This window comes from Pinus tabuliformis, chromosome 9 (genome assembly GCF_031772625.1).
Source record: "Pinus tabuliformis cultivar Carrire ecotype Pingquan chromosome 9, CPIR1, whole genome shotgun sequence".
NCBI classification, from domain to species: domain Eukaryota; kingdom Viridiplantae; phylum Streptophyta; class Pinopsida; order Pinales; family Pinaceae; genus Pinus; species Pinus tabuliformis.
In genome coordinates, this window is record NC_142307.1 from 228,753,547 (window position 1) to 228,897,725 (window position 144,179).

The 144,179-nt window shown below is 38.6% G+C and overlaps 1 protein-coding gene across 6 annotated transcripts; it reads left to right on the forward strand.

The window, feature by feature from the left end:
* The first annotated feature begins 28,771 nt into the window (after nucleotides 1–28,771).
* LOC149148014 (uncharacterized) lies at nucleotides 28,772–95,136 on the forward strand. 6 transcript variants are annotated; one of them, XR_016262834.1, is made up of 5 exons: nucleotides 28,847–29,398; nucleotides 32,773–32,878; nucleotides 54,460–54,583; nucleotides 94,627–94,705; nucleotides 94,942–95,136. XR_016262834.1 is itself a non-coding variant. In XM_089440565.1 (4 exons), exons 1-3 carry the CDS (start codon nucleotides 29,287–29,289, stop codon nucleotides 54,569–54,571), a joined length of 330 nt encoding a protein of 109 aa, XP_089296691.1. In that variant the 5' UTR covers nucleotides 28,847–29,286; the 3' UTR covers nucleotides 54,572–54,583; nucleotides 94,627–95,136. The 6 variants fall into 6 exon arrangements, 3 of the variants coding, with proteins under 3 accessions (XP_089296691.1, XP_089296692.1, XP_089296693.1); XM_089440565.1 differs by having other exon boundaries at nucleotides 94,627–95,136; XM_089440566.1 differs by lacking the exon at nucleotides 54,460–54,583 and having other exon boundaries at nucleotides 28,850–29,398.
* The last annotated feature ends 49,043 nt before the right edge of the window (nucleotides 95,137–144,179 follow it).

The window sequence follows — 144,179 nt, forward strand, 5'->3', positions numbered from 1 at the left end:
TAGTTGTAGCACCCTGTCAACATGTTCACTTGTTGTAGATTAGTATATCATCAAAAAATACTAACACAAATTTTCTAAGGAATGGTTTGAAAATTGAATTCATCAAACCTTGAAATGTTGAAGGTGCATTGGTAAGGCCAAAAGGCATGACCAAAAATTCATAATGACCCTCATGAGTTCTAAATGCCGTTTTTGGAATGTCTTCAATCTTCATTCTGATTTGATGATATCCCGAACGAAGATCCAACTTGGTGAAGTAAATTGATCCATGCAATTCATCAATAACAGGAATGGGGAACTTATCTTTAATAGTGAGCTTGTTGAGCTCCCTATAATCTGGACACATGCGCCATGATCCATCCTTCTTGTGCACCAATACTACTGGAGCTGAGAAAGAACTTTGACTCGGTTGAATTATACCAGCCTCTAGCATTTCTGCAACCATACGTTCAATTTCACTTTTTTGGACATAGGGATATCTGTACGGCCTGATGTTTGGAGGAACACTTCCTGGAATCAGATGAATAGCATGATCATGATCACGCATAGGTGGGAGACCTTTGGGAGTCTCAAATACCTTGGAATGATTGTCCAAGACTTTTTGGAGATCTGGAGAAATAGATGATTCCAATGTGGAAACATCTAGCGAACATAATTGTGCAATTACACCTCTTTGCTCCTTTTTTAGAAGCTTTGTCATACCATTAGAGCTGATTATCTTTCCTGGTTTCCCTGCAATACCCCTTAATTCAACTTCCTTTCCTTCCGCAGAAAATTTGATGAAAAGTTCTTGAAAATTAAAAGCTATTGTACCCAAGGATTGTAGCCATTGGACTCCTAGTACAACATCAGCACCTCCCATTGGAATGGAAAGCATTGGGCTAGTCAATACATATTCTCCCATGGATAGCTTGATATTATGGCACTTTCCAGAGCAATTTATTGTTCCTCCATTTGCAATCATCACTTGACACTCTGGTGCTGGATATAGGAAGCAATTCAATTCTTTTGCTACCTTACAATGAATAAAATTGTGGGTGCTTCCTGAATCAATCAACACTATTACCTTTTTCTTCTTGATTTGTCCTTCTATCTTGATGGTTTGAGGAGTGGTAATTCCCGCCAATGCATTACAAGATATGGTCGGATTTATTTGTTCTTCATCTAGGCTTTGTTCCTGGAGTATATCTTCTTCTTTTGACCTTTCTTGCTCCTTTTCTTCTTCCTCTTCACAATCTATGTAGAATAATTTCTTCTCAGCACACTTATGACCTTTAGTGTATTTGCTATCACAACTGTAACAAAGCCCTTTTGCTCTTTTTTCTTCCAATTGTTGTGGTGTCAACCTTATAGGTTGTGGAAGACTAGGGGCAACAACACTTCCGTCTTTATAGTTGTGAGTGGTATGCTTCCTGGTTGCCATAATTTTGCTTTCCATTTTTCTTGCTAACCTGAATGCCTTCTCTAATGAATCAGGTTCCCAAAGGCGAACATCATGTTGGATATTATCCTTTAAAGACCCTATGAACACATCAATCCTATGCTCCTCTGGAATATCTTTTACCCTTATGTTCAATTTTTGGAACTCCTCAATGTGCTCCATTATTGAACCCTTTTGTTTGAGACTTATCAATTGGCTAAAAAAAGTGTTGCTTTTTGTATCCTCATAATGTGCTATCAATTCTTCCGTAAAAATTGCCCAAGTGATAAATTGTTTACGAGAGCAAAGCCATTGATACCATACAAACTGATTTGGTTCCAAATATACAGTTGCCATACGTACCTTTTGTGTGTTTTGCACATTATTGAGATCGAAGAATTGCTCCATCTGTAATATCCATGTGGCGGGATCCTTGCCATCAAACTTCCTCATATCGATTTTTGGAATATGGTGATTCTTCGATCCAACATTAGCATCTATGGTATCATGATTAACATTTCTTTTGTTTTCATCATGAGTTTCCTTTACTACCTTTTCACCATTAGTGACCCTTTCTTGTAGCAACTTCTTCAATTCTTCCATGTCTGTCTTCATATCTATCTTCAAATCTGCCATGTCTCTCTTCAAGTCTGTCTTCGAATCATCCATCTTAGCTTCCATGCCCTTTATCTTAGGTTCCACGCCATTTATCTTAGATTCCACGCCACTTATCTTAGCTTCTGTTAGCTTTTGTGAGCGTGACATTTGTTGCACTTGTTCTTGTAATTTTGATATATCATGTAGCATTTCTTCCTCTTCTTCATGAGTCATGCTAGAGCTTTCAGGTTCCTTACTAGGTGTTTGCATTTTCTTTCCTCGGGGCATCAGTTACCGATAATAATGCTTTACTATGCCCTTTGAATTTCGTTAAAACAAGCTTACACAAAAATTTAAAAAAAAACTACACACCTTTTTTCACTTTATAGAAGCCTGATATTGAATCTGATGTATCTCTGTAATTTCGGATCATCCAGTTCTGAAATTGCTACCTGTAGTAGCCTTCTACGTCCTCTTTCCAATGCCACAAGTCTGAGCCAAATTGGATTCTCCAAGGAAGAGTTATGTGAAATCTCCCACAGTGACTTGCTTTTAGACTGGTTCAGTAGAGCGAACTTGTACGACGTGCCACGAGTCACTGTTTCAACCTTTGAATCTAAAACACACACACAAGAAACTACAGTCCGTCCTCTTTCTGTACCTTTTTACGAAATTTCAATCCGATCCTCAGAGAGAGAGTTATGACGATTTTCCCCAGATCACTTGTTTTGAATGTAATTCAGGAGTCTGCAAAAAGGTCAACTTCCTCAGATCATATCTCTGAAAATATCGCGCTAAAATCTCTGAAATTCGGACCCAAGGTTCAGCGCCAATTCTTCTCAAATGGGTTTTTGTTGCGACTTCTGAAACGTCACAGAAAAACATTTATAGCGAAAATGCCACGATGACCTGTTTGGAGCAGCGAAACCCTAGAATTCCAAAGCTCTGATACCAAATGTTATGAAACCAGCTCAAGAAAAGATAGAAAAGAAAGATCAACGCCTTAGAATTCAGCCTCTTCGAGGGGGCAACCTCCTTTACATTACATAAATGAACAATTCTTGGATGATACAAATGACAAAACCTCCTTTCTATATATAGGAGTCTAAGGAGTCACAATATAATCCAGCCGACCTAACAACAATAATATAAAGCCACAAAAATAACAATAGAGGGATTCTATGGGGCATAGAAATAACAATATGAGGGTAATAGGGGCACAACAATATAAATAAGGGGTATAACTACAATAGTAATGGGGTAATCACTAGTATTATAGGGACCCAACATAGGGCTAGTCAAGCTTTGGCCAGTTCATCCTCCTCCAACACATCCATAAAAAGTGAAATTGGGAACATGTTGGAAGAATTCAAGAGTGAAATGTTGCACACCCTTGCTCTGCAAATGGACACCATGCATATCAAGAGGAAGCAGGAGGAAGCAGAAAGAGCCTTAGTTGTCTTCTGCCCTAGATGCACCAGAAGGCACCCTAGGAACAAATGTCCATTGAATCTTATAGAGATATGTTGGGTCTGTGAGGAGAACCACTCCAGAGACAAATGCCCTTCTTTGCATAGATTGAAATTTGTGTATCAAGGAACTGAAGGGGTGATTGAACAACTTTGTTATATCAACCAAAGAATGCCTCAAGGACCTTGACCATGCCAGCAACGCATGCAAGGGGCATCCTATTCATATTACAACCGTAACCAGAATGCATCCATTATGCCTTGGTTCCCTCCTGCTCATCCTTCATGGTCCACAACTTCTCCTTGGTATTTTGCACCTCTATACCACTCCTGCAAGCTATCAAGGATGTCCCCATCTACAACAACTTAATCAAGGAGAAAATGTTTCAAACATCCTGGGAGGTGAAAGAAAGACACTCCTACCATTAACGTTATTGGACAACTGTCTGACTTAATGTTGGGGCAGGTGATTTGCCCAAAGTATCTAGATCTTGGAAATCTTGTGGTAGATGTGCACATCAATGGTATCATTGTCCCCCATACCTTGATCGATCTTGGGGTTGCCATCAATGTGATGACTAAGGAGACTATGCTTAAGCTCAGTCTTCAAGGATCATTAAGAAATACCACAAAAGTCTTGTAGCTTGCAGAGAGGTCTATAATAACCCCTGAGGGATTTTTTGAGGATGTGATGGTCTCCATTGATTCCTGGGAATACCTTCCCAACTTCTTAGTTCTCCAACCTAAGACCAAGTTCAATGGTTGTCCTCTCATCCTTGGAAGGCCATAGTTAACCACTGTTGATGCTTACATAAGTTGCAGGGCTAGGAATATGATCATTAAAAATAGGCATTTGTCCAAACAATTGGTCTTGTACCCTCTTGCCCAACCATCTCTGGAGCATGACTGGTTAGAAGAGGAGGAAGATGAAGTCCACTTTTCCATAATCTGTACCCTAGATGCTACTATAGGAGGGGGGCAGCCTGATGAAGACGACTTGATTGAGAAAATGCTCCAGAATCAGCACCCCAACACCATGTCCCTTAAGGAGTTAGTGAATAAAGCTGAAGATAACCCTTGGACTGATTTATGCCTAGCTAACTCAAGTCCTACTCAAGTCAAGATGATATAATTTGGTCCAAAAAGAACATTGAAAATCAACCCATCTCTCTCTGCACATCAGGAAGAGGAGTTATGTGGCACGCTAAGAAAGCATCTGGATGCCTTTGCTTGGAGTTACAAGGAAATGAAGGGAGTGCACCTTTCGGTGATGTACTCACCACATTTACATCAAGGAAGGCTTCAAGCGAGTCCGCCAACCTCAGAGGAGAATGAACCCAACCCTCAAGGATATCATCAAAGAAGAACTGCAGAAGTTGTTGGATGAAGGGTTCATTTAACCCATCTCAGACAGTGAGTGAGTGTCTCTTCTGGTTCTGGTTCCAAAGAAAAATGGGAAGTGGAGGATATGTCTGGACTACAAAGAGCTAAACAAAGCCACAAAAAGGGACCATTTCCCTCTACCTTTCATTGACCAAGTATTAGATGTTCTCGAAAGAAATAAGTTGTTCTCTTTCCTAGATGGACTCAGTGGTTACAATCATATCCAAATCAGCCTAAAGGACTAAGATAAAACCACCTTCACCTATCCCTGGGGTACGTTTGCTTATAGGGTCCTTCCTTTTGGATTATACAATGCCCCTGCCACTTTTTAGAGGGCAGTCATGAACATCTTTGTAGAGCTATTCCATGACTTTGTGGAAATTTATATGGATGATATCACCCCCTATGGGTGTGTTTTCCTGGAGGTTCTCTCTAACCTGGGAAAAGTATTAAACAAATGTATTCAAATTAACTTATCCCTTAGTCCTGAGAAGTGTGAGTTCTTGATGATTGCAAGGACTTTCTAGGTCACTTAATATCCCAGGAAGGACTGCAAGTGGACCCAAATAAGATAGCTATCATAAAGAGGATCCCTACTCCTCAAAAGTGGAGGGGTGTCAGAAGTTTCTTAGGTTTAGCTGGATACTATAGGAGGTTTATAAAAGACTTCAGCAAGGTTTCCTCACCTTTGTTTGGAATATTGGCCAAGGACTCTGAATTTTTATGTTTAGAAAGCTGACAAGAGGCCATAGAATTTTGACTACTGCACCTATACTCTGAAGCACAAATTGGGCTCTTCCTTTCCACATCCATGCTGATGCCTCTTACAAATCTATGGGAACAGCTCTGGGCTAGATATATGACAAGCTACCTTATGCCATTTACTTCATCAGCAAAAATTTATCCAAGGCTGAATTGAACTATACATTGACTAAAAAAGAGCTCCTAACTGTTGTCCACTCCTTGAATAAATTTAAACATTACATCACTGTTTACCAAACCTTTATACATATAGACCATGCTGCTATTAAATATTTGATGAACAAGCCTGATGTGAATGCCTGAATTATTAGGTAGTTGCTTTTGTTACAACAATTTGATCTAATTATCATTGATAAGCTTGGTAGAGAAAATGTAGTTGTAGATTTTTTGTCCAGAATGGCTTTGCTTGTAGGTGAGGAAGGAATGGTTGATGACCAACTGACAGATGACCATTTATTCGCTATGTCATTTCTCTCTCCGTGGTTTACTAACATAGCCAACTACTTAGTATTTGCACAGTTCCCTCCAAATCTACCGTCTAAGGAAAAGAGCAAAATTATAAGGAAAAGCGCTCCATTCACTTAGATTGGGGGCAATCTCTTCAAGCTAGGCCCATATCAAATTCTGAGAAGATGTGTCAGGGAGGAGGAACTTTTTGACATTCTTCTCGTCTGTCATGATGGGCCTTGTGGAGGTCACTTTGCAGCCAAAAGGAGAACCTTCAAGGTACTATAAGCTAGCTAGTATTGGCCCACTATCCACCAAGATGCAAGAAGATACACCAGCCAATGTGACCGGTGCTAAAGAATGGGGAAACCTACTCCCAGGGATCAAATTCCTTGGCAACCTCAAGTGACTTTTGAGCCATTTGACAAGTGGGGCATGGATTTCATTGGGCCCATTGATCCACCATCAAGACAGAAAAAGTATATTATTGTGTGCACTGACTACTTGACAAAGTGGGCTGAAACCAAGGCTGTCAAGGTAGCCACAGAAGATAAAGTGGTTGAGTTCTTGATGGAGAATGCGTTTTACAAGTTTGGATACCCTAGAGAGTTATTCACTGATCAGGGCACTCAATTCAACTCACACATGATTGAGAATTTGTTAAGCCAGCATAAGATCGAGCATAGGAAATCAACTCCTTACCACACTCAAGCCAGTGGACAAGTAGAAGTTACCAACAAAGCATTGGAAAGCATTCTCACAAAGGCGGTGAGCAACAACAGGAAGGATAGGGTTGACAGACTAATGGAGGTCACTTGGGCTGTTGTGGGGAAAAATGCCTATGCAGGACGATCCTATCCACCTAAGGTGTGACAGCGCCTTAGCAACAAACGGATACAGCTATCATGATTTCTTCCTTTATGAAATATGAAAGGGAGGAGATCGGCAGACTTACCGTTGTCTTCCGGTTGTCCCTCGAACTAGATCCTCTTCTCTTTGTGTGTCCACAGCTACTTGCCTCCTCGCTTGATCAAGAGAACAGCTACTTGAATCACACGAGATCACAAGAGAACAGCTACCTGTGACAAGAGAACAGCTACTTGCAACAAGAGAAGAACACAATACAATGGCAAATATACATATTCATAAATGATTCAGGATTAGAAGTAAATCAAATATACTAATGCAATCATACAAAATACACCAGCATATAGGAAAGAATCAAGATAGATTTATTGAAAGTAACAGGGTTCAGGAAGAGATACAACCCATAGGGCTCCAACCCAGCATCTTCTTCCCAGCAGAATGGAATTCCTTCTTCAGCTCCCTTCAAAGCATAACACACCCAATGTTTCTAGCCACAAACCAACAACAATTCTTTGCAAATACCAAATCCCAGCCTCCCTTGACCTCATGGAGAGAGATCTATATATAGGAGTTTTGGAGAGAGGATGAGTCAGCTTGAGGCTGGTCTGAGACTGACTAGTGTCCTCTCCCACTTCAGTTCTTGAGTCCACTTGGAGGTTCTTGCTTCCATTTGGAGATTTGGAACCTCTTACTCATCATCAGTCGAATTCCTTGATCCAAGTGTCATTTTGGAAGCTTCCTGGGCATTGACACCTTGAGAAATGACTCTGCCACTTGTCCAAACTCGCTAAGCGCAGGTAGCCTTCTTTGCAGTTGACATTCAATGCAGGTAGACAGTGGAGCAGTTGACATTCAGCGCAGATGCTCAATGGAGCAGTTGACATGATCCAGAATTGCCTTGTTTTTGAGTGTTTTCAGGTGGAGAACTTTTGTTAAGTGCTGTGGTTTGCTGGCCTTGTTCCTCTAGGGGTAGGAACAACATGTTTAGGGACTTTGGATCCCTTGATTATTGACATTTCATGCTCAGTGATGCAAGGCACAAAAATGTCTATAACATGGGCATACAATACAACTTGGAAGACAACCACTAGATTCAGCCCTTATGATTTGGTCTATGGGAAGAAGGCTTTGCTCTCCATTTAGTTTGAGTACAACACTTTAAGAATGACAACACAATTGGATTTGGATGTTACAAGAGCACAACAAGAGAGGTTGCTCCAGATCAATGGATTAGATGAATTCAGGATTCAGGCCCTCCTACACACAAAGGTGACTCAAGTACAAAGAAATGTTTGGCATGACAAAAATATCAAAGACAAATTGTTTTAAGAAGGTGATTGGGCTCTATTGTATGACTCAAGGTTCAAGGATTTCAAAGGAAAGTTGATGACCAAATGTTTGGGCCCATATGTGATAGAAAAGTGCCATGACAATGGGGCTATTCACATTGATGAAGAAGGTATCCCCTTGCTTGTCAATGGGTATAGATTGAAAGCCTACAAAAAGCCTCTGTCAAAGGAAGAGTTCGTCAGTAGTATCAGTAAGGAAGTAATGGTGATTGAAGGAGTCTCGACTTCCACCTCACCAAATTCTTGAAGATTGTTGAATTTTTGAAAAAAAAAAGAAAAGGGGAAAGACAAAACAATAAGATACCTAGGTGAAAACCTCCATGAGGCACCTAAGGCCCACTTTTAGGTTGAAAACCTCCTTGAGGCAGCCCAAGAGTGAAAGAAAAAATAAATAAAAGACCCTTGGGTGAAAACCTCCCTTGAGGCGCATAGGGTAGGAAAACAAGTTGAAAACCTCCTTTGAGGTGACCTAGTTGTCTTTCAAAAAAAACACAAAAATGTAATGGCAAGGACCTTAAACCTACCCACTCATAACAATTCCTGGTTTTTGCAGGTTTTCAAGAAAATAATGGACACCAAGTTCAAAGGGTAGCAATCCATGCAAAACCCCATTATTCCTTTATTCATTTCATATCTTCCATGACCACCATGTCTCATTCATCCATACTCATCTCCAACCATCAAAAATCAAATTTTCAGGCAATAACCTGACTTCTACAGGATTTCATGTAGTTACTATAGGAGTTTCCTATAATACTACATGAAGTCCTGAAAATCTACAAGAATGAAATCTCGGTTAAGAAATCATAATGTAGGCCTATTTTAGGTTGAAGGAGGAGGCCATTGAACTCACCACATCTCAACCAAAGCCATTTTATAACCATGTCACCCTCTGTTTCCATCAAAAAAAAAGAAGAGGGCCATACCATCAGTAGCCTACCTCACCTACCACTCCATATTGCCATTTCCACCCCATCCACTCCCACTTCAACACCTATTCCTCCTCCAAGCAAAAGAAAAACAAAAAAAATCATAAAGAGGCAACTACAAGATTTCATATAGTACTATAGGAAACCCTGTAGCAGCCTATATTGTAACAACAACAGTCTCCAGGCTCCTCCTTCAGCACCCATGCAAAGGAAGAGTATCAACAAACCTGTAGGCACTATGGCACCTATCCAAAGCTCAACAACAACAGAAGAGGCCAACACCTGCACATCACAACGAGAAGACAACCTACTAGCAGAATAAAATCAACAAAACAAGAGTAAAAGAGAAGATGTACCTGAACTCGAAGCAACACAGTAGAGCCACCCTCCATCATGCATCAACCAACCAAAGGAAGCCACGGGTATGGCACCTCATCCACACTCTCTCCTAAGTATGGGTATGATAAAAATTATAGGAATATGAAAAAGTTGGTTTTATAAGTTGAAGGTGGCCAGTTAACTTGGCCACCCTCAGCCCAAAAACAAAAAGTTAAGTTCTAGTCAATTGGACACGTGGCAAGGTCACATCAAAGGAAATAAATAGGAAAGGTGGTCAAGTTAAGTTGTACAGGAGTGGGTGATGATTACAAGAAAGGGTTGCATGATAACTAATAGTGGGCCAATGGTCCAAAAGGAGAAATTACATACCCATCCATCTGACACATTGCTTAAAGGAATCGACCATAAATAGAAATATTCCCTAAATTTCATGCAATACATCATTCATTTGGAGATTTTGAGAGTTGGGACCACCTGGAGGAGCCATCGAAGAAGAAATCTAGTCTTGGCCATCCTACAGTGAGCACCTACAGGAAACGCACGAAAACTACAGGAAACAGTGAGAATTGTCAAAAATTGTTGTCATCACCCTCCTAAACTCTAAACCCTCGGTTACCTGGGAAAGGTCTTAAGTTAAAGCCATTGAACTACATACAATCAGATTGTTAGAGAGAGAATATGACAGGAGGTTTCAACAAAAGGGAGCCCACAAGAACAGTTAGAATACATCTCCATCCTCCCGTGGTAGAGATATTTAGAAGGCATCAATGGTTGGGATGCTTTAAGCTTCTTAGAGGATACGATGATGATTTAGGTTGGGAATTTGCAATGTTACTCACACCTCAAGCTAGAGTCAGTGCCACTACTGTAGTGATAGGATTTTTAGTAACAATTACCCCTAAAATCATCCGCAGAATCACTACACTTCCTCTAGGTTTACAATGGAGAAAAGAGGATAAAGCTAGCAGCACGTATGCCGAGAATAACTTTTTCTTTGAGGATGAGGAACCAATTAAGGAAAAAAATGGGATTAGAAGGGAGAGCATTCCATATCCTTGGGATGAAGTAAGCTATCACATTCTCAAGTATATTTCTTGTGAGGGAAGGCTCAGTATAGTCTACGGTTACCAATTTAGAATCCTCCATGAGCTGAGATTTGGAGAAGAGTCACCTCCAAATAGAAGACTTAGTGTGCCCTACTTTTTGTTGCAATTAATAATAGACATGAGCATCAAGGTACAGGAAGGAAAGCATCAACAATTGGCACATCATGGACTAATCAAGCTCATACTAGAATATGCCCTGACCCAATTAATAATCCCTCTATTGTGGTACACATTTGCAGGCATGGACAAAGAATATGTAATTCAAGCAATTGAGTATGAAAGAGACCCAACATCTAGTGGTGAGGAAGAGGAAGAAGAACCAGAAGAAGAAGAGGAAGAGGAGCCTGAAGAAGAGGAAGAAGAACCTAAAGAAGGATAAGAGGAACATGAAGAAGAGGAGGATGAACTAGAGGAAGAAGGGGAGGCAGAGATAAATGAAACAGAGGGAGAGAAGCACAGTGGGGAAGAAGCAAAAAAGGATGAGAAAAGCCCTAAAATACATAGCAAGGCAGGGGAGTAATCCCCAAGAGTGTCTCCTAAACCCACAGAGAAGGAGGCATTTTTTTCCTTGACTGCCCTAAGCACACCCATAAAGTCAATAGGAAAAAGGCAGAGGCAGAATCCCCTATACCTCAAAACAAGGAGGAGACCACAAACACCTACCAATACTACAAACACCTACCAAGACTCCTATCATCATTGAAGACTCACCAAGAGGACAAGAAAAGTTAGTCTCCCCAGGAATGAAAGGTGAAGAGGGCACATCAAAATAGGCTTCCCCAAGGTCACCAATCACCTATGTTAGGAGGCATGTCACCAGGTCAACCTAAACAAAGCAAATTAAATAACCTTTGACCCCCTTTCAAAAAGGGAAAAGCCTCCTATAGGAAACACAAATAGTCCTACAGGAAACTCTGTCGGCACTATCGGATACACACAAAAAAGGAGCGGGAAGGACAACAAGGACAACGGAAAGGAAAGGAAGTAGCAACACAAATACAGGGGGAGATAGACACTCCTAAGATAGTAAAGGGAGAATCCCAAGAGTTGCAAGAACCTATCCCACAACCCAATTGCAACTCCTATTATAGATTCATTGAGGGAGGCAATGTAATACCACAAAAATTTGCCATCCCTCTATTCTTTGAGCTTGAAAAGGAGAGAGAAAGGACACATCGATGGATGCAAATTGGTAAATCAAAGCGTGTAGAGGATGTGGGCCATATGGAAGAGAAGTTGCTAGAGATGAGCAGAGAGTTGAGTGAGATAAGGGACAGGGAAAGAGTGATGAAATCTTGACTAGAGGATGAGAACACATGGATGAGGAGGCAAGTACAGGAAAAAGAGAGCCAATTAACCACTATGACAAGTCTCTCTATGGAGGCACTCTGGTGCAAGATGCCAGCAAAATCATATGCCTTGTACCTAAAAGAACAATGGTTGCAGTTTCAGATAAAGACCCTAACACAATGAGGGATTATGCCTTTCCAAGACTATAGGCAATTCATTGAGCTCTGTGACTAGCACCCTGGAGGATAGGGCCAATATATCTGAATTCTACTTACATAACTTGGCCTTAACAGACTTGAATGTGCGACCCCAATCCAAAGTCGTGGGACTTACAATTGATGGCTTTGGCATCATGGATGAGTCATGAGGAGGCCAGGGCTAAGGAAGTAAAAAGAGTGTTAGAAATAGAAGAAACAAAGCCCCCTTTACATTAGAGCATAACAAATCAATTCCATAGCTATCATTAGCACCCACAACCTCATCGCCAATGATCCCCAGCTTGCACCAAGATACCTAGCTACACAAGAGAAAGCAGTCACTCATTTTGAGGACACTTTGAGATTACTAGGGGTTGAAAGCCAACAAGGATGTTAAAGGATATGGAGCACCTTACCATAAAACCTAAAGATCAGGGAATATCATTCCCCTGAAAGAATGAGAGATGCACTAGAGAAGACCTCATTGTATAAAAAGACACTGCAGAGACTTAAAATCAATTGGATTGGCTTGAAACTCAGTCCACCATTGATCTTGGGTATGTTAGAAGGAAGAAAGAAAGCAGTGGGAGGAAATAGAGAAGCATCTCGCATTTATCCACAAGAGGAGGATACATCAACAGAAGCCTGGAATGTCAGAGAGGCCACCAGAGCAATGAAAGACATGGACATAGATTGAGTTGCTCAGAGGATGAGAAACACTTTCAGTAGGGGGTGATGATGAGGCTCATCAATGGGTAAATTATATGGACCTTAATGCCACTCTCCAGCTTATTAAAATCAACTTTTCTCACATTTATTTACATGTTTTGTTATATTTTGCTTAGTGAGAAGGGTAAAGATGAGATGTTATGTCTTGTGGCCTAATGTGCATTAATTGTAGGATTTGGAGCAATTTTGGCTAATTAAAGTACAGGAACTCGAAGTAGACAAGCAAGAGGGGTTTTAGGAGATTGGATCTACCTATTTAACTTCTAACTCACTCAAAGATTCCTCCACCATATCTCATCAACTCGAAGTTACAAGCAGCCAAGCCACGGAGGTCATTGGTAGCCAAGGCAGTGATAGTCGAAGACAAGTTGATCTCGAGTTGGAGCCAAGCCTCCCTAAAGTTAAGGAAGTTGTAGGTAGCTTAAGTTGTATAAATAAGAAGTCCTATAGCCTCATTAGGATTCAACATTTTTCATTGTAGCCAAGGGGCATTTTTGAGCTAAGACATTGTGACTAATGACTCTCATGTATTTTTGATATTTTATTGAAAATGAGAAGCATTCCCTTGATCCAACACTGAGTTGACTCAGAGGACTGAAGCTCTTGGGTTAGGGCCCAACCCTAGCAGTAGAGGTTCCTCTTTCTGTACATGTATGCTTAGATTACATTCACAGTTAGTTGCTGAAGTGATTTTGGTTTTGTTAATCTGCAAGTATTTGGATGATTAATTAGTTTTCTTCCATTTGTGGATAAATAGATCAGTGGTATCATAGTGACAGTAAACACTTCAATAAATCTTGTGATAATGGCTTTCACCTCATCTCCTTTGTTGGATCATGATTTGATGGTTCCATTCACACAACCTAGAATACATATTTGTTATTTGATTACTGCATAATCTAGGTTTTCTTGTTGAATAGATCAATGTATCTAAATTTCTTAGAAGTATCTGCAATTTTCATTTTGATCTCTTGAGTTTTTTTATGGTTTAGAAGCACTTATGTTTATAAACTTAACCATTAACTATTAATAACTCTGTTTTCCTCCATTCAACTCATCTTTTCCATGCATAAAATGAATTTGTGCATAAATATAGAAAAGAGTGTATGTTGTTGCAGGAGCTTATAATATGCGGGGAGACCTCATCTCATTCGCCTCATCCAAGTCTTTTCCACCTATGCTTCCAAGGTCCACCAAACCCTAATCTAAATTCTTGTTTTGTAAGCAAAGTGGTCATTTCCATTGAGAAAATCCAATTATCTTGAAGCATTTGACTGAGCCTTGGAAAGTGCGCACCTCTTTTATGCCTTATTCCCCCATCAGACACCTTTCCCACACTTCGTTCCACCTTTCCTATCTCCTTATAAGATTTCGGCTTGTTTCTTGTAGTAAAATAGGGCATCCTGTAGTAGAACTAGGACATCCTGTGGTACTACAGGAAACCCTGTAGTAGCCTGTTTTAAGCCCGAATTGAGCAGAAATGGTCATCTAAGCTTAGGTTAGGCCTCCACTTGGCTTCCATACCGTTGAAACTAGTCCAAACATTTTCCTCCATAGCTATCTCCCCTACCAAAGAACAAATTGGAAATTAGCATTTGCATTCATAAAACTAAACATCAAAAAGGCTTTTTATCTGCAATTTCTAAGTTAGCACATGCATGTAACAGTCATAATAGTTCTTAGATCAAATTTCATGCTCAGTTAATCTAGGTCACTAAATGTTATAAACAAGGTTAATTTATGTTTATTTTGCAAGAAAAATGTGTAAATTCTTAGATAGATGATTTCATGTCACTTTATAGCACCTTCCAATTCATCACTTTCATTTCCTAGAGTTGTCAACATTCCCTTTTTGCATTAAGAATAATTTTCCCTTTTCCATTTGGTAGTTAGACTCCTTCAAGTCAATAGAAGACTGGTTTGAAAAATCTTAGTGGTCTATCGCCCGAGTTGAAAAGTGACAAGAGTAGACCATTACACCTATTGTGTATACAATAGTGTCACCTCCAAGCTTGTACGAACCCCAGGTTGATGAATTAAAGTAGGTAGCCCCAGGAGTTGCAACATTCTTGCTGCAATATTGGTGCTCATCACATACACCAAAATTGCTTTGCCTCAACCAATCAACAAAGAAGGATACATAGCCCGCATCTGATCTGACATCTTCCATGTAGATTCATTAGGCCCAAAGTGATTCCATTGCACCTTAACTTGCTCGATTGCTTGGTTCTGAAGCACGAGCACCTTTTTTTGCAATATACACTAAGGCTCTAGTTGGAATTCTCCATATGGTTCCACCTACAATACAGACCGGTCAATCACATGATCAACATCTTTAACATGCTTCTTAAGCAATGATAGATGGAAAACATCATGGAATTTCACTGTTGGAAGCAGTGCAAGTCAATAGGCTAATGGCCCAATCCTCTCAATGACACTGAAGGGTCCATAAAACCATGATGCCAACTTGGCACATGATCCAATCTGTAAGGAGCTCTTCTTTAGTTTGATGTGCAAATATACCTGTTCCCCAATGTGGAACTCCCTAAATAACATGTTCCTATCTGCATAGCTCTTTTTCCTATCATGTGTTGCCTTTAGATTCTTCTTCATTACTTGTACTTTATGTTCCATGTCTACCAACATGTCTGGTCCAATCAACACCCTGCTAATTGGATCACTCCAACTAATAGGAGTATTGCAACTCCACCCATACAATTCCTTAAACAAACGCATCCTTAAGGATTCCTGATACCCATTGTTGTAAGTGAACTCAAGTGGAAGATATTCTTCCCACTTTCATTGTTGATGCATCACATAAGTCGTCAACATGTCCTCCAATATCCTGTTGAGCCTCTATGTCTATCCATTAGTCTGTGGATGATAAGTTGTACTGGAGGTAAACTCCATGCCCAAACCTGCAAATAACTCCTTCCAAAACTTGGAAATGAACTTTTCATCCCTGTCTGACACAATCTTCTTCATAAAACGACGCAATCTAACCACATCTCCATGAATACTTGTGTTACATTGCTAGCTGATAATTTAGAATTCACTGAGATGAAGTGTGCAACCTTTATCAACTTGTCCACAATAACCATGATGGAATCATGTTGTCTCACTGTCCTCGGCAAACCTGTGATGAAGTCCATGGAAATTACTTCCCATTTCCAATATAGAATCGCAATTGACTGTTGCAATCCACTTGGACACTTACACTTTGCCTTCACACATTGAAAATCAAAACACCTAGCCACAGACTCTGCTACATCTTTTTTCAAATTCAGCCAATAATAAAATCTCTTCATTGTTGTTAGTGTCTTCTGATGACCTAGGTGACCTGAATATGGTTTCGCATGAAACTCCTTGAAGATCACCTTCTTGAGCTCACTATTGTCTGGCACATATATCCTATCTTTGAATCAGACCAATCCATTTGCTATAAGGTAACATAGCACATCATGTGCACCTGCACTTGCACCTGTGCCCCTACCACTACCAGTCCCTGTACATGCATTTGTACCTATACATGTACTACCACATGTACCTATAATTGTATTGTCACCTATACCTATACCTATACTCTGCTGCAACTTGTGCATAATCTCCATATATCTGACATCATGTTAACCTGCCTGCAAGATCCTATCCTATAAGTTTGTCCCATAGGAGCTCATAGCTGCTAAGTGATTGTATATGCCTACTAAGAGCATCTTTCACCCTGTTCTCTTTACTTTTGATATACCTGATCTCATAGTCGAACTCACTGATCGTAGGCAACCATAGAGCCTGCCTACCATTCAAATTCGGTTGGTCAAATAGATACCGCAAACCACTGTGATCACTCATCAGCATAAACCTCCTACCCAAAAGATAGTGCCCCCACATATTTAATGCATGTATGATCGCTGCCAAATCAAGATCATGTGTGGGATAGTTCTTCTTGCGCTCATTTAGTTTTCACGACTCATAACATACCACCTATCCATCCTATATAAGGACTCCACCAAGTCATTTCTTGCAAGCATCTATGCGTACTAAAAACTCTTTGTCTGGATCTATAATCTTTAACATTGGTGCATGTCCCAATAACTGCTCAAAACTAGCCTCACACTCCTTTGTCCATTCAAACTTCTTACCCTTTCTCTACAATGATGTAATGAGATAAGCAATCTGTGAGAAGTTCCTAATGAACCTCCTGTAATACCATGCCGACCCCATGAAATATCTCACCTCGTCTACATTCTTAGGAGCTACCCACTCCATGATGGCCCTTCTCTTTTCTGGATCTAATACAATGCCCTCCTTGGAGACAACATGCCCTAAGTAATGTACCTCAGTCTGAAAGAAACTACACTTGTTGAGCTTAACATACAACTGATGTTCTCTCAACAATCTCAACATTGTTGCTAAATGCTTGACATGCTCTTCCTCATTTTTAGAATATACCAATATGTCATCAATGAACACAATAACAAACTTATCCAAATATAGACACAACATACTATTCATCAAACACATAAATGTAGTTGAGCATTAGTCAAACCAAATGGAACTACAACAAAATCATAATGCCCATACCTGGTCCAAAAAGTTGTGTTGTAAATGTCCTCCTCTTTGATGCGTAATTGATGATATCCAGATCTTAAAGAAATCTTCGAGAACACTGCTGCTCCCTTCAACTGATTGAATAAGTCATCAATCCTCAGTAATGGATACATGTTCTTGATGGTTACTTTATTCAACTGCCTATAGTCAATGCATAATCTGAGGGTATCATCTTTATTCTTCACAAACAATATCGGTGTGCCCCATGGTGATACACCTTGACCAACATTTCCTTCAACTGTAGCTTCAACTCTCCCAACTCAGGTGTGCTCATCTTGTAAGGTGCTTTTGATGTCAGAGTTGCCCCTCGCACCAACTCAATAGAAAATTCTACCTCCCTATGAGGTGGAAACTCTATAATGTCCTCAAGAAATACATCCCTGAATTGTTGTAGAGCTGGGTATATGATCAAAACAAATGCATCCTCAACTTCCTTACCTTTGTCACTACAAATGTGCTCTGCAAATAACATACACCCTTTTTTGCGACTGCACTTTGCTTGCATAACTGTCACCATCCTAACCGATCCAACTTTATTCTTTCCCTGCAACACTCTTGGTTCCCCATTGTCATCCAAGCACTTAATAACTTTTTCATAACAATCCACCTTGGTTCTCTGCAAGTACAACCAATCCATACCCAACAACATATTGTATGATCCCAATGATAATACATTCAAATGTGTTGCAGTAAGCATACCATTCAAATCAAATGCACAAGCTCTTACCTGATGATGAACTCACTTCTTTATACCTGTAGCCAACTGCACTAACCAATATTTTGCATGCAATTCCTTGCTCAAACCACACTTATCCACCAAGTCAGTGCTAACATAGCTATAATTAGATCAAGTGTCAAAAAATATGGAAATAACTTGATCACAAAGCTTATCGTCCATCTCAATGATAGATGCCTAATGGTCTGCCTGTTTGTTATCCAATGTTTCATAAATGCAAGGAATACTCTGACCAACATCCCCAACAGTCTATGCATCCTATGAACTATAGATATGAGGCCTACCACTGTGATACTGTGGACAATCTGTCCTGTGATGATCCCCTCCACAAGTCCAACACCGTATGAGCTCCTTATTCTGTTCCTCAGATCAATGTCCCTATCCTTTATTTGATGCATTGAACTTAGATGGTGCATAATTCTCTTTAGGCCTTGCTCACTTCTTGTCTCATTTTTTTTGTTCTTTGCATTACCTTTCCAATTTGGCTGAGTCTCATATCTATGCTTTGATTGCTCATAACAATGCCTTAACTTTTGAATGGTTTCCTCCAATGATTTAGGCTCATCAAAAATCAATCATGCCTTTAAATGCAACTGATAATCCACTAATGAAGCTTTGAATCTTGGCCTTTTCCTTTGTGAGATAAGGCACATACCTCAGTAACTCTAAGAACCTGCTAGTGTACTCCTCATCTGTCATCGATCCCATCTTTAGCTCATAGAATTCTTTTGCCTCGTCATCAAAGTATCTCTCCAACAAATACTTCTTCTTGAATAGCTGCTTAAACTCACTCCAAGTCAAGTCCTCCTCATGAATACATCTGGCATTCTTCACGTCTTCCCACCAAATGTCTACTTTACCTTTGAGATGAATGTAGCTACTCTGGCTTTCATGTTCTCTGAATAATCATGTAACCTGAAGAACTTCCTCATACCAAGCAACCATGCCTCTACATCCAGTGGTTTCTTCACCTCTCCATCAAAAGTAGGTGGCTTTGCTTTCTTAAATTCATCGGACAATTATCCCCAATCACTCCTCATATAAGGATGATAATGATGACGATCATATTGCCTATCTGAATCAGAATTAGAATAATACCTGTTTCTATCCCTCCTACTATCCAGAGTGTCTAACAGTCTACCATCTCTGACTTGTCATCTCTATCTGACCTATGACCACCGTGTGACCTAATACCATATGCCGCATTAGTTTTGTCCTCTTGCTCATAACTAATATGACGTGGTCCCTGTCACTATAAATATGAAAAACTCTGAAGTATCACTACATTTACCTCTGCTTGTTTCTCCTGTGCCTGCATGATTCTGTCATTATCTTCCTTACAACTCCTTATTTCTTCCTTTAATCTTCTCAATGTATCTGCCAAATTGGAAGAGTTCCCAACACCATACTACTCTTCTGATTCATAGGGAGAGTCTTTGTAGTCTACCATATTGCTAACCATTTGATATTTCTTCCTACATGGTATATCATGTCAACTAAACCAAATCATAATAAACCAATGTACCTTAGTATAGCTCGGGGAGGATACCTCATCTGCAAGATCAAAAAATCAACGTGATACATGTATAACATAATCATGACAACATATAGAAACATAACACATAAGCATATAACCATGCAACCATCATTCTAGCTAGGGTCTAGTCATCAATGCATGACCTTATCAACAACACATACCACGACCTCATGCATGACAACAACCATTACGTCTCTACACACTTGACCACATGCAAACATGAACATGCATAAGTAATGTGTAATCAACAACACACACGCATAAACACATAAATCAAGCATAAACAAACAACACTTATAACCAAGCCTACAAGAATGATACATGCAACCAAGCATACAAGAATGTAACCAAACATACAAGAATGTAACCAAGCATACAAAATGATACATGTAAGTGACATATAACAACATGTAACCAATCATACACTCATGACGATGCATCCCACAATAACAACATCAACTTCCACATGGCGACATCACTACAACCATGATCAATATTATGCAAATGCAACAAGCACATGGAATGCAAGCGTAAGAGACACACATGCAACCGACATGCATGCATGACCAACACACAACCCATCCAGTCCAAGGGGTGAACCATGCTCTGATACCACTCTGTAACACCCTCCTCCCACATCTACCCAAGCAACCAGCCAACCGAGGTAAACATGCGACGAGAGGCCACTATGATATGGTTCGACATCTTAAGTCACGTTAAGGAAGTGGAATCGACAAAAACACACCATACAGTCATTCAACATCAGTATTAGGATCCTCAGGAACCAATCCGACCTTTCTGCCAACCAGCCCCTCGGTCCCACTAAGCTTTTGGACCACTTGACCTTTAGACACTCTCATGCTATGGGCATGCTAGCATCCAAGGACCTCTAGATGCTCTCACAAGCCTACAAGCCAGCATCTAGGGACTATTTTGCATAGTGTTGTGCCAGTGTCCCCAGGATTTGAGCCACTTTTTCAGACCCAGAGCCCAAGTCATTGCCCGAAATTGAATGACATCTTCATAACAGTAAAATAACAAGGAAATGGCAGTATAAATGCAATCACTTGAATGAGACCTTGACTGGACCCCTACTAGCCATGACAAGCATTTCGTCAAACATATCACGAATATGTAATCTACAGGTATAAATAACAAATCTGAGCACAGGGTTCTCATACTTAGTTGAGAATCTCTAAGAAACATTGATGCATCAACACATCAACTTCCATTTCATCCATTAGGTCATAGATACATTGATCATTCATTTACAAGTAAAAACATGATGAAAGCCATACATAACTACTGCCATAAAACATATATATAACCAACACAACCATATAAACCACGTATAAACCAGTATAACACTCATAGAAATACAAGGAGAAATAACCTCATATTGATGATGTAAAATCCAAACCTGGGATGGGACTTCCACGTTCCACTCGACCGTAGAATGGCTGAGCCAAATCTCTCTTCAACCATTCATCCCGTGCCATATTCCAAGCATGAATGTGGGATCTCATAAAACACATCAATCCAAAACCATCGAGAGCTTCTAGAGGCCATCCACCTCAGCCCATCAAACAATGATTCCACCTCACAGTTGGACATCATAAAACCATGATTAGATCAGTCTCTATCCCAACCATCTAGGGCTAGAGCATTTATTCCAACTAAGGCTCCAGGACTAGTAACTCAACCCACAGTTGTCGTCGAGCCCTAGAGAATTTTTCCAACCAAGGCTCCAGGACTAGTAACTCAACCCACCAAGGGCTCCAGAGCATTTGTCCAACCAAGGCTACAGGACTAGTAACTCAACCCAAGTTGTTACAAGGCTCCAGAGTGTTTGTCCAACCAAGGCTCTAGGTTTCAGTAACTCAGCCCAAGCTAAGGAAACATGATAACCAACCAAAAACAAACAAGGAAATAAACCTACAATCTCCATGGCTATGCAGGAAATGGCAAAGCTAGACAATCCAGGCAATCCTCAATGTCAGTGACAGATCATGACCAATAATCCACATGCATATGTCATGCATGCCAAAACTAATGAGGAAAACATACATGCAACTCAGTACTTGCAAGCAAAACTATTGTAGCTGTTGATCCCAATTCCCTCTTGTGCTTTCCTACTCTTCCTTTGCCTTCTTGCTCCAAAAATGTAAGTGTGCCACACCCTCCAAGAGCGCTCCAAGAAAACTCTAAGTATCCAAGTGTATGAGAGAGAGAGAAAGAGAGCTCCAAAACTGAATTGACAAAGGGTTACCAACTGATCCTCACAAGCCTTTATGAATGAAGCCTCTATCTTCTTCATTTTCCATTATTTTCCTTCATTTTCCTCCTCACATGCAACGTGTGATCTTTCACCTCCCTTTTTCCTAATTTCCAATATTTTCATAAATAAATGTGCAAAAAATGTCATTTTGCCTTTCCATGGCCTTAACTATTGCCTTTTCCAAATTCCTTACCCATTAACCAACCACAAGTGATCCCCATCACTATGCTTTTGCCCAACATTCAACTTGGAATAAGTGTCCCATCAATCGTGGTTATTATTTTTCCTTTATTATATTTTATTACATGGAATTTTCACTAGGGTTATTACAATCATGATGGTTTTATCCATACTATATTGTACCATTATGCTGCTCATTCCTCCATTTTCCACTGCAAATTGTGTCTTCTTATGTTCTTTCTCACACATACACAACTATTAGCTAAAACAAGCATAGATATATTCATTGTAGCGTTGGCATGTCAACACTAAGCATGCTCATTTGAGGCTATTCACGCAACTACAACACACGTCATTTACATATTCTAGGATGTGGGAGGGATTACTCGTTTAACTCAATCTCCAAGGTATGCTATGAAAATGGGGTTACAACAACCTCATTTTTTCAAAGTCTTCAAAAGTTAAAACAATTTCCACCATTGAGTTTTGCTCATTGAGAGATTTTTGACTATATATATCTATTTTTTATTATCCAAATCTGAGTCTTGGATTGAAAGTTATGCCCAATAGAAGTTTGACTCATTAATAAGGGCCATGTCATCATTGGTGCACCACATGACCCCTGCCCAAACCCCATGACACTGCCACGCCATGGCAGGTTCATTTACACTACACATATAAATGTTTAATCATTAGATGGGAAGGTTGAAGGCCAAGGGTTGATGGTCAATGTGGGAACCATTTATCCATGTCATGCTATAATAGGATCGCTTGGTCTCACCCTCACTTGAACCTTCCTTTTCTTACAATCGATGGCCTACAAGCCCACAGGCTTAGTGGGGTCCTCCCCAGCACATGGCATCCCAACTTGGGTTCCACTAGCCTTACTCCCTATTCATATTCTAAGCAAAGTGCCCGATGCCCTAAGGGCTCTATGGAGTCCACGTTGTATCAATTTGGGCCTTTCCCACTCATCCCTTTTTTTAACTCTCCTGTAGATCCAACGACCCAATGATCTAGTGGCAGGGTTCCATCTTGTGCCCATGCACATTTGGTTATTAGCCCGTCGGTACTAGCCCCCTCCGCTTACTTGCCCAACCGTTCAAGGGGTATGGTGCTTTGATGACATGGTTCCATTGGCCCGGGTTCTACCATCAGATCGACCCTCTTGTCATTTCACGCACATTCTATAAATTGCAATCTGGGGTTAACAGGCTAATGGCTTGTGCCCATCGTGCGGACCACCAAGCCTGGCTTCGTAGAAGTGGGGTTTCACCATCAATCCCTCGACATCATTTATATTTATATGTATATGTGTGTGTGTGTGTGTGTGTTTCAAAACAATAAAAGGGATTATTGCTTCAAGCTCGATGCTCTGAGTGTTGTGGCCAAGACTTGAAATCTCAATCCTCCAATTTCTAGGTATTGAACCACACTGCCCCAAGGTCTCGATACCTGAAATATCGATGTCCATATATATAAAAAAAAGGGTGACTACCCTGCTTTTCCATTTCGTTGTGAGTTATGATGCAAGGGTGAGAACACCATAATTTTATGGTGTATGGCACAAGGGTTCACAACCATGAAATTTCAATTTTATGAGTATGAGCAAAACAAAAGTGCGAGGTTCCATAACACCATAAAGCACCATTTTTAAATTCAAAGGGGGCAAGATGCCCAAACACCAATTTTTCACAACTATCACTGTTATGCATGGGGCGATGTATTATTCAATTCAGTTATGTTGGGCTCTAGTAGGTTGGTTGAATTGATTCAATGACATGTGCTTCCTTATTTAAACAAACACGAGAGACATAGGTTTAAATAATTTCACAAGGAGAATTACAATTTATCTATTAGGCATCACAAACCACAAATAAGCTAAGTTATAATGATTCATGAATCTTTGTTGTGTATTGAGAAAGATGTAGAAATTTTGAATAATTTAACACATATTCACAGAGATTATCCTGATCATACAATTATAAGCGGAACATGTATAATACATAATCTCCTCTACATTGATCATCAATTTACAGAAGCAGAAACATTCACAGGCACACATAGAAGCATCAATCAAACTCATAAACACAGTATGTATCCCGGGGAAAGCATCTCGCTAAAAACCCCACACTATCTGTATATTATATTGATTGAATCATGTAACATTACAAAGTACAATGCTTATCACAAGCAATCCAGTACCAGCTCCACCTGTTACACACAATACAACTCAGATTTGATCTCCAAATCTCCCCCGCTGCTTGCCTGCCTCTCCAGCTCAATACCTGCTCAAGAACTGATGAGAATGGCTTACCAAACTCGTATTTGACCTGCAAATAATCACTCACACTCTGTTGGACGTGAGCACAGGCTACAATTCTTGGTATTGACCAATTCATTGGCATACTCAATCCCTCTGATTGTGCAAATCATCATGCACAGCTATAGTCACAACTGATAGCAATATGATCCTCTAACACCTATCCCTACTGAACTGAACATGCACTGACATGCAACTGAGTTAACTGATGTATTCTATAGTTGCATTATGAGTTAATAACTTGTGAATTAATTAATAACTAATTCACCCAACTCATCTCTAGTCTATTGATCATTTAGACTAAATACAACTAGTTTAACAAGGCTAAACTGAACACAACTCCATCAACTGCACCTCCAGTCCACTAAACTCAACTCACTTGAGTTCTAACTGAAGTCCTGCATGCAAATATTAGTCATCCCATAGGTAACCACGTATTTCCTTCTGGGATCTGCATGTACCACATCCGTAGCTCATCCTGAAGTGCTCCAAGAGAATAAGATCAAGTTTATAGTCCAAATATTATTATGAGACAATAATATTTGACTTTTCTATTTTTGACAGCCAGTCTAAAAATAGACTTTGATCACTCATACTGTGATCACTCATACTGTGGTCACCCATACTGTGGTCACCCATACTGTGATCACTCATACTGTGATCACCCATACTGTGATCACCCATACTGTGATCATCCCTGCTGGGATCCAAAAATAGAACTTGCACCATAATTTGCTTGCGGGCCCACTTAGTGAAGGCGACTCTTTTCCACTAAGCTCCATCATCTTGTTGCATTCTCAACAAGCATTTCTTGTTGCACACTTTTCAACAAAAGAAAGATAGAGAACATAAGCATACAAATCTTCACATCAACCATGAACTAAACCTTAATCAAAACATTCCAAACATTTATCAAACTTGTAACATACAAGATATCATGCCAATCATGAGCACACGAATGACCTTCACCATTCAGGCATTCATTAACATTTAGAGGTACATAAGAGCTCATACTAGACATATGAAATTCAAGAAACATCACAATTGATAAATCAAATATATAACTGCAATAAACTTATCTTAATATGTTAATATGCTTGGAAATTGAAGGAGAGACTTTCCACCCAACCATAAGCCAACTACACTACAACTCTCTTGTAGTTGACCACCGTCGAGTTGGATTCAAAGTTTGAGGGGATGCTTGTTAAGGGAAAATTCACACCAATGACATGGTCACGCACTCAAAGATGTAGACCATTGTCCAGGTAGTTTATCAACTGCTCTCCAACATTAGGCACCGTGACTCAATATTATGAGTTCATTCATAGGGACTCACCCAAGGTCCAGATGGGGTATTGCTTAGTCCAAGGAATGGAATCCACTATCTAGTTGGTTTATTAGCTATCCTTTTATTGTAATCACTACATGGGTTTGCAGTCCACTGTCCAGGTGGTTTATTAGCTACTCAACAAGCACTACAATGACCAATATTAACATGTACAGGTGGTTTATTAGCTATATAACAAGCACCACAATGATTTCTTCATCCACTAAGCCTCCCACTGATCACTCAAGTTTATAAATATGGTCTAGTGGCCTCAACAAATTCATATCACCTAAATTCATAGTAGCTCAATTCAAAACACAGGGCTCTGCAATCAACTCCATCCTTGTTATGTCTTCTACTATGAATGCTCCACTGCTCCATGCAATCCACAATCAACCTTGAATTTCCTCTTCCATTCAATGAAAATAAGAGAGAGTTAACACACAAGAACCAACGAGAGTCCTTTCAACTGTGCATTTTTCCTCTCCGAAGCATTTTCTTCCTTTAGTTTCTCGTTGTTTTTCCAATTTTTTTTGCCTACGCTTTTGTTGTCTCCCCTTTTGTTTTCTGAGGAGCCATCTCATCTTCCTAGCCTCCATTACTATTTTGAGAGGCCGCTCAGTTGGCCTCCTCGATCTATAATGGGGATGGGCATGATCCCCTACCCACCTCTCCAATCATGTCTCTTGAATTCTTTTCGGGGGGGAGGGTGGCTTGATTGGCCTACAACTGTATCCAAAAATTAATTCAGGATGACTCATGACCTTTCAATGCACACACCAAGTTCTCCCTCAAAAAATGAATCTATAGGCATCCCCTCCTTGATGCTGTCATTAAAGTTTAAATTTAGTTTTCAAGCGTTCACAAGATTTTGTGTCAACCAACCATGACTTCCTTGCTAGCATTCACGATTATAATTAAATTTACAAAAGCAGGGGTAAATCTAGGGTTATTATAGATGAAGGGTTGTTAACTAGGCCTCGTAAAGCTACATGCTCCAAGATTGGATCATCTACATTAAAATTAGAAAGGATGCAAATAAAAGAGCAAATAGAGTTGACAATGGAGGAAGAAAACAAAGTATCTAAACACCAACAAGTTGTATTTATTTAATTTGATTCCTTGAGTTGCTAATTTCATATTCTAATCATTGAAGCCACTATCATTATTGTATCATTAATTCCATGGTGGAAACCATTGTGTTTCCAATTAGTGAAACTTCAATTGTCACAAAGCCCTACTATCTTGAAAATTTGAGATTTTAGAGGAATGAAAGTAAGGAATTTTCCATTCGCCCACTTTAGCATGTGTCATTTTCCTCAACTAGTTTTACACTCTACTCCCCACAAATTAGATAACCCTTACAATCCTTATAACCATACAATTGTCGCCTTAGGGTCCAAACAATTAGATTGTTGCATCAAATTGATTTCCACAAGCCCAAAAATCACAATGTCCTAAGCTCAAAACCTCAATGAAGTTGCTTTGAAAACCAAATGGAGGGGTTGCATCATATTAGTGGACGCCTATACTAGCACCATATATTGTCAACTTAAGTTAACATTATTTGGGGTGTATAATGCCATAACTACCACAGAGCAGGGGAGGATAAAACTAGGCAATTTCATTAGTGAAATAAGATGAAAAAAATCTTGCCAAATGACAAAAAGGACTTGCATGTGACCCCAGAGCCTGCGAGGTGATGCTCATAATAGTCACCGAATGCCGTCATAAAGGAATGTGGAAGTGGGACTCCTAATTGTTGATATACAAGGTTCCTTCTTCGTTGTAGATGACACAATTGACTAAAGAATCTATCATTGCATTATTGTGCCTAAGAACATGCTTTACATGGAACTCCTCAATGGAATCAATACTACACTGGATCTTCTTGAAAATTGAGTTAAGTTTGAGATATGGGGTGAGGATCCAAAATGAAGATGTTTAATAATAATTTTTTAGTCTTCCATAATAACGAGATTGCTAATACATAATAAGACAACTTTCATGACTCCTTGAAGCAACACGTAAACTCCACTTGGTTATTAGAGGCTTTACCCATACTCCAAGAGTAGTATAGTTCTACTTGTCCTATGAGGCACTCTAACATCCCCTTGCACCCACCACCCCTTTTCATGAAGGATATTATCGACCATTCCATTTATAATTGCTTTTCCTTCTCTTGTCAAATTTTGATTTGCTAAGTGACGACACATTATTAGACAACTATATAGTAAGATTGAGTTGATTGATTTTATCAAGAGAGTGCTTAAGGCTTGTAAGAAACTCTTATAGTCCCTTATTATTATTCTTATGTGTTAATGCGAAAATTAAAATTGATGTTACATGACTACATTATTTTGTCCACTAAATTTATGTTGATGTATGTATAAATCATATTTGCACGTGACGTGCATGACATGATGGCTGGGGTGGCTTTCGCTCCCCCCAGCCAGGATCGATTCCTACGGCGGTGGTTGAGGCCCCGCGCTATGGTGTTATTTGCGACAACTATGCCGTAATTCTGCTCGTCTGCTGGCTTCGGCCAAAAAAATTCTGCTCATCTGCTGGCTTCGGCCATATGTAATCTGCGGGCTTCGGCCATATGTTGATTTTCCCTCTGAAAAAAATAAAAAATAAAAAAAAATATAAATCATATTCCATCTTTTAAAAAGCCAATCTCATTTCTTATATGCAATGTTTACACTTTTTTATTTTTTACACTTTTATTTGGTATTTTAAATATCTTATTTTAATTATAAAACAAACTCTATGAATAAATATAAAATTCTAGCATAATAGAACTTTAAGAAGATTCACTATTCTCTCTCCATCTTTTCATCTGCACACACTTAAATTCTACCATCAACCCATCACAATCATGACACTTTCCTATATTGTTGAAATCATCATATAATCCATTGCATTTGACACATTAACCTCTTCACATTCAAGCGTATTTGTGCGGGCAAAGAAAATGTAATTGTCACAAAGTTCCTCACCCCGAATCAAAGGAAGGTGTGACTTAAAAAAAAATTCCCCAAAATCAAAAGTCAAAAGAATAATATCTTCCGAATTACCCCACCCTCGCTCATTGAGGTATGCCAACAAATCATGGCTCCGATGCCTTATTAAAAACAATATATCACAGCAACTATTTCCCTTTTCACGTTCCTGTCCATTAATATACCATTCCCATATTCAAAAGCTCCCCACCTTTTGCATTTCATTACTTATTCTTGTTGGGATTTCCTTGGCCTGGCCATCGATCCAGTCAAGGAACCTGTAATGCCCCGAGTTTCTTAGTTTCCAGCAATTGTATGCAATAAAATTCAATTGGTTGGGGATCGAATCCTCCTATCATCGCAAGTGCAGCGTCGGCGTCCTTCTTCTTGACAGCGAAAGGCAGCAAAATGAGGAAGGAGGACACAGTCAAACTCATTAGTGCAGAGGGTTTTGAATTCGTTATTGATCGGAAGGCAGCTCTTGTCTCCAACACTCTCAAGAATATGCTAACATCTACAGGTGAGTATCCACTTGTTTTCACAGAAATAGTATTTTACAGAGGCAAATGTTTTTGCCTTCCGGAGAAACCCAATTTCCTGAATCCTTTCATAGCCCTATTCACAGACATGCAATGCTGTAGTTAAATGTTTTAAGTTGTGGAGTTTTCCTGGGCACATTTTTTAGTCAAAATTTTTAAGAATTGGGCAGGAATTTGTTGAAATTACAAGTTTGCTGTACAATCTGAGTACCACAGATGTTTTTCAAAACTCAAAATTCTTTTATATAATAAAATCGACTTTTAAACCAAAAAAAACATAATCTGAACAAAATTTGTTTGGCAAGATTTCAATAAAAACTCCCAAACTTAAGATAATTAGACAACGCCCTTCTTACACGAGCTAATAATTTCGGCGACAGTTTGTTAAGCTAGGTCAAATGTTTGGTCGATTTCTGGGCCTTTGGGCTCTAAGTCGAGGTTATTTTCGATGACAGTTGTTAATCTGTGTAAAATGTTTGATCGATTTCTGGGCCTTTAAGTCGAGATTATTTGTGCATCAATAAACTGGTCCTTCTGCCTTGACTGTCTGCAAAGGGCCTTTTAGCCCTGCAGATGTAAACGTAAGCTCCCATAATTTCTATAATGGTGGTTGCATTAGTAGACTTCTTATTTTAAAGTTTTTTGAGGGTGTATACACAAATTTTTATATACAAAATATGCTTCTAATTTCTCATACAATAAAAATCATGCAGAAAGCATATAAAAATATTAGAAAAAAAGGGTGGTAGACAGTCCCCTACGAAGGAACGAGATTCGGAGTAATTTAATATCTTCCCCTGTGGCCTATACCCGCATTTACTTCTTAGTCAAACGGAAACCATTCCACCGAACCAGTCAGTTACGATGTCCAAAATTAAGGCTCCAAAGGGGAAATCACTACAATAAATTGCCACTAGCATGCAGTTAAGAAAGTGCTAAGTACAAATAACCTGCTAGCTCAGGCACCGTTTGCCATGATAGCTGCAAACGGTGGCAGCTCATCGTCATTTCCTTTTATAGGCTTGACAGGATATTTGTTGGGCTTATTTAGAACAGCAGGCCCCAACCGTTTTCTGCATCCAGCTACAATTGCCCATCTTCTAAGATACTGAGCGGAAAGCATGGCGATTTGTCATTACTGGGTAGGCAGTCGGGTTTATATCACTTTTTATTTTTTTAAATGTATTTATATGCATCATTCCTCTCATTTACTTGAAATTGTGGTTCATGGATTCTCAATTCAGGATAAGCCAGATATTTTTTAGCACAGAAACCAGCCCTGCAGTGTTTAGCACGTCCTGGAACTTTTGGGTTAGATTTTATCGACGACCCTTTTCTCACTTTTGTAGCCTTGTTTCTTGTGTTGATGATTGTCGCTCGGGCAGGTACTTTTGCATAGGCCTAAGTGTCTAGGCTCGCAGAAATTGTTCACTGATCTTCTTAGGGCACTTGTTTTAGTGCGAACAAGTTGCATTTGTAACGTAGCCGAAGTTCAATTTAAGAAAAACACATAATTATTATGTTGGCCTATTAAGCTAAAGTAAACTTAGGAAAAATAAGCTAATTATTTTAGTGATTATGTTTTAATCTCAGCCCTTGATTTCAAGTGAGGCGAGATCTAATCTCGGCCGTCAATCACTTTGGAGATTAGAGTTAGGGATTAACTTAATGTAAAGCTATAAAAACAAGGCTAAGGAGAAGGAGAAGAAACACCATACAATAGCACAAGATTGAGAGAGGCATCTTGGTGAGGAATGTGATACTCTAGTGTGCTGGGTCTGAGGGAGTGCATAAGGAGAGCTTGGTGCTGGTCTGAGGGAGTGCATAAGGAGAGCTTGGTGCTGGGTCTGAGGGAGTGCAGAAGGAGAGCTTGGAGATCCTGATCAACCAATGGGATCAAACACCAATCTAGGGCCTAATCTGCTGGATCAGATCCGAGGCATTTTTGTAATCTATATTTTTTCTCAGTTGGGCCATTTCCCAGGATGGAAGACTAAGTTTTGAAAGCAAATGAAGAACTGTGATTGGGTAGAATCTGTTGTGCCATCATGATTGCGATTGGTATATTTTGCTTCAGCAGAATTTATTGTGTTAATGAATCTAGCTGTGCTATTAATTAGTATATCTGTAATCTGCTAGGAATTAAGTGTCGGGTGCTAGGTTTGCTAGAATTATAACATCTTGAGCCCAACTAGTAAGGAATTTTAATCAGTAATTATCCAACATAGTGCATATTCAAAGCTGTACTACAAAAAGGACTTACTGTCGAAGTCTACATAAATTTTAATCAGGTTCTGAAATTGACTTGACTTGAGGTGGTTCTGGGTCCAAATTGTGACCTCTCGAGGTTCCTTGCAATGGATTTATGGCAAAACCTGTGAAGAACATAACAAGTCATGAGATTTCGTTTTCAAAGTACTTTGAGAGAATGAATGAAAAACAAAATAAAAGGAAGACTTTGAGGCCCCCCAGCCAAAGTTGATTAAAAGAACTGCTAGAAAAAAAGGCTCATAAGGTTTTGCAAAGTCACATTCCCTCTGAATAAGAAGGCTAAGCGATAGAAAAACAGTTTATAAATTCTACTACTATTCTGGAAGCTGACAATGACCCAAGAATCAGAAAACATAACAGCCTAAAAATAAATTATAATTCATGGGCAGATTCATAAATCAAAACACATGCCATTGTTTCCTGATTTTGCCTGTCATTCAGTTTACATGAATCAATCAAACATTTTTGACTAATGATTTGGTTTCTATATGTCATCATTCACAACATCTCATTTTAAGTCATATTTATGGTATTTTTCCTCCCCATATATGTTATTATTTCTAACATGTATATTGTTTTGCATCTCCCAATGTTATCTCAGCTTGTGGAAATGCTGGTAACAATACTGCACAGCAACTTGATACCTATCTGCACCTCCAAACTCTGGATAGTGCATTTTAAGAAAACTTTCCATGAAGCACTTGTCTAGATCTGCAGAAGTTCAGACAGAATCTTATTGTTTGCCCAATTCACTGTAACGAATGTGAAGAAAATATTGAGTTGGGCACTTGGTACAGATGCCTACGTTATGTGTTTTGTATATGGGAAATATTTCTCCAGTAAATTTTAGCTGAAATTCAGGCATATGTGAGAAATTCCCATAAACAAGCATAGTAGGTATTTCAAATCACTATCATTTTAAATTTTGACGCTGACAAATTTATTTACTGCCTTTTTCTTTTCATGCATTGCGTAGATAGCTCATTTTTTTTCCCACTGGCACCTGTGTTAATTTTGAATTGTTTTTACATAATATTGTCCATCATTGCAAAAGTACTTATTGATAAATGCTCATGTTGAGTAGGGAGTTTCACGGAAACAACACTTGGAGAAGTCAGATTTCCCGAAATTAGTACTGCTGTTCTAGAGAAAGTTTGCCAATACTTTTATTGGTCTCTGCAATATGCCAGGTTGGTACTTCTTATACTACTTTTGGATTTAAGCTTTTCTCTGGTGATGAATTTGACTTTTCAAAATTTGGTAATTGATTAACTTACTGTAGTGAACTGTTTGTCAACAGAGACTTAGTGAAAATGCAAAATGAAGCAATTTTTTCCCTAATAAGTTTTAATTTTTCTCAGGGCTATATTGTTCTTTGCTTTGATAATTGCATTTCTTCGTTTACACATTAAATTCAACTCATAGTATCATATCATTATTCAGATTTACAATATTATTTAGCAACATATCTAATTATGTAGAAATAATTACATCATCATCAATGCAGCAGAACATAAATGAATAATAGAAGAAAAACATTCACACATAGAGACACCAGGATTGGTCTGAGACCAGGGCAAAATCCACTATAGAGATTCTTCTTCTATTAGATTGTCGTAAAATGCTTAGCAGATAGTACAATGAGCCCAAATCCATAAACAATAATCAAAGTCAAAGTTTTGACTTTATCAACAATCTACCAAACAATATCCAAAAGATGTGCCAATAGTCAAGATAATGCAATCAAACATACCCGTGCACTTCATGTTCACCCTTCGTAGTTCATGTTCACCCTTCGCAGTTCCTGTGCGAGCCGTAACCAAGAAAAAGAATAGAAGAATGATCCAAGATGATGTGCAAATGAGGTTGAGATTTGTTAAAATTTGGCAAATAGGGCCAAACTCCCATGGATCATCTTATTTATGACAGCTGATATTTTTCTTGGATTCCTCTCTCCGAGAGGTGTAGGATTGATCTAAAGACCATCCCATTCTGACATGTACAAATGAAATTATGAATTTATTTTGATTATGGACAAATTGTCAAGGTTGGCCAGCAAACTCATGTAGACTCAGAAACCCAACAGTGACGTCTATTCATCCTCAATGTTTGCCTATAAATACATGATGCCTCCTCGTCATTTGGACACACTTCACTTCTCACACATCTCTCTCTCCTCACATGATTGGGTACGGATTTCTGGGCAGCCTCTCCACACGTGTGAAGAAGAAGATAGTCATTTTCTGTTTTGGGCGTTGACCAACATTGACTGAATTTCAAGAAGGGTTTTGACCAGCGTTGACTTGTTTGACTGCGTTTTTGTGAGGGAAATCTCTGTTTGTGTAGGCCGCATTTCTGGACATAGAAATCAAGGCATTTCGTACTGTTTGACCAACATTGTCTGCAGAGAATTGACCACAAGTTTGACTTATGCGTTGACCAAGTTTGATTGTGATTTTTGGGACTGTTTTTGGGCTGATTCAGAGGACTGTTGGAGACCGAGTTGACTGGGTTTGACCAAGCTGTTTTGGATGTCAAATCTGTCCTATTGACTAGTGTTGACTTTTTTGGTTAGGGCTCTTTTGCTGTTATAAATTATCAGAATTTGTAAATTGTACTATTTTCAAGGGTTTATCCACATTGGGGTTTGTTCCTGGCTGGTGCCACATCTTGTGTCCTCTTGTCTTGGCTTGTCTTCTACTGTTTATGTTTATGTTCTATCAACATTTTACTTACACGTTTATGTGATTGCTAAACTGAAATCGATATTGGGCTCATAAAGAAATTGAAGTAAAATTGCTCTAAAACATAGAACATACCATTGTTGCCTAAAATTAACATGGTATCAAAGCTAAGGTGAAGACAAAGCCCAAGCAAGAGTGAAAGAGCAATCACCAAAGATAGTTGGACAAGGACAAAAGACTCAATGGATTCCTCATCCTACTTCCCGACTGAAGACAAGCTCCATGATAAATCTGACTATCATGGATGGAAGATGTCTCTTGATTTGACCTTGGAAGAGAAGGAAGTGATGGATTATGTGCAGGGTAAAATCCTTGAGCCTCCTTCAAATGCACCGCCTGTTGCGAAGACCAAGTACAATAAGGCTGAAGTCAAAGCAAAGAAGATTATCAAGGATTCCATTGACAATCTGGTGGCTTATATCTTCGAATTGAAGACCTTTAAGGAGATATACGACAAGTTGGTCGACATGTTCAAGGTTAGTAATGCTAATCAAATTTTCTTTTTCAAGAATAAGTTGAAGGATATTAAGAAGGGAAAGACAAGGACATTCAATCCTATTTCTTGAGGATTGCTGAGATGAAGAATGATCTACTCTTGATTGGAGAAGTCATTCCTGACAGAGAACTTACTCTCACAGCCCTTGGAGGACTCCCACCTAAGTGGTATATATTTAGAACCACTATACTCAACAATGATCGAATTCCAAGGTTTGAAGAATTGATGTCGAGATGCATTCAAGAAGAAACAAGAATGGTGGAGCAAAAAATGCCTTCTAATAGAAGCAACCCCACTGCATTCTCCGCTCATGCCAAAAGGAGGAATAATCTAGGGACTAGCGCGGATGGTCATTTTTCCCCCTTGTTGTTAGAAAGCGAGGCTGACTGGTCAAAAAGGTTGTTTGTTGTTATCAGGTCATGCAAGAGCTTAATCAGCTAGGCTAGAAAGAAGCGCTTAGTCTGCTAGGCTTAGTGATCTAGGCTAGCAACGAAGGGGTAAATTACGAGGCTAGAAGGTCATTTCCATGGAAAGCCTGGATCTAAGGGAGGAAGGAAGGGCAAGTGCTTTGTTTGCAATAAGTTTGGCCACTATGCAAGGGAGTGTCCTAATAAAAGGGATACACCTCGAGATGATGACTATCATAACCAGTGTTGCGAAAATCGCGATATTATCGGAAAATCGCGATTTTTTGAGTTTGGCGATATTATCGCCCAATTTTTACGCTAATTTTTTTCACAAAAAATCGCGATAACTTGAAAAAATCACAAATTTTTCGTAAAAATCGCTATTTTTTGGGAAAAAATCTTTGGATTTTTTTTATTTTTATTTTGTTTTGTTCATCGATTTTTTGATGAGGACCCAGGCTACCCGTCACTAGAAGAGGACGTGGTCTACCTCCTATAGCTCCTAGTTCTTCAGCTTTTAGAACACAGCGGAGTCCACTACCAACTCCACTGGCATCTACTTCTAGAGGGGTAGAGGAAATCAGTAGTATTAGACTTTAGTTATTTGGTTCATTTCATTGTATATGACATTATGACTCATGATATGAGATACATTATTATATTTGTTGTTGATATTTTGAGGCTGAGTTGGGACTCAAGAGTCAGGACTTACTATTCAGGACATGATTCACTATTATGTGTGATGTAGCACTAGAAATGATAATACACATCTTATATATTAGTTCTTGTATCATATTTATGTGTCAATGTATTGATTTTATGTTGTAGATGTTTTAGATATTAAAAAATTGAAAAAAAATGAATATTTTTGTATGTTACGATTTTTCCCGATTTTTATTGATTTTTTTTTTGGCCGATTTTTACGATTTTTTTTTCCAATTTTTTCCCCTCGTCGATAATACCCCGATAACGATTACTACAACATTGATCATAACAACTCCAGGGGCAACTTCAACAACAACAACAATGATCAAAGGAATGGCAGGTCCAATAGCAAAGGAAAAAGGAATGCGGGACATCAAGGAAATGGCCGACCCTCCAAGAAATCAAGGAACTCCAGGTATGATGAATCCAATGTTGTTAACAATAAGCAAAAAGAGCACTATCTTATTTACCCTTTCCACTGCCTCTCCTTCGGACACTTTGGGAAATTGGTTGATTGATAGTGGTGCCTCAAGGCACTTCATCGGATACAAGGAAGCCCTCTCTAATCTGATAGAAAAAGAGACAAACTTGGAGATCATCCTTGGAAACGATGCCACCTATCCTGTGAAGGGCGTAGGGAATGTTACCCTTCAATTGAATCAAGGTAACACTATTCATTTGCAAGAAGTACGTGTTTGGAAAATAAATTTCAAGGATGCTTTTACTCTTGGGTTCAGGGTTGACACTTTGTCTTAGGTTGGAGGAAGTCCATGTCTTGCAACACATCTCTACAATTTGAACTATGGCACCGGAGGTTCACTCATCTTCATTATAAGGCCCTTCTTGATGTGAGACTGATGGTGACAGGTATGCCCGAGTTCAAAGTAGAGCATGAAGGTGTATGTTCGGGATGTGTCAAAGGAAAACTTACAAGGGGACCATTCCCCTCAAGTAATAGCCAGACCACAGACATATTGCAAGAGACAAACTTGGAGATCATCCTTGGAAACGATGCCACTTATCCTGTGAAGGGAGTAGGGAATGTTACCCTTCAATTGAATCAAGGTAACACTATTCATTTGCAAGAAGTACGTGTTTGGAAAATAAATTTCAAGGATGCTTTTACTCTTGGGTTCAGGGTTGACACTTTGTCTTAGGTTGGAGGAAGTCCATGTCTTGCAACACATCTCTACAATTTGAACTATGGCACCGGAGGTTCACTCATCTTCATTATAAGGCCCTTCTTGATGTGAGACTGATGGTGACAGGTATGCCCGAGTTCAAAGTAGAGCATGAAGGTGTATGTTCGGGATGTGTCGAAGGAAAACTTACAAGGGGACCATTCCCCTCAAGTAATAGCAAGACCACAGACATATTGCAATTGATCCACTCCGACATATCTGGTATGATGCCTGTAAACTCTTTGGGAGAATACTTATATTATCTCACCTTTGTGGATGATTATTCTCGCAAGACCTGGATCTACTTCTTGAAGAAGAAGGATGAAGTGTTCACCTGGTTCCGACATTTCAAAGCCTTGATCGAAAACCAATCCAGGAAGAAAATCAAGATATTGAGGACTGATAATGGGACCGAGTATGAATCCAATGAATTCCAATATTATTGCAGAGACGCTGGCATTAAGAGGGAGACTACAACGCCATACACTCCCGAGCAGAATGGTGTGGCTGAAAGGAAGAATTGCTCTATTGTAGAAGCTGTCCGTGCCATGCTTCATGATCAAGGCCTTTCGAAGTTTCTATGGGTGAAGCTGGAAATATCGCCATGTATGTTCAAAACCGATGCCCTCATCAAGTATTGGATTCCAAGACTCTCGAAGAAATGTTCACTGGTAAGAAACTCGATGTCTCTCATTTTAGATTTTTTGGAAGCCCCGTATATTTTCATGTGCCGAAAGAGAAAAAAAGCAAATTGGGTGCATAGGAAGAAAGGAATCTTTGTGGGCTATAGTGAAAATTCTAAAGGATATAGAATTTATGTGGTTGGTCAAAAGGAATTTGAGATAAGTCATGATGTCACCTTTGATGAAGATATGGCCCTTAGGAAGATCAACAACCTTCCTATCCTAAGAAAGGACAAAGAAGCCGACACAGGAAATCAGGGTGAAAAAGAGGACGAAAAAATGCCTAATGTTGATGAACCTATGGATCCTATTGATCCACTCCCTCATGAGCCTTCCTCCTCCAAGAAGAGACTCTCATGGCTTAGGTAGACTCTCGAAGATGCTGAGAGGCACACTTCACCAAGGGGGACTTTTCGTGAAAGCAAGAAGCCGAATAGGTACCAAGGATATTTGACCGCCATGAGCACTATCATTCAAAATGAGCCTTCATCATTCGAAGAAGCCATGAAGCAACAAGTATGGAAGGATGCTATGAATGAAGAATACGAGTCAATTATGGAGAATGATGTATGGGATGTGGTACCTAGTCCCCAGGGCAAATCGGTTGTCACTTCTAAGTGGCTCTACAAAATCAAGCATGGAGCTGATGGAAGTGCAAAAAGGTTCAAGGCTCGCTTTGTTGCTCTAGGCTTCTTTCAAAAGGAAGGTGTACACTGTAGATTACGATGAGATATTTGCACATGTTGCTTGATACACCACCATCCGCTCGATCATAGCCCTCGCTGCCTCGCAAGGATGGAACCTACATTAGATGGATGTTAAGACTGCCTTCTTGCATGGTTTAATCAAAGAGGAAGTCTATGTGAAACAACCCAAGGGGTTTGAAGTTCATGATCGAGAATCCTATGTATGTATGTTGAAGAAAGCTCTCTATGGATTGAAGTAAGCACCTTGGGTTTGGTATGAGAGGATCGATCACCGTCTGATGAAGCAGGGATTCACTAGAAGTGAAGCCGATCTGAACCTTTACTTTAAAGTTGAAAATGATAAACCTCTCATTCTGGTACTTTATGTGGATGACCTCTTTCTGACAGGTGCAAACTCTCTCATTCACAAATGTAACAGGAAGTTGGCTTCTGAATTTGAGATGAAGGACCTAGGATCGATGCACTATTTCTTAGGGTTGGAGGTCTGGCAAAAACCAGGTGAAATTTTCCTCTCTCAAGGAAAATATGCTATGAAGATAATGGAAAGATTTGGTATGGTGGACTGCAAGCCTGTGACTACTCCGATGGAACTTAACTTTAAGAAGCTATGTGGTATTGCTGTTGGACCTAAATTGGGAAATGCTTCTGAGTACCGTAAACTCATAGGAGCACTGATGTTCTTGGTGAACTTCCATCCAGACCAATGTTTTGCAGTTAACACATTGAGCTAATTCATGGTTGAGCCTCATCATATACATTGGATTGCCGCCAAGAATCTTTTGAGATATCTTCGGGGCACAATCACTCATGGACTGAGATACACTGCTGAAAATTTGAGGCTGCATTGTTATTCTGATGCTGATTGGGTTGGCAGTGTGGTGGATCGCAAGAGCACTTCTGGATGTTGTTTTTCTTTGAGTTCTATTTCGATATCCTGGATGAGCAGGAAGCAAAAATCGGTTGCCTTGAGCACTGTTGAGGCCAAATACATAGCTGCTAGTATGGCCTCCTGTGAAGTTGTCTGGTTGAGGAAGCTCTTCAGTGAGTTGTTTGGACATGTGCTAGATACCACCGTGATCTTCTGCGACAACCATAGTGGGAATTGATTATCAGAGAATCCTGTGTTTCATGATCGCTCCAAACATATAGATATTAGGTACCACTTTATCTGGGATATGGTACAACGAGGAGCAATAAGGTTCCATCACATTGGGACTGATGAGCAGGTCACCGATATTCTGACAAAGGCCCTGGGGAAGGTCAAATTCTTGGCTTTCTGAGAACAACTTGGAGTTGTGGAGAGACCCTCTTACGAGGGTCCTATATGAGATGGACATTGAGCTTTGGGAGCTTCGAGGGGCTTGGGGTACTTCTTGGAGTGGTGAGCAACCATAGGGTGAGTGGTTCAGCCTTCCCCTAGTGGTTTGTTGTGTACCGGGTGAGTAGTTCATCCTTCCACTGTGATACCCCTTGGCGACATGTGAGCAGGACGAGTGGTTCATCTTTCTCTTGCCGAGACATCCTACCCATGCAGTCTGGGACTCATGGGATGTACCTCTCATCTGGCCAGTGAGTAGGGAAATAAAGATAGGGACCATAGTACTACCGATGGACGCAACATGTACAACTGTACTCCCTATGCTAGAATGTCCAATATTGATTTGGGATCAATGGGGACTGACTTCTGGTCAATAAGAATGGTATGAGGCACTCTCTTTTGATTGGGACTGACTTCGGGTTAATAGAGAATGGTATGATACATTCTCGATCACTTCTTCTTCTTTTTCATAGTTCATCAGAGTAGAGCAGAGCAGTGTAGAGCAATGCAAGGATGGCAGAGATGGTACAGATTGGCAGATGGATTAGGAGGTGGAGTTCTCCCTAGTTGAGATGGAGTGTTAAAAGTGGCAACTAGGGCCAAAGTCCACATGGGTCATCTTATTTATGACAACTGATATTTTTCTTGGATTCCTCTCTCCAAGAGGTGTAGGATTGACCTAAAGATCGTCCCATTCTGACATGTACAAATGAAGTTATGAATTTATTTTGATTATGGAAAAATTGTCAAGGTTGGCCAACAAACTCATGTAGGCTTAGAAGCCCAACAGTCACGTCTATTCATCCTCAACGTTTGCCTATAAATACATGATGCCTCCTCCTCATTTGGACACACTTCACTTCTCACACATCTCTCTCTCCTCACATGATTGGGTACGGATTTCTGGGCAGCCTCTCCACATGTGCGAAGAAGAAGATAGTCATTCTCTGTTTTGGGCATTGGCCAACATTGACTGAATTTCAGGAAGGGTTTTGGCTAGCATTAACCAACCAACATTGACTTGTTTCACTACTTTTTTGTGAGGGAAATCTCTATTTGGGCAGGCCATATTTCTGGGCACAAAAATCGAGGCATTCCATACTATTTGACCAATGTTGATTGCAGAGAATTGACCGCAGGTTTGACTTCTGTGTTGACCAAGTTTGACTGTGATTTTCGGGACTGTTTTTGGGCTGATTTAGAGGACTGTTGGAGACCGAGTTGACTGGGTTTAACCGAGCCATTTTGGAGATCAAATGTGTCTTGTTGACCAGTGTTGACTTTTTTGATTAGGGCTCTTTTGTTGCTGTTATAAATTATCAAAATTTGTAAATTGTACTATCTCTCTTTGCTGAACTATTGAAGACTAAAAGAAGATTTGATCAAGGGTTTCCCCACATTGGGGTTTGTCCCTGGTTGGTGCCACATCTTGTGTCCTCTTATCTTGGCTTGTCTTCAACTGTTTATGTTTATGTTCTATCAACATTTTATTTACATGTTTATGTGATTCCTAAACTGAAATTGATATTGGGCTCATAAAGAAATTGAAGTAAAATTGTTCTAAAGCATAGAACATACCATTGTTGCCTAAAATTAACAAGGTCATTTGTATTTATAGCCTTCCAAGGGTGTCCAATTTGCTTTAGGGCCGACTTGATCAAATATGCACATGTGGGCTTTAATTCAATCTCGTCCCATGGTTGGGATTTATCACTGAGTTGCCAAATTAACAATAAGCTATCTAGGAAATTGCAAAGTATTCCATATCATAGTTAAATGCAATTTGTGAGCATTATGGAAGTTGTATTAGCTTAAGTAAAATACAAGATAACTATATACAAATCTTGGCTGGCTAATGTATGATAAAGTACACAATAAATACAAAATGGGTCCACTGATAGCCTTTCCATTGAAGCAATCTTTGATATTTGCTTGATTACACCGAGAGAAACAAGGAGCATTGTACAACCCAATATGAATGTAGTCTCTGTGGCTTTGTGCTTATTGTCGGTGTCGCACATGGCATAAGTTGGCTCACTTTCATAGGTACATAGCCATTACACCAACATTTCTCATAATCATGTTACTCGTAGGGAATTGAACTTGGGTGGGGGAGATAACAACCATTCTGTCCAACCATTCGAGATAACCCCATTGACGTATACACACACACACACACACACATGCACACGCCCCAATTGACACACACACACACACACGCACAAACCCCAATTGACACACACATATATAAGAACAATACCGAGCACTTACACCCACACCCACACTAGCATAGATTCATTTTAATTTAGGATCTTTCAAGCACCAAGAGATTTGCTGCCCAATTTCTTTTTGGTCCCTCTTGGTGCTTCATAGTTACTATATGTTGGTAAATAACAAAGGTTCCTACCTTTTTTGAAGTTAAGGGTTGGAATTAGTGTTATAAGGACTTGTTGTGGTCACCAACAACCCCCCTTCTTCATTTGACATTAGCAATAACGTCAAGCAAAGAGGGGACCCTGAACAAAAAATCCCAAAAAATATTTTTCTAAAGTTTTTATATTTCTCTCCCCAAGGCTTAAATCGCATCGCAAAGAAAGGCCGAAGCATTACTCGAGCGCGAAACGCAAGACCGCGAATGAGCGATGCGAAGTTCATCGCGTCGCATACATAACACGCGCCTCTTTAAAAGAAGACCTTCGAAAACCGCCGACCGCCGATATGCGATATCGCAAATCGCAAGCATCGCGCTATACGGCATAACCATTAAACAAAATTTGCGATATCTGCGATTTGCGATCTCTGCGATTTGCGATCTGCGATGGCAGCGATTTGCGATCTGCGATCTGAAAAGACTTATCACACGACAAGCCCAGGATTAAGTGCGCGCCTTGAAGGAATTTAATAACCTCATGCTTGAGTATCAAGGAATGATTGCATCGCATTTATCGAAGAGTCAAGTCATGATGCATGTCAGGATTACGCATTCATTAGAATTTAATGCTTTCATGTCAATCTTTTCATTTCCCTTCTTCTTTGCGTAGACTGCAAGACACGCAACTGATATAAATCTATATGCAGGAAACATCTGAGGAAAAGGGGAAAGCGCCAATCAAACAGCAGAGAGAAGATGACTCCGCAAACGAATGCCGCATGCAGCAGGACCGCGGATTCCAGACTATCAGACAACCGGCACTGATGAAATTAGACTATCCAGGACTCAGAGTCAAAGGCGCACAAAAGTAGCGTGTTCAGAAAAGATCCTGAAGCTCAGACTTGGTAAAGCAGAGAAAGAAGCGCATGAGAAGGAAGACGCTTCAGGAAAACCTGGAACAAAGAACGGAAACAATTCTTAAAACAGGGAGATGTCCATACAGCACGACTCCTAACCCACTCAGTCATTCGCACGACCGGAAACCGAAAACAGCAACAACAAAATCAGTTCGAGAAGAACCTGGGTTGTGCTAAGTATACACGCGGCGAATACACCCAGCTAGAGAAAGGTTTTCAAAAATATCTTCCGATCTGTCAGAAGAAAGTGTCAGCTCCTGTTATTTCCACTTTTATCTCCCGAGCAAAAGAAGAAGGCAGTCAGCCGACTCTTCCCAGGAAAACGTTGCGCTGTTGACAGCACTAAAGAGAATATACAGAAACGGTCAGAAATTAGATTTAAAGTTTTAGAAATAAATTTGCTTTTAGTAAAGGGCGGTCATTTGAAGCCGATTCCCTAGATTCGTGTAATTAATATCAATTAGCTAGTAGTATTTAACCCTTCTCATGGCATTTGGAGAAGGGTCCGGAAATCTGTCAAAAAACTTATCCTCAAAACATGCACTTCTGCACCCTCAGAGGAGGTTTTTGATGAATGGATGGATCAAGATTTATTTATGTTTGCATTTTAATATCTGTTACTGATGTTGCACTTCTGTACTCTTAGCAGATGTTAGAACAAGTAGAAATAAATCATTATTACTTGAAGTTTATTGGTGAAATTAGTCATAAATGGTACTTTTATCTCTTGACTAGATTCTGCTAGTATCCCTAAAGTGATATGTAGCTGAGTTCTTTATATGTTATTGCATGAATGTCTGCATTACCATTTGGCACTTCTGTACGGTGGGATCGTTTAAACATGCTTAAACATATAGAAAACTGATTATGCGATATGTTTTTCACAACTACTCTGCCTAACTTCTTATGCAGAACGGTTTATCTTTATTGGTTTATATTCTGATATCAGTTGAATGATCTTTATTACCAGCTGCTGTTAGAAATCTTTCTAGATCGCATAAACAAAAGAAAAATACCCCGGGTTAGCATAGGTCAGATGTATTTCTCTTCATTAGATTACATTAGCATAGAGTTAGTTTAGCAGTTAAAATCAAGACTAGTTTAGAAAAACCTCTAGATTAATATCATCAGACTCTACGCACACACACACACCCATCACATTGGGAAACTGGTCCCATTACCCCCAGTCGGACCCGCTACTCCAAACGGGCAAGGCACCGCCAACCAGGTTCCGGACCGGGTGGGTATCCCCCTTGTTGTCGACCCGACTTCGGGGCCTTCAACATTTCTGGCGCTAGAAGGAGGGCCAAGCTATGAATGGCGCATAATTCAAAATTCAAATACCATTCTAAGAGCAAGTCACCCTAACCAACTTCCCCGACTTCCCCGGTACGACTAAACTCGGAACTGGAAGTTGCTCGGACATCCACCGCTGCTATACATCCCGATACATCAGAACAACTTATTGTTGATCCCCCTGAAGTTCAAACCTTGATCCGTAAACTCCAGGGATTCTCTATTTTTAACCAGAAATCTGATAAATCTAAAGGCAGCTTGACTTCGCAATACAACCCTGCTCATCCCCTGACTCGATTGAAGAGTGAAAAGTTCGGCATTCAGCCAACTGAAATCCCTCTCCCCACTAGGAAAAGAGCAAGGAAAGCACTTCAAGAGTCTGACAGAGAGACTCTTTCATCCACCTCGTCCATTTCAACTCCCTCTCCGCGAAGTCAACCACCCACATCTCCACCTCAAATCACTCATCCATCTTCCGCAACCCTTCCTCCACAATCGTCAAAGATCGTAACATCTCTATCTTCTCAACCTCGAAGATCATCTTCTACACTTTTGTTAACCAGCAGCTCAGCGATGGCACAATCTCCATGGAACAACCCTGGGGCGGTTTTAATGCCTCCACCCCTGAGTCCAATACCTGCCCATCCTGAGAAGTGGTTACCAAAGTTCAATCCAGAAACTGGAATGCTAGCTGAAGAACATATCAATAATTTCATGCTTTCAGTTAATCTCAACGGGGTCACCAACGAAGATGCCGTGGTCCGACTCTTCCCCTATACGATACAAGGGACAGCCGGGTCATGGTACTTTTCGCTACCCTCCGGATCTATCACCAGCTGGGATATTTTTCAAAATCAATTTCTCACCAAATTCGGCGATGATAGATCGACAGCGACACTGATCAACGATCTGTCCAATCTTAAAGCTGAGGCTAGGGAACCCATTAAAGATTTTAACTTACGGTTCAACAAGATCCTCAATAAAATCCCCGCTGCTTCCCAGCCCAGCGAGGAAGTAAGATGCGAATGGTACATCACGGCCTTACCTTCAAACTTGGTCATCTTCGTAGATAGGGCGAGCAAGACAACCTTAGTCGAAAACTTGGCTGAGGCATTGGCAGTCGAAAGACGCGTAGTAGCCCTAGAAAAGAGATCTACAATCGAAGAGCGTAAATCTAAGAAAATCTCTTTCAAAGAGGAAACCAAGAAGAAGCAAACGAAGGATCCTTTCGACATGGAAGGATTACAAAAAGTCTTGAAAGCCATGTCTAATGAGATGATTGATATAAGAAAGCAAGTAGCAGAATCGTCCCCAAGAAAGCCTTTTAGGAATTTCAAAAGAAATCCCCCTATGGAGACGAAGCCACCCAACGTGGTCTCAAATGTGGAATCTGAAAAAGAAGAAGAAGAGAGCACCATCGAAACGCAGACCGACGACGAAGAAGTGGTGGAACTGCAAGGAATGTGGGATTTCATCCTCCCACAAGAGGAAGATCAAGAAGCACTTCCGGTTAGCACACGAAGCAGAAATCAACTTGATCCTCCCCAGACTACCCCAAAACAGAAGGGCGCAAGCCCTCCAGCGAGAGAAAAGGTCGCAACAAAGAAGACAACCTCTAAAGCGACCTCATTTAGTCCAGTCCAATCAGAGCAATCGCCTCCATCAAAGACGCTAATAGTGTCGGATGAAATGGAGTATAACATCATCGACGACATGAAGAAGACTAGGGCTAATATCACCCTGTATGAGTTGAGCAAATTGAAACACCAATAGAAGATCATGATGAAAGAGTTACACGCCGTACCTACTGCACCTCTACCTACAGCTATAGCTTCCCATAATATAGGAAGACCCCCAATCAACGCGATCAATAAAATCGATCCAAATGACATCGCTTTGATTGGAGGGAGGTCTAGATCTCACACTCCTCCTTTCCTCCTCACTTATGAGATCTTTAACAGAAACGTGCATAACTGCTTGGTTGATTCTGGTGCTTCAACCAATATTTTACCCAAGTCAATATGCGCCAAACTTAATGTTCAACCGCAAAAATCCGCGGTGCGCATAGTTCAACTTGATCGATCACAAGTCGAAGTGATAGGCGAACTTAATCAAGTGAACATAAGATTGTCGTCCAACCCCAAGGTATGCTAGGTCATCGATATTCTAGTTGCTGACATCCCTGAATTTTATGGTCTAATTCTTAGCAGGGATTGGTCCGAGAAGCTCCACGGATATTTTTCGACTGATTGGTCACACATGTGGTTACCCTTCAACGGGAAGCCAAATCAAATAAAGGTTGAACGAGAACTGCACCAAAAGTACATAGTGACAGATTTGGAGGGAGAGAACGAAGCCATAGCATACAACAACAGCATCATCGGCAACTACTCGGTAGACTCTTTCCTTGGAAATTTCAATGCTCACATATCACCATATTTAGAAAATTCAGTCGTGTCCCAAGTAGAAAACTTTTCCCAGACTGATGATTCAAAATGTGTTAGTTTCTTAGATAACCCTGTAAATACTTCTTTATTTTGGAAATTATATTTTGATGGCTCTAAGTCCAATGAGGGAGCGGGAGCAGGATGCGTCTTGATTAGCCCCGACGGAAATAAGACCACACTCACATGCAGGCTGGAGTTCGATTGCACGAACAACACAGCGGAATACGAAGCCTTGGTGCAAGGCCTATACAAAGCAATCGGCTGCAACGTCAAATATCTCCAATTCCGAGATCGTCGTCAAACAGGTACGTAACACCATACACTGCCTGTCTAGTCATTTAAAGCACTATCAGTCTTTAGTGCAAGATCTCACTGCGCATTTTTCGGCATTCAATATTTCATCAATCCCAAGACTTCACAATGCAAGCGCAGACCTGCTAGCAAACGTAGCCTCCAGACTCATCCCCTCCGAAGACTTTAGTCCAGATAGGTTTTCCATAGAGTTAATTTTTAAGCCGTCTATCCCTGACAACATCACCAACTGGAGAGTATTCAACGACGACCCAGACATCGTAAGTTTCCTTACCTCTGAAGGATCCTACTCAAACCAGATAATCGATGAGGACTGTCATGACCACCAAATACAACAAAATGGCACGGATAATGCTATACCCAAATCAGTGGTCAAATTAGAAGATTTGTATGACTTAAAAAGTCGGTTCAAAAGATCAGCTAACGCCAAACTTTACAGTTCAACTCTGAACTACGAATCAGTGAACTTAGGAACCGAAGAGAAACCCCAAAACGTTAATCTAGGCCAAGGCCTAGCTCTTGAAGAAAAGTCAGCATACATCCGTCTTCTACGACAGTACAAAAACGTCTTTGCCTGGAACTACGATGAGCTGAAAACTTATAACACTTCTATCATTCAGCACACTATCCCTATGATCGACAACGAGAAGCCCGTCCAACAGAAGCTCAGGAAAATCCACCCCAACGTGGAAAATCAAATAAAAACTGAACTGAATAAGTTGTTGAGAGCCAGAATAATTTTCCCGGTCAGACATTCCAAATGGGTATCCAACATGGTACCTGTTAGGAAGAAAAACGGAGATATTAGAATCTGCATCGACTTCCGGAATCTCAACAAAGCCTGTCAGAAAGACAATTTCCCCTCCCACCTATGGAGCAAATACTACAGGCTGTAGCAGGCTCAGAATTGATGTCTTTCCTGGATGGATTTTCAGGATATAACCAAGTGCTGGTACACCCAGACGATCAGCTAAAAACCACCTTCCGAACTAAATGGGGTACCTACGCGTATCGGAAGATGCCGTTCGGTCTGATCAACGCCGACGCTACTTTTCAAAGGGCTATGGACATTGCGTTCAAAGGGTTAGTCAATAAATCAGTAGTGATTTACCTGGATGATATAACTGTGTACTCCAAGAACCGAAACGACCATCTCAAAGATTTGAAGCAAATCTTTCAAAGATGTTTGAGGTATGGAATCTCGCTTAACCCGAAGAAATCTTTTTTCGCATTGAGTGAAGGAAAATTGCTAGGGTTCATAGTGTTCAAATCGGGCATTCACATTGAACCTGACAGAATCAAAGAAATTTCCGAGATATCCATGCCCCATAACAAAAAGACCATGCAATCTTTCCTAGGACAGATCAATTTTGTGAAAAGATTTGTCCCAGATTTTTCACGCATTATTTCTCCCTTACAAAAAATGATAAAAAAGAATTCAAACTTTAAATGGGGTCTAGACGAGCACGAAGCGTTTAACTTAATCAAGCAAGCCATCATCAACGCTCCATCCCTAGCAACCCCAAATTTTTCAGAGCCATTCATCTTATACACGTTTGCCTCAGAAAATTCTTATGCTGCAATCTTGACCCAGGCAAACCAAGAAAAGGCAGAAGCCCCGATCGCATTCTTTAGCTCAAACTTACAAGGTGCTGAGCTAAAATATTCGGACGTAGAGAAACAGGCGTATGCCGTTTTCAAAGCGGTCAAATATTTCAGACCCTTCTTGCTGAAGGCCCATACCAAGGTCATAGTACCATTCCCAGCGGTAAGAAACCTCCTGATTCAGAAAGATGTGGGCGAGAAGAGAGCGACTTGGATCACCGCCTTGCAAGAATACGACCTGGAAATCAAGCCGGCACACATCGTAAGAGGCCAAGGCTTCTGCAAGATGTTAGCTGGAGCATCGCAAATCCCCGAAGAATCGCCTGGAGAGGTACACACGTATGAGGTAAGCCTAAACGACGCAGAATCATTTTATGCTGACATCATTTATTTCCTGAAAAACGGATATGCTCCATTTCACCTAGATCACATCAAAAAGAGAGCCCTGAGGTTGAAAGCCAAACAATATCAGCTCGTAGATGATGTCTTATTTAAAACAAACTATGATTTTGTGCTTCTTAGATGTCTTGAGAAAACTGAAGCCGAAAAGGTTTTGCAGGAACTCCACGATGGACCAACAGGTGGACACTATGCTGGAGAAGCCACCGCACACAAAATCTTACGTGCAGGATACTACTGGCCCACGCTGTTCAAAGACTCCTACAATCACGTAAGAAAATGCCAAGTCTGCCAAACGGCTGCAGGGAAACAAAAGAAATCATCCATGCCACTGCAGCCGGTTAACATCGAACAGCCGTTCAGCCAATGGGGCCTGGACATAATAGGTGAGATCGTTCCTCACTCCTCTAAACAACATAGGTATATCCTCACTGCAACTGACTATTTTACTAAATGGGTAGAGGCAGTTCCTCTCAAGACAGCTAATTCTGAAAATATTATTGAATTCATAGATCAGTTTATCATTACTAGGTTTGGATTGCCAACGGCCTTAATATTCGATAACGCTTTATATTTTTCTGGAAATACCATGACTGAGTTCGCACTCAAAAGAGGGTTCAAACTAAAGTATTCTGCCAACTACTATCCGCAAGGTAATGGGTTGGCTGAATCAACGAACAAGAACCTAATTAGGATTATCAAAAAGACAGTCGACCAAAGCTAAAAGAATTGGCATAAAGCGCTAGTAAACGCCCTATGGGCAGACAGAATTACAAAGAAAGCCTCTATCGGCACTTCTCCCTTTAATTTAGTTTACGGGAGAGAAGCAGTTCTTCCTACTCACTTAGTCATTCCCTCCTTGTCCTTAGTACAATACATTGATGAAGTATCCACTTCTCCCTTACAACTAAGGCAAACGGAAATAATCAAGCTAGAAGAACAACGAGAACAGGCCAAGAAAACCCACGCTCACCACCAAGCGCTGATAAAATCCTCTTTTGATTCGAACATACTGACCAGAAATTTTTTTCAGATGGGAGATCTAGTTTTGAAGTGGGATAAGGCTCACGAAGAGAAGGGCAAACATACGAAATTCCAGAAGCTATGGCTTGGTCCTTTTCAAATCGTAGAAGTCATAGGCCCATCGACTTTTGTGTTGCAGGACTTAACAGGCAGGAGAGATTCTCTGCCTGTAAACGGACAAATCCTCAAAATGTATTTTCCATAGAAGGTTATCCTTCTAATTTTTGTAGGATAATTTTAGTTTTATTTTTTTAAATATAAATAAGGTTGGTTGTGAGTGATCATAAATTGTATTTATGAAGTATATACCATTTCTCTATCAGATTTCGATTTCACTTGTATAAATAGTAAAACTTTTCGAAACATCTGACTTTTATTATTGACAGGTAGAGTTAACTTTAGCCTGAATGTGATGTTAGTTTCAACTTTACAAGGAAATCTGGGATGAAGGTAACTTTTGGCAAAAAATTGTTCTATGCCAACGCAATGAAAAGTATCATCAATAGCAAAATAAGTATTCTCTGCAAAACTGCTGTTCTTAAACTCTATTATTGTCGTCCAGAGTTTTCTTAAGGAAAAACAATGACTTCCTCCCTGTTAAGGAAAATCGCAACATCCAGAGAACCAATCCAAGAAAACACTATATCTCAAAGAATAAGAGGTCTCATCACGAGCCGGCTTATCATGATCACAGATATTATAACTTGCTGACTTTGCCACTACTGTCTATCAAAACAGGGCAACGACTCAAGATTGTTGCAATCAAAAGACAAGGGGTCTCATCGCGAGCCAGCTTGTTCAGCAAAAGTGTAAATCAAGTGAATGATTGTGTCATAATTTGGCCACCAAACCAAGACATTGTTCTTTAGAGAATAAAAAATTAAAAAGGAAAGAAAAAGTGTCAAAAGGGTTTTTCTCTGGAATGTTGTAAATAACCTCAAGCAGGAAAAATGATCATTGCTGGATAATATGGTAACCCTGTCGAGGCTATGGACGCTTGCGGGCAGCAGAGGCTCTACCTACGACAAATGAGCATACTTTACAAAGCCAGTACGCAGGGAAGACCTTATTTTGTCTTTGAAAAGACTGAGTAATGTCTAGGTGTAAATACAAGAAATAACCCAGAGGAAGCAAACAATCGGAATAAAATAAAAAGTTGTGACGAAACATCATTGACAGGATAAGAGGTAATACTCTATCTGTCCATAACAAAATTTAGGCATAAGAAAACTTTTCTGTTTTGGAAGTGAAAATGCAATAGAACAAGCAGAGATAACTGGTTCTTCACAGTGAATCGCCATTGTTGTGGTCACCAACAACCCCCCTTCTTCACTTGACATTAGCAATAACGTCAAGCAAAGAGGGGACCCTGAACAAAAAATCCCAAAAAATATTTTTCTAAAGTTTTTATATTTCTCTCCCCAAGGCTTAAATCGCATCGCAAAGAAAGGCCGAAGCATTACTCGAGCGCGAAACGCAAGACCGCGAATGAGCGATGCGAAGTTCATCGCGTCACATACATAACACGCGCCTCTTTAAAAGAAGACCTTCGAAAACCGCCGACCGCCGATATGCGATATCGCAAATCGCAAGCATCGCGCTATACGGCATAACCATTAAACAAAATTTGCGATATCTGCGATTTGCGATGGCAGCGATTTGCGGTCTACGATATGAAAAGACTTATCACACGACAAGCCCAGGATTAAGTGCGCGCCTTGAAGGAATTTAATAACCTCATGCTTGAGTATCAAGGAATGATTGCATCGCAATTATCGAAGAGTCAAGTCATGATGCATGTCAGGATTACACATTCATTAGAATTTAATGCTTTCATGTCAATCTTTTCATTTCCCTTCTTCTTTGCGTAGACTGCAAGACACGCAACTGATATAAATCTATATGCAGGAAACATCTGAGGAAAAGGGGAAAGCGCCAATCAAACAGCAGAGAGAAGATGACTCCGCAAACGAATGCCGCATGCAGCAGGACCGCGGATTCCAGACTATCAGACAACCGGCACTGATGAAATTAGACTATCCAGGACTCAGAGTCAAAGGCGCACAAAAGCAGCGTGTTCAGAAAAGATCCTGAAGCTCAGACTTGGTAAAGCAGAGAAAGAAGCGCATGAGAAGGAAGACGCTTTAGGAAAACCTGGAACAAAGAACGGAAACAATTCTTAAAACAGGGAGATGTCCATACAGCACGACTCCTAACCCACTCAGTCATTCGCACGACCGGAAACCGAAAACAGCAACAGCAAAATCAGTTCGAGAAGAACCTGGGTTGTGCTAAGTATACACACGGCAAATACACCCAGCTAGAGAAAGGTTTTCGAAAATATCTTCCGGTCTGTCAGAAGAAAGTGTCAGCTCCTGTTATTTCCACTTTTATCTCCCGAGCAAAAGAAGAAGGCAGTCAGCCGACTCTTCCCAGGAAAACGTTGCGCTGTTGACAGCACTAAAGAGAATATACAAAAACGGTCAGAAATTAGATTTAAAGTTTTAGAAATAAATTTGCTTTTAGTAAAGGGCGGTCATTTGAAGCCGATTCCCTAGATTCGTGTAATTAATATCAATTAGCTAGTAGTATTTAACCCTTCTCATGGCATTTGGAGAAGGGTCCGGAAATCTGTCAAAAAACTTATCCTCAGAACATGCACTTCTGCACCCTCAGAGGAGGTTTTTGATGAATGGATGGATCAAGATTTATTTATGTTTGCATTTTAATATCTGTTACTGATGTTGCACTTCTGTACTCTTAGCAGATGTTAGAACAAGTAGAAATAAATCATTATTACTTGAAGTTTATTGGTGAAATTAGTCATAAATGGTACTTTTATCTCTTGACTAGATTCTGCTAGTATCCCTAAAGTGATATGTAGCTGAGTTCTTTATATGTTATTGCATGAATGTCTGCATTACCATTTGGCACTTCTGTACGGTGGGATCGTTTAAACATGCTTAAACATATAGAAAACTGATTATGCGATATGTTTTTCACAACTACTCTGCCTAACTTCTTATGCAGAACGGTTTATCTTTATTGGTTTATATTCTGATATCAGTTGAATGATCTTTATTACCAGCTGCTGTTAGAAATCTTTCTAGATCACATAAACAAAAGAAAAATACCTCGGGTTAGCATAGGTCAGATGTATTTCTCTTCATTAGATTACATTAGCATAGAGTTAGTTTAGCAGTTAAAATCAAGACTAGTTTAGAAAAACCTCTAGATTAATATCATCAGACTCTACGCACACACACACACCCATCACATTGGGAAACTGGTCCCATTACCCCCAGTTGGACCCGCTACTCCAAACGGGCAAGGAGCCTCCAACCAGGTTCCGGACCGGGTGGGTATCCCCCTTGTTGTCGACCCGACTTCGGGGCCCTCAACAGGACTGAACCGGTTCAGACCGGTCCGACCCTTTTGAGCCAAAAACTAGTTTGAACTGGTGACTTGAACCGTTTTTGTCCGGTTTGGTACGGTGAAGCCACATAGACTCAAGATGTTGGAGAGTAGTTTTGACTTCATTGGATTTCATATGGAGAAAGTAGAATTTTAAATCTCAGTTAAAATCTAGCGGACTTAACAGTTTTCCAGGATTTCAGGATTGGGGGGATTGCAATGCTACATTGGATTTTCTCATGTACGAGGGTATGGAACTAGTATTTGATCAAGAGCACCAAGCCCTCTATGTACATTTATGTTAGTGGTATTGGTTGTTGAACTCTATCATGAGTCTACTAAACAAAATACTCATCACTCAAACAAAATCTTGCCTTGACATGCTATAATTTTTCTATCTTATTTTAATGCTTAGAGGGTGATATTGATGATGAAGCTCTCAATATAGACAATGATTTTGATGATATGTAGGTATTTGTTGTAGCATAATTTTGTTTGGATGCTAGAGGCCATGTGGAGCTTGTTTGCAGACGTATATTCGGTTTAGAGACGGATTGCACTCGGTGTGATTTTGGTTATGTGCACCCTTACATGCTATATAAATGAGAACTTTTGCTTATTTGTATATAAATGTTTTTGATTCATATGGATGCACATGAATATATATATTTTTCTTTAAAATTTGAATATTTTATGTGTTTCTGGTTGACCGTTTTTTTTACTGGTTTCCATATGGTTCTGACCAGTTCCCTGTTCGGGGGGTCTACCAGTTCAATGACTGGTCCAGTCCTGATAACAATGGTTGGAATTATGTGGTATATACCATATTTCCAACTTCTACATTTCTTTACTATGTAGAGTAACTAGAAGGTATGCCACATTAATAACACTATAACTTCATCACATTTCCATGCTGCCTGTCAGATATCCTTATGTATATTTTAGCTATGTAAATATGCTCTCCCATGGTTGCCGCTTTTAAACTTATCTTATAATTGAGCATGATGACGATGTTATCATTCCCAAAAGTTAATGGTATATGTAAAGTGTGAACTATTTTAATGTGGAATGGTCCTATCTCTGATCAGTGGTAATTGCTACCAACTTTCTTCTAAGTTCCTTTAATTGTAATTTTTGAAAGAGAATAATATTGCCGCAAATATTTTTTGGTAACCATATTCAAAGTAGACATGTTTTTAATAGAAAGTTTAGTGAAAGGAAGCAGTTCGACAGTTTGTTTTGAATAGAGAATTCGCTACATAAATGAGCATTTCGGATCTGTCCAGTGTCCATTGTTCATTGCTTAATGGTTTAGATCATAAGTAAGGTGAAATAATAAATTAAGATGTAGGCTTGAAACTACTGTTGCTGTATGCGAAATAGGAAAATTCTAGGAAAATGGTTCGGAATTTTTTGAGGGTTGTCGATCAGCCACACTCTACTATTTTAATTTTTCAGAGTGAAAGCATGCTCTAAATGCCATTTTAAGGTATATGTATCTGTTCGAATTTCAAGAATCAAGAACAAGGTTAGAAGAGAAAATGACCAACTGTAAGCCGCACTTGTTTGGGATGATGTTGAGAACTTGGAAAGCCTTGTAACTAAACATGTAAAACAGAACCTGTTCATAGCATCTGCAAATGATAAGTGGCACTCGTTTGTAATATTCCACAGAAGATCTCTTACAATTGATATGCACAAAATGAGAAGGGAAAGCCTTGTAACTAACTATATAAAACAATGCTTGTTCATAGTCTGGTGTGTTGGCCCTTATGTTGACGAGTAGTAAATGGTCTTGTGCATATTGATGGGATCATTTTATCCTTCTAAAGGTGGAATGTTGGTGGAAGTGCTTTAGGGGTGTATCTTTTTCTTCATAGATCTTCATCATGGTGGTCACCTAGTCACATCTTAGTCATTGTCACTTAGTGTTGCATGCTTGTCCTCTAACATGGTGATGCATTTACTTAGTTCCATTCATATTCAAGTAATATCCATAGTTTTACTTAGGAAAATTGTCTATTGTGAGCATACTGCCACTTTTGCCTTAGGTAAAATCCACTTCACATTTACATTATCACCACTTTTTGCCATTTTTCTTAGGTGATTTTTGTGTCACATCACATCTTAACATTTCAACTAAGTATAATTCACTTTCATACCCACATACTCAATCTTCTGGAAGGCGCATGGTACTTTTTGTCTATAATTTCGTAAGTTTTAAATCATATTACCCCTTAATTTCATATTTCCATTTTTTCCAGTGTGTACACATGCCTAAGTGGTTTAGGATATTTAAATTTAAATTTAATATCCTTAATGTTAGGTTGAGTGGCTAAAATTAGCCTATTAATACTTTATTGTTATAATCCTTTATTAAGACCTTTTTCCCTAACTTTCACCTTTTAATTGGTCACTAGGAGTTGTAACTTAGAGTCCATGTGGTACACATGAGACTATGCATTCCCCCTTTTGGCATATATTGAAGTGATACTCTAATTCCCAGTGAAACAAGAATCAATGAGTCCCGCGATTAATCACAACTCAAAGTTGGCTTAGCGGCTAAACAAGCAGAGTTGGCTCTGCGCGAGTCAAACTCATGTTGACCGAGTTTGACTCTTGGTCAACGCAATTTTGACTCGCGACTTGGTGATCAAACGCAACTCCCACGAATTCAGCGATTATCCCAGATTGACTCAACAAGTTTTTAGGTTAATTCACCTGTGGTTTTATTCGCCTGCCATTTACTCTACTTGCCTGTCGCCACTTGGAGTTTGGAGTGTGTTTCTTGGGTTTTGATGGAGTCTGCCTTCATAGTTCGCGATTTTTTGGGTCCTCAATTCTACCACTAATTGATCGGCAACAGACTCCTCCACTCACGAATTCATGGCAAATTTCTCCACTCACGAATTGTTGCAACCGCTAATGGACTCCTCCACACGCCCCTTTCGGTCTGGTTACTGTAATTGGTAAGAGATTCCGCCTTCAATTATTTCTAACATGGCCTTCAAATGTTGAGATAAACCGTTATCTCTATGCGGATATTATTTGTTATATAGTATAGATGTAGCATCGAATGTTTATAGTATGTTGCTTTGTGCTCTGTGCGAATACTATGTGATTATAGTAGATAGATGTAGCATTGAATGTTTCCAAGCAACTATTTGATATTGGTGAATTCAATAAATCAGTGAATTTCCACCTGTCCAATTTGAAACAAAGTGAAGCTACCTCCATTTGTTTCGTTATTTTTCTGTGGTTTTGCTCGAATCCCCAGGGGCCTTTCCACGACCATGTATTTTGATTGGAATATTATCGAACCCTAATTGAACTCATATGCTGTTCCGGTAGACCTTTTTTCCTCCTTTTTAAGCTTGCAATTGCTTTGGTTTCCCTTCAAGCACATCTTACATTCTTGTATTGGCCATTGTGAGATGCGTGTTTTGGAGATGAAAAAGGATGGTCTATCCTTTATTCGTAGCTCAATTAAGTTAATTGTCTGTCCTTTGTTACATAAGTTAATGGTATTTAAAGAATCTACTATTTAGTATTTAGTATTTATTGTCTAGTAGTTTACTAAGTATACTACTAATATACTATATAGGTATTTACTGGGTCAAAAGAATAGTGATGATTTAAATTTTAAGATCATTTTTATCTATATTAGAATATCTGCATTTTTAATTTTTAACCTTTTTGTCTTTTACAAGAGCGACAAATTAAACAAAAGCCATGACTTCAAATCTTGATTCTTAACAGAAGTCTCGATTTAAACACAAGTCCAAAACAACAACAATGTCGAGGGAGAAGGACTTTGCTTGTGCTTATTATGACAAAATTCCTAGAGACTTGAGGCTCCTTTGTAAATTTTGCAAAGCGAAATGTAGAGGAGGCATTTATAGATTCAAGTACCACCTTGCACAGAAACTCGACCATGATATTGGTCTCTGCAACAAGGTTGACGAAAATATCAAACACCAAGCAACATTGGCCCTTGATATGTTGGGTCAGCATAATGCCAAGAAAGCAAAGCAAAATAAAGAAATAGGAACTCTTGGAGCTGAATATTCTTCTTTCAATACCCCCTTGTCGTCTCCCTCTGTTGAATCCTTAATGCCATTCCCAAGTTTCCCACACATGCCTCCAAGTCCAAGTCAAACTCAAGGCCAAATGAATTCTCCTGCATTCAACACTGGAGGTGGAAACATAAACACTTTTTTTTTCTCCCTGCACAAAACTTGATTCCAACCTACTTTGGATGCCACTGGTTGGAAAGAAAATATCCTTAGTTAGGAAGGAAGGCCATTGCTAACTTTTGGTACTATTCTGACATACCTTTCCACTATGCTAGAAGTCCTATTGGCAAGCTATGATTGATGTAGTTTGTTGCAGGTTCAGGGTTCAAAGCCCCTTCATTAGAGGGCCGTAGGGCAAATTTGTTGTTAGAGTGTTGAAGATGTCATGCTTGTGCTATCTGAGTTTCGTTCATCATGGGTAGAAACAGGGTGCACCATCATGAGTGATGGATGGATGGATCAGAGGAATAGAACTTTAATAAATTTCCTTGTATCTTGTCTAGCAGGCACAATGTTTCTCAAATCAATGGATGCCTCAAAAAAGGTTAAGATTGCCCAACTTATTTGTGAAATTATGGAGGAATTCGTTCAAGAAGTGGGAGAAGAACATGTTGTACAAATTGTCACCGACAATGTAGCTAATTATATGGTTGCTGGTAGACTTTTTGAGATTAGGCTCCCCACTTTTTTTTGGACCACTTGTGTTTCCCATTGCATAGATTTAATGCTTGAGGACATTTGTAAGCTTAATTGGATACATGAGGTTGTGGAGAAGGTAAAATCCATAACCAAGTACATATACAACCACACTATTGTCCTAAACACCGTGAGAAAATACACTGAAGGTAAAGAAATTGTTTGACTTGCGGTGAGTAGATTTGCAACAAATTTTATATCTTTGCAATCTGTGGTTGAGCAAAAGATAAATTTGAAGAGGATGTTCTTGGGACTTGAGTGGATGGCATCTAAACATTCCAAGGCCCTTGAAGGCATTGAAATTGTTGCACTTGTGTTTAACGACGATTCATGGAAAGATGCCAAAGAGATTATTGCCGCAACGGAGGCCCTTGTCAAAGTTCTCAGTACTTCAAGTCTTTTAACTTTTTAATTTTTAAAATCTCATTTCAAGCTTATTTTTATTTTCAAAGTTTCATATTTCATTAAATTTGAAAGCTTGAACTTTCAGGATGGTTGATGGTGACAAACCCACTACGGGTTACATGTGTGAGGCGGTGGATCTTGCAAAGGAGGCCATCAAAAGAAGATATGGGGACGAGGAGGCAAAGTATCTGCCTCTTTGAGACATTATTGATGTACGTTGGGATATGCAATTGCATTACCCCTTACATGCTGCTGGGTACTTCTTAAACCCACAATATTTTTATGATAAGAGCAAATTTAATGAGGATGGGTAGGTTGGCAGAGGACTTATGACATGCATTGAAAGGTGCTTCCCTGATCCAAAATTTCAAATCCGTGTGTTTGCCCAACTACAGGATTATGGGGTGCAAACTAAATTATAAAAATTTCAAATCCGTGTGTTTGCCCAACTACAGGATTATGGGGTGCAAACTAAATTATTTGCCTATACCAGTGCTATATGAGAAATGACTAAGATGTTGCCAAGTACCCTTTGAGGCTTGAAGGCTTCATCAATTCATTAAATTTGTTTAAACTTTATTTTGTATGTTATGTTTTATTAAATTTTTTTTTCTTTTTAAGTTTTTACTATTTAGTATTTAGTACTTACTACTCACAAACACTTACCACTTGCTAGGTCTTTGGCGACAAAACTTTGGTAGTGATACTGTTAAATTTTGGTTAACATGCTCTTTGCTTAGGATAGTTACTTCAACATTTCATATAGACCATTTATCAATATATTTGATTGACAATCACATAAATTGTCATCATATTGACATTAACTGAAAAAAGAACACAAACGATAAACTAAGAAGGCAAGCCAAGACAAGAGAACACGAGGATATGGCACAAGCCAGGGAAAAACCCCAAAATGGGGAAAGCCATTGATCATTTTTTCTTATTATTAATATCAAATGCTCAACAAAGAGAGAGTACAATAATCCAAGGTCAAAATTTGACTTGCCAATTTTGAAGATCAATATCACTGCTTCTTAGATAAATAGATGACTGCAAATTTGAGGTATACAAATTGTACCCTCCAGTCATACTGCTGTAGAGGCTTCTGCTTTTTGATAAGCTGCTACAACCCTTTTCCACAACACTTGGATTCCTTCTTTGGCTGCGACCTCCCTTCAAGCTAGACTATCCTCATTTCTCTATTGTTCATCCCTCCAATATTCCTTATGGCCTCAAAGTAGAAGGAAGATAAGGCCTACGACCCTCCTGGAAGTGCTCCTGAATAATGCGACGTGCTTCTAGGAGAAAGACTCCACCTCAAGCAGTCCCAAACCATCATCAAAACAACCCTCAACAGGTGCGATTCCTCTCTGCTCAAACTCAGACCTGTGATGAAGATAAAATTGCCCAAAACAATTCACAAATATGCCGAGACCAATCTCGGTTTCCAGCCTGTGGAACTCGACCCTTGAAGATGACTAGAATGAAGCCAACCTTACCCTCATCTCCTTCGCTGGAGATCTTCTTCTTTTGCAGCTACTTTAGAGAGGAGAAGAATGATATATAGATGTGCTTTGAATAAACTATTTATATCCTTCATGGGTATGCCGACTTGGTCATTTTAGGAGGGAAATTTAAAGTTTAAATTTTCAAATTTTCCTACCTTGATAAGGTCATGCCTTATGAAATGTCTTTTGAATGAATAAATATTTTTCCTTACCCAAATTTAGTGATATATAGGTCGATTTTGGACCTCTCGAAACGAGGAATTCAATGCCACAATAATCTTCCTCAAAGAAGCAGACCAAAGTGGAATTTAGCCCTAGTTGCTAATTTTAACACTCACTCTCAACTAGGGAGAATTCCACCTGTCAAACCATCAAACACTGTTACCATGAACCATCCCAGAATCTCTGCTTTGCTCTGCTCTGCTGAACACTGATGTAGTAATGAAGAAGAATTGATCGAGAGTGAGTCACAAGACTTTACCACTCTTTACTGAGGTAAAACCTCAATCAGACATGATCCTAGATCAAGTTGAAGAACACCATGCATCTTAGTCATAGGGAGTACGATAGTACCCGATGCGTCCATCGGTAGTGCTATGGTCCCTAACCACTTTCCCCAAGTCTTTGGCCAGATGAGAGGTACTTCCCATGTGTCCCGGACTACATGGGTAGGATGATACTGAATCAATAGCAGGTTAAGTATATATCACATCTTGCTCATGATCACACGTAGGGAAAGGACGAACCACATCCTACAATCACACATCACAATCACATGTAGGGAAAGGGCAAACCACATCCTACAATCACATGTAGGGAAAGGATGAACCATGTCCTACATGCATGCAAAACACCAAGAGTAGGAAGGATCCTTTATGTGGGGAAAGGATGAACCACATCCCACTGACATGTCAACCATCAATCGTAGGGAATGAGCATCCTACATGTGGGGAAATGATGAAACATGTCCCACCAACATGTCAACAGATGCCTATATGCATCTCTCACTGGGGTACCCGCAGGAGAGAGGCATTCATCTGGCTCATATGCCATAGGAGAAGGTGAATCACTCATCCTATGTATATGTCATCAACAGTAGGGGAAGGTGAACCACTCACCTTGTACACAACACACCACTGGGGGAAGGTAGACCGCTCACCCTATGGTCGCTCATAGCTCAATAAGAACCCCAAGCCCCCAGGAGCTCCCAGAGCTCAATAATCTATCTTACCCAAGGATCCCTTCATATAGGGAATAGTGCCAACTTGTATTCTGAAAATCAAGACTAGATCAAGGGAAGCCTTACAACTTCATTTAGCAGCATATAGATGTATACATAGTAAACATATTGATTTACAGCAAAAGATCTTGACAACACTTAACAATTCTCTGCTTCTTGCATATTTTGATGAAGATAATATTTAACTGCTCCCTCTTACTCATGGAGACCACAACTTAAACTTGATTTTCCAAAGTGCATAGTGTCCATCAGACAACCTGCTCATCATGAGATCTATCCACTCAAGCAATATCGCAATATACAACGGTGTTACCAACACATGCTCAAATGGCTCATTGAGCAATTTGCTTCATAATAAGCCATACTTGCTGCTATATACATTCAGCCTCAATAGTGCTTCCAGAACAACCGAATCAAGAGATATAGCACTAGATGTGCTCTTTCCATCCATCACATTGTCGACTGAGTTATCATCAAAATATTCATGGAATCTTAGATTCTAGCAGTGTACCTCAAATTATAGATAATAGAATCACTGAGATGTCTCAATAAGCAGTTGTCCAATATATGAGGCTCATCCATAAATCGACTTCAGAGTTTTCATGGCGAAACATATGACTGATAGAGTGTTGATCAAGAACACCAAGGATCCCACAAGATATGCATATGCAGACCATCAGCTTTTCCATCAGTTCTTAAGTGTAGGGAATAATGCATCAAGGCTAGGTCTTCCATCTTGTCTTCAAAAGTCAACTCCCTCTTACGAGAGTGTCATCAATCAGATATCGTTAATAGCTGCATCCTTACAATCCAATCATCATGGCTTGTCCATAACTCCCTCTAAATATAAGGAAAGTGACCTTGCCAAAATCATAGTCATAGAGCTATCTGCAACCTGCTACTTTTCCTGTCATTATTCCTTTGGTCCATGTGCCAAAGTCATCCATATAGCTCCCTCTGAATTCTTGCTTCAACCTTTTATCAATCTGGTCCTTATCTTTAAGATGATACGTTAGCATATGAAACCTCAGCAATACATAGGTGAACTCTCTCACATGCTCTACCTGTACAACTGACAGATCTCAATAGCAGTATATCAATAGAACCTTATTACTGATATTATAAGAATGACTGACATTATAAAGATACCAAGGGAATTACTCTGAATTTAGCCTTGGAATGATTTCCAAGTCTGATTATGCCATGGATCCAGGCTTCTAGCCTGATCTTAACATCTTCTAGATAGACCAAGGAAATTCCAAATTATGCCAAGTTACTTCTCAGCCACAAATACATTATCTGATGTACTGAATTTCTTCCAAGGTTCAGTATTATTGCAAAAGAATGTGGCAAATAGTTAATGCACTTTAAACTGTTGAAGAAGAACTGACTTCTTCCCTCCAGGTTCTGATGCTTGCCATTAAAGACTGAATACTTGCTGCATCCTTGACTTATTTTGCAGGCTAATGGAGGGTCCAACCTGACTTCTTAAGATTATCGGATATATAATGTGTGTAGTGATTTCTGTCACAAAGGAGGTCTGATCTTCAGATTTATACGTCTTTAACATTGCTTCTTTTAATGATGCTACTATAGGTCTTCAAGGTAAATGACTGATCCTTCTCAAAACTGAATGAGGATTGATACTGCTTGATGCCTATAAAGTTTCATAGGTCGTTATAACTAAGAAGTTGAAGCGAACAAAGTTCCTTCTACAAATTAATTACTCCAGAAGACTTGGAATGTAAAGATATCCATGAGGATACAAATATTATATATTAAATGTGTGAATAAGAATGATTTACAATGAGAAGAGAGGCTTGCTTATATATCAAGCAGGTGTCTCTTCACGGAGAGTAATGTCTCATTTAGACATGCCTCTTCAACCTAATTACTAATTAACTAATAATTATTTATGATTATTATCGTTTACATTATTTTACATTATTTATATATATTTTATTCGTAACATTGCCTTCCTCCTGAGAAAGCTTTGTCCTCAAAGCTTGTCGATGAAAAAAGCTTGATCTCTTTTTCAGCTTCGAATGTATTTCTCTCTCGAAACAATCATCTTCGTCGATACAAGCTGATATGATCTTCTAAGTGACAAACAAAATTGTCACACTGAGAAGGGATCAGACCATCCTAAATTAATCTTCTGTGTAGTATTTTGATCACTGGAGTTTTGTAACAACTTGTCAGCATAAGATGGGATTGATTTTACGTCATTCTCTGGAACATCAATTTGTTGTTTCTGGTTTGAATGGTCCCTATACGTAGCTTGGTTGATTTGTCTAATCTCTTGATTCGGATGTCGATATGGAACTCTTTTGGTTTGACATTCCCTTATTAAGTGTGTGGAATTTTTTTGATTTACTTCAGCGGATGATGTTGTTGATTTCGTTACCAAACCTTCACTTGGGGTGTTTATCATCTGAATTGCAACATCCAAGTCCGCCTTTTCTTCAACTTGCTTGTCTTTTTCTTGAGTTGTGACATTCACTGGATCGGTATCTGTTGTTTCGTCATCAACTTGAACTGTTACGATTGTGGATTTCAATACTTCTTCATGAGTGAATTGTTCCAACTTGTATGCTTTCTTATCATCCTTAACTTTCTTAATTTGCGTCAGTGATTTTTCACTATGGTTTTTAAGTCGAGAAACTTCTTCATTTTTGTCAAAAGTGATTTTGTCAATTTCATTTTGCATATTTTGTAATACTTTTTTACCTTCTCGAGAAATTACTTTTGAAATATCTGATATATCTTTTGGCGTTACTGAATTTGGTTTTAGTGTAACATCTTGGAGCGTTATTTTTTCTTTTTGTAAGAAAATGTCAAAAACTTCTTCTTCGTATTCAGGATGAAGGAACCTAGGGTTCCCATCCATGGTGATCCCAAAATAATGTCACCTAGAGTGTTCCATAGAGATTGAACAAAGAATTGCGATATAAAAGTATAATCGGCAATGTTTAATTGTAATTCGGTTGTCATATTGTTTTCTACCCAACCAGTCTAAACTCTATTATATTTGACTCTGGAATCACCAATTGGTTAGCAAGGTTAGAGTTTATATAATTTTTCCTTTCAATGGGAGAAATAGAAATAATAACATCTTTTCTTGCAAGAGTCCCTTTAATTCTGAATAGCACTGAAGCAGCGCAACATGATGCTCCAAAAAATCTTCCTTCCTTTATTTTCAAACTAGATGCCATTGTGCTTGTCAAGATGTACTTCGATTGGACTTTTGAGTTGAATTTAAGATTTTTGACTCTTTTATACTTTTCGCCTTTTTCCAAAATATACTCTTTTTAATAATTACTTCTATATTTTTTTATAATTTATTTTATTTATGATATTACGCAACTTTGAATAATCCTTGGATGCTTCCAAACCTCCTTATAATTTTATAAGTAGGCACTTCCAATATTTATATATATAAGTTATTTTTAATACTTCGAACCTTTTTCTTTTGTAATTCAAGAGGCCTTTTTTTATTATTATAATAGTAATTTTCCTAGTTTATTAATTACTTTCCTCTTTATAATATATCGTTTCTTTAACATCTTAAAGCCAACTCATAGGATGTCAAAAAGACATGAGCTTTGGTAATTTGCCGATGAAATACTTGTATCCTTAATTAGTTATTTGTTTTATTATTGAAGGGTTACGTCTCTTGAGATTCTCAACAATATTAGCACCTCGAAAATTTGGAGTGGGAGCTAAAGTGACAACGGTGTGCTAAAGTGTGCAACGGTTCATTGGCTGACAACAAACGGCATGCTAAATTGTGCAACGATTCATTGGCTGACAACAAACGACGTGCTAAAATGTGCAACGGTTCATTGGTTGACAACGGACGGTGTGCTACAGTCGATGATGGGTATGGTGTGGATGATCATGATGGCATTAGTAATATGTAGCGGCGGTGGAGCGTTGTGGTATAACGATTGGTCATATACGTTGTTGTGTATAAGAAGCTTAGCTTTATAAGAGTTTAATATGCATTTGTGGCAGTAGAGTATAGTGGAAGCGATTGGAGAGTCACTATAGATGGGTGAGCGGCGTGGATGCACAAGTCAGAGATGGTCACAGAACACTGGAAGGAAACAACATGTATGAATGGCAGAGGATGAGGGACACAAAGTTCCTTCTACAAATTATTTACTTCAGAAGACTTGGAATATAAAGATATCCATGAGGATACAAATATTATATATTAAATGTGTGAATAAGAATGATTTACGATGAGAAGAGAGGCTTGCTTATATATCAAGCAGATGTCTCTTCACGGAGAGTCATGTCTCATTTAGACATGCCTCTTCAACCTAATTACTAATTAACTAATAATTATTTATGATTATTATTGTTTACATTATTTATATATATTTTTTTTGTAACAGAAGTTCAAACTGAGTATCTATATATGTGCTGACACTGTTGAAGGAACACGATTGTGAATGAAATCAATACTGCGCATTCAAAACAGTAATCAATAATAGCAAAAACATTGATATCTTAGATGGAGGATATTGCAGCTACATCACTGTGACATCATTCTTGTATAGGATTCCTGATACCATATAACTTGAGCTTTGTAGCCTGAATATACGGTCTTAGGGGATCTTACTGCTCTGAATACAATGCCAACTCAATGAATATACATTGAAAAACAATGTAGAGGTACCATACGTATAAAGCAGAGAAGCCATATATATATATATATACTGAACTGATGGATGCACTTCTACATATTCATATACTGTACCATCATACATAGGGATGCCATACATATTTGTGTGAGATTGATATATATATACAACTGTTAAATCGAGGTCATGCATCTACTTCTGTAATTAGAACATAGCAATACCATACTGGAGCTATTTGAGCAGTGATATCCATACATGATGCTGAGTGCATATAAGAATGAAGAAGTCTGCGTGAATAGGTTGATACCCATCATTGCCAATATTGGGAAGCCATACCAATGTTGATCTACATGAGAAACAATAACATATATATGACTGAAGCAAGTGACATGTTAATATTAAATTGATGTCATGAACAAATGTCATAATGCAAAGAATCATATTGAAGCATATACCAATGATCATATGACATTATAGGTAATTCATACCAGGAGCAAGAGCATAGCCATATAACAAACATCCAATTATTCCAGAGGTGCAGTATCAATACACTGTGAGAGTAGATCTGAGAGACTTCCTTGTAAAGTCTACAATTCTTGCTAATGTAGTTTGCTGCCCTTACCCTGCTTCAAATCACTGTGATCTTATGTCCAACTGTGCTTCCACCTATTCTGATCTACTAGGCATTCAAAGTACTGCTGGTAGGGCTGGAGGAACCTCAAGCCTCCTACAATTCATGGTTTTGCTACAGCAAGGTCTAGGTCTTCATATACATGAAAATATACTTGGTTCTAACTGCACTGTTCCTCAGGATGACTGTGGCCTGGGTAGAGGACCTAAACTAGGCCTTTATACCCTCAAAACAGACCTCCCAAGCTGCTGTAGAAACAACCCTTCTCTGTGGCCCAGAGCAGAATGAGAATCTCCTTCTAGGACAAGGAACCACCCCCGTTTACCTGCGTTGTTTCTTGAGATGACTGCGGCTAGGGCAGGAGGTCCCTTCTAGGCCTCTCGGTCCTCTCAAATCCTCCTCCTTATACAACTGTAGCAGCACCTTCCTGCAGCCTTGTAAACAGAGACAAACCGTCCACAAAATAGCACAGAAAAACCATCAATACTTACCTCTTGACCTGTGGCCTGATCTAGCAAGTGAGATGCTGCCCTAAATAGTCTTGAATTAGCTCTCCAAGCCTCCTTGCTGGCTGCTTCCATTAAATGTTGAAGGAGGACTTTGCAATCATGGTTTGTATTTTCAAATTTGATTTTTGGCCTTCATGAGCTATTGAGCCCAGCTCTGACATATTCCCAAACTTGAATTCTAACAGTCCCTTGCTTGATGGAAACTTGATAACTTTCCTTGTGATTGCATTCCTTCTCTTACTTGGGCTTGTCCTTACCTAGCTCTGATACCATGTTAAATTTTGGTTAACATGCTCTTTGCTTAGGATAGTTACTTCAACATTTCATATAGCCCACTTATCAATTTATTTGATTGACAATCACTTAAATTGTCATCATATTGGCAGTAACTGAAGAAAGAACACAAACAATAAATGAAGGCGGCAAGCCAAGACAAGAGAACACGAGGATATGGCACAAGCCAGGGAAAAACCCCAAGATGGGGAAAACCCTTGATCAATTCTTCTTATTATTAATATCAAATGCTCAGCAGAGAGAGTACAATAATTCAAGGTCAAAATTTGACTTGCCAATTTTGAAGATCAATATCACTACTTCTTAGATAAATAGATGGCTGCAAATCTGAAGTATACAAATAGTACCCTCCAGTCATACTGCTGTAGAGGCTTCTTCTTTCTGATAATCTGGTTAGGGCTTGATGATAAGCTGCTACAACCCTTTTCCACAACACTTGGATTCCTTCTTTGGCTGCGGCCTCCCTTCAAGCTAGACTGTCCTCATTCCTCTATGGTCCAGCGCTCCAATATTCCTTACGGCCTCAAAGCAGAAGGAAGATAAGGCCTGCGGCCCTCCTGGAAGTGCTCCTGAATAATGCGGCCTGCTTCTAGGAGAAAGACTCCACCTCAAATAGTCCCAAACCATCATCAAAACAACCCTCAACAGGTGCGATTCCTCTCTGCTCAAACTCGGACCTGTGATGAAGATAAAAGTGCCCAAAACAATTCACAAATATGCCCAGACCAATCTCGGCCTCCAGCCTGTGGAACTCGGCCCTTGAAGATGACTAGAATGAAGCCAACCTTGCCCTCATCTCCTTCGCTGGAGATCTTCTTCTTCTGCGGCTACTTCAGAGAGGAGAAGAATGATATATCGATGTGCTTTGAATAGACTATTTATATCCTTCATGTGTAGGACGACTTGGTCATTTTAGTAGGGAAATTTAAAGTTTTAATTTTCAATTTTTCCGGCCTTGATAAGGTCATGCCTTATGAAATTTCTTTTGAATGAATAAATATTTTTCCTTATCCAAATTTAGTGATCTATAGGTCGATTTTGGACCTCTCGAAAAGAGGATTTCAATGCCACAATAATCTTCCTCAAATAAGTAGACCAAAGTGGAATTTGGTCCTAGTTGCTAATTTTAAGAGATACGCCAGATTTGAAGAGATTCGCCATTCGAATGTTAAACCAATCCTGCAGTGCTTCAGGTTGTGAGCGCAACTAGGGCATGTTTGAGAAAATACATTCTAAGAAGCGCAATCGATTAACACAAAATCGCTTAAATGACCTTGTATTTGCCCATTACAATCTACGACTTTGTAATAAGCAAATACTAGGCGAGAGCCTAAATTTGAAGGTTTCATACTCTGATTTGCACTTTAAAGTTCAAACTTTGATTCACATTTCAATGTCTCATGATAATGATAGGTTTGGATCATTCACTAATCGACCTTGAAGAGATAGTTTGCAAACTACAAATGCATCAGATTGGGTCCAATTAGAGGAGGCTCCTCTTTTAACCCTAAATGACTTGGAGAACTTTGAGAGTCAAGCAAGCGAAGGAGTGGGAGGAATTGCTTCTAGTTCTCACTTTTAGAGTCTTAGAGTCTTAGTTACTGATTTTTTATAGATTAGTATGCAGTGTTTTGTAAACTTTTATAAGCAGATGCTTCTGGTTCTTTGTAGCAGTGGTTTAAGATTCGGCCGGCTCGGAACCGACTCGACCGAGTTGGTTCGAGTCAAGGCCTCACTGGGTCAACTTAGCCAGTGAACCGGTTCGGTCAGCTGGGTTATTACCGAGCTGGCTCGGCCGAGTCCGAGCCTACTCGGCCGGGTTGGATGACAGCAACCCTTGAACTAAAAAAATGATTTTTATTTTTTCTTGCTTTTGGGGGACTCCAAAGTTTTCACTATGATACTTTAATGGTTTTTTGTCCCTAAATAAGTTTATCTCGCTTGATCTTGAGATGTTTGTTTAGGTAGTATCACATATGTAGTAGAGATTACTTAAGGGATAGCTTCATTCTTCTTCAAAACCTTCCAATAGGTTCTTTGCCCCTTTCTTAAAGAAAACCTAACTTTGTGGCCCCAACCTTGGCCCTCCAAAGATGATCATCGAGCCTTGAGTTGATTCCACGTGATGCTACACCCCTTGATGAGCCTCCAAATGCTAAAACACTAAACTTAAAAGCTTGGAAGTTGGACTATTTGATGATATGCCCAAATGGACTGAAGATGCCCCCTGGCTGGCCTTGACCCTATTTCGGTGCATGGTGTCCTCTTCCAAAGCACAGATGATGATGGTTATCATTGAGATGACTTAGGAGGGCTAGCACATCCGTCTTTGATGCCAATGCTTACCCTTAGGGGTGCCATGTCACTCACATGCTTGAAAAGGGTGACATAAGGTCTCTCCTAGATGACATCATGGTGGAGGATGCACCTTTTGAAGATCTACACATGCACTTTGGGACTTTCTTGGAGTGAGGAACACTCTTGGACCCTTGTATTAGTTCCTTGATGACTTACAATCTATCTTGGAGGATAATGCCATTTCTAGCCTCCTTGGTAATGTGTTTTTGTTTTGATCTCTATATCATCATCATGTATGTATTGGACAGTCCACTGGATGCCATTTTGATATAATGGATATATTCATGAGCCTACTTTGATCATATGTTGTCTTATATCTATATTCTAATGCTGTGTGTTTGGAAACATGAATGAAAATTTTTAAAATTATGTTTTTTTATAAAAAAAATAATTTAATGTATTTTTTACAATGACCAAGTCATTGAAATTGAGCTGACCGAGTCGAAGTCGGAGTCCGAGTCGACCCTCGGTTGAGTTGGAGTCAGAGTTTTAAAACATTGCTTTGTAGTCACTGGTTAGGAGTCGGGACTCAATGCTTTGAAGTTTGGATCATGTTTGGACTCATAACATATATGAGATACTTATTCATTAACGATATTTTGGGCATCTATTGATATTATGCATTGTTTGGACATGGCTTTATTGAATATCAATGATTTTTTTTTTAATTTTTATTTTTTTTATAAATTTTAATTAATTAATTAATTAATTTTAATTTTAATTTTTTATTTTAATTTTTATTTTTAATTTTTAATTTTTTAATTTTTATATTTATTTTGGTTGTTAATTCAATATATGTGTATATATTTATTTATTGAATTCACCGATTTTTTCTTGATCCGCTAAAAACTCTTTGCTCTTTTCCCTCGCCAATTTATTATCAATTCCGTGTTTGGTAACATTGCTAATTCTTGATTATTCATTAGGGAAATCATCTCTATATTCATGGTGTACACACTTAAATTAATACCTCCCATCTCCCTCCCCCCCCCCCCCCCCCCCCCCCCTTTGGCACATATGTTGAGGCAAAAACACATGACAAAAAGGCAATTCGCCCTAGCCTCAATTTATCCTTGTTCACATGTGCTAAACCTCATTCATGCTTTATCCTTATCCATTAGCACGAGATTTGAGGAGTTAGTTGAGCCTTAGCCTTAGGGTTTGACCTTCCATCTCATCCATCCACCTCATCCACTCATGCACACATCCCTAGGTGGTGCACTCCACTAAGAGGATATATCTACTTCCTACATAAACTTGTTCATATCTTGCACACATGTGAAATGACTAGTGATGGTTTGACTTTGTCAAAGAGTGTCTATATGCACACATTTTGAGGAGATCTCATGGATTTGATGAAGATCTGTTTGCATGTGTCAAAGGCACCACTTCTAGGGTGAGAATTCCAAGGTTGACTTAGTCAAAATGGGCACAAATTCATATTCTTCGAGGGGGAATTCATGCATGGTGAAGGCTTAAATGTGAACACAAATCATAATTCTTGGTCAAAGGGCTTCTAGAAAAAACACTTAAGCATTGTAGTTGATATTAGCATAAATTTCTAGAACACCCTCATCAATGAAACTTTACACATGGAAAATTGCTCATTTTCTTGGAATTTTGACCCCCTAAATATTATTGTTTGGAGGTGGTTATTTCTAGGAAGTCTTTATCATGGGGTTTTACACTTGGCATTCATGCAAATCTATTGGAAATTTGCCCTACCTATTTGAACAAGCCTTTTATTACTATTTTTGCAAATGAGGAGGACATATGGCACTCAAATTTTGCCTTTGTATGAAGAAAATGATGGAAGAAGGAGATGCGTGGCACTACAATCATCTAGAACATTGTATCCAAGCATTTTTCTGTGGGCTTTTGACCTAATTCACCCACTTAGGTAATCTTAAACTTTTTTTTTTCTTCCTTAGAGAGTCTCATTAGGAAAATAATATTTATTGTAAGGGAGAGTTGAGCTAAAATTTTATAAAGGTTTGGTCGCTCTATTTTTCACTTGGGAATTTCTGGTGTAAATAAAATGATCTCAAGGCTATTGGAGTATTTTTGCTTTTATTTTGCCTAAGTAATAGAGTGATGTATAGTTAATTTCCTTATGTATGGATTTTGGTTCAATGCGCTACAATTGGGAATTTGTTTGTAAGGTGTATGGATGACAAAGGCAATTCAAGTGCCATAGAGAAGCACATGTGCTACAATGGAAAGGGATAGGGTAATGGTTTCCTCCCTCTTATTTCCCTTTTGTATCCTTTACCTTCAAGATGAAAACATTACACATTCTATATCACTAGATTAGGTGTGTTTGTAGATAGTCTTTGGTAGGGGCCACCTTTGCAATTTGCTTTGAGTAGTGGATCTTTTATAGGACCCTTTCCATCATCACACCTGTATATTAAACAAGTGATGTGCGTCGTCGTGAATATCAAGCATTGCTTGCTACCTCTAAATATTCCTTTTGCACCCCTCTCTAAGATTACTCACATGACTCCATTCCCCAAGCAATTGAAGGCATTAATATCCCTTTTATCCACCACTCCTCAACTATCTAAATCCATTTTTCCATTTTGCTTATGATGCTAAGCTTTCTCATGTTCCCACTACATACTACATTACATTAAGCTTCGTGACCCATAGGAAAACCCCCCTTGGTTAGGATTCCATTTACCTTAGCCCAAGATGTAGAGGAGAGTTGGTGAGGTGATAGTGGCCAATCCCATTGTTCCACAAGGCTAGTACCCTATGTGGCAGTGGCCAACCTCCTAGTTCCACAAGGCTAGTACCCTATCTTTGAGACCTTAAGTTCAAGGTGCTAGTTTGTTTGGTAATGCGGGGGTAGATCATTTATCCAAAACAAACTTTATCTTTTACAAGGAATTAAGGTGACTTCATAAGTTTGTATAGAAGGGAGGCTTATCTGATGCCATTGACATCATGAGGGTTTCTCACATGGACATTTAAACTACATATCTAACTCTATGTATTTTGAGTTTATTTTTTTCTAACAAATCAACTGATTTATGTGAGTTCGGGAACACATCTTACTATATCTACTAACATGCCCATTTGTATTGATGAGCATATAGAACTTCATAACAAAAATATCTAATATTGAATATCTTGGATTGGTACTTTTCAAATCCTCCCTACTTCAAAAGAAATTGACCCCTTGATTAATTGCTTACTTGCTTTCTTTACCAATGGCGGTTGGTCATAAAGCAGCCCGGATGATCTCTTTGTTTAAGTATTTGTTATAGCAACTGGTGAAGCAACTGCCTACCCATGGCTTAACACTCGTAGGCCTAAGACATAGTCCACACCTTTTAAGAAAAGTTCTCTCATTGTGCTGAGAGTTGCTCTCTAACCCAGTATGGAAGAGATATTGTAATGCCCTGTTATGTTATGTTATGTAAAAATTTTGAGTGTAGTCTTCTTCCGGAGTTGTCGCATCCATGTTATGTAAAAATTTTGACTCAGTAATTTTTTTTTCAAATTATTTAAAATAAAATTAAAATTAAAAAATTATAATAAACTAATGCTTATAAATATTGTGAAGGTAGTTCGAGCAAAATTGTGGTCATAGAGTCAATCTATCATTGGTGGTTTTTGGGCTCCAGGTTTTGACAACCCATGGTTTTGCCAATGTTATTATATTAAACCAGCCTAAATCCATCTTAACTCCGGATCTATGAAACACCAAGAGGGATCCAATCTCTTGAGGTGCAAGCCTTTCTTCAAGATTTGCACTCAAAAAGGAGGTTTGCACCTTGAGAGATTTGATCCCTCGTGGCGCTTGCTAAGATGGATCTAGGGTGGTCTTATTATTGCACTGAGAGGCGCTCTCCAACCCAGTATGGAAGAGATGTTGTAATGTTATGTTATGTAAACACAAAAATAAAATAAAATTAGTATATTCAATAATCATAATGAATAATTATTCGTTTTGGCTTGATAATTAAAATATAAAATTTAACAATAAAATTGGAAGGGTTATATTATTTAAAAGTAAAATTTTAATTAAAAAATTATAACAAGCTAATGTTTATAATATTGTTACGGTAGTTCAGGTAAAATTGAAGTCATAGAGTGAATTTACCATGGATAGTTTTTGGGCTCCAGGTTTTGACAACCCATGGTTTTGCCAATGGTATTCTTATGTAATATGGCCTATTTAAAAATGTGAAGTCTCCTTTGTAATTTGCCTTTGGGCCATGAATGATCATAGAAATATAATGGTTTCAGTGACAAGAAGATATATAATATTTTAAACAAACTTAGATTCATTTTAACTCTGGATATCAAGCGTCTAGAGGGATCAAATCTCTTGAGGTGCAAACCTTTCCTCAAGTTTTGCACTCAAAAAGAGGTTTGCACCTTGAGAGATTTGATCCCTCTTGGCGCTTGATAGATCCGGAGTTAAGATGCATCTATAAGCTGGTTTTACATAATGCTTAAAATATTATTTAATGTCAATAAAGGTCCAGATTTGAGGATTTCCACAATTATTTCAACAAGATAAAGTGGAAGATGAGGATAAAGGGATAATTGCCAACCTTAAAGACTAATTACAGTTGATCTGAACGATTTTGGGACTATTAGACTTTTAGAGAATGATGCATACTCGAGGGAAGAGCTATGCTCATACTTGTTGATTCCAACAACCACTCATAACTTTATAGACTGCAAGTTAGTGTCATGAATTTACGGATGGACAGTCATGACTTAAATTTGAAGTCTATAACCTGATGTAAAACATTGATCTTAGTCCAAAAAATGGCAAAACAATTTTTGCTAAGTCTGTCCATTAGGACCTACTACATGGATGGCATCAAATAGGGGCGAGAAAATGTCATTGATTTGAAGGTGATGGTCAAATCAGTGTTTTGAAAACCCAACTGATAACCAGGCAGTTTGATGTTTGAACAAAAAGGAGGATGAACTGACCCTTGAACCAGTTCCATGCCAAACTGCCTGGTTCAGTTCCATACCAAACTGGCTGGTTTGATATGGACCCAATTCAACTGGTTCAACATTGTTGAACATGAATATAATTTGTTTCTAATTTCATATCTTATGCAGTACTAAGTAAACTGGTTCATAAACCAAGTCGTTAATTGATTCAGATCCGATTTTAATACAAGTCTGGTCTAGCCTTCAACTGATTCAAATCTGATTTCAATATGAGTCTGGTCTAACTCTCATCCAATCTGTGTCTGATTTCGACTTACAAACATTGGTTCAAATTGATCATTGTTCTCTTGTCGTGCCACGAGCACATAGCCAATCCGAGTCTGATTTCGCCTTCTAAACATTGGTTCAAATTGATCATTGTTCCCTTGTTGTGCCCCTGCCACATCATATAGGTAAAGCATTTATGATGTGGTAGGGGCACAAAAAGGGAACAATATTCAACCTTTCATTGGGTCCTATTGGTCCACAACTGTTAATTGGTACGTACAAGTCAATGTAATGTGTTAATAAGCCTAGAAGGTAATTTTGTGGTTGAGTATTTTGTTAGGCACCCATAATGTTACATTATTATATGTGTAAGCACACAGGCCATGATCTAGCATGAGGATTAGGATTGGTCAGTTCAAAAATTTAATATTATTCTCTCTTTCTAGGGCTTCATGGGAAAATTAATCCTCTTACATTTTATCGGTTTGCATGTACAAGGCATTTTGCATGTATTTGGGTGGAAGCATTCCCCTCTATCTTTCTAGGGCAGGGGTGCAACCCCCCATCATTTGGAAGTGACCTGTATAATGTGCTTCATCCTATTTTTTTGTATTTGTGCAGTATTTTGATACTTTGTGCTATTTTCTAAATAGGGGAATTATCTTATGAATATTTCATAATACTTTGTTACTCTGGGTATATCTTGATCCACTTTCCTTTTTGGTGCAATTTGAAGCAATTAAAGAGGTAAAGCAGTGGCTTAATCCAGACTCGTGATAAGATAAGATAAGATAAATTTATTGATGTCCCACAAATTACTACAAAAGTAGGTCAATGGAACTGAAGAGTACAACCAGTATGAATACAATATGAGAGTGCTAGCACAACTCCTAGAAAATGCCAAAAATAATAGAAAGAAAGAAACCTACATAAGTAAAAAAATCCGAACATATGTATAAAACCGTGACAAAGGTACAATGATAGAAAACAGTAAGTGAGTTTGTCCAAGACTGGAAAGGTGGACAACCTAACCCAAGAACCTGTCAAGAGAGAGAGGGGATCAGATGATGGGGCCAATGATGTCAAGGTTTCCAGGTGTTCATGCAGCCATGTCTTTTTCTAGACAAGTACAAATTCTGCGAGGCTTGATTTTTTGGAGAGAGGAGATATCATCACAGGTCCAATTTTCAGCGACTTATGAGAAATTTTATGTCCTGTAGCCCCACCTGGTTTCAATTTGTTTAACACATCAAGTTTAATGCCCAAACCCCATGTTCTTTGTTGAGATTTAACAAAGAATATAAATTGCAATTAAAACACTAGAAGCTACCACTACTTTTACACAAAGAGGTACTTATCTCCCTCCTTGCTTTTCGGGTCAGCTTCTAGAAAGTTGTGTTGCTGTCTAGAAACATGTGCCACTGTCCAACACTACTGTCTTGGAAATTGTGCCACAGTTAAGACTTTCCAGCCTTGAAAATCATGCGACAGTCAGCTTTTCTCTGCCCTGAAAATTGGGCCACAGGCTGATTGTTCAACCCCTGAAATTCATGCCACAGGCTGTGCCCTTTTCTGCTCTGAAAAATGTGCTGTCAGGCCTGCACTTCTACCTCAAATTTTGTGCCGTCAGACCTGAAATTTCTCCTCAAATTTTGTGCCTCTGTCAGCACTTCAACCCCTCGAAAATCACGCTGAATTCTCGATTTTTTGGATGCTGTATTGTATGTGCCTCCTTGATTTGTGTGCCACAGCTCTGCCTATGAATGTGTGCCTGTAGCTGCATATGAATGTGTGCCTGTAGATACACCCAGAAATGGGATGGATTCATACATGGCATTGTGGCCAGAGAGCACTTTCCAAATTGGAGGAGGATGTGGGATGATTTCATCCAGGAGGAGATAAGGGGGATTGCTAAGGTGGGCAGTCAGAGCGGTGGGGGAGGTAAGGAGGAGAATGTCGCCCTTGCAGCGAAGGGCAAGAAGAAGGCTAAGAAGGGGTGTTCTAGTGGATCAAAGAAAGAGAAGGGGAAGCAGAAGGCGAAGGAGAAGGACATGAGCAAAGTAAAATGCTTTGCTTGTGGGAAGATGGGTCACTATGCTATTCAATGTCCCAACAAGAAGAACAAGAAGCAGGGAGGTGCAGCTTCAGCAGAGGTGGATGAGTTCACTTCCATATTTGACACTGAGTTTGCCTTATCAGCAGAGGTGGATGAGTTTGCTGTGGTGGTGAGTTTAGCCACTCATGTTACATCTTCCTGTGCATGGTTTGTTGACAGTGGAGCATCCTGCCATATGATTAGAGTGAGAGAGCACGTCATGAGTCTCCCAGATGAGCACATTGACTTGGAGTTGTGCTTGGAGATAAATCCAACGTCAGAGCAGCAGGAGTGGGGACAATATCATTTTAGAGGGAGTCATTACCTCCTCTGAAAGTGATAGATGTTCTTTATGTTCTAGGGCTGAAGAAGAACTTGATATCAGTCTCCAGCTTGGAGGACAGGGGGTATGAGGTGTTGTTTTGGAGAGGACAAGTGTTGATATATCCCAGGGGATCTAGTGTTGAGCATGCTAGACTTATTGGAGTCCATAGTGGGAGGCTATGCAGGTTTATGTTTCAGCCTATTAGAGCCTTGGTAGCACAAACCAATAGTAGTTAGTTGTGTGAGTTATGGCACAAGAGGATGACCCACTTGCACCATGGAGCTTTCAGGATGTAGAGGGAGATGGTTATAAGTTTACCTGAGGTCAACACTGAGCATCATGATTTATGCAAGGGGTGTGCTTTGAGAAAGTACACGAAGACACCTTTCCCGAGCAGTGACTACAAATCCGCTGGTATGTTTGACTTGGTACACTTTGATGTTTGTAGTCCTATGTCTCATGTCTCATTGAATGGATGTGAGTACTATGTGGCCTTCATTGATGACTACTCCAAGAAGACCTGGATTTTTTTTTTCTAAAGACCAAGGATGAAGTCTTCAAGAGGTTCCAAGAGTTTAAGGCTTTTGTGGAGAACAAGACAGGGAAGAAGATCAAGGTGTTGAGATCAGATTATGGGGGCAAGTATACCTCTACGAAGATGCAGGAGTTTTGTAGGAGTGCGGACATCAAGAGGGAGTACATAGTGCCTTGTAACCCCAAGCAGAATGGGGTGGCAGAGAGGAAGAATAGGGCCATAGCGGTTGTAGCTAGAACCATGTTGCATGACCAAAGATTGCCGTTCTTCTTGTGGGCTGAGGCATGTAACACTGCAGTGTACTTGTAGAATAGGAGCCCACATAGAGTCTTGGGGAGCAAGACTCATGAAGAGGTGTTTATTAGCAAGAAGCCGGAGGTTGGGAACATTAGGATCTTTGGGTGCCTTACATATTCACACGTCCCTAAGGAGAAGAGTACGAAGTTGGAACCCACTGCAGAGAAGGGTATTTTGTGGGTTACAGTGAGACCATCAGGGCCTATTGTATATATATTCCTGCATAGAGGAAAGTTGTCCAAAGGCGGGATGTGAGATTTGAGGAGGAGAGGGCCCTGAGGTCTCAGGAGGTTGATCAGGTTGAGCAGTAGGCTCCTTAGTAGGGGGTCACAGTATAGGTTTTAGGAGCATTAGGTGGTACACCAAGATTAGGAGGTTCACCTTCTTCAGGGGTGATAGGTTCACAGAGTGCAGGATCATCTGGTGCAGGGTCGTCAGGTGCAGGATCTTAGATTCTAGGATCTCCATTGATCATAACAGAGCCTTCCTCGTTAGGAGGAGAGCCCAGTTGAGGATTTTCCCATTCAAACAGAGGAGGCTACTACAGGGAAGAGAAAGCCAAGATGGCTTTCGGAGACCTTGAAGGAGGCTCAAGAGGTTGTTGGGAAACCCAAGTGGTTTGTCAGGGAGAGAGGACCACCAAAGAGGTTGGGTGGCTTTGTGGCAGATGTTGTGGAGACCAATGTTTTAAAACTCCGACTCCGACTCCGACTCGGTATCGACTCGGTCGGCTCGATTTCAATGACTCTGGCGTTGTAAAAAATACATTAAATATTTATTTATTTATAAAAAGACATAATTTTAAAGATTTTCATTCATGTTTCCAAACACAACATTAGAATATAGATAGAAGACAATATATGATCAAAATAGGCTCATGAATATATCCATTATATCAAAATGGCACCCAGTGCACTGTCCAATACATACATGATGATGATATAGAGATCAAAACAAAAACACATAACCAAGGAGGCTAGAAATGGCGTTATCCTCCAAAATAGATTGTAAGTCATCAAGGAACTAATACAAGGGTCCAAGAGTGTTCCTCACTCCAAGAAAGTCCCAAAGTGCATGTGTGCATCTTCAAAATGTGCATCCTCCACCATGATGTCATCTAAGAGAGACCTTATGTCACCCTTTTCAAGCATGTGAGTGACATGGCACCCCTAAGGGTAAGCATTGGCATCAAAGACGGATGTGCTAGCCCTCCTAAGTCATCTCAATGATAACCATCCTCATTTGTGCTTTGGAAGAAGGCACCATCCACCAAAATAGGGTCAAGGCCAGCCAGGGGGCATCTTCAATCCATTTGGGCATATCATCAAATAGTCCAATGTCCAAGCTTTTAAGTTTAGTGTTTTAGCATTTGGAGGCTCATTAAGGGGTGTAGCATCACGTGGAATCAACTCAAGGCTGGATGTTGATCTTTGGAGGGCCAAGGTTGGAGCCACAAAGTTAGGTTTGCTTTAAGAAAGGGGCAAAGAACCTATTGGAAGATTTTGAAGAAGAATGAAGCTATCCCTTAAGGAATATCTACTACATATGTGATACCACCTAAACAAACCTCTCAAGATCAAGCGAGATAAACTTATTTAGGGACAAAAAACCATTAAAGTATCATCGTGAAAACTTGGAGTCCTCCAAAAGCCAAAAAAAAATCGTTGTTTTTTAATTCATGGGCCGCTGTCATCCAACCTAGCCGAGTAGGCTCGGACTTGGCCGAGCCAGCTTGGTAAAAACCCGGCTGGACGAACCGGTTCACTAGCCGAGTCGACCCAGTGAGGCCTTGACTCGGACCAACTCAGCCGAATCGGTTCCGAGCCGGCTGAATCTTAAAGCACTGGTGGAGACATAGCCAACTAATTATGAAGAAGTTGCTAGTCAACAGATTTGGAGGGATGCCATGGTGGAGGAGTATGCCTTCATCATGAAGAATGATGTCTGGAAAGTAGTGCCGAGATTTGAGGGAAGCTAGTGGTGACTTCTATGTGGCTCTATAAGTTCAAACAAGTTGTGGATGGCAGTGTGGAGAAGTTCAAAGCTCGTTTTGTGGCGTGGGGGTTCTCACAGGTAGAGGGAGTTGACTATGAGGAGACCTTCGCTCTAGTTGCTCGTTACACTTCCATTAGAGTAGTCATATCTATAGTAGTTGAGATGGGTTGGAGGATTCACTAGATGGATGTGAAGGTCGACTTTCTCAACTGTGTTATACAGGAGGGGGTGCATTGAGAAACCATGGGGCTTTGAGGTGCATGGGAGGGAGTCTCATGTGTGTAGGCTTAAGAAAGCCTTGTATGGATTAAAGCAGGCGCTGAGGGCATTGTACGTACTACGAGAGGATAAATGCCTACTCGCAGTGGATGGATTTCCATATGAGTGATGTAGATCCGACCCTCTATTTCATTATGGTTAGTGACGATATACTCATTTTGGTTTTGTATGTGGATGAATTGTTTATTACAGGAGAGGGCAGACTCATCCATCATTGCAAGAGAGATCTTGCTTCAGAGTTTGACATGACCGATATGGGACTGATGTATTACTTTTTGGGGTTGAGGTTTGGTAGGAGGATGGGCATATCTTCATTGGCCAGGGTTGGTATGTAGGCGATATTTTGAGGAGATTTCCTATGGAGGGTTGCAGGTTTATGGCTACTCCTATGATCACCAATTGGAAGAAGTTGCATGCTTCGGATTCTGAGTTGGTTAACCCCACCTTCTATCATTAGTTGATCGGTTCTTTGATGTATATGGTCAACATTAGATTGGATATCTGTTTCAAAATCAATACATTGGGTCAATCTATGATGGAGCTCAGGAGAGTGCATTGGGTGGTTGCGAGACATGTATGGAGGTACCTACAGGGCACAATGGATTATGGTATGGACTATGTCAGGTGTGATGGACTCTGATTGATTGGTTGCGCAGACTCAGATTGGGCTAGCAATGCTAGTGATAGGAAGAGTACTTCCGGGTTTTGTTTCTCATTGGGCTCAACAGTTGTGTCATGGTTCAATATGAAACAAAGGTCAACGACATTGAGTAGTGCAGAGGCAGAGTATACGGCAGCTAGTAAGGCAAGTTGCGAGGCACTTTGGCTTTGCAAGATGCTATTTGGTTTATTTGGTTAGAGGCCGAGACGAACTACGATATATTGTGATAATCATAGTCGTATTAAACTCTATAAGAATCCAATATTTCATCACTGGTCAAAGCATGTTGAGATCAAATACCGCTTCATTAGAGACTGGGTTCAGAGGGGAGCTATGAAAATTGAGTATATATCCACTGATGAACAAGTAGCAGGTATTCTCACCAAGTCATTGCCAAGGGGCAAGCATGTATTCTTCAGAGACAAGATGGGAGTGGTGAGAAACATCTTCCTCGGTAAGAGGGAGTGTTGAAAACGGTACCAAGGTGGTGTCTCCTAGGCATTTCTCCTTGGCACATGTGAAAAAGGGATTTCATATGCAAGATTGCAGGCCCATTGCCATGCCTCTTCTCACAAACTGGTGGAAGGTGGATGCTAGTAGAGCAAAGCGAGTAGATGCTACATTATACAAGCAGTTCATCGGGTCATTAATGTACTTGGTCAACACACGACCTGATATTTGTTTTGCAGTCAACTAGTTGAGTCAGTTGACTGACCAGATTTCATTGGGTTACTGCGAAGCATGTTTTGAGGTATCTCAACAACACAACGAATTATGGATTGTGGTATAGACAGGTTGATGGAGTGAGGCTTGAGGGCTTCACATATGCAGATTCGGTAGGTTGCTCCACAGATGGGAAGAGTACTTCAGGTGGCGTCTTCAACATTGAGTTAGCCGTTGTTTCATGATTCAACAGGAAGTAGAGATCAATTGCACTCAGGCCAACAGAGGCTGAGTACATGATTGCTAGTTTGGTAGCATGCGAGGCTATTTGGATGAGGAAGTTGCTTGTGGGACTTTTTAGACATAGGATGGACCCTATTGTGATAATTAGAGTTGCATCAAGCTCTCTGAGAATTTAGTGTTTCCTGATCGCTCAAAGCATATCAAGATCATATATCATCATCTCAGAGATTGTGTACAGAAAGGGATAGTGAAGCTACTTTACATTCCAATAGAGGAGCAGACAACAAATATCTTGACCAAGACATTGGCAAGAAGTAGTTTTGTTCATTTCAGAGATAAGTTGGGAGTTGTACAAATCCCTTCCTCGCTAAGAGGGAGTGTTGAAAGTAGTGAGTAAAGGACTTTTTAACTGGTGCCTTAGTCAAGATAGACCTCACTCAAGTCTTTCTTAGCATGCATGAGTTCCTAGAAACTAGGATGAGTCATGAAGCAATTAACTTGTATGCTGAATTTGGAGACTCAATTATGTTTGTCTCCAAGTGCGAGCTAAATTTGGAGAAGGACGAGTGAGAGTCTCAAGTTCTAAATTGAGACTCGGATGAGTTACAAGAGTCAGTGAGACTCAATCAACTAATCAATCACAAGTTTGAGTTCCCAAAATAAACTTGCTATATTTAGCTGAGTCGAATTGCTTATAAGGAGGTCGAAAGGCACAATTGTATCATAATTTTTATGAGCATGAGTTTGTGTGGGAGTTGGTTGCTAGGAAGAGTGTGTAAAGTGAGGCCTTTATGTAGCTTTTGACAAACATAATTCCTTGCAGAAGTGTGCTGATATTTAGGAGGAAATTCCTAAATAATAGGGGCTGCCTAACACTAGGAAATAGTAGCCAGACAACGCAAGGATTTAGGAGTTGGGTCGGGGTTTATTGCAAGTAGGTTTCCGCTAGGTGTTAGTAGTGAGAATAGGTTTGTTCTCTAGTGAAATAGATTGCTTTGTAACAAATTCTATATTGCTCAATTCTGTCAATAAAATTCTACCGCTAGCAGAGGGTTTTCCCAATTGGGTTCCCTAGAAAATTTACTATGTTATTGTGTGTGAATGTGTTTTTATTTATGTTCCTATTCCGCTGCATATTACGTAGAGAAATTTTGTGTCTTGGTGCAACGAACTTGTTTTCAGGATTGCATCATAGCAGTGGCATAATTTCAAGGAAATTCTACATATGGGGTCATATCTATGTTGCAGAAAATGCCAAAAATGGCGGCATAGGTGTATCGAGGATGACCTGAAATGTTGAAATGACCTTGAAACAGGGCCAAAACGCCGCTGGCTGTACTATACGACGTTTCACGATTTCGAAACGCTGTACTGTACGACTGACGGTGTTTCGACCACTACAGGTCGAGTTTCGGCGATCGAAAAACAAAAAATAAATTTTTTGGCCTTTTTTGGCCAGCTCAAGTGGTGGAAAAAGAGTGTGGGCCCCATCTAACAACCAAACACTAATAAACCAATTTTTATGTGGTTGTTAGCTAAATTTAATAAAAAAAATTACAAATGGAATTCTTTAGAAGATGAAAAAAATAGAATTCTCTAGAAACACTATGAGCCTCTTCTTTTCTTTAAAAAGACACTTCATTCAGTCATTTATGACACACTGTTTTGCAAGAAGAGTTTATATAGCGACAACAAGGAGTTTATTTGTGTTTTGGAGCGCGGGCAACAAGAGGAAGGGTATGAGCAGCGAGAGGAAGAGTGTGGACAACAACTAGTTGGGTGAATTTTTCATTTCCCAATTTGCAGCATTCATGGCTTCTCAAAGTTGTGTTTCAAGTGCCCCTAAATTGGGTGAGCTTTTCGTTTTGTATTATTGTAATTTTGAAGCATTCATGGCTTCTCAAAGTTGTGCTTCAAGTGCCCCTAAGTCCACTCAAGAAACCAAGCAACGAGATTATTATCCTATATGGAAGTATGTTACCAAAGTGAAGCAGATGGGTTCCTTTGGTACATGGGAATGGAAGTGTAATTTATGCAAAAATGAAAAGACCTTCAAGCGCTCTTACACAAGAGTGAAGGCTCACATTTTGCATGAAGAAATAAATTGTATTGATGTGTGTGCACATACCAAAAATGCAGAGGTGAGGGTTAAATTCAAGAAAGAGAGCGATGATGCTCAAAGGTTGAAGGATCAAAGAAGCAAGATGGACATGGGCACTACCAATCCTCGCATGTCTGATAGCATTGAGTCAATGATTGTTCAGGAAGCAAAAAAGAGGAGGCCACTAGAAGTTTAGAGTTAGCAAAGCCATCAACTCCAATTCAAGGCAACAGATTGTTCAAAATGCTTGATAGTCAAGGGAGAGAAGAAGTTGACTCAAGAGTGGGAAGGGCCATCTTTTATTGTGACATCCCCTTTAATGTGGTTCGATCCCCATATTGGCAAGATCTGGTGAGAGCGATTAGCAAAGCTCCTCACAGTAGGGCCCAAACTATGGAAAAGTCAGAACAATTTTGCTGAAGAAAGAGGGGCAACTTCTTGATGATGTTTTGAAACCAATTCGTAACTCATGGGGTAATATAGGGCTTTCCATTATCTTAGATGGTTGGACTGATACAAGACACAGACCTTTGATTAATGTCATTGCATCATCATCAAAAGGAGTCATGTTCATCAAAGCAGAAGATTGTTCGGGTGAGATAAAGGATAGTAAGTTCATTGCTTATATTTTAATTTCCGCTATTGAATAAGTAGGGCCATAAAATGTGGTGCAAATTATCACAGATAATGAACCTGTTTGCAAAGCTGCAGACTTGATTGTTGAGAGGAGATACAATCACATATTTTGGACTCCTTGCATTGCCCTTAATTTGAATATGATTTTAGAAGAGATTGAGGCAAAAAAAAAGGATTAAGGAGGTCACAGGGCAAGCTAGGGAGATTACAAAATTCATCACCAACCACCACCAATCTCAAGCGATATATCGAGAATACTCCAAATTGAAGTTGTTGAAAGTTGCCGAGATAAGGTATGCCTCAAACTTCATCATGTTGTGTCACCTTGTTGAAGTTAAAAATACATTAATGAGTATGGTGGTGGGTCCGACTTGGGCTTGAGTGGAGACAAACAGATTCAGAGAAGGAAATATGGCGAGGAGGGTGTTGGTTGATGAAGATTGGTGGACCAAGATTGATTTCTTGCTCAAGTTCACATCACCTGCATTTGATCTTCTCTGAGGTGCAGACACAGAAACCTTTCCTAGGAGAGGTTTACGATGGCATGGATACCATGGCTGAAAAAACTGTGGAAATTATTACACAGTAGGCTCCCACTCTTCTTTTTGTGGATTTTGAGTTTGCTGAACAAGTGAGGTCTATTATTGTTACTAGGTGGAATAGCTTCAACCAATGTTACTTGGGAGCGGGAGCGACATTTTCAAAAGCTCCCGGTTTGGGAGCGAATCCTGGAGCGATATATATATATATATATATTTTATATATATTTTATATTTTTTTATATTTTGATACATATATGTCAACAAAAACATGTAGAATGATGAATTAGATATAAAAAACATAAAAAAACATAGATTGATCATTGAACCATATAACATCAATCATCTAGAAATTATAATCTTCATCAACCATGTCCACAAGTTAGTAACATACATATTACAACATATTGAGTCTCGTGAATCATGATTCATCAATCTTAAAGTTTCAACTTCAAGCTTTCAAAATTGAAAATTCAATATATAACATTTATCATCATTGATCACCAAAGTTGTACTTGTAAGCTAAGTTTAACCATTACAAGAAATAATATCTAACTGTTAACATGAAATGAAATGTTATAAAATGAATTATGAAATGAAATGAAACAACTTTCACAAAGCATCATATTCATAATTCAAAATCATTACCAATGAGTTATAATTGCTAACTTCAAACTTCAAACTTTCATTGTCACAGTCATATATTGTTTACAAAAAATATCATTATGATATGAAAGAGTCAAGAGTCAAGACTCAACAGTTATGAAAACTAATAGAAACTAGAAAAGACAAGTAAACTGTAAATCTATTATCTACTACTGCATGTGGCCCTTGCCACGAGAGTCTAATGTATGAGCAGGGCATGGTGGTCTTCTAGGAGTCTCTTGCACATACCGACGACCAGAACTAGAAGGCACATGCCCTCCACGTGAGGGTGTAGATGGAGGTGGCGACAACAAAGGAACAAGACTCAGAACTCGAGCACTGCTACTGGATGGTGGAGGTGGCATGGTTGCTGCTTCATCTTCCTCCCTTATAAGTTCCTCTTCTAGTTCTTCAAGATGTATAGTGCCATCCTTCAAATTGTCATCCTCTGGGTGGTTGTCCCAAATTTTATATGTTGGATCCTCATAAGCCCGATCACAGTAATGACTCAACAACCTCAAGTTGTAGTGCACATAAACCAAGCTTTCTGCCCAGTTTTCATTGAGTCTATTTCTTTTCACATTATGTATGAAGCTATAGGTGCTCCAACACCTCTTTGCAGAAGAAGTATTTACAACCTGTGAGAGAACTTTTTTTTGCCAATTTTGGCAAAAGTCCATGGTCGCCATATGATTCCCACCATGGGAGAGCATCAAATCTGTCTCTGTCTTCAAGGCACACACTAGCACATTCCTCCCTGTCAGGTATCAACTTTTCTAACGCTTCCAAATATCCTTTAGATACCTCTTCATCTATATGGGGTTTGTCCTAACCCCACCCCTGGTGCAGGTTGTCCAACCAAGATGTAGAGTAGTATTTTGGTGTATGGATATACGCCAAGCAATGTAATGGAAGATTAAGTTTATCCCACCGTACACACACACAATCATGAATCAATTTGTACAAGTTGGGATCATTGTTATGAACAATATCTTTTATTTGCCCCGACCCCCAACATGGTATCCATCTGCTCATACACCTTGCCAATCACTGGTTTATCTGTATCTGCAAACCGAATCATGTGATAAATGGGCTTGGTGAAATCCAATACTTGCTTCACACGTGCCCAAAACATACCATCAAGAGCGACCTCCTCCACCATTTCAATACCTTGCATGTCAACTTCATTTGTAGCCCTTTCCTTTAATAAATTCCATTGTGGACTTGATACCATGCTAGCCAATGACTCTCTTACCTTCAAAAGGCGCCTGAAGGTGAGGTAATAGCTACCAAATCTAGTCCTCGCAATCTTCAACAACTCCAATCTTGAGTGACTGCGGAAAAGGCCATGGGTATTGCTATGATTTGTAATAAATTATATCATTTGTTTGCCTTTCTTGTACAAATCATCAATCCATTTGTAATGTTCGTTTTTGTTCTTAACAATATCATGCATCAAAAGGCTCAATGTGTGAACCAAATACCCAGAACAAAATATGTTGGGGTATTTATCCTCAATAATTGCTCCCACTGCCTTACAATTAGGAGCATTATCAGTGATGACTTGGATGACATTTTATGGCCCAATACGGTCAATTATTTCAAGTAATACTTCTGCAATGTTGATGCCGGTCTTGAACTTGTCTGAGTAATCATATGCTGAAAGAAAGATGGCACCACTAACAGACACAACAAGAACACTTATCAATGGCTTGCCTTTTACATTTGTCGATCCATCAGATACAATGGACACCCCATATTCAGTCCAAGAGCTTGTCCTTCTATTCAAAGAATGTGATATTTTTGCTTTTTCATGATCAAGTCCAATGGTTCTTGCCTTGTCATACCCAGGGCTCTTGTATCCTTTAGGGGGATCATTTATGGCAGAAACCATTTCGTGCCAATAAGGTGAGCGAAGAACATTGAATGGTATCCCACATGCATAGAGAAACTTGTAAACTTTTGAATCCATATCATTCCTACACCCTTCATCAAGGAAATCTGATATGGTTTTACGCCTTAAACCTGGTGACCTTGTGCCTCCATATACATTGCCTTGGGAGGATGCTAAAGGAGTTCTTTGTGCATGTGATTGTGTCTGTGAGCTTGGTTCAAAGAAACCCTTTGATTTTTTAGATTTGTATTGGGCTTCCTCGTCTTCCCTAATGTATTTGGCTCTATCTGCTGCTGACACACCTGTACAAGTTTTGATTCCTATTTGTTTATCTCCATCCCATGGCATTTTCCCGCAGAGGTGTTTTCTGGCACGGGTGTATGAACCTGTGTAATTATTGTTGCAATGGGGGCAATGAAATTTAGTGGTTCCACCCCCTTTCCCTGCTTCAGGCCTGTTAACATATTTCCACAATGGGGTTTGGTCTTGTTTAGTTTTTTGAGCTGAATCATGTTCACTCTCCTCCAGCTCCTCCTCACCGAGGTTTTCATCAAATCCACTTTGTCCCCCTTCTTCATCCCCTTCTTCATTTTCAACCCTCCTTTTTCTACTCTCTAGCACCATAATAACCAAAAAAGGAACCAAGAAGAAGAAAATGCCAAGAAATATAACCATGATGTTTGAAATTTGTAGTTTTGAATCTGCAAAATTTAATAAAATGGAATGGGAAACCGAAATAGAGAAAAATTTATTTATTTATTTAGAAATTAGGAATAATTTAATAAACATTAAAAAAAATGCTAAACATTCTATTCAACATTGTAGAGCGGCGAACCTACCTCAAATGCGTCCAATCTCCCCTTGCTCCTTACTCCTTCCTCACTCTCTTCTTGCTCCTTGCTCTCTCCTTGGCACCTTGCTCTCTCCGAGTCTCACTCTCTCCTTGCTCCTTGCTCTTTCACACTCTCAATCTCCCTCTGAATTCGCTCCCGCCCGCTATTCGCGTCGCTCCGGGAGCGAATTTTATAACCCGGGAGCGGTTGGGAGTGTTCGCTCCCTGACTGCTCCCGGGTTATAAAATTCGCTCCCGGAGCGACAGGAGCGACACTCCCTAAGCCGCTCCCGAAATTGGTAGGGAGTGCAAATTTTTTTACCGGGAGCGCGCTCCCAAAATCGCTCCTGTTCAGGAGCGATTTCGGGAGTGCGCTCCCAACCCGCTCCTGCTGGGAGCGCGGATTGGGAGCGAGATCAGGGGGTGGAGGGGGGGGGGGGGGGCGCTCCCCCGCAACACTGGCTTCAACGCTCTTTGCATTGTCCACAATTTGAATATGATTTTAGAAGAGATTGAGGCAAAAACAAAATGGATTAAGGAGGTCACAAGGCAAGCTAGGGAGATTATAAAATTCATCACCAACCACCACCAATCTCAAGCAATATATCGAGAATACTCCAAATTGGAGTTGTTGAAAGTTGTTGAGACAAGGTATGCCTCAAACTTCATCATGTTGCGTCGCCTTGTTGAAGTTAAAAATGCATTAATGAGTATGGTGGTGGGTCCAACTTGGGCTTGAGTGGAGACAGGCAGATTCAAAGAAGGGAAGTATGGTGAGGAGGGTGTTGGTTGATGAAGATTGGTGGAGCAAGATTGATTTCTTGCTCAAGTTCACATCACTTGCATTTGATCTTCTCCGAGATGCAAACACAGAGAAACCTTTCCTAAGAGAGGTTTATGATGGCATGGATACCATGGTTGAAAAAACTGTGGAAATTATTACACAGGAGGCTCCCACTCTTCTTTTTGTGGATTTTGATTTTGCTGAACAAGTGAGGTATTATTGTTACCAGGTGGAATAACTTCAACATTCCATTGCACACTTGGCACATGCTCTGAATCCAAAATTTTATGATGAAGAATTCATTGCTGAAAGTAATGGGAAGAGGAAGGCTCCACATAAGGACATGGAGGTGGCCAATGGAGTGAAGAAAGCCTTTAAGGGATGTTTCTAGCTTCTTTACAAACTGATTTAAGGCAAGAATTTCCCTGTTTTGCTGCTGGATTAGAGGATTTTGCAGACATATCAGCTTTGGATGAGAGGAGGACCATGGACCCAGTTAAGTGGTGGACTTGTCACAGGGCAAGTGGTGTTCATTTGCAAAGTCTTGCCACTCATATTCTATCACAAGCGGCAAGCTCTTCATCAGCAGAACATAATTGGAGCACCTATAGTTTCATTCATAGTGTGAAGCGCAATAGGCTGGGATCACAAAAGGCAAAGGACCTTGTATATGTGCATTCAAACCTATGCCTTGTGTCTCATGGGGGTGAAGAATATACAAGTGGACCTCATAAAGATTGGGATGTGGATGCAAAATGTCCAGATTTAGAGCTCTCTCTTTCTGCTCTTGATATTTGTGTCAGTGGTGATGCAAGTGCAACTGGAAGTACTAGTAGAGTTGCCTCTTCTGCTGAACAAGCATCTTGTTCTATCTTTGCTGATGATGATGAGGAGTTTTATTAGTAATGATATGTTAATGTAACCATAATTGTCTTTTCATGTTTTATTTCAGTTTTAGCACATATAGCCTCACATATAAAGGCTCATTTTGGAGTCTTGGATGTAAAGCCTCATCTATAAAGGCTAATTTTGGATATTTGCATCATGTAATCATTTGTTGGAATTAATATAAATTTGGATTTCCTTCTAAAATGTCATTTATATGTCTCATTCTTTCTTTTCTTGCAAAATAATGTGATAATTTATTTAATATTGACTATTTAATATATATAATTTATTTAATATTGACTATTTATATATATATATATATATATATATATGATGTTTCGGCTGCGTTTCCATTTTCCGGGGATCGTGTTTCGGGCCGTCCCTATTTTGGAAACTTCTAGACGTTTTGGCGTTTTGTGCAACTTGGGGTCATATATTGTCAAGCAAGACTAGTTTGCATCTATAGTGGTGCTAACAATGAAAAATTATAGTTCCTTTAACTATTAGTAATTGAACACGAGGACTGTTGAAAATATACATCCCATTTCATGTAGAAATGATCTACTTGCTGAAAAACATTGGCAACTGTATTTATGAATATTGATTTTAGGATTCACACATCAATAGATAGTGAGGATGGGGGACCAATTCAAGATTGCCTTTTGGATTAATAAATGCCATACCACAAGTTCTAGGCGATTCATCTTGGACTAACCAAATTCTCGGTGGCTTTTCAATGTATATGAATTGATTTTTAGGCCATATTTGAGGAAATATATTATGGCTTTATTTAAAAATATTCTTATTTTGGGCAAGAATATGTAGGAGCATTTACACCAGATTTGAATTGTATGAGAACTCCTCCAGCTTTGTAAGAATTTTTTTTTGAGAGATTTGGAGGCCTCGTGACAGCCCTCACTAATCTTACAAAGGACAAATTCAAATGGATAATGTAGCATAGGCCTAACGCAACATTCCAACTTATGAAGAAAGGAATGATTGCTATGTACTTGCTGTTCCAGATTTCTCGCAGCACTTCCTTAGGGAACATGATGCACCAAGTACTGACATAGGGGCTGTACTCTTGCAAAAGAAGTGGTCAACCTCTTTTGAAAACAGAGAGCTAACTAATAACAAATTGTTATGCATCTATAACGGAAATATTGGCCCTTATACATGTACTACAAGAATGAATAATGGTTTCTTGGAGCAACTCTCTATTTTCTAAACAAACAACCAAAGCTTGAATTGCTTTTTATTCAGAAGAACTTGAGCCAGCAACAAACAAAGTGGATAACCAAGTTACAAGGTTTGGACTTTAAAATTCAATATAATAAGGCCATAAATAATGTTGTTGAAGGTTCTTTATCCTGGCTACCTAAGAGATAAGTATTATGTGTGATTAAGTCAATTGGTTCTAGCTCCTGCAGTTAAGTGAAATCAGTGTATCCTCCCCACCCAGGATCAATTCCTGCAAGTGACATGTTAAGCTCTTGATTAGCATATTGCTATATTGCCTTTGAACCATGAAGAATCCAGTTTACCATGGGTACTGTCCTTGGAATGAACGGAAGTGCCCAGTGGGTTTCCCTGGGGATGTGTATTTCACAGGTCAAAAACAAGAATTATCTGCAGTTAAACCAAGATGGAAAGAAAAGATATAGATGAATATGCCAAAGATGAGAGGGACACACGTAATATCTGCAGTTAAACCAAGATGCAAAGAAAAGATATAGTTGAGTATGCCAAAGATGAGAGGGTTATTGCTTTGCTATAGTACCTGGAAATCATGGAGGAAGAAGAGAATGTGTATACATACTCAGGTGGTTTAATTTTATCCAAAAAACACAAGTACCCTGATCTTATTTTTAGTTCAAAAAGATCTTAGTGGAATGCCGTTCCTTGATTATTGTTTGTCACGCTAGCTTCTATAAGATACATTACAAAATAATGAGTAATTCCTTTTGGAAGGGTTTAAAAATAGATGTAAAAATGTTTGTAGCTTCATGCAAGATTTATTAGATTGAATAAAACAGAGATTGAAAAGTCCTAGATTGTTTCAGCCCTTGCCAGTTCTCAAAAAAGACAAGAATCCATTAACATGGAATTCGTCATAGGTTTTCCCCAAACGGGAGGGAAAAACACTATATCATGGTTGATTGACTGACTAAATCTATCAACACTTATGGAAGTGGCTATCTTAACTTGTTGGTACCACCATAACATTTCAGTGTTAGTTATCAACTCTCAAATTAATAGACAAATTAAGATTGTTCACAAATGTCTAGAGGGTTACTTGAGAAACTATGTTGCAGACTGACAAGCTTCATAGCCAAGATGACTGCATTTGGCAGAAAATTGGTACAATACAACATAACACACTATTTAGATTTTCACCATTTAAAGCCATTTACAGCTATGACACTCCCTTGTTGATCAAGTGAACTGTTGAAGACACCCAGGTGCCAGCAGTATGATTTCCTTGATGAGATTGACTAGATCTTGAATCCAGTAAAGGGAAACCTCAAGCTGGTCAAAGATAAGATGAAATATGTGTAGGAATAACACTGAAGGAGTGGGGATTTGAGGTAGGGGATTGGGTTTTATTGAGATTGCAATCTTATAAGCAGAAATCTGTCAAAGGAAAAGGGGCAGAGAAACCTAGGCCTAGACTCTGTGAGCCTTATAAAAACTGGCATGAGTGGGACAGGTTGTATATATACCACGGAGCTACAACTATGAACGTGAGTGCATATTACATTTTATATACCATAATAAAAAAAGATAGAAGGACAAAGTGTTTAAATTTTAAATACCCTTCCTCTTGTGGATAATTAGTGCTATGTTACTGGGTCCAGATTTCATGCTGGCCTTAGCAAGACGAAGTGAAATTAAGTGTTGCTTGTATTCCTGATTTTCCATTGGATGGAAGGTTTTTTCCTCTGAGAATGCTACATGAAAAACCTATAAACACGTAATCTAGAACTTCAGTTGCATTGGGCAAACAGAATTCAAGGAGAGGGTATTGTTGGGATGTCTAAAGACTACGCTGATGTTTGTAGTTGAGAAGAAATACCAACATGCATGGCCTAGAATAAGAAAAATGAATTAGAAGAGCCTAGTTTGGAGTTAGAAAGGCTAGTCTGGAATTAGGGAGGAAATAATGGCTGTATGGTAGCCTCAGAGTAAGTGAACTCAGGGCTATTAGGGTATTAAAAATATAAAAGTAAAGTTTAATATCTTTTATCCCACATAGAAAAGAAAATGAAAATGAAATGGTTAATAGATCATTAAGCATTATAATGGAATATGTTTTTGAGGGTAGTTTATTTCAGATAGACCATGAGAGACAGAACCCATTGCCAAGTGTAGCATTCATATTGCCATTGGAGGCTGTTAGGCCTTTAGTAGGAATGCTCTTATATATTATTGTATGGAATTTACAGTAATTTGTATTACTAAAGGTAATATTTTGAGGACTGCACAAATATTTCAGTGGCGTTCTTTGTTTTTAAATGGTCTCCAGGTTATTAAGAAATTTAAATTTTATTTTGAGACTTGAGATAGTTCATAACAACTAAATGCTTGGGTTTTATTCCGAGTATATTTGTTTCTCGTTTGGAAACTGTAATGGTATAATAGCTTGGTAATTCAACAGAAACTTGAAATTTCCAGCTGTTTCAGGAGCAACTTTCAGTTACCATAATGGATTCCGATTGTGCTTTTTGAACTGTTATCTGGTTAGGAACACAATAATAATATTTGCACTTCATTAGCTTAGTTTGATCTTATAGGATAAAGCATTTGGCATACAGCCTTCTAAACTTGCCAAACATGATCCTAGCCTGTATATTCATTTTTCTTTGTTACCTAGCTTGAAATTCTTCAGCTTTTGTCATATACTATGTTTTTTAATGTCTGTTTTGGAATTTGTTACAGCGGCAAGGAAACTGAATTTCATATTGAACCTGAAATTACTCTGGAATTGATGATGGCAGCGAATTATCTTCATACCTAGGTATTGGGCACTGTAGTTAATCTGAGAAATATTGGGGTGATGATATCTATGAATTAAAAATCTTAGTATCATTCCTAATCTCAGTGAATGAAGAGACATTTGATTTGTAAGTACCTGTTGCACTTGGGCTTTTGGGATCTTAGTTTGTTCATAAGCTACATTATTTTGTATTGCATGATTTAAGTGCCCTCATTCTCGAAAGGGATTGACTGATTAATTTCTTGAATATTATACAGTTATTTCTTATCATGCTCCAAATCATTCACCCTGGTCAGGAATATTGCAAATTGGTGTTTATGAAGCTGTGCTGAGATCTTTATTTCGTGGGTTGATAAATATAGACTAGATTGTAATTTCCAACTGGCAATATTTAGTTGTAAAGATAATCCGTGAATCCAATTTTCTCTTTTATGTATTACATTTTTTGATCATATATGTGGATTTAAATTTTGATTCATAATTCATTAGCTTATTGTAGAAATCCCTTAAATGTGTGTACTAATTCAATATGGGAAAATAACAGAAGGTCAAACAAATAGTAAAGTGGTTGAAAGCCTTGGTCACTTGTTGCAAGTTCTGTGTCGGCCAACTGAGATTATTATATTGTGGATGGGTTCTTTATTGTTAATTTCTTGTCCTTTCAAAATGTTGTAATTGACTCAAGTGATACGAAGATTTGTGCAAATAATAGTGGTTGTGGTACGCTTCTTAAGAAAGCGAATAATATTTTGTATTGTTAATTTGTTAAGAAATTTGTAAACTTGAGGAATAGTGTACTGATCCTGCTCTGGGTTTAGTTTTATTTACATTCACAAACCAGATCCAAGAAAATTGAAGTAAATTTAAATTGCATATAGGATGCTATTTTTCCCTGCTTAATTATATTTAAACTATTTTTTTCATCGTTTTATATCATTCAACTAAAATAATTAGAGTTACAACCATATAGATTTTATTATACTTGCAGAACAATCTGCACCTCATTTTATACATTGCATCATTGTGCTATTCTTTCACACTATTTTGATATTTGGGGGTTAGACAATTTGTTATTTTTTCATATTTGTTGATGGTTCTCAAAATAATTGCTGCTAGGGATGCACTAGCATATTTGCCAAGACTCATAAATGTCAAGACACATGGAGCTTTTGATCTTTGAGGGTTAGACTATTTATATTTTTTTCATATTTGTTGACAGTTTCAAAATAAATGCTGATAGGGATGCACTAGCACAATTGCCAAGACTCATAAATGTCAAGACACATGGAGCTGTCATCAATAGTCAGAAATCGCTAGTTTAATTCAAGGGATACTATCATCAATAAGCAGGTTTTGGGACTCTTGTCCTCCATGTTGCTATCTTTGTTGTCACTCATGATAATATTAGACTTGTCTTCAAATGTAATAGTGTGGTCAATGTTTTCCCAATCCTTGATGGAGGAGCTGTTGCTATTTGTAGCTGCGGACAGGTATTTCTGCATTGTTTAGGTGTCAAGCTAAGTCACCAGATTCGGCGAACAAAATCATTGAAGTTCGAAATTCGCCGAATTTGAAAGGAAAACGAATTTAATCGTTCGAGTTCGCCGAATTTTATGGCGAACTTGAACTTAATGACGAATTCGAATTTTTTGGCGAATAAAATCGTTGAAGTTCGTTTGCAGTTCGAAAAAATTCGTTTAGGGCTGAAAAAAATTCGTTGAAGTTCGTTTTTTACGTGCGTTTTGCCCGGTTTCATTGCGCGGGTTTCATTGTTCGCTAATCGCAACTTCGCCGAAGGGTTTCATTGTCTGCAGTCCTGTTCCGAATCCCAACTTCCAAGTAAGTGATCCGAGCCTAATTTCTTTGTCACGGCTGTAGGCTGTCAGTGTTCAACTCAGGCCCGGGTGGATGTATCATGTATCATGTATGATGTAGCGGCTAGCCTATAGCCTGTAGGCTTACAATTTTTTATTTTTTTTTAAACCAATGCATGAAATTACATTTCAATGCTTCGTATGAGACTCTGAGGGCAAGACGCATAATAAATAATGTTTAATTTGTAAGACGTAGTCACGACTGTCACATAGAGCCTATGACTACAACTCTCACAGCCAAAATTAAGCAACACTGTTAAGTCCGTTGAAGCATCAAAGCTTTCCGATTGTTTAGGATTCAACTGAGCAACCTCAATAGGTTCATCGAATGGCTCCATACGCAGGTTGGAGGTTGGATTAGTAATAGAAATCAGTGCAAGTTTATATATATGATTAGAAACAATTTCATCACAGTACTGAGCTCAATACTGAATTTCAAGATGCATGTACACGAACATTAACACAGGTATGGGTTGATGTCTGTGCGAAACATATTATCTGACCTGCTCCATGATCCATCCTAGAACAGGTATGTATTTTGTCAAAAGATCTTAAGACAGTGCTGTGTCAAAGAAAGACAACAAAGAATATCCAGCTCCATTGATAAACAAAATGAGGAAAATATATCCTGATCTCAATGGAAGAATATTGGAAATATTGACATCTGTTTTGGAGGATAAAGATTTGTAGGATGATAGGTGTTTTGGGTCCATTAGCACCTTCGGATACTTGACAAACCCTAGAACACATTGATACAAATTACAACAGAGCAGCAATCTTGAGACATTTAGTTCATAGATTAATCTCGGAATTAGTATTCATTTCCAAATCACAGACATTTACATCACTCACCCATGTCTTAATTAGGAAAAAATGCAAACCATTAGCCTACCTTCGGAGAGATCAACATAGCACTGAGTTTATTACAACATCTTATCTGTTTTGTCTGCGATTTCCAAATCATAGACATTTACATCACTCACCCGTGTCTTAAAAAGGAAAAAATGCAAAACATTAGCCTACGTTCTGAGAGATAAACATAGCAGTGATAGCACTGAGTTGATGACTATGACAACATCTTATCTGTTTTGTCTGTGACCATTTCAAGATCACAGACATATCACTAGTCCTATACGCATGTCTTAAAACAAAAATGATGAAACAATATGTATTAAATTTTATGACAAATATTTATACACAGCACTGACTCAATGACCATGTCAACAGCAGTTATGCTTGTCATCCAGAAAAGAAGAAACAAATACAGTGCTTAGTCAACGAGATATCCACTAGGCTATTAAATTGTCTTGAAAAAAAAACAGAAACCATAAACAAATACAGTGCTTAGTCAACCAGATATCCACTATGATATCATCTGGATACTGCATCACTGTCATATGAAAATTCTAAACTGTTATGCCAACAATCCTTTTGAAAATGCTCAACTTTTCTAGTCTCTGTTCTCTTGCTAAGCCAAAAATTTAGTTGAATTTGACTTTAAATTGATTATAACACATTTTTTTTCGAATTTCTATATGTCGAACTTTATGTCGAACTTTATTGACAAAATTTTAGTTGCCGAACTTTATTCGAATTTCATGGTCGCCGAACTCGAACTCGAACACGAACCTGGTGACTTAGGTGTCAAGCATGCAGGAGTTGTCCAAAGTCTCCTTAGGAAACTTGCTCAATTAATTGAGGAAGTTTTTTTTATGATTTAGCCTAAAGTCTAACTTCGGAAAAACATGTTAATTATGTTAATTAATTAATGTTGGCTATTGAGTTAATAAAACTAAGGAAATGTAATTTTAATTACATTAGTGAATTTGTTTTAATCTCAACCATTGATCTCAAGTGGGTTAGGATTTAATCATAGCCATCTATCACTTTGGAGATTAGGGTTAGGGATCTAGTTGAATGATAAATTATGAAAGTAAGCCTAAGGAGAGGAGGGAGACACAATTTGAGAGAGTGATTTTCTCAGTATGATACTCAAGGCCAAGAGAGGAAAGTTGGCAAGAGATATTTTTGTAGCAAGTTACTCCAACTCGGGTCATATATTTGATTTTGCAGGATTGTGCCACTTGTGCAAGGAGGTTGATTTGGAGGAGTTGCGACCTCACAAATCACAGATCCAATCATACAATGTGCATAAGTTGAGCTTCAACGGGCACAAAGGGTTGTAGAAATTCAAGGAGCAAGGCTGATGGTTGTGGGTTCGATCCATGGTTTTTCTGAGGGATGTATAGGCCATACAGGTGCACAATAATTTTTGGAAATTTGTTGTAGATTTCTTTTTGCTCTATAGGACATTTGCCCGGTAAGGGAGCCCTCACTGTTCTAAGAATAGAAAGTGAAGATCAGTTGGATGATAATTTTCTGTGTGATTGATTTCTTTTGTTTGCTTCCACTATCTAAATTTTTCCGAGTTAAGAATTCTGGTGTATTTACATTCAGTAATTGCAGAAATAATCTAGGTTATAAACATTGCTAGGAATTAAAATCAGATTTGGAATTAAAAAATTAACACGGTATCAAAGCTTCAACTCTGAAAAGGAAAAATTAGAATGCATATCGGTTTACAGCAGATTTAAACTGTTATCAGCAATTTTTTTAGGATAATTTTTGATTTGGGAGATGGCCACAATCAGGTTAATATTTGAGGACATTGGAGGGTGGATTAAACTTAATTCTCTGGAAGGGAACAATTACATTGATCTTGATGGAGAATGGCTTATGGGAGTTTTCTAACACCAAACTCACCTTGCCTACAAATGTTGTAGAACTGGTCACCCATAACTAGAAGGATGTGAAAGCCAAGAGATAAGTTTGAATGTGGTGAAGGGTCATGTGATTCCTCGCCTCTCTAAGAAGAAGACAAGGGAAATGTAGGAGGCTTTGGCAAAGTTTTATTTGAGCGATAACACAAATAGGAAGATGGTGTTGAGAGAGAAACCCAAGAACAGCAAGATGACCAGATCGAATATTGTGAGCATTAATGCCTTATCACAATAGCTGCATTATCATCTATTAGGTCATATGTTCATTGTTATCTTACCAAGTTCACTTAGGTACATGAAGGGTTGGCAACAATTGGGGAGATCGTGATAGATGAGATGGAAAGGATGGTCGTGAATGGCTTCACCAAGACATGGGCTCCTTTTATCAAGGGCATAATTGCATGAGAGCATCTTCTTGATTGGAATAGGCCATGACATGGTTTTGTCTAGGAGGAGATTCAGGGGGAATATCTAGGAGGCCAACAAAAGGGTGATGATGTGAACCTTGCTCTTGCCAGCGAGGAAAGAAAGGACAAAGGAAAGGTTAAGTAAAATATTGGTGGAGATGCTACTTCACAGGTTGGAAAGAAGAAGGATTTGATCAAAGTGAAATGCTTTGTGTGCCACAAGAGTGGGAATTATGCTTCACAGTGCCCAAACAAGAAGGGTAAGGGTAAGTATACCTCCATTGGCTTCAAAGATCTCTACAAGGAGGCAAGGATCAAGGGGGAGTTGATGGTGTTGTACAAGCTGTTGTAACGTCAAAGATTTAGAATGCATTAGTTAGAAGTTCACAATATTTTTGTTGCTGTAGAAAAAAATGGAAATTTGTCAAAATTTCCAACCTTTCCGCGCTTTGTTAACCATTGCACAAGTTCCAAGGCGCATTGTGGGTTCATTATAGATCAATGGATAAAAAGCTATATCGGGGGCCTTGGTGTGTTCGAATTTTAATAAGAGGGGGGTAGTTCGAAATAGTGCCCAAGCTATATACCACTAGGATATAGATCACAAAGAGTTATGTTGGCCATCCCTCCCTAAAAGGTTTTTGAAACAACGAGCTCTAGTGACATAAACAGTGGGATTGTCATTGGATAGTGGAGGACCACAACGAACAATTGTGGAGATGAAGTGGTAGACAAGTAGCAAGTGACCTAGTTGACATCTAGGTGGTAGAAGACTGTTGGCCCATGTGGCTTATGCGTGAAAATGATGTTAGTAGCAATTAATAAGTGGGAATTAATTTTTTATTTTGAAACTAATTTGGATTTGTCCAATTAGAGATCGTCGCATGTCTAAAAATGATGGGCATAATTGTTAAAGGGTAAAAGGACCTTTCTTTGTCTCATTCCGTGCAAGCGAATTGGACGATTTATCTCCAGAGCCATTCAACAATTACACAACAGATAGTAGCAGACCAATGGGTAAAATTCAAATGCTTTCCTCCATTTCTTTCAAGCAAGGATGATGATCAAAGTGACTAAACCCCATCCCTCATACTCTTGTCAACCTTATAAATTTTGAGGACCTCCCATTAATAGATCGGGCAGAAGATAACCATGAAACCCATTGTGAATTTGACTTGTATGAGCTCAAGGGGTGGGCCCTTTAACAATTCAAAGACCAACAAATCATCTCCTTGGTTTGGGAATCCTATTGAGCCCAATTCATTATTTCCTAGATCTATCCTTACCCTGAATTCATCTCCTGGTGTGTTGAGCATTATTTACCTTCCAAGAAAGCCATTATATCCAAGAATGTTGTCTTGTTTACTATTCACCCCTCATTTATTTAAGAAATGTTAAAGATTGTACTGCGTAATCAAACACAACTCTTGAATGAGGATTTCTTGAGCCAAAGTTATAATAAGTTGACTTTTGAGGAAATTGCATTTGTTCCTGAATCTTTCCTAACCTTGAATGCCCAGTTACCAAAAAAGCCCCTCCATACCCTTCAATTATATATTTTGAAATGTCTAGATAGATCATATCCATGGTTTGTTGTTTGTTTGGATATGATGATGACCAATCAACCATCATTCCTTTCACATGCCTAAAATTCACTTGATTTTACTTCAATGAATCTTTGGCATATGTCATTATTGTCTAGTTAGCCCACTATGGTATGATTTAGTCTTTTAGGTACTGGTCTATCCTTGTGTATCTCTTCCTTTTCTTTCAAGTAGACAAGTTTTCAAGCCTACATGTGCAAAATCAAGATCAAAATGGAAATGTCATCTCTGTCATTCATTGGACTCCAGTGGTGAGAAAGCATCCCCAAAATTTGGGTTTTGCCGATTTGTCAATTAATTTTTATTAGTTGCATATTATTTATTGTTTGATGAGTTCCCTCCCATAGTATTTTGCAAAAATTAATAAGATTTTGTAGCTCAACCCACATACTAGAGTTGGATATTGGTATGTTTAAAGATTTTATAAAAATACGGATATATGGTTGTGAATTGCTTCCTTACAAGCTTCTAGTTTTTCTGCCAATGAGAATATTTGCTCTTGAATTCATGAGGCAGTGCCTCAACTTTGATCAAATTCATTTTGTATCAAAGAAACATCCATCCATGTCTAAATTGAAGAAAGAAGTTGGACATGGTTTGGTTAATACTAGAGCGGCACAACAAAGAAGTTGGGGAAATGTTAAAACAAATGAAATTCCCTCAAGGAGTAGTGTGGCCATATGGTCCACACAAAAGTATATTAGAAATAACAGTTAAATAGGGATCTGATGCTTACAACCATGTGGCTAAACCAGACATAAAATTTTGCAAATAGAGATTTATGGGAACAAGATCCAATTCATATTACTCAAATTAGTCAAGAAGCAGGTGACACTTCCCAACCTCTTGTTTTGGGCACTCAACAAAAAGAGAAAGATCTAAAAAGAGAATATTTAGAGATACAACAGACATTCTCAATCTCAAAGATAGAGGATGAGGAGAAACAACCACAAAAGAAACCTTTAACAACATGGAAATATGATAATATCTATTCACAGTTCATGGAGATTAATAAGAATCTTAAAATAAAGCATGCTTATTTAGAGTTTTGGAAATAGGGTTCAGAATCATCTCAGACTAATTATTATTATTATTATTGAGGAAAATATTATAATTTTATTCAACCTAAGAACAAGGACAAAATTACATTTTGCAGATGCTTAAAGGCATTCAATCAAGACCAACCTTGCAGCGGGTCCCATTATAAAGAAAGACATTATAAAAATCAATACATAATTTTTTTACTGGGTATGTGTGATAAAAATCACTTCCCCTTCTTTCCCTTTTTTTTTTCTTTCTACCTTTTGCCAACCTCCTTGACTGGGGGTGGTTGTTACTATTGCCATCTGATTTCCATCCATATGTGAGGGAACTTCTTTGTCTAAGTCCAAGCTTTCATATACATGAGATATCTTTATGCCTCCTGAATCTTTTTTGTGTGGGCACTTACTCTTTCTATTGCTCTGGAACTATGATTTCCTTTGATTTCGCCCCCCTTTGGGTGTCTTCCATTGATCAGGATTTTTACCCTTCACCACTATTGGCTTGAGTTTGTGCTTCTGAATTCAGTTGTTCTTCCTTGAGCTCTTCTTCTTCTTCTTCTTCTGTGTTGTTTGGACGCTGCCATCCCCTTTGCTTTGGGACTTGCCTCTTTTTATTTTTTGGTGCCATTTTGCTTGAGGGAAAGTATTCTGCAGATGCCTTGTTTGGAAACAATATTGGCATCTGAAAGCCATGTTCTCATGGTCGAGTACCTTTGCCCACTGAAAATTTTCATGTTTTGTAAGAAGGCGATCAGGGAGACTCTTACTAAGGTCAATCTTAACACATATCTTAACAAAAGTAAAGATGCCTTTTGATGTTTTGTCTGAGTCTATTTTTTAAAAATTTCCCAGGATATTTCTGATGTCCTCCAAGACTTGATGGTGCCAAAAGGGGAGGGGGAGGTTTGGTAACCTTACCCAAACTAGCATCATTGTTACCACCATATTTGTTGCATCAAAATATGGAAACCATGGGGTTGTGAAAAGTCCGGATCTACACCAAACCATGTTGAAAAATGTCTTTTGGCTTGTGCCTTAGCCAATGAAAACCTCAAATTGTCCTTTTCTCATGAGTTAGAATTAAGTTAGGATGAGTTTATTTCCAGTTTACTAGAATAATCATCAAGTTGGCGTGCGTAGAGTTGGAGCTTCAGTGAAGTGGAGTCTTCATCAATTTGACTACAAGATCGAGTGGTAGTTATGAGTTCAAATAGAATGAGTTGGGACTTTAAATAGATTGAAGAACGAGTTATGACTCCAGTGATGATTGGAGAGAGAATCAATTCGACTTAGTTAACTTGTCAATCACAATTCGAGTTCTAGATTTGTACTTGCCTAATTTAGCATGGATCAAATCTATAAAGGAAGGACAAAGGCACAAGTAAATAGAATTGTTTTGTGAATTGTTAAACATGCACATGGCAAAGACAAATAGGAAAGATAAAACATGAGAATACAATTTTATTAACAAATCAAATACATTTATAGTACATGGTTTGACTGTTGGGTTTCACATTCCAATATCTCTTGGACTTCCTTTTGTCTTTTCGGCTTCCACACTAACCCTTTGAGGATTAGGTGTCCAACATTCCCCCCCTTAATCCGAAGGGTTATGTATGAGTCCAAGAAGAGAGCTGTAATACAAAATGTGCAAAAATGCATGGCTGCACTAGGCTGTATGTGCTCTCTGAAATGTTGGTATAAAGGGTGGTGGTCTAATGATGACCACCAACACTGGAACGCTTAATGCAGTTCTTGGAACTCTTCCAAAACTGGCAAGAAGCTAAAGTCTTCTGCTAGAGGAAGTGCTCCTATTGTTTTGAAGAGGGAAACCTTAAACAATGAAAGGGAGGTCTCACCCCGCATAAAAGGGAGAACTTCAACCTGAAAAGGGAAGTCTCAACTTGTGATGGTTTAAGGATGACCAACAACTCTTGGAATGTTTAATGCAATTCTTGGAACTCTTCCAACACTGGCAAGAAGATGAAGTCTTCTGCTAGAGGAAGTGTTCTCAATTTTGTTCCTGGAATTCTTCCGAAACTGGCAAGAAGCTGAAGTCTTTTGCTAGAGGAAGTGTCCCAGATTACCAACTGAAGGCATGTTCAGGGGCATCTTTGTTTCTGGTTACAACTCTGAAATTGGTGTGGCAGGTTGTGGCTCAGGCTCACTTGATGTGACTTTGAAGCTTGTAGATGATCATCATTTCCCCCCCTGTCAGAGACAAGGTGAGATGATGGAGAAAACTCAACTGCAAGACTGTTCAATACTCTAGCACAAGTTCTGACATGTGACTGGAATATCTTCTTAGCTGTTGATGCCTATTGCCAAGAAAAGATCCATCCAAGATGAATCTTTGTTCTTGCAGGACGTTTGTTTTTGAAGCATCTGTTTGAAGAATGAGTGGTTTTATGAGAATGCTTACATGGATAAAGATCAAAACAGTGATCTTTCAGATGGCCAACTTGGTCACAGTGTTGGCATTTCACAATTTGTTGTGGCTGCTATGGAAGAGAACTAGAGTCTGAAACAGTTGAAGGTGAACTGTCATGAGTAGCAAGTGAAGATGAACCGTTGTGAAGAAATCCAACACTTGGAAATTGGATTGGTTTGGAGTAGTTTGGAATATGAAAGGACAAGTCCTTGTCATAGCCAAGACCAGTTCCGTGCTTGTTATGGACAAGCTCTTCCCAAGGTCTGATGATGGGCTTGGGAAGTGCAAGTTGAACTTCTGCATCTGCATGTAACCTTGCTACTTTATGGGAGTCTGTTTCAATCCTTTGAATAAAAACAAGTTTAGAATGATTCCTCTGTTTTAATTCTTCTTGCTGTAGCTGAGATTCGAGCTGCAAAAAATCAATTTTCTCTTGTGCATTTTGTAGACAACCCTGAATCTCTGTGAGAGAAACGTTGCTGACTTTTAATGTATCATGAGTAGTAGAGAATATCAGGGTTTTGAAGAACTCTAATACTTCATTGATTCTGGCCATTTTCTCCAATGTTAAACTTACACTTTAAACCAACTAGGAACTAATGTCACTACAAGGTATTCTCAAAGTTTGTTCTCCCAGAGAACTACAACAATCAAATGAGATTATTCCTTGAGAAATGAACCAAAAGCAAGATTTTAACTCTATAATTATTCTCCAAATCCACACACAACGATGGTTGGTTGCATTCATATACAAGGAAAGTATACTGTGCATTCCCAAACAATGAGATTCAAACGCTACAACAAATAAAATACTTATTTCTCCATTATGAATACTTAGAAATATATATTAGCAAGGATGCAAGCTTTACACAATCATCTATTCAAGAAATACAGTGCGCAAATTGAAAAGGAATCTAACCCAACCACTTGTATAACAAATTCAACTTCTAGAGAGTCTGCTACAACCCTAGGATTACCTGCTATGCCAAGGGAATGATTGTCCACTGTTAAGTCTGCACCAAAACTTGATAAATTTAGTCCCACTGATTTGAAGGTTTAATCATAGCAATCAACAACCCATTCATCTGATAATTATCTTCATGAAGAATTGTCCCCGCATTAGAGTTGAACTCGCCCCTTTAGGAGACAATCTGGGTGCTATTATTTTTGCAACAACTTCTCTAGAATCACAACTTAAAGCTGTTGCCTCCACCCATGTGTAAGTTTAGGATTTGAAAAAGAGGCCTTTCACGCGACCATTAATTCTTTTCGATCCCACTGAAGCAACAAACGTTGGTTTGGAAAGTGTTTATGATATTTCTCTCAGAGGGCTTGATGAACTCTCCACAATTGTGAGATCCTTTGCTACATTTAAGAAGACTTTGTTCAATTCAGAAAGCCTACAGATAGACCGGGAGCTTCAGAATAGAGAATACAATGCAAAACTAGATAAATCTATTGCCACATTCTTGCATTTACTGTCTGGATATCTGCTTCTTTGTAACCTTGCTCACAAGACGCTGAGCTCCATTTGCCCAAGCTAGGTTTTTACAGTAAGACATAGAAGTCGTTCTGAGTTCTTCATCATCTACCATGGCCATGGAGCAGGGCCGAACCCAGGATAATGCCGAGGATGGCAATGTTTTGGTTAGACTATTGAGCTCAGATGGAAAAATTTTCGAGGTGCCAAAGGCGGTGGTGTTGCAGTTGGTGATCCTAACGAAAGTGATAGGGGATATGGGTATTGAAGACCCCATTCCTCTGTTCGACGTTTCCAGGAAAATTTTGGAGAAGATTATCGAATACTGCATATATCATATAGATCATACGCCACGGCCCATGGAGACCATAGACGATATCGATCCATGGGATGTCTAGTTCCTAGAAATCGATCGTGAAACCCTCTCTGAAATTGCAATGGCCACCCACTTTCTTGATATCCCGAGTCTTTCACGCCTGGTTTGTCGAAAAATTGCTGAGATAATTAAGAGTTGTGAAACACCCGAAAGAGTCCGTCAGACGCTTGGCATTCCAAATGATCTTTCTCCGGAAGTTGAGGAGCATTCTAGTGCTTCAATTACATCATCCTTTAGTACAGATTGACAGGTCGATAATATGCATTATGAAATAATACATACCAGATACCAAAATATCAAACCAACTCAATCAGTCACGTGCAGACTAGTAATAACTCAAATCAACTACCAGCTGTTAGAGATCTCACCATCTAATAATGTATACTTCAGTATCTTTTCTTGATAGGACTCCTTGAGCGATGACCCCCACCCGATGACCTCCGACGAATTGGACCATCGCTGAAGGCCCAATCAACGGATATGTTTTGAGTCAATAATTCGGCTCCATTAAGATTCATTATTGCAGCCTGAGACTCCTTAAATATTTCATAATTAAGGCATAGCCCTTGACGAAAACTGTTTTGCGATCAGATCAAACGCGAGCACCGGGAACTGAGATAAATATTCAAAGGATAAATATTCAAAGGCATTCAATGCATATAGAACACATAATTTGATTATAGAGTTACGACACAATGTGATAAGAAATGGACTTCAGAATATCAACATTTCTTATTCTCAAATTTCTCTGGTTGATGTTGCTGCCAAATTGAGGCTCAACTCAGCCACTCCCGTGCCAGATGCTCTGTGAGTATTTGAAACCTGCGCTCTAGCTCTCAGTGATGTCAGTTTCTGCAATATGGGCAGAGCATATGCAGAAAATGGAGTTATAAAGAAAAGAATGCTGAAAATAGGGCTGGAGAAATGATAGAGGTTGCAGCTAGAATTTAGCTGAGAAAATATTCATGAAATGCATAAGTGATGGCAGAAATGACCTGCACATAAAGGCCATAAAACAAATGGCTCAAAGTAATTATGCAGGGTAGGAATATGTCTACTCTGATACCATGTTAAACACGCACATGGCAAAGACAAATAGGAAAGATAAAACATGAGAATACAATTTTATTAACAAATCATATGCATTTATAGTACATGATTTGACCGTTGGGTTTCACATCCCAAGGTCTCTTGGACTTCCTTTTGTCTATTCGGCTTTCACGCTAACCCATTGAGGATTAGGTGTCCAACATGCATGAAGGATTATGACAAGACAACCCTCATGAGTTAGTGTGAGAGAGCCTTGATCGTGGAGCACATGAATTGTGTCCTAAAGAATAGGAGCACAAGTGCACTAGGATTTATGAGTTGATTGGTTATGTGCAGAAAGGAGCCAAGGTTCTAAAAAGTAGGAGCTGAAGTGCGTTAAGAAATAGGGCTTGGAAGTGTGCTAGGAAATAGGAAATCAATGCAAGAGATAATGAGGTCAAGGAGGAGTAGAATTGAAGTATGACAGTAGGGTTTGCAGAGCAAGTCAAGGAGGCACCATATTGATCAATTGTGTGCAGGAACCAAGATCAAGTTGTGATCAATGAAGGCAAAGATAATTGTATTACCTGAGATTTGTGTGAAAGAAACATAATGCTTTCTCAAAGAGACATTGCTTTGTAATAAATTCAATTGCTCCAATACAATCAATAAAATAACCACATCAAGCAAGTAGGTTTTCCTTGTTGGGTTTCCTGAGAAGTGTGTCAATTTATGTGATGTGTTTTTATTTCTATGTTTTTATTCCGTTGCATATGAATTATTAAGAGACTCTATATCTTGGTGAAGGTTAACTAGTTTTAATTATCGATTATTCATCTAAGTAGTTGAAAAGTTTCATGGAAATTTAACGTGGTATCAGAGCAAAGATCAGTATAAAGACTAGCGCTAAGTTGATAAGTTAGGTTAGAGCATAGATTAGTCAGGAAGGCTAGTGCTAGAGTTTGAAGAGTAGAGCAGAGTAGTGCCTTGGATAACAATGTTTCGTTCCTAGGGCTAAGGTCAGATCACAATTTAGATGGAGCCTAAGATTTCTGTGCATGGAAGGAGAAGATATATGTGGTGATAGAATTTTTGAAGAATCAAATAGTTCCACCTCAATATCCCCAATAATTGGCCCAACATAACAAGAATGACAATACGACGATGAGGATCATTCTTGAAGGGATTAAAGACCATATTATTCCTCACCTCCATGAGAAGAAGACACCATATGAGATGTTTAAAGCCATGTTAGATCAATATCAGGGTTCCTAGATGTTAGGAAGCTTGCTCTCAAAGAGAAGTTGAGAAGTTTTCAAATTAGGAAAGAAGAGTGCATCATCACACATCTTTAAAAGTTCACTCGTATTCGGGATGAGATAGGTGGTATGGGCGAGACAGTAGCAGAAAAAGACCCTACAAGGCTTGCGCTTCTAGGAATCCATAAGTCTTGGTATAGTTACCAAGATGTAGTAAGTGGCAGAGCGAATATTCCCAGTTGGGAAAGGTTATGGAGCGATTGTGTTCAAGAAGAGATCCAAAGAAGCACGAGAGTTGGTAGAGAAGCTCTAGTAGAGGACGAGGAGAACTTTGCCCTGGCAGGCAAAGGTAGCATAGCCAAAGGCAAGAAGGGGCAAGGAGAGGTCGAGTCCAATCATAGGGGTGAGAAGAAGAAGGGTATGAGAAAGATCAAGTGCTTCCACTGCCATGAGTTTGGACACTATGCCACAAAGTGTCCTAATCGAAAGGAGTCTAGTAAGGATCATGTAGTTGCATCAACGAAGGTAGATGCATTTTCTGCCTAGTTTGAGAAAGATTTCTCATTGATAGCTTGCATGGAAATCTCAATAGACAATAATGTGTGGCATATTGATTCAAGAGAATCCTTCCACATGACCAGGAACAAGAAGAATTTTAGATACTTGAAGGAGGACATGCAATTTTAGATTGAGCTAGGAGATGATGGCATGTATGTGACTAGAGGAGTTGGTACTGTCAATTTTCATAGGGAGTTAGGTAATCCTCAACATCTCATAGATGTTTTCTATATTCTAGGTCTGAAACAAAATCTTGTTTCAATAGCTACCCTTGAGGACAAGGGTTATGATGTCATCTTCAACAGAGTTAAGGCTTATCTCTAACACTTAGCTTCTAGATGTAAGAAGCATATAGGTGTGAGGATGAAGAATATCTACTAGTTTCAGGTAGAGACAGGTGCAACCTTGAGAAAAAAGGCAGGAAGTGCACAAAATAGAGAAGTGATGGTTGAGGAGAGTAGAGCTTCGAGGAAGTGCTTAGAGCAAGAGAGGGTTAGAATACCTGAGAAGAAGCTACTCAAGAAGGAGCCTCATCCAGTATCTCAGGTTGTGTCTCAGCTAGTTGACAAGTGGGTCGACCAACAAGATGATGAGGAGAAGAGACAAGGGCAAGTGGATGTAGCCATTGGTATGTGATTCCCAGTACAAGAAGAGTTCGAGCTAGGTGGGAAGACGAGCTGTTTATGGGGGATCATGAGAAAGATGGATCTCTTAGTACCATATTTAGATAGAGTAAGCAACCATTGAGATACACGGGGTACATGGCACTTATGATTGAGGTGATAGATGCACAAAGCATGGTTAGAAATATTAGGTCTTCAGATCAGATTCCGTAGCAGGAAGTAGGGAAGTATTTTAGTTCAGTGGGAGTAGCTACAACAATGGAGAATGTGGTAGGTGTTGGAGACAAATCCAGGTGGAAGAGGTTCTTCCATAACTACCTTCCTTGCTAAGAGGGAGTGTTGAAAATGTAGCGAGTAAAGGTCTTCTGGCTTGTGCCTTAGCCAGTGAAGACCTCAAATTGTTCTTCTCTTAGTATGAGTGCGTTGTTATGAGTTAGACTTCAATTAGGATGAGTTTATTTCCAATTTACTGCAATAACCCATCAAATTGGTATGTGTAGAGTTGGAGCTTCAGTTAAGTGGAGTCTTCATCAATTTGACTACAAGATCGAGTGGAAGTTACGAGTTCATATAGAATAAGTTGGGGCTTTAGTTATTGATTGAAAGGACAAGTTATGACTCCAGTGATGATTGGAGAGATAACCAATTCGACTCAGTTAACTTTTCAATCACACCTCGAGTTCTAAATTTGTACTTGCCTAATTTCGTATGGATCAAATCTATAAAGGAAGGACAAAGGCACAAGTAAATACAATTGTTTTGTGCACGGAGGATTGTGACAAGACAAAGTTCACGAGTTAGTGTGAGAGCTTTGATTCTGGAGTGCATGAATTGTTTCCTAAAGAATAGGTGCACCAATGTGACAGGATTTAGGAGTTGATTGGTTGTGTGCAGAAAGGAGATGAGGTCCTAAAAAAATGGAGCTCAAATTTGCTAAGAAATAAGGCCTGAAAGTGTGCTAGGAAATAGAAAATCAATGCAAGGGATAAGTGTTGAAAATTGCAACAAGAAATGTTAAAAATAACATCTAGAAATTCCAATTTAATTTGTCCTTTAATTAAATTGTAATTCTATTCTCATAGCAGCGTGTAATAGTTAATTAAGTTAAAATGACTTAATTGACTTAGGAAATTCAAGTTGGAAGTCTATCTAGAGTCATGTAGAGTGATCCCTAAATTTTAGGGGTCCAGATTGAGTTCTTTTTGAGTTGTAGTTAGATAACTCAATCTAACTGAGTTATGGTCAGTTAAACTAGTTCTAAATGTTGGAGGAACTAGTAGAGGTCTAGTAGTGTAGTGCACCAATGCATCCCCAATACCATACTAACTAACTGAAGATTCACTCATAAATAAATCATGCATGTCAATTCAGAGGAAGACGCAGTTGATATTAGAGTTCAGGGACAATGTACTATCAATTATATAATTTTCCGAATTTTATAGATAGTGCATGTAATCAATTGAGGACCTATGTTTGGATTGCACAGTTATGGAGTGAGGATTTCTCTTTAAATATAGGGTAATTCTCTCAGGAATTGGGCAAGGAATTAAGAGCTTAAAGGCTAGGAATTTGGCGAAGTATTGGCCAAAGGAAGTCATTAGGAAGAGGACAGGAAATACTTGTGCAGGTCGAGCTCAAGGTTGAGCATAGCATATTGTATTCACCCAGATTCTTTGACTAATTGTGCAAGGAAGTAGGGGCTTAGCAGGTAGCATAATTGGCTAAGTGCTGGCTTGAGCTAGCTTGTGAGGTAGAGAGTTAAATTATACTTGTTCAGGAGTTGTTTAAGAGGAACAAGCATTGTATTTTCTTCTCAGATCTTCTGGTTAATGCAATATAGATAGTCAGGGTTTTTAGCAATTGCTTTCCCCAGATAAATATTGTGTTATGTGCCATTGATATTCTTCCTCTTTCTGCTTATTGTTTTCTGAGAAGAGTAGAGTAGATTCTTTTTTTTTTTATGTTTTAGTAAATCACATAAGCTGTTGAATCTACAAGTAAAAAGCTACATGGTATTGAAGCTATATTTGTAGAAATTTACATGGTATCAGAGCTGAAGACAGTATAGAAGAGAATAATTCAAAGTTGTCCTTGCAGATCGATGGTGTTCTAGTTCAGGGCAAATCTAGAAGACCCTATGTGAAAAATTCTTAATGGAGCTAGAAGGTTGCTAGTGGGCATATCAATGAGCCAATGTTTAGTGATGAAAAAGGAGTTGTTATCATTGATATTGCAGATTAAGGAGTAGGAATATGTTGGGCAGTGAGTTTGCAGAGTAGATTTGAAAATTTTTGTTGAAATTTTTCAAAAACAAATAACAGATCTGGATTCCTTGCCAAAAAATACCCAAAAAAAAATCGTCTGAATCAGAGTTTGGATGAGGGAGATATCGCTTATTTATAATCAACTATTTTTTTTTCAAAATTTTTTGTGATGGCGGGACAAATGAAACAGATTGGTGTGCGAGATAAGAACCTGTATGCTCTTGAGGTACAAGATGCATGCAAATCCTTGAGGAGGAAGACAAAGGTTAGAGACTTGGTGGTTGAGAGGAAGAATGAATTACCTCTCAACATGTAGCCCCAGAAGAAGCCTCAAACCAGTTTCAGAAAGTTGTGGAGCAACCACAATTAGAGAAGCAAAGAGGAGACTGAGTGGAGAGATCCACTTTAGCAGAGAAGAAGCAACCTCAAAAGTAGACTCAGAAAGTTGTGGAGCAGCCATAATTGGAGAAGGAAAGAGGAGACAGAGTGGAGGCATCCACTCAAGCAGAGACCTCCAGTAGGGAGAAACTTTGAGCCAAGTGGGCAGAGGGAGCACATGCAACCATGCCTCCAGTTGAGAGGTGTGACGATGTGAAGTGATAGTTTCAAGAGGGTAGAAATTGGGTAGGGTCCATTGAGAGGTTTTGTCTCTTGGATCATTACCTTGTTACAGGAGCCCACAATGCACAGTAGCAGGATGGATCAATGGTGGCTGATGCAATTAGATATCATAGTGACAAAGACAGAGGCTAGCAACAATCAGATACTGGAGAGTGCAAAGCAGAGTTAACAACAGTGCAAATGGCACAGAGGCAGAGTCAACAAAAGCGTAGAGTTTTAAGTCGACAACGGTAGAGCTAGTAGTAGTCAAAGACTTTGGTGATAGATGCATCATACTGATTCAGTTTGAATGTTTTTTTTCAGTTTCAGAAGTTGTTGCAACAACAACACTTGAGAGAAGTGTTGGATGCAGAATATTCCGAAGGTACCAGATCGAGATAGAGTTGAATTCCTTTCTTGTTGACAGGGAGTGTGTTGAAAATAGTGAGAGGGGGGTGAATCAATATTTCTTTTCAATTGTTATTTTTACCAGTTAGATCAATTATAATTAGAACACAAAATGAACAATAAGAATAAATAATTTTATTAATATCAATAAATAAAGTACAATATTTGTGTAGGGCTCCAACTCTAGATAAAGACACCAATATTCAATCTCCCAGGGTCTAACTTGTATTATACCAAGCACCGAATTGGATTTCCCAAGGCTCCAACCTTATCAGTTTGAGGCACTAACCTTTAGGGTTCTGTTGATGCCTCGAAAATTGCTGCAACAACATCGGGGAAAACCACCCGGTCCGGACCTTAAAGGCAACTCCTTTTCCGTTTGGTGTGGTGGCTCCGACTGGAAATAATGGGACCAATTTCCCAATTGTTTGTAGATGGGATAGATAAGTGGTTGATTCTCTAATATCTAATGGTAATAGATGGATAATTTAATCTAAAAAGTAAAATTATAAACAACTAATCTATCCCGGGGAATTTATGTTTCAATGTAACTTTTGATGATCTTTATCTACAAATAGGCATATAGATGACTCTATTGGTAAACAAAGACATTTATTCATATGATAATTACTTTGTTCAAGTAGTTGAACAAAGTTGAACAAAGTAATCATTAAAACGTTATTACACTATTCTTCATATATCATTGACATAAATATGATTGAAAGGATAACACTCTTTAAACATTCAATAGTGATAAGTATAAGGACTGCTGTTAAAACACATACATATATCCAATGATAGCAAGATTAAATAAATGCTGATTCATATGAAAAAATGAAGCAAGAGCATAGGTAATAGTACCATATGTTATTTGGATCACTCCCGATATCAATCGCATTCAGATTCCTTCTTCTAACTTAGAAACACTTCCATAACAAAGCAATAGTGCATATCTCATCAAAGCTTTCTTTGTTAAAATTCAGAATATTGGCCCAGTCTTCATAAAAAATATATCAGAAGTACAATAGTGTGACTTACTGATTTGAGTTTATACAAAAACTGAGGACCCTTTCTAAAGACAATGAAAGGGTCTATAAATACTATATAAGCTAACTAATTATGAAATAAAAATGCTATTAGGTGGTATAACTAAATCATGAGAATCTCCTAAAAATAGGCCTGTTTGCAGTCGGCAGCATGATTCACTGTTTCAGACGATCTTCCTTTGGCTTGAGCTGGCAGATAGCAAGCATTGGTTGCAATTCTGGAGGGTGACTCAGGGGAAAATGCAGTTGGGATGAATATGTGGCATCATGGATTTCGGGAATTATATAACCGATTGCATCGGTTAAACATTTGAGTGTTGCCTTCTGACTGTATGGTTTAACTAAGAAAACCAAAATGTATCCCAAGTTAAACTTTGGATGCCGACGATTAACTTTCCGTTCTTCTCCAATTCTTGATTGCATGTTTGTTCCAATACTTTGGCTGACGACAATTTACCTAGAGTGCATTGTGAAATCAAGTTAGACAGATAAAGAGTACCATTGATTAACTCAATTAAATTGCTAGTTGCCAATCTACTTCTTGAGGTTTCTCTTTCTGCTTTCATCAATTGTGACTGCCATTCTAGGAAAATGATCTCTTTGTGTGACTCTAGAATTTTAGGTAGATTTGCGGCTTTTCCTTCACTGGTTTCTTGCCAAGTAAGAAAGTTGGTTAAAGTCTCATCGGCCTGTTCCAATTCTTACCTGGCGTCGACTGTTTTGTCAATTATTGATGAAATAATCTCATAGAGGGGCTCAACCAGGGAAATATTATGACATAGCAATTTTAGTTGTTTAATCAATGATTTATTGATCTGGAGAGCTTCGGACCTGAAGTATGCTGGTTGAGGAAGACTCTTGAACTTTTCTACTTGGTGTCACAGTTGAGCGATTTGCTCATCTTTTGTCTTACTCATTTGTTCATTCATTGTCTTTAGCTTGGTCAATGCATCGGATAATTCCTTTTGTTTCTGTACTGCGCCTTGGTCTATCCTCTGCTTCTCCTTGAGCAATTGATCATTTAATTGGTTGTTTATCTGCTGCTGTGTTGATAGCTGCTGTTTTAACTGGTCTATTTTTCCCTGTCTTTCGGATATCTGTGACTGTAATGAAACAATTGTTTGGTCTTTTTCCTTAAGTAAATTGATTACTTTCGATGCTTTATCCATAGTAGCTGTCGAGTAGGCTCTGGCATACTGAGAAAGTTTTGTGAGGTCTTGGGAAGGATCGAATTATTCTTTCCACACCACATTAGCCATCTCTGTTTGTGCTGGTAAAAGGGAAGATTGATCAAGTCTTCTTCTTTTCCTTTGTCTTTTTACTACAACCCTATGTTTGGGACTATAAAAGACATCTAATGGTGGTATGTCTTCTATCTGCAAAACAATTTGTTCTGATGGATCATTAGGAATTATTTCCATATCTTTGCTGATGGGTAGGCCACTGGTTCCTCCAATTGGATCCGTAGTTGTTGCTGTCTCCTGACCAACTGTTACTTGAGGTGTGCTGAAACCTTGTGAACTTTCAGGATTGCTTATGATGAAATCAAATTGTTGCCATTCTTTAAGGAGTTTGGGATCAATCTGAGTATCTATATCGATATGTTCACTGCCCTGTTCCTTTTCTTTCTCATGTTCTTTCTCATGTTCTGGCTCTTTTCCTTTCTCGGGAATCTTCTCTATAGCAGGAGGTTTGTCAATCATTCGCTGTTCAGGCTCGCTTGATTGGATTGCTGGGGTGGTAGCTAATAAGTCCAGAGGCAGAGTTTGCAACCTCTGTTCTCTGAGCCTATTGAATTCTACCAGTCCTTCATCTTTATATCTCATTCTGGCCAATGTTTTCACCTGAAATAATGATTCTGCTGAGGAAAACAAGTCATCAAATTCATCTTTTTCATGATCAAACTTTGTAAGTTTGGCTTGTTCAAGCACATTATAAGCAACTTTCCTTGTATCATATTTCCTGTTGGGAATGGTTGCAAGATTGAGCGTGTTTATATTTTCAGCCTCCTTTTCTGCATGTTTGTAATCATGGAGAGTATAAACACCGCATCTCAAGGGAAATGTAGGCCATACCTACTTCTTAGAAGTTATAAGAGTTTTGGATGTTCCTGCGGTTGTTATCTGGTATGCCAATTCCCGAGCTAACAGCTTATCGGGTACATACAAAGGAAGGACATGAGGTTTTGTAAGTCTACCAAAAAGCCTTATATATGTGAACTTGTCTTTTCCGAACCAATTTCCTACAGCAGTCAAATCAATCCATGCTTCCTCGGAAATCCTTGGGGCAGGTTTATCAAATATAACATAGTAGATAGGCAACATGAAACCATTACAGATTTGGTACAAATGGTTTTTATAGTGAGCCTTCCATAACATCTGATGATAAATGTGGATGGGCTTAGAGTCCTATGGAGTCCATCTCCATCCAAGTACCGGATATTCATAATTAAAGCAAAGAATAATATAATCACTGTAATAAAAAGGGGGAATGGTCCTGGTCATTTTGCGTGTATTTGATCTAAATTCAAGAATTGCAGTGGCTAATTTGTCAGACAATATGTTTGCCCAATCCATCACATAACTATTGACCGCTGCTTCCATTAAAGGAACCATTTCTATAGTGAACTTTGCAGAGTCATGCATTCCCCACATTCTACACATCATTGCTCCAGCATAACAGTAAGGAGAAGATAATGAATCCACAAAGTACTTACCCGATGATTCATGTTTGTGATTTTCAGGATTCTGTCTCCACTGCTTAATTGGAGCCGATTTAGTCTCGTTCTCAGCTGCGAACTTCTCAAGGAATGCTTTGTTGTATTTATTTTCAGGTTCAGGTAAGTGATACATCTTCCTTAAGTCGTCAGGCTAAAATGAGCCGAAAATCCTCCCATCAATTGTGCGAAATTTTCTGTCTAAAACTGTAATTTATTCAACCGCCCATCTCACTACATCAATGTATGGAAGAATTTTCTCACGCGTTGCTATCCTGTGCAATATGAATCGGCTAAATCCTTGAGGGAAGCTTCGGATTTATTAGTTGAGTCTGCAGTAGCTTCTTCCGATGTTTCCTCAGGTTCCTCTGCTTCAATTAAATTGTAGATGCTTTGCCAACTAGTATTTCTGAGGTCGAGGCACGTAGTGTCTGAGATTAACTCTTTTTTGCTTGGTCCTAGAATATTGGCTGGGTGCACTGTTGCTATAGGAGCTGCTGCTGCTACGGATTTCTTTGATTTCTTTCCCATTTGTTTCAAATTCGTTTTTTCGGTGGAATACTGCACAAGAAATGAAACCAACGTGATACAAAGAATAGCTAGTATGAACCCGTATGAAAGAATTATGTCGATTAGCAGATAATGATTAATTATAGTGACACTGCCGCAGTCACAATCTAAAGGAAAATCTCGCCATAACTGCTTCATTAATTAGCCGTTTAATTTGTCAATCATGGTAAAGGAGTTTTTAAATACCCATTATGTCGTTTATATGGCGAATGATTCGTTCAAGCGTGGGTTAGATTCTTTGGCGGATAATCGCAATCGACGGTTGGTAATGTGAACGGAATGGCTTTAAAATTAGTCCTAAATATCTTTCGATCACCAAAAGGTGATATAATGCATGCAAGGCTTTTAAGTACGTTTTCGAGATATGCGCCTTGATTTAATGCATCGCAAATTGGGGATGGATTCGGGTCTTATTACTTATGCCATTGCAACTTCGCCGATCGTCGATTGCGATATGCCTTATCGCGTCGGGGGATTTGAATGTGCCATTAATCATGTGTTGGGTTGCTACCGCTAACTGCCGATAGCGATATCGCATTGGGGAAATGAGGAAGGCTCTTTTATTATACTTTGTGTTTTGCCTTTCTCGATATCCGATAGTTATTCATTTTTTCGGATTGGAGCGAGTCAATGGGTCTTTACATATGTTTTCCTTATCATTGCGATATGCGATCGCTTTATCGCAATAATAAAGGACTTTATATTTATTTTAAAAGACCGACTTTATTTCTATATTAAAAGGTTTATTTTAAAATATATCATTTCCATTGAACTTTTAATGAGGGTTTTTCTAATGATGAGTTAATACCAATTTATTCACACGTCTAATTTTAGAAGGGACCCATTTCATTTTATGAAAACTTTTAAGTAAGAATTTTTATGAAATAGGGGTTGTTGTACAGCACAACAATTGGCGATTCACTGGGAGAAACAATTATCTCTGAGAAATTAATTAAAATACTTAAACTTTTTTAATATGGAAATCTCATCTAATAGAAGAATTCTAATATAACTAGGTATATATAAATCCTGAATGTAATAATAACTATTTCTGCTATTTTCTTCTCTTGTTAAAATTAAATACATTTTAGGTTTTAAATTAGCCTTAATTGGTTGATAATGATAAAACGACAAACTTTTCCAACTTAGCTTTATAATGACTCTTTTGTTATAGGTAGAGCCTCTGCTGCCAACAAACATCCATAGTCTCGGCAGGGATACCTTTTAACCATTTGATCATTCATTATTCCATTCAATTCAGAGTATAATTAAAAAGAATGAATCCAAAAATACGTTTCCATATTTTGTATTACTTTTTCCTTTTTCTTATTTTGTAAGATAAAAAGCCATTGCCTTGGTTTGGTGGCCAGCTATTTAGACAATGCCATTCACTGGTTGTAATTTAACTGAACAAGCTGGCTCGTGATGAGACCCCTTGTCTTATAATTATAAGCCATTACCCTATTTTGGTACGAAGTATTGGTAATGTTAGTTGAACTATTCCCCTATGATCATGGTAAGCAGACTTGTAATAAGACCTCTTATCTTTTGTATCAAATATATTTTAGAATTACACTCTGAGTAATTATAAACTTTGTTGAATGGGATGAACAATTTTCTCCTTAAGAGAACATGGATGACAGGGTAAGAGTTGAAGATGCTAAGATTGAATCAGTTTCTGTTTTGTATTGATAACCGTTTTCAGGCTGCTTGAAAACATTAAAATGATTTACAGTACTTCTAAATCTTGAGAAGATTTCACAAAAATAAAATGGGGTTTTCAGAATCTAAGTATTCCTAATTTCCTAGAAATTTTCTTTCGTTTAAGGCTTCCATTTCTTAAAAGTAAATATCAGAACTATTTCTTTTGAGAAACTTTTTTCAATATAGCAAAGACCAATGGGAGGCTTCTTACAACTTTATTTTCCTATGATCCTAAAAATAAATTATGCACACAAATTTTGCTAAAAATTGAATATTTACAAAGGGAGAAGGGGTTACCTCCTCAATTGAAGAATTTTTTCAAGATAAGGCCGTTAACAGGAAGAGAATCTCTCTTTCCTGATAAATCTTGCAATATGAATGTGGAAGGGCCTATCTTCTCGCTGATTTGAAATGGTCCAAGCCACATCTTCTGGAACTTAGTGTGTTTTCCTTTATCCTCATGGGTTTTGTCTCATTTCAAAACTAGATCACCAACTTGTAATTGTTTTGAACTAGTTGAAGCTGTATCGAAAGATGACTTGATAATTTGTTGATGTTTTGCATGTATGATTCTGGCTTTTTCCCTTTCTTCTTCTATTTTCAAAATTTGATCATATCTAAGTTGAATAGAATATGAGGGACTTTCTTCAATAAACTGCACTAAAGCTAGCGATGGAAGTACTAAATTTGCTAGTATGACATCTTCCTTTCCATATACTAGATTAAATGGAGAAGTGCCTATGGAGGCCTTCTGTGTTATTCTGTCAGCCCATAGTGCAAATATCAAAGATTTATGCCTGTTTTTATGATTTTGCTTAATAGTTCTCTTAATGATTTTGATAAGATTTTTATTGGTGGATTCTGCTAAACCATTACCCTGAGAGTAGTAATTTGCAGAATACTTCAATTTAAATCCCCTTTTGATAGCAAACTCAAATATAGAACTTCCAGAGAAATAAGATGCATTATCAAAAACAAGAGCGTTCGGGACACCAAACCTGGTAATAATGAATTGATCTATGAATTCTATGGTTGCCTCAGAGTTTGTTGTCTTCAAAGGAATTGCTTCAACCCATTTAGTGAAGTAATCAGTGGCTGTAAGGATATACCTATGCTGCTTGGATGAATGTGGAGTGATTTCCCCAATGATGTCTAATCCCCATTGTTCAAAGGGTTGTTCAATGTTAACTGGTTGCAAAGGGAAAGGTGACCTCCTTTGTCTTCCACTACTGGTTTGAAAACTTCGGCATTTCCTTACGTATTGATGAATATCTCAGAACAAGGTGGGCCAATAATATCCAACATGAATGATTTTGTGAGCTGTTGTGTCAGCTCCAAAATGTCCTCCTGCTGGCCTATCATGTAGCTCCTGCAAAACCTTTTGCGCTTCAGGTTTTTCTAAGCATCTTAATAAAATTGAATCATAATTTCGCCTAAACAATACATCATCTACAATTATGAAGTTTTTTGCTTTCAATCTAATGGCTCGTTTGTTTTTATAGGAAAGATTAGAAGGAGCGAATCCATTATTTAAATAGAAAATTGGATCTGCATATTGCAATTCAGGATCTGTGATACTTATCTGATTGATTTCTTCAGTATCTTCTGTACCTTCAGGTTCCTGAATATTGGATGCTCTTGCTAACAACCTGCAAAAACCTTGGCCTTTGACAATCTTTGTTGGATTGATTTCTAAGTCATATTCTTGTAATGCTATGACCTAATTTGCTCTCTTTTCTCCTAATTCCCTTTGAACCAGTAATTGTCTTACTGCTGAAAAAGGAACTATAACTTTTGTGTTAGCGTTTAAGAGAAAGGGTCTGTAGTTTTTAATGGCTTTGTACACAACAAATGCTTGTTTTTCAACTTCCGAGTAATTAAGTTTAGCACCTTGTAGACTTGAGCTGTAAAATGAGATTGGTGCTTCCAAGTTTTGATCGTTAATCTGAGTCAGCACTGCTGCATAAGATGAAGCAGATGTAAGGGTATATAGCATGAAATGACTTGAAAAATTGGGAGTGTTTAAAGCAGGGGCATTAATGATTGATTGTTTGATAGAATCAAATGCCTCTTTCTCTGCAGATCCCCATTTAAACACCGAATTTTTCTTAATCATCGTTTGCAGTGGTAAAATAATCTGGGAAAAATCTGGAACAAATCGTTTAACAAAGTTAATTTGACCCAAAAATGACTACATGGATTTTTTATTATGAGGAAATGGAATATCAGAAGTCTCTTTGATTCTATCTAGATCAATATAAATACCATCCTTTGAAACAATGAAGCCCAAAAGCTTTCCTTGATTAAGAGCAAAAAATGACTTTTTTGGATTAAGCGAGATACCATACCTTTTGTAGCGTTCAAAGCTCTGTTTCAAATCATGTAAATGCTTAGATATTTTCTTGGAAAATACAGTAATATCGTCTAAATAGACAACTACTGATTTATTGATCAAACCTTTGAATGCTATGTCCATTGCTCTTTGGAATGTAGCTCTAGCATTGATAAATCCAAAAGGCATTTTTTGGTAAGCATAAGTTCCCCACTTAGTTCTAAAGGTAGTTTTAAGCATGTCATCAGGATGAACCAAAATTTGGTTATATCCTGAAAAACCATCTAAAAAGGACATTAACTCAGAACCAGCTACCAAATGGAGTGTTTGCTCCATGGTAGGTAAAGGGAAGTTATCCTTTTGGCTTGCCTTGTTAAGATTCCTGAAATCGATACAAATCCTAATGTCGCCATTTTTCTTTCTTACTGGCACCATATTGGACACCCAGTTTGAATGTCTAACATGAAAAATTATCTTAGCCTTCAATAGTTTATTTAGTTCAACTTTTATTTGATTTTCTAGGTTAGGATGAATCTTCCTTAACTTCTGTTGCACTGGATTTTGTTCAGAAAGCATTGGAATAGTATGTTGAATGATTGATGTATCGTATGTTTTCAAATCATCATATTTCTAGGTGAAGACATTTATTTTTCCGCAATAATCTAATGAATGCTGTTCTTTCTTCTGAAGAAAGTCCTAATCCCAAATTGATGTTTTGAGGATTTTCCTCAGTACCTAGGTTTATTAATTCAAATCGTAAAGACGAACTTTGGAGCTTTGAATTGGTCATCTGTTTAAACCTGTCTTTAATATCATAAAGATCTTCAAGTTTAACCACTGGTTTAGGTATTGAGTTTTCTTCTTGCTTTTCCTTCATTTGAAGGTCATGATCACTTTCATCAATGATTTGATTATCGTAGGACTTGTCAGAAGTCAAGGAATTTAAAATGTCTTCATCATGATTGAACACTCGCCAATTGGTGACATTATCGGGAATTGATGGTCTAAAAATTAATTCTATTGAAAATTTGTGTGGGCTATAATCTTTGAAGGAAGGAGTTTGGAAGCAACATTAGCTAGTAGGTCTGCTGCTGCATTCTGGGACCTAGGGATGGGAGAAATATTGAATGCTAAAAATTGAGATATGAGTTTCTGGACCAAAGACTGATAGTGTTTGAGATGACTAGAAAGGCATTGAATTGCATTTTTAACTTGTTTTATAACAATTTCTGAATCACCGAACACTTTCAAATATTGAACTTTAAGTCCAATTGCTTTGTAGAGTCCTTGAACTAAGGCCTCATATTCGGCTGTATTGTTTGTACATTTAAATTCTAATCTGCATGATAGCATGGTCTTTTCTCCCTCAGGATTAACTAAAATACATCCTGCTCCTGCACCTTCACTAGATTTAGACCCATCAAAGTATAGTGACCAAAATAAAGAATTATTAACAATTTTATCTACAGTTTCTTCAGTGATATTAACACATCTTGATCTATCTGTTTGTAATTTTTTTTCGATTTGGGATGTGAAATTATTAACTGAGAAAGGAGATGGTTGAGCAGTGAAATTGCCAAAGAATGATTCAGATGAATAATTCCCGAAAATATTGTTATTGAATGCTATTGGTTGATTTTCTTGTTCGAATTCAGTAACAATATGGGTCATGTGTTTCTCCCGATCGATCTTGATTTGATTTGGATTTCCTTTATAAGGTAGCCACATATGAGACCAATCGGTGGAAATATAACCATGGAGTTTCTCATACCAGTCTCTACTCAAAATCAAACCATAGAATTCAGGTATATCAACGATTAAAATATCAATTCTTTGAACCACTCGTGGGTCTGCTGATAACCTGATAGTTATTGAGTTGATTTCCCCTAAAACCTGGACCTTAGTTCTATCCAACTGTACAATATGAATTGCAGACTTTTGGGGTTCAATGTTCAGTTTTGAACAAACCGAAGCTGTCATGATATTAGAGGAAGCCCCTGAGTCAATCAAACAGTTGTGTAGGTTTCTATTGTAGATCTCATAGGTTAAGAGGAAAGGAGGAGTATGGGAATTCGATCTATCCCCAATTAAAACAGCATCAGTAGCTTCTACTCTACCAGGAGGTGCTTGTCCTGACTCATTAACAACTTTTGACAATACAACATTATGAAGAGGAGAAGAAGGTACAACATTTAACTCCTTAAGAAGTAATTTTTGTTGATGTTTGAGTTTACTAAGTTCAAACATAGTAATATTTGCCTTTGTCTTCTTCATGTCTTCGATAATATTGCAGTCCATAGAATCTGCCACTACTAATGTCTTAGATGTTGAAGGTGGATTTGAAGATGATGGCTGATTTTGGGATGGTATTGCTTCAATTTTCTTTGTGGGAACCTTTTCTTTAGTAGTGGTACCTGCATTCCTTTTCTTTGAAGTTGCTTGAACAGGTTCAGGAGTAACCTTACTCCTGGTAGTCACAGGGAAAGCTTCGTGTTAATTTTCTGTATCGGAATTAGGTAAAATAAAGTCCCACATCCCATGGCATTCAACAATCTCTTCTTCTTTGGGTTCCTCAGATGACAAGACTGTTTCATCCTCTTCTTCTTCTTCTTCAGGATCTGAGTCTGCATTGGATATAGCATTTGGTGGTTTTGATTCAAGTTTCTTAAAATTCCTAAATGGCCTTTTTGTTGAAGTCCCAACTACTTGCTTATTGATTTCTACCATTTCATTTGACATGGTCTTGAGAACCTTTTGGAGACCCTCCATATCATATGGATCTTTAGGGGTTTTCTTATTTGAATCATCCTTAAAAGAAACTTTTTGGGATTTTCTATCTTCAAGAGCAACTTTCTTTTCTAAAGCAATAATGCGTTTCTCTACAGCCAACGCCTCTTTCATGTTTTCAGCTAAAGTTGGTTTTGCAGCTCTATCTACAGAAATAGGTATATTTGAAGGTAGGGCTGTTATATACCATTCATTTCTGATTTGCTCACTTGGTTTAAAGGCGGTTGGAATCTTATTCAAGTGTTTATTAAATCGTGAGTTGAACTCCTTTATAGGTTCTTTAGATTCTATCCTAAGATTCGAGAGATCATTAATAACGTTGCTAAAGATCTATCATCGCCATACTTAGTCAAAAACTGTTCTTGAAAAATATTCCAACTGGTAATGGATCCAGAGGGCAGGGAAAAATACCAAGACCCAACTGATCCTTGTAAGGTATAAGGGAAAAGCCTAACAACAACATCTTCCTCTGTCACTCCTTTTAAATTAACTGATAACATGAAATTGTTAATATGTTCATCAGCTTGAATTCCTGCCTCTGGATTAAATTTCGGCAACCATTTTTCAGGATGTGCTGGCAATGGATGTAATGGTGCAGGCATAGTGACCGCACCAGGATTGTTCCATGGATTCTGAGCCATTGTAAAACTAATAGTAGATGATATTGCCGATGAAATTCCAGATGTTTGGGAAGGAGTTTTTATTGAAGTTTGAGGAGGTTGGAATGTTGAAGTTCCTGATCCCTGTTGGACAACAATGTGTAATGGAGGAGTGGATGGTTGACTTCGCACTGGAGAAGATGAAATGGAGGATGATGATGAGAAAGTTTCACTTTCAGATCCTGTAGTGTTCTTTTTTGCCATTTTCCTTTTGGGTAAAGGCAACTTGGTAGGTTCAATACCGAGCTTTCCACTTTGAAGTCTGGTGAGAGGGTGAGGTAGATTGAATTGCGAAGTCTCACTGCCTTGAGATACTTCAGATTTCTGTGGTCATATCGAGAAGCCTTGAAGTTTATGGATGAGAGACTGAACTTCAGGGGACTCAGGACTTAATTGTTCTGAAGTATGTTGGGTTTGAGCAGTGGTAGTTGACCCCTCTTCTTCTCGTTTGAATATTCGTGTTCCAGCATGCAAACGAGAGGTCTGAGGTGAGGTGGAGGGAGATTTACTCTCAGAATGGGTTATAGGTTTGGGTTTGCTCGCCATTCACAGTTTATGCCCTCCTAGCGCAAAAAATGTTGATGCCTCGAAAATTGCTACAACAACATCGAGGAAAACCACCCGGTCCGGACCTTAAAGGCAACTCCTTTTCTGTTTGGTGTGGTGGCTCTGACTGGAAATAATGGGACCAATTTCCCAATTGTTTGTAGATGGGATGGATAAGTGGTTGATTCTCTAATATCTAATGGTAATAGATGGATGATTTAATCTAAAAAGTAAAATTATAAACAACTAATCTATCTCGGGGAATTTCTGTTTCAGTGTAACTTTTGATGATCTTTATCTACAAATAGGCATATAGATGACTCTATTGGTAAACAAAGACATCTATTCATATGATAATTACTTTGTTCAAGTAGTTGAACAAAGTAATCACTAAAACGTTATTACACTATTCTTCATATATCATTGACATAAATATGATTGAAATGATAACACTCAAACATTCAATAGTGATAAGTATAAGGACTGCTGTTAAAACACATACATATATCCAATGATAGCAAGATTAAATAAATGTTGATTCACATGAAAAAATGAAGCAAGAGAATAGGTAATAGTACAATATGTTATTTGGATCACTCCTGATATCAATTGCATTCAGATTCCTTCTTCTAACTTAGAAACACTTCCATAACAAAGCAATAGTGCATATCTCATCAAAGCTTTCTTTGTTAAAATTCAGAATATTGGCCCAGTCTTCATAAAAAATATATCAGAAGTACAATAGTGTGACTTACTGATTTGAGTTTATTAGTCCTAAATATCTTTCGATCACCAAAAGGTAATATAATGCATGCAAGGATTTTATGTACGTTTTCGAGATATGCGCCTTGATTAAATGCATCGCGAATTGGGGATGGATTCGGGTCTTATTACTTATGCCATTGCAACTTCGCTGATCGCCGATTACGATATGCCTTATTGCGTCGGGGGATTTGAATGTGCCATTAATCACGTGTTGGGTTGTTACCGTCGACCGCTGATAGCGATATCACATTTGGGAAATGAGGAAGGCTCTTTTATTATCCTTTGTGTTTTGCCTTTTCCGATATCCGATAGTTATTCGTTTTTTCGGATCAGAGCGAGTCAATGGGTCTTTACATATGTTTTCCTTATCATTGCAATATGCGATCTTGCGATCACTTTATCGCAATAACAAAGGACTTTATATTTATTTTAAAAGACCGATTTTATTTCTATATTAAAAGGTTTATTCTAAAATATATCATTTCCATTAAAGCTTTTAATGAGGGTTTTTCTAATGATGAGTTAATACCAATTTATTCACACGTCTAAGTTTATAAGGGACCCATTTCATTTTATGAAAGCTTTTAAATAATAATTTTATGAAATGGGGGGTTGTTGTACAACACAACAGGTTCCAACCCTATTTCTGGTACAGGCTCCAACCTCGTCTCTTAAGGACTCCTATCCTCTAGGGCTCCAACCCTATCTTCCAATGCACCAGCCTTGTCTCTATGAGGCTCCAACCTATAGGGTTCCAACCCTCAACTTCAAATCGTTAGAATACATTTGATCATTGTTCACGACTCCCAATATCTTATTCAATGAGTTTTGTCTATCTTCAGCAATGCCTCCTTCAAGTCACTTCATCAATGACAACCTTGTCTTCTTAGAAGGTGTCACCACTGCTCTTCATAGTGCCCAAACAAAGATCTTCAAGGTTACTCCATGAGGGCTTCAACAAAGAATCATGTTTCCAAGTGTACCTTAAAAATGTCAGTTCCAAGGTATGTCTTCACAAAGCTTCAAATTCTCTTCCAAAATTTCTTCAAGGATGCTTCAAGGTCTTTAATAATGTGCCCCAATAATTCTTCAAAGTTTCTTCAATACGCTGCACCAAACCTGCTCCAAGAATTTCCACGATCTTCAAGGCTCCAAAATAGTCTTTCAAGATTTTTCTCCCACACACAAGATTTGTCCACTTCAAGTCACAAATTTCTCCAAGATTTATTTTGGCAAGTGCTTCTTCAATTGCTTCATTTTCCACCAAATGCTTCACTGTCCGAGGTCTTCAAATTTTGTCTTGTATAAGCTTCTAGTGATCACTTCAAGCTTTACTGTTGACTATTCATTATTAGCATTGAGCCCTCCATAGTTGTATCTCTAATCTTCCACAAACCGTCCAAATAAACACTTATCCAAGCTCCAAAGAAGTACTAGTCAACTCTTCAAGTATCCACAGATGTGTTATCATTGTGATATTGCCACAGAGGTAAGTTTGAGCTGTTCATAGGCTATAAACCAAAAGACCGAGCCCTTAAAACTTGATTACAATTCGTAACCCAATTTTGAGGGTTACACAGGTCACTAGTCTGAGATTTATCACCGTTTAGCACGAAGTTTTTATCACTGTCCAACATCGAGTATTTATCATTGTCCAACACCGAGTTATCTAGTCATAAATGTGAAGTGCAGATGTAGTCTGAGGCACCCAACATATCTGACTGAGCTTAAAAAAACTGAGCTTCTGAACCTTTGCAATGCTAGCTGTTCACATATCCGGTTTCCACAAGTCTTCTATAGATCTGATTTCCGAGCTCTAGAACAAATATCCCCAAACAACTTAATCCTTCAATTCCTTCTCGATGTTCCTAGTTCACGAGTTGTGCACTGTAATGTGTCCCTGTAATAGATCTCCACCGAATCGATGAGTTGAAATGAAGGTTTAGATTTGTATTTATAGTGATTTCGTTTATCACTAAAGGGACACGTCTATTTGAAGTGAGACCAACTTGTATGACTGAGTGTAGGTCGGCTTCAACTATCCACGTCATCTATGTCATCAAATCCTTCATCAAGTGTCATCAGTGGCAGACGTGGATGGGTATTAGAAGCTTTAACATGACGCAACATGCAAAACTTGCGATATAGGAAAGTTTCGACGCAACAGACGCGATATTATATTAAAACATTATGATAGAGCCAATCGGGTGTACAACCATATCGACAATCGAAGATTAGGTCTTACCGAAGGGTCTTATTGGAGGTGTCATTCCAGAAGTTTCGATAAAGTGGCGGATGCGATTTGATAATTAAATTGTTATTAAATCAAGTCAGGTCCACATATCGGAAGTCAGAGAAAATAAGAGGTTATCTCATTTCGGAGATCGGAGGTCCATATCGCATATCGAAGATCGGAGGTTCATATCACATATCAGAGACCAGAGGTCCATATCGCATATCTAAGATCAGATTTGGGTCGCATATATGATATTGCATATCGGAGATTAGAGGTTTTGAGTGGAGATACACAATAAAAACACCAATATGATATTTCTCCAATAGGGTTTTATTATATGCATTGTGTTATATATGATCTCCACTGTCATGTCTTCAACTATGTCATCATATCATCTCCATGTCATCATATGGTCCTCCATATCATCATGTGGTCTCCAACCATGTCATTATGTATAGTCATCTAAGTCATCAACTTATTAAATGTTTAGGTTAAGGCTTCTTCACATGAGCAAGGACATCATCATGGTTTTAGGGCCTCTTCATCAAGAGCAAGGATATCATATTCCCACAAGAAGGATAGTTCTAGGGCTTGTATATTGGACACATAATTGACACTCAAAGACTAGATCACTATGAACATCAATCTTCATGTTTTAGAGCATCATGGGCATCTTAGACTAGACTTCTTCATTAGTGTCTTGACATCTTCATAATGTAAGAGAAACCTTAGCACCTGGGGATTGCATGAGGTTCATTGACATCACAAGAATATTTTCCATCTCCAATAATGCTATATTGACATCAATGACAACCTTGACTAACAATCTCCCCCTTTTTCATTGATGGCAATATTCTTTCCCTTCCAACATTCTCTCCCCCTTTGACATCAATGGAAAATGGGGTGCCCAAGTACTCCCCCTATCAATCTGCTTCTTGATATGTTGCTCCCAGTGTATTTTATTCAATGATAGTTCTCTGTGATAGATATGTTTGCATTTCTTCATGTAATGAACCAACTCCCCCTGCCTGCATAAAAACCTCTAGCTCAAGAAAGATTGTTTGCTTTGTGATCAAATAGAAGACATATTCAACAACGGTCCATCGAATGAGTAAAGGATTATGTTCTTAAATGGATTTACTCCTGAGAGATGATCTATCATCTATGACTCATCAAGGGTTTCATCAGGCTCTTCATGGATAGTTTCTGCAAGAAAAGTTAAGAATCACAAGCTCCCCTTAACAATATACATGGTCTTATTTTTGGGAGTCTCATCATCAAAACTTGGAATATCATATTTGCCAAAGATGTCTTCATCAAATCAACAACATGTGTTGTTGGCTTCAGTGTTCAAGAGACTTTCGGATCCAATTTGCTTCCTTCTCCATACTTGTGTAAATTTCTTTTCTGGCTTGGTAGTCATGATTTTAGCTTATTAGGGACCCACGCCAAGTTACAATCATGACCCATATGTCCATTGTTATGACAATTGAATCACTCCATCTTGTTCATGAATGAGGAATCATGGCTTCTTCTTGCAAAGTTTCTTCTAGGAGACGGATGGGGACCATTATATTTGTCCTTGTGGTATGCCCTATAATCCTTTTCCATGTGCCCAAAGTTTGTACAAGAATAACAATAACCAAAAAATATACTTTGGTACCTCAGATATGGAGTTTGCCTTGATGTACTTCTGAATTCTTTTTGCCTTGGTATTCTTTGATGATATCCATTACCTCTTGCATCCTTGACACCATATGCACATCTTGGAGTAGCGTTTCTTCCAATGTCATCTTGACTCTTCTCCTTGATTTTGCTAGAGCTGGGGGCATCAATATTTCTTCTTGGCTTCTTCACATCCTTCTTGTTTGAAGCATTAGTATTTTCATCATTCTTGTTTGAGAGTTCACTTGCATAACCAAGAGCTAATTTATCAAGAGGAGATATTTGATGACTTAGGATGTCATCTAGGGTTTGGGAGCTCTTTAGAATCTTATTCAAATGATCATCTTCCTTTTTTAGGATATCAATTTCTTCTTTTATTTTCTTGCATTCATCATCCTTCTTTGCTAGACTAATCTCCATTTCTTCTTTCAACCTAGTTGCTTTCCTTGACAGAGGTGATATATGATTTTAATTTGAATATTTCTTCATCCTTTTCTTCTATTGGCATGCCATGACATTTCTTTCCTTTTCTGCTTCATCAACTTGTCCTATAAGTGCTAAATCTTCCATCACCTTCTCAGCTCCTTGTGATTGTTTCTTTGCTTCTTCTATTTGAGATCTAAGGGAGGAGACCTCTTCCTTGTATTAACCAATTTTTGCTTCAAGTTTGTTAAAGATCTTGTGTCTTTGTTCTAGGTGGCTTGATAAAGTTTCTTCCTTTTTCTTTGCTTTATCTAATTGATTTTTCATGGATGTGACTGATTCATGATGTCTTTTCTTATTTTGATGACAATCCTCCTTTAGCTTTGTGAGCTCCTTATATTTTCTTGTACCTGAAGCTTAGATAGGTCAAATTCCTTCCTTGTCTTGTCAAGGCTATGGTCACCATCTTGTAATTTCTTCTTAAGCTCCTAATTTTCCTTTTCAAACTACTAATCTATTCTAGGGCAACTACAAGATTTTCCATAAGATCTTCTTCAAAGTCATCTTTATTTTCTTCATCTTCTAGGTCTTCCTTGGCCTTGATGTATTCTTTCTTGTTTTCAGCTTAATGGGTTCTGGATTTCCTTCTTGCTTTCCATCATCTTCTTAACTAGCAGACATGGTTAACACTCCTTTTGAAAGAAGATCTTGAAGTTCGTCCTACATACCTTTGCCGATGAACATTTCTCCATTTTGGCCTTTATAGAATTTGGTAGCCCATTCAAGATTTCCTTCATCACTTTTGTATTATATTCCTTGGATTCTCCTTCCATCATGCTTTCAACAATTACTAATTTCCAGAGTTTTATGCCTTGAGCCATTAAGAAATTCCCCATTCTCATCTTCCGTATATCAAAGTTTCCATTGAACAATGGAGTTATCCCAATTTTATTGTCTTTCAGTTTTCATGGATGAAGAAGACATATCTTTATAAGGATTGGAGACTTTCTTCCTTGGCTTTGCCATTTGTGTTCTAAGGATCAACCTTCAAGCTATTAGGCTTATGAGTGAAGGTACTGGTTCTGATACCAATTGTTGGAAATATTGAGAGGGGGATGAATCAATATTTCTTTTCAATTGTTATTTTTACTAGTTAGATAAGTTATAATTAGAACACAAAATGAACAATAAGAATAACATGTCATCCTCCTCTATTTAATTTTTTTTATTAATCTTAATAAATCAAGTACAATATTTGTGTAGGGCGCCAACCCTAGATGAAAACACCAACCTTTAAGCTCCCACACTCCAACTTGTATTATGCCAAGCACCGACTTTGACTTCCCAAGGCTCCAACCTTGTTAGTTTGAGGCACCAACCTCTAAGGCTCCAAGCCTATCTCTGTTACAGGCTCCAACCTAGTCCCTTGAAGACTCCTATCCTCTAGGGCTCTAACCCTATCTTCCAAGGCACCAACCTTATCTCTATGAGGGTCCAACCTCTAGGGCTTCAACCCTTAACTTCAAATCGTCAGGATAAGTTTGATGATTGTTCATGGCTCCCAATATCTTCTTCAATGATCCTTGTTTATCTTCAATAATGCCTCCTCCAAGTCACTTCATCAATGACAATCTTGTCTTCTTAGAAGGTGTCAACACTGCTCTTCATAGTGCCCAAACAAAGATCTTCGAGGTTACTCCATGAGGGCTTCAACAAAGCATCATGTCTCCAAGTGTACCTTCAAAATGTCAATTCCAATGTATGTCTTCATAAACCTTCAAATGATCTTCCAAACTTTCTTCAAGGATGCTTCAAGGTCTTCAATAAGGTGCCTTAAGACTTCTTCAAAGTTTCTTCAATACGTTGCACCAAACCTTCTCCAAAAACTGCTCCAAGGATTTCCATGATCTTCAAGGTTCCAAAATAGTCTTTCAAGATTTTTCTTCGACACTCAAGATATGTCCACTTCAAGTCACAAATTGCTCCAAGATTTATTTTGGCAAGTGCTTCTTCAATTGCTTGACTATCCAAGGTATTCAAATTCTTTCCTACACAAGCTTCCATCTATCACTTCAAGCTTTACTGTTGACTACTCATTATTAGCATTGAGCCCTCCACAGTTGTATCTGTAATCTTCCACAAACCCTCCAAAGAAACACTTATCCGAGCTCCAAATAAGTACTGGTCAACTCTTCAAGTATCCACATATGTGTTATCACTGTGATATTGCCAAAAAGGTAACTCTGAGCTGTTCATAGATTATAAACCACAAGACCGACCCCTTAAAACCTGACTGCAATTCGTAACCCAGATTTGAGGGCTACTTAAGTCACTAGTTTGAGATTTATCACAGTTTAACACCAAGTTTTTATCACTATCCAATACTGAGTATTTATCATTGTCTAACACCGAGTTATCTAGTCACAAATGCGAAGTGCAAAGGGAGTATGAGGTACCCAACAGATTTGGCTGAGCCTAAAAAAATTGAGCTTCCGAACCTTTGCAATGCTAGCTGTTCACAAATTCAGTTTCCACAGGTCTTCTACAGATCTGATTTCTGAGCTCTAGAACATATATCCCCAAACAAATTTATCCTTCAATTCCTTCTCGGTGTTCCTAGTTCACGAGTTGTGAATTGTAATGTGTCCCTGTAATAGATCTCCACCAAATCGATGAGTTGAAATGAAGGTTTAGACTTGCATTTATAATGATTCCCTTTATAACTTAAGGGACACATCTATTTTAAGTGAGTTTGACTTGTATGACTAAGTGTAGGTCGGCCTCAACTATCCACGTCATCTATGTCATCAAATCCTTCATCATGTGTCATCAAGACGCAGATGGGTATTGGATGTTTGGGCATCAGAAGCCTTAACATGACACAGTGTGCAAAATTTGTGATATAGGAAATTTCTGATGCAATGGACGCGATATAATATTAAAACATTATGATAAAGCCAATTGGGTCCACAACCATATCAGTAATTGGACATTAGGTCTTATCGGAGGTGCCATTTCAAAATTTCTGATAAAGTGGCAGATGCAATTTGATAATTAAATCGTTATTCAATCAAGTCAAGTTTGCATATCGGAAATTAAAGAAAATCAAAGGTTATCACATATCGGAGATCGGAGGTCCATATCACATATTGGAGATCAGAGGTCCATATCATGTATCAGAGATCGATGTTGGTTTGCATATATGATATCGCATATCGGAGATCAGAGGTTTTGAGTGGTGATACACAATAAAAATGCCGATATGATATTTATCCGATAGGGTTTTATTATATGCGTTGTGTGTTAATCAAGGTTGTCATTGATGTCAATATGGTACTATTGGGATGGAAAATATTCTTGTGATATCATAACCTCATGCATATTATGATGATGTCCTTTCTCATGATGACAAGTCCTTGTTTGATAAGGATGCCGTTAATCAAGACGTCAAGCTATTAATGTTGCCATTATGATGTGAAGAATTCTTGTCCTAAATGCCTATTGTTAATAATGTCCTAGATTTCCTTGAACTAACCATGAAGACACTATAACCTCTTGCATCCTTGCTCTTGATGAAGACGCCCTAGAAGTCACGACGGTTTCCTTACTCTTGATGAAGAAGTCCTTCTTATTGATGCTCATAGTGACTCTTGATGAAGAATCTCTCCTTGTAATGATCTAGCCCTTGCTCTAACAAATTGATGAATGCTGTATATGGTTAATGACATATCACTACACTATCATAATGACCACACTTGATGATGGTCTTGATGACATGATTGGAAGACTGCCTTGGAGCTCTCCTAATGGGAAATTTATGTTGCACTATGACTTATCATTGCACAAGTGTATGATGAAATTGATGGATAGTTGGATACATGATGATACACTCATGATATCACTCATAATAATATTGTTGAGCCAAACAACGACGAAGCCAAGCTGTCCCAAACAATAGAAAAACCTTGTTGTCCTAATCACCTTCTGTACATAAAAAAATTCAAGGGCAGTCACAAAGAAAAATAATTTTTGACACCTTGGAGGCATCTTTCCACAATGAGTCCTATACCATCTTAAAGAGGATTTTTCCTCTTTCTAGTGAGCTATTACCTGCCCCCATACTCCTAGTGGTTGATGAAATATTGAATTTTTAAGTTAAAAAATATATATTTGCAGGCTAGCCAACCTACACTTTGTCACTCATGTTGGCCTCCCTCCAAAAATACGTGTCCCTTCATTTCAAACACAAATCAATATAATTACAAGTCGGAATTCATCATTCTAGCACATAATATTCGGTGAAGACAATCACAGGAATTCAGAGAGAAAATATAAAATCAGAAAGACAACCGAGCTCAAAAGGAGAATGACGAAGGTGATTGGGACTATTTTTAAGGGCAAATTTACACCTATAAGAAGGCCCCATTAGTACAAGAGGACAACTGTTGTCTTAATGATGTTTTTCTCCTCTTGTAATCCGATTTCCGAGCAAGGAAAGCAACCATAGTTCTGAGTAGAAAGAAGGAATATTTTTGTGTGGTTTAGCAGAGGGTTATCTCCTGCATATTATCCGCAGTCCAGGCAGAGAACGAAAGTAGGCTGTTGGGTCCCTATAATACTTGTGATTACCCAATTAATATTGTAGTTATACCCCTTATTTACATTGTTGTGCCCCTATTACCCCCATATTGTTATTTTTGTGCCCCATAGAATCCCTCTATTGTTATTTTTGTGGCTTTATATTATTATTGTTAGGTCGACTGGATTATATTGTGACTCCTTAGACTCCTTTATATAGAAAGGAGGTTTTGTCATTTGTATCATCCAAGAATTGTTCATTTATGTAATGTAAAGGAGGTTGCCCCCTCGAAGAGGCTGAATTCTAAGGCATTGATCTATCTTTTCTATATTTTCTTGAGCTGGTTTCATAACATTTGGTATCAGAGCTTTGGATTCTAGGGTTTCGCTGCTCCAAACAGGTCAGCGTGGCATTTTCACTATAACTTTTTTTTTTTTTTTTTTTTTTGTGATGTTTCATAAGTCGCAAAAAAAACCATTTGAGAAGAAATCACATTGAACCTTGGATCTGAATTTTAGAGCTTTTCGCGCGATATTTGCGGAGATATGATCTGAGGAAGTTGGTCTTTTTGCAGACTCCTAAATTACATTCAAAACAGGTGACCTGGGGAAAATTGTCATAACTTTCTCTCTGGGAATGAGATTGAAATTTTGTAAGAAGGTACAGAAAGAGGACGGATTGCAGTTTCTTGTATATCTTTTTCAGAACCAAAGATCGAAAATTGTACACGTGGCACTTCATACAAGTTCGCTCTTCTGGAAAGGTCTATAATCAGGTCATCTTGGGAGATTGTGCATAACTCTTTCTTGGAGAATCCAATTTGGATCAGACTGGTGGCATTGGAAAGAGGACACAGAGAGCTACTACAGGTCACAAATTCAGAATTAGATGATTGGAAAGTACAAAGATACATCAGAGGCAATATCAAGCTCCTACAAAGTGAAAAAAGGTGTGTAAATTTTTTTAGAATTTTTGCTTAAGCTTGGTTTGAAAATTTATTTTGAAGGAATTCAAAGGGCATAGTAGAGCATTATTATCGGTAACTGATGCCCCGAGGAAAGAAAATGCAAACACCTAGTAAGGAACCTGAAAGCTCTAGCATGACTCATGAAGAAGAGGAAGAAATGCTACATGATATATCAAAATTACAAGAACAAGTGCAACAAATGTCACGCTCACAAAAGTTAACAGAAGCTAAGATAAATGGCGTGGAAGCTAAGATGAATGGCATGGAAGCTAAGATGGACAATTTGAAGATAGATTTGAACACAAATTTGAAGACAGGCATGGTAGATTTGAAGACAAATTTGACAAATTTTCTACAAGAAATACTTACTAATGGTGAAAAGGTAGTAAAGGAAATTCATGATGAGAACAAAAGAAATGTTAATCATGATTCCATAGACGCTAATGTTGGATCGAAGAATCACCATATTCCAAAAATCGATATGAGGAAGTTTGATGGCAAGGATCCCGCCACATGGATATTACAGATGGAGCAATTCTTCGATCTCAATAATGTGCAAAACGCACAAAAGGTACGTATGGCAACTGTATATTTGGAACCAAATCAGTTTGTATGGTATCAATGGCTTTGTTCTCGTAAACAATTTATCACTTGGGCAATTTTTACGGAAGAATTGATAGCACATTATGAGGATACAAAAAGCAACACTTTTTTTAGCCAATTGATAAGTCTCAAACAAAAGGGTTCAATAATGGAGCACATTGAGGAGTTCCAAAAATTGAACATAAGGGTAAAAGATATTCCAGAGGAGCATAGGATTGATGTGTTCATAGGGTCTTTAAAGAATAATATCCAACATGATGTTCGCCTTTGGGAACCTGATTCATTAGAGAAGGCATTCAGGTTAGCAAGAAAAATGGAAAGCAAAATTATGGCAACTAGAAAGCATACCATTCACAACTATAAAGATGGAAGTGTTGTTGCCCCTAGTCTTCCACAACCTACAAGGTTGACACCACAACAATTGGAAGAAAAAAGAGCAAAGGGGCTTTGTTACAATTGTGATAGAAAATACACAAAAGGTCATAAGTGTGCTGAGAAGAAATTATTCTACATAGATTGTGAAGAGGAAGAAGAAAAGGAGCAAGAAAGGTCAAAAGAAGAGGATATACTCCAAGAAAAAAGCCTAGATGAAGAACAAATAAATTTGACCATATCTTGTAATGCATTGGCGGGAATTACCACTCCTCAAACCATCAAGATAGAAGGACAAATCAAGAAGAAAAAGGTAATAGTGTTGATTGATTCAGGAAGCACCCACAATTTTATTCATTGTAGGGTAGCAAAAGAATTGAATTGCTTCCTATATCCAGCACCAGAGTGTCAAGTGATGATTGCAAATGGAGGAACAATAAATTGCTCTGGAAAGTGCCATAATATCAAGCTATCCATGGGAGAATATGTATTGACTAGCCCAATGCTTTCCATTCCAATGGGAGGTGCTGATGTTGTACTAGGAGTCCAATGGCTACAATCTTGGGTACAATAGCTTTTAATTTTCAAGAACTTTTCATCAAATTTTCTACGGAAGGAAAGGAAGTTGAATTAAGGGGTATTGCAGGGAAACCAGAAAAGATAATCAGCTCTAATGGCATGACAAAGCTTCTAAAAAAGGAGCAAAGAGGTGTAATTGCACAATTATGTTCGCTAGATGTTTCCACATTGGAATCATCTATTTCTCCAGATCTCCAAAAAGTCCTGGACAATCATTCCAAGGTATTTGAGACTCCCAAAGGTCTCCCACCTATGCGTGATCATGATCATGCTATTCATCTGATTCCAGGAAGTGTTCCTCCAAACATCAGGCCGTACAGATATCCCTATGTCCAAAAAAGTGAAATTGAACGTATGGTTGCAGAAATGCTAGAGGCTGGTATAATTCAACCGAGTCAAAGTTCTTTCTCAGCTCCAGTAGTATTGGTGCACAAGAAGGATGGATCATGGCGCATGTGTCCGGATTATAGGGAGCTCAACAAGCTCACTATTAAAGATAAGTTCCCCATTCCTGTCATTGATGAATTACTGGATGAATTGCATGGATCAATTTACTTCACCAAGTTGGATCTTCGTTCGGGATATCATCAAATCAGAATGAAGATTGAAGACATTCCGAAAACGACATTTAGAACTCATGAGGGTCATTATGAATTTTTTGTCATGCCTTTTGGCCTTACCAATGCACCTTCAACATTTCAAGGTTTGATGAATTCAATTTTCAAACCATTCCTTAGAAAATTTGTGTTAGTATTTTTTGATGATATACTAATCTACAGCAAGTCTTGGAAGGATCATGTTGAACATGTTGACAGGGTGCTACAACTATTGGAGGAGAAACAATTATATGCAAAAAGATCCAAATGTTTCTTTGGAGTCCAGGAGGTGGAATATTTGGGTCATATTGTATCTCATGAAGGAGTTAAGGTAGACCCTAGCAAAATTAAAGCCATTAAGGAATGGAAAATCCCCACATCCATAAAGCATCTGCGAGGATTTCTTGGGTTGACAGGGTATTATCGCAAGTTTGTTAAGAATTATGGGAGAATAGCAGCACCTCTAACAACATTATTGAAGAAAGATTCATTTTCATGGACTCCGGAAGCAACAAAGGCCTTTGAACATCTTAAAGAGGCAATGTGCCAAGCACCGGTCTTAGCTACACCAGACTTCACAAAAACCTTTATTGTGGAATGTGATGCTTCAGAAAATGGAATTGGTGCTGTTCTAATGCAAGATGAAAGACCCATTGCTTTTGAAAGTCGTCCAATCAAGGGAAAGTTTTTAAGCAAAGCTATTTATGAGAAGGAAATGTTGGCAATACTCCATGCACTTAAGAAATGGCGACCCTACCTAATGGGAAGACACTTCAAGGTAAAAACGGATCATGATAGCCTTAAATACTTTTTAGAACAAAGATTATCCTCTGAAGAGCAACAAAAGTGGGTCACAAAGATGTTGGGTTATGACTTTGAAATCATCTACAAAAAAGGGAAGCAAAATGTGGTGGCAGATGCACTCTCAAGAAAGGATGAGGATGTGGAAGCATTGTTGTGTGCCATTTCTATTATCCAACCAGATTGGATAAACGAAGCAAGAGAGGAATGGAAGAATGACGAAGAAGTGTGGGCACTTATTCGAAAGCTACAACAAGATTCCAGTACTTCTGATACATTTAGCTGGCAAAATGATTCGTTATGGTACAAAGATCGCTTATACCTCTGTAAGAATTCCCAGCTAAAACAAAAGATTCTTATGGAATTGCACACTTCTCCCTTAGGAGGGCACTCAGGATTTTTAAAAACTTACCACAGGGTTAAGAAGGAATTTTTTTGGGATGGCCTTAAATCAGATATTCAAAAGTTTGTGGCGGAATGTTTGGTTTGCCAACAAAATAAAGTTGAAACAATTAAGACACCGGGTCTATTACAACCTTTATCCATTCCAAGCCAACGTTGGGAGGAGGTTTCAATGGATTTTATCACAGGTTTACCCAAGTCTGAGGGAAAGAGTGTCATCATGGTGGTAGTTGACAGACTTACCAAGTATGCACACTTTTGTGCATTATCACATCCATTTAAAGCCAGTACAGTTTCTACTGCATTTATGGAAACAATTCAAAAGCTACATGGAAACCCAAAGATTATTTTAAGTGACAGAGATCCCATTTTCACTGGAAATTTTTGGACAAAATTATTTTCTTGTCTTGGTACTCAGTTAGCTCATAGCTCATCTTATCATCCTCAATCTGATGGGCAAACTGAGATAGTAAACAAATGTTTGGAAGGATATCTTCGTTGCTTTGTATCTGATAAACAGACACAATGGGTCAAATGGTTGCCTCTGGCTGAATGGTGGTATAACACTTCCTTCCATACAACAACAAAAATGACCCCATTTATGGCACTTTATGGGTATCAACCACCATCCATCACATCATATTTAAGAGAAAATTCTAAGGTTCAGGCAGTGGAACATCACATCGAACATCAACAACAAGTCCTCCAACTCTTAAAGGATAACCTCGTGTTGGCACAAAATAGAATGAAACAACAGGCAGATCAACATCGCAGTGAAAGAAGTTTTGATGTAGGTGATTGGGTATTCCTACGGCTACAACCATATAAGCAAATGTCTCTAAAACAAGCTAAGAAGGATAATAAATTATCACCAAAGTATTATGGTCCGTACATGGTGTTGCAAAAGATTGGTACTGTGGCATACAAATTGGAGCTTCCTGCAGCTTCTCGACTGTACCCAGTTTTCCATGTTTCATGTTTAAAGAAGGTTTTAGGCGACAAGCTCCCAATTCAAACAATATTTCTAGAACTTGGCGAGGAAGAAAAAATTATATTGGAACCGGAAGTAGTCACAGAAACAAGAACTTGACAACTACGAAATCGATCAATTTCAGAGTATCTTATCAAGTGGATGAACTTATCCGCTGAAGATTCCACATCGGAGGATGAGAATTTTATGCAGAAGTATCCAGAACTACTCAAGCGTTGAGGACAACACTTTTTTGAAGGAGAGGGGCATGTTGGGTCCCTATAATACTAGTGATTACCCCATTACTATTGTAGTTATACCCCTTATTTATATTGTTGTGCCCCTATTACCCCCATATTGTTATTTCTGTGCCCCATAGAATCCCTCTATTGTTATTTTTGTGGCTTTATATTATTATTGTTAGGTCGGCTGGATTATACTGTGACTCCTTAGACTCCTATATATAGAAAGGAGGTTTTGTCATTTGTATGATCCAAGAATTGTTCATTTATGTAATGTAAAGGAGGTTGCCCCCTCGAAGAGGCTGAATTCTAAGGCGTTGATCTATCTTTTCTTGAGCTGGTTTCATAACATAGGCCATAGGCCTTAATTTGTCGCAAAACAAAGTTGCGTTTAGGTGGTGTTGGGGCTGCTTATTAGCCCAAAGAATAACAAGCAAGACATGGATCTATTATCACCTCCTTGAAGACCACCTTTGAAGTTGTGAACCACTGTTGAAGACATTTTTGAGCTCTTGTTGGAGCAGACTATAAAGGACATATTGTGGATAATGTTTGGGTTGAATTTCTGTGTTGGGGAAGTTCAATGAAGATCAAAAAGCTGCAAGGTTGTGACATAACTTTTTCATCATTGTATTCGGAAATTATTGGACAATTTGTTGAGAAGCCTTTGTGACACTTTGAAGTATCTTTAAGAAGTCTTGTTAAAGCAACATTAACATCACATCTTGAAAGATGCCTTGAAGACATTTGTGGGAATTTCCTTAATCTAAAGCCATTATTGTTGAAGCTTTGTGAAATACATCCTTGGAGTCTATCTCTTGGACTTTTGTTTAGCACTCTTGAATATTTGGAGCACACCTTGGAGAAGCCTTCAGTTCTTGGGGAAACATATTGAAGACCTTGTGAAGATATCTGGACGCTGACTTGGAGGCATTATTGAAGACCTTGATGTATGATTGAAGACCTCATGGAATAACCTTGGAGAATTTTGTTTGGGTGACATGAAGAGAAGTGGTGACACCTTCTTGTGAAGAACAAGGTAGTCACTGATGATATGATGTGGAGACTAAGTGAAGGCAATGCTGAAGACTAACAAGGCTCGATGAAGAAGACATTGGGAGCTGTGAAGTACAACTAAATATACGTTGATGAAGTAAAGCAAGGGTTGGATCCCAAGAGGTTGGAGCCTTGGAAAAGGACAAGGTTGGTGCCTTAGAGGATAGAGTTGAATCCCTAGAGAATATGAGTCCTCAAGAAACCAGGTCGGAGCCTGTACTAGAGATAGGGTTGGATCCCTAGAGTATAGGAGTCCTTAAGAAACCAGGTCGGAGCCTGAACCAGTCATATGGTTGGAGCCCTTGAGGTTGGTGCCTCTAAATTGACAAGGTTAGAGCCTTGGAAGTCCAAGTCAGTGCTTGGAAAATACAAGTTGGATCCTGGGAGATTGAAGATCAGTGTCTTCATCTAGGGTTGGAGCCCTACATATATTGTACTTGATTTATTGTAAAGAAGAAATTAATAAAAACATTTATTCTAATTGTTCATTTTGTGTTCTAAATATAAGTGATCTAATTCGTAAAAGTAACAATTGAAAAGAAGTATTGATTCACCCCGCCTCAGTATTTCCAACAATTGGTATTAGAGCCAGTACCTTCACACAAAGCCTAACAGCTTGAAGGTTGATCCTTAGAACACAAATGGCAAAGCCAAAGAAGAAAACCTTCAATCCTCCTAAAGATGTCTCTTCCTCAATTGTGAAAACTGAAGACAATCAAATTGGGAAGGTTCCATTATTCAATGGAAATTTTGATGTATGGAAGTTAAGAATAAGAAATTTCTTAATGGCTCAAGGTGTTGGAGTATGGTAATCAATGATTACTGATAGCACGATGGACGATGAATCCAAGGAGTACAATACAAGAGAAATGAAGATAATTTGAATGGGTTATCAGATTCTATAAAGGCCAATTTGGAAAAAATTTCGTCAGCAAAGGGTATATGGGACACACTTCATGACCTTCACTCAAAAGGAGAATCGACCACGACCACTAGTCAAGAAGATGATGGAAAGCAAGAAGGAAATCCATAACCCATCAAAGGAAGATGAAAATAAGAATGACGACATCACCAAGTTAAGATTAGAAATCACTTCTCTTAAGGCCCAATCATATGAAGCAACCAAGATGAAGGAAGAAATGGAGATCATTCTATCAAAGAAGGATGAAGAATGAGAGAAAATGAAGGAATAAATTGTCTTTATTAAAAAGAAAGTTGACTTGCTGAATAAGAACTTGAAAAGTTCTCAAACCCTAGATGACATCCTAAGTCATCAAAGGTTTCCCCTTATAAATTAGGTCTTGGCTATGTAGCTAAATCCTCAAGCAAGAATGATAATGCTTCAAACAACAAGGATGTGAGGAAGATAGAAAGAAATGTTGATGCTCCTAGTTCTAGCAAAGGCAAGGAGAAGAGTCAAGACAACTATGGAAGAAATCCTACTCCAAGGAGATTTGCAGATGGTATCAAGAATACAAAAGGAAATGAATATCATCAAAGAATCCCAAGGCAAAAAGACTTCAGAAGTACATCAAGGAAATCTTCATCTCCCAAGTACCAAAGTATTTTATTGGTTATTGCTATTCTTGTACAAAATTTGGGCACATGGTAAAGGATTGTAGGGCATATCACAAAGACACATATAATGGTCCTCTTTAATATTCTAGAAGCAATTTTGCAAGAAGAAATCATGATTACTCATTCATAAACAAGATGGAGTGCTTCAATTTCCATAACATTGAACATATGGCATGTGATTGTAACTTGACTTGGGTCCCTACACATGCTAGAACCATGACAACCAAGCTATAAAATAAGGTTACACAAATATGGAGAAAGAAACAAATTGGATCCGAAAATCTCTTGTTCACTCCAGACAACAACACATGTTGTTGATCTGATGAAGTGATCCTTGATATTCCAAGAATTTGATAATGAGACTCTGCCAAAGGGGATCATGCATACTGGTTAAGGGAGCTTATGATTCTTAATCATTCTTACAGAATCTATCCGTGAATGGGCCCTATGAAATTATTGATGAGTCACACATAGACGATCACCTTTTGATAGATCATCTCTTGGGAGAAACTCCATTGAAGAACATGATCACTTACTCATCCGATGGACTATTATTGAGGATCTC

Coding starts and splice junctions, on each gene's coding strand:
- LOC149148014 (XM_089440565.1), top strand. CDS start 29,287: ATGAGGAAGGAGGACACAGTCAAACTCATTAGTGCAGAGGGTTTTGAA. Junction 29,399..32,772: donor GAATATGCTAACATCTACAG/GTGAGTATCCAC, acceptor CATGTTGAGTAG/GGAGTTTCACGGAAACAACA. Junction 32,879..54,459: donor TGGTCTCTGCAATATGCCAG/GTTGGTACTTCT, acceptor GGTTCTGACCAG/TTCCCTGTTCGGGGGGTCTA.